General features: G+C 37.6%; 4 protein-coding genes and 2 long non-coding RNA genes across 7 annotated transcripts; 3 read left to right on the top strand and 3 right to left on the bottom strand.

Annotated features, from left to right (window-relative positions):
• Positions 1-4,427: 4,427 nt before the first annotated feature.
• On the bottom strand, positions 4,428-20,915 carry LOC140140721 (alpha-N-acetyl-neuraminyl-2,3-beta-galactosyl-1,3-N-acetyl-galactosaminide alpha-2,6-sialyltransferase-like). The gene is made up of 5 exons (XM_072162473.1): positions 20,677-20,915; positions 12,558-12,908; positions 10,790-11,217; positions 6,363-6,470; positions 4,428-5,477 (listed from the first exon to the last, which is right to left on the bottom strand). Exons 1-5 carry the CDS (start codon positions 20,704-20,706, stop codon positions 4,883-4,885), a joined length of 1,512 nt encoding a protein of 503 aa, XP_072018574.1. The 5' UTR covers positions 20,707-20,915; the 3' UTR covers positions 4,428-4,882.
• Positions 20,916-28,166: 7,251 nt separating this feature from the next.
• On the bottom strand, positions 28,167-31,018 carry LOC140141261 (uncharacterized). Its single transcript, XR_011857387.1, has 2 exons — positions 30,890-31,018; positions 28,167-28,336 (listed from the first exon to the last, which is right to left on the bottom strand). It is a non-coding gene; the product is annotated as an uncharacterized lncRNA (long non-coding RNA).
• Positions 31,019-34,323: 3,305 nt separating this feature from the next.
• On the top strand, positions 34,324-88,009 carry LOC140141260 (probable arginine--tRNA ligase, mitochondrial). Its single transcript, XM_072163068.1, has 12 exons — positions 34,324-34,703; positions 36,594-36,682; positions 37,052-37,191; positions 38,753-38,914; positions 40,720-40,793; positions 41,495-41,601; positions 53,508-53,744; positions 55,057-55,181; positions 56,585-56,762; positions 69,476-69,655; positions 84,266-84,329; positions 85,810-88,009. The coding sequence occupies exons 1-12, from the start codon at positions 34,668-34,670 to the stop codon at positions 85,894-85,896; spliced, it is 1,479 nt and encodes a 492-aa protein (XP_072019169.1). The 5' UTR covers positions 34,324-34,667; the 3' UTR covers positions 85,897-88,009.
• Positions 70,634-75,394, top strand: LOC140140720 (uncharacterized). Of its 2 annotated transcripts, none has more exons than XR_011857268.1 (4): positions 70,634-70,905; positions 73,621-73,764; positions 74,509-74,618; positions 75,292-75,394. It is a non-coding gene; the product is annotated as an uncharacterized lncRNA (long non-coding RNA). The 2 variants fall into 2 exon arrangements; XR_011857269.1 differs by lacking the exon at positions 70,634-70,905 and adding an exon at positions 71,197-71,403.
• A 6,853-nt stretch (positions 88,010-94,862) lies between the features above and the next one.
• LOC140141259 (glycoprotein endo-alpha-1,2-mannosidase-like) lies at positions 94,863-106,711 on the bottom strand. Its single transcript, XM_072163067.1, has 5 exons — positions 106,587-106,711; positions 102,143-102,752; positions 101,179-101,320; positions 99,115-99,224; positions 94,863-95,658 (listed from the first exon to the last, which is right to left on the bottom strand). Exons 2-5 carry the CDS (start codon positions 102,626-102,628, stop codon positions 94,951-94,953), a joined length of 1,446 nt encoding a protein of 481 aa, XP_072019168.1. The 5' UTR covers positions 102,629-102,752; positions 106,587-106,711; the 3' UTR covers positions 94,863-94,950.
• A 168-nt stretch (positions 106,712-106,879) lies between these two features.
• LOC140140568 (uncharacterized) lies at positions 106,880-143,969 on the top strand. Its single transcript, XM_072162326.1, is given in 16 exon segments — positions 106,880-107,144; positions 124,755-124,883; positions 126,777-127,035; positions 127,367-127,599; positions 127,887-128,195; positions 128,903-128,991; positions 129,707-129,947; positions 131,578-131,745; positions 133,968-134,191; positions 135,518-135,777; positions 136,604-136,704; positions 138,618-138,725; positions 139,590-139,767; positions 140,897-141,933; positions 141,965-142,735; positions 142,737-143,969. Coding segments are annotated over 16 exon segments (5,139 nt in total). The 5' UTR covers positions 106,880-107,114; the 3' UTR covers positions 143,739-143,969.
• The last annotated feature ends 210 nt before the right edge of the window (positions 143,970-144,179 follow it).

Below are 144,179 nucleotides of genomic sequence, written 5' to 3'. Positions count from 1 at the left end.
CAAATAAATAAATAAACAAACAAAAACATCAAAACAAACTTTCCTGATAGACGTTTTCTAAATTTGTGAAATATTTTCTGGCCGTAAATAGACTTTGAGCGGGTTTTTTGAGCAGATGATGCTTGGTGCCGCAAATCACACCGTAAATTCTACCTTGAGTAGATAACAAACAAACAAGAAATTGTTGGTTCATACAATTCCAAATATTCCAAATATTGTCAACCTTTCTTACTTAGGCCTACTTTCTTTGTAATTTATCAAAAAAAAAAAATCTTTAGTAGATAGCGGAATAAACAAACAAACAAACAAACAAACAAAAAAACTCTCAAAAACAACCTTTCCTAACAGATGTTTTCTAACTGTGTGAAATATTTTCTGTTGCTTTATTAGGCCCGCAATGTTATCTTCAGAAGATAGCCGTTTGCGCGGGCGCCTTCCGAGAAAATGATGCAGATCGTAAATGATGCAGGCCGTAAGTGGGCTCGCGCGTGTTCACAGATGCATGTCGCAACGGGTGATTTGCAAATCGCACTGTAAATGGTATCTTGAGTAGATAAAAAACAACAAAAACAGACAAACAAACATGAAATATACAAAAACATATCAAATTATCTTTCTGACTCGTCTCATGCTAAGTCTTATAATTTCTTTCTTTTTGTATTATTTCATTAGGTTTTATAATGCTATCATCAGTAGATAGGCCTGACAAAATAATAATCACACCGTAAATTCTATATTTTTTTTAAAAATTAGTTCATACGGTTTCAAATGGTAGATAACAAAATATTGTCAACCTTTCTTACTTTCTTAGGCCTATTTTATTATAAAAAAACCGCTATCTTGAGTAGATAGTGGAAAAACAAACAAACAAAACACATCAAAAACAAACTTTCCTAACAAGAGATGTTTTTCAAATGCGTGAAATGTTTTCTGTTGCTTTATTAGGCCCGCAATGCTATCTTCAGAAGATAGCCGTTTGCGCGCGCGCCTTCCGAGCTAGAAAATGATGCAGATCGTAAATAACATAGACATACCATTTGTCTGGGGTAAATAATGCATTTCTCGTGCGTGATTTTGCGTCACCGATCAATAAACTTGGCTTATCCGCGATTGCGATAAAATTACGCGCCGGTACGCGCAATGAACTTTGCGTGGCGCTCTGCGCCATGCGAGTGGTGGGCTGCGTAATACGCGATTCAGTTCTTCAAGCCATAAAAAAGTAAACAAAATTTAAAAAAAGACTGAAAATTTCAAAACTCATTTAATTTAATCTTCGCCAATACTTGTCAACCTCCCGGTTGATTTACGCCAATATGTACACCATTTCCGTGGTATTGTGTACAAAACCGTTTTATCTTTCATTGTGATTTTTAAGATTGTGTTATTTAAATTGCAAACAAAAATTAAGTTTAATAATGGCGTTTCTTCTTACTTTTGACTGAAACACACACTAATTTTTCATCTGAATAATCTTAAATCTACTTTTTTTTGACGTGCACATTTACTGGTTTGGTATGATAATTTGTCATTAGAGCTCTTTCACATACAACAGCATTTGAGGGAGCTCACGACTGAACACAAATGCATAAATGGAGCCGAAAACACCGTGAACCAGGACAGGAAATCATCTAACAATACATTGTTGTTCCAAAATAATTTAGGCCTAATTCTTGCAAATGAGAGAGCCCAAACTACCAATGCACCAGTAGGCCTACTATCAAAACAACACGGAGCCGAAACACCGGGAACCACCACAGGAAACCATCCAAAAATGCATCCAATGTTCCAAAATAATTTAAATCTTGCAAAGTAACAAAAACATATGAAAGCACAAATCAACCAATGCACAATTACTATCAAAACAACACGATACCGAAAACATCGGGAACCACCATAGGAAACCATCCAAAAATACATTTTTGTTTTTGTTCCATTATAATTTAAATCTTGAAAAATAACAAAAACACATCAAAGTACAAACCTGCAAATTCATAATTATTATCAAAACGACCTGGAGCCTAACCCCGGGAACCACCACAGGAAACCATCCAAAAATTCCATCTTTGTTCCAAAATAAATTAGAATAATAAAATTAAAAACACATGAAAAAGAAATTCAATCATCAGAAATAGCTCATTTTTATACAAAATCATTGTTTTGATTTATTCAAATTACAAAAACCAATGAAAACAAAGATCATGCAATGTTTTGTATGTTCAAAACAATATGGAGCCTAAAACACTGGGAACCACCCCTGAAACCATCTAAAATCTCATTTTTGTTCAAAAATAATACAAATCTATAAATCACCAAAAATGATAATGCCAACCCCTGCCAGATTGACACTTGCCAACCTGGTACAATTGGCAGATGCCAATGATTTCTGACACTCTGGATATTGATGGCAAATGCCAATTTGGCCCGTGACTGCAAATGCCTGGTTGTGCGTACCCCTTGCACATTCTTCTTGGCCGAACCTGGCAAATGCCACATTGGCATGCAGTTGGCAAGTGCCAACCTGGCACTATGTGGCATATTTTCCCTGTGTTACACTCATCACCTGTACTGTGTATGTCTGCAATCATAGATTGAATACAATACTGGTCTTTTCAAAGATCTTACAGGTGCAGCATGATATGGTTCAATGAAGAGGTACCGCCTGAACGTATCAGTGTATAACGCGGTATATTCAAAAATTGTTTTCACCTATTGCTATGGTAGTTAATCCGATTATTACGTAACTTCGCCAGCGTATTGGAATAAAACAGGAGGATGTGAGTTCATAAGGGCAATGTTGGGGATTATAGGTCACAATCGATGTGGAGAGATGAGAGGTCCGACCAACAGCCATAGCGAATGGTTCATGTTCAACTAATTCCAGCGGACGGTCTGTGGCTAGTAAGGAATCGTCTTTGACCACATGCGCAGATCTGTCTCGTCAGGAAGATATTTAATATCCCGAATTTATAATAGGCCTATGCCTACCAGTTCCATCGTATAACCGATCTGCTGGAGAATATTTGTTACCATGTTTAATAAATTCGTATTTATCGTATAATAAAATGTAGCCAAATGTATATTATGTGTCACACGGTTTTCTGCTGAACCACTAGCAGGCTATGTTACCACATCTATGACAATGACAAAGGTGAATTTTGATGATTTTTACGATCGTCCGGATGAGCAAATCACTGAATGGGTCTTTAGTTCCTCCTCTCCTTATCCTGCCAATATTATATGAATCAAAGAAAAATAAAGAAAAAATAAAATTAAACAAGAAAAAAGACAAAGAAAAGAAACAATAAAAGAAAAACAATAGAATAAATTAAACTAAATATGAAAAAAAATGATCACGAAAGGAGTCTTTAGAAAATGCAAGAAAATATAAATGAAAAGTTTGAACAATATTTTGTTTATAAAAGTTTGTGTGACCGTGATGAGGCTCGAACTCACCATCTTCCGATCTAAAGAACCAAAGTCTTATGCCTTGCCAAGTGAGCTATGCTCGTGAGATGCGAAATAAAGATAAAATAATACATTGTATACCTGCTTGTGTCGGTAAATGATTTGCTCAAATTCCATAATGATATAATATTGTGGAGGGCGCTAGCGTGAAATATGCTATCATCACAGTCGCTTCTATTCCTTATAGACGGGTTTCTACGGTATACCCTATATTGGCCCAAACCAATTATTTGATCATAATTTTTAACAAGAATTTGTCTTTAAAAAAGACAAGTTCACGGATCAGGTGTATAGTACATGTACTTTGAGCTACTTTGGTCTAACATTCAATATTCATATCTAACCTAATCTGCTTTGCAATTTCGCTATATCCAATCAATATGCCTATAATTATTTGGTTTGGGAGCACGGCGCGGTGTTCGAGCGGACCGGGCTCCTACTCATAATCGAAAGGTTGCGGGTTCGAACCCCGGCGACGCCATCGTGCTGTGCCCTTGTGTAAGGCACTTTATCTCAATTAATCCTCTCCACCCAGGTGTATAAATGGGTACCGGCATTCTAAATGCTGGGAACTCGCTGTGGAGGACAGGAGGAGGTGGGGACTCCAACATTTCAAGGAAGAGTCTGCAATATGCATGGCCTAATCGCTAACGAAAGAAAGATGGGCACTCCGTCCTGTACCAAATGCAGGTTCGACTCCTATACCTTTACTATACTAATATAGGTATAATTGATTGATCGTTAACGGCAATGGTGTAGCCATGGCTAAGTGGGGTTGAGGGCGGGGCAACGCAACTTTCAAGGGGGGGGGAATGGCCAAAAGTGGGCTATAAAATACAAAAAGGCCTAAAAAGCTCAAATATCAGGATGTCCAGCATCACACAGTGTGTAAGAGGGATAAGACTTCACACGGGGGGGGCTTAGCTACGCCACTGGTCAATGTATTCAATGTAGCCTATTTGAATGGTTGATGATAAGAATCTAAGTAACTGTATTCACAACCTGATTGGTGCCGGGCCCGGTAAATCGACCTACTCCACGCGAATATGATAGGCACAACCGTACAAAAGCACCATGCAAGAAGCTGTAACACTCTAAGAAATAAAGGTTCTAAAAAGGTTCTAAAGTTGTCCTCTCAGAAGAACCCTTAGAGTTTCTATAAAAAAAACCTTGCTAAATGGTTCCCAAACCATCGAAAATGGCCCCAAATATGTAATACAGAACCGTTTTCGGTTCTTTAGACAACCTTTAAGGGTTCTCCAAAATTAAAGAACTTTTTTCGAGGTTCAAGAGGGAGGGTTCTCTTGAGTAGACAAGAAAGGTTCTATCCAGAACTTTTATTTCTTAGAGTGAAGATTCACCTCAAAATCCGCTAGCATGCAAGGACACAGATACTCTTCAAAACAAATGTATCTATTTATGGTTGTAAATCACCTGGTTTATGTCTTCTAGATCGAATAATTTTTCTTCTCGCCATTCTCATCAACTCTGCTCTTTTAAGGCTCTCGGGATCTCTTGCTCCTTTGACAATGTCCTCTATATCCCTATCATTAGACAAAGCTAGCGCTGTTTCTTCTATTCTGGCTGCCGCGCTCACGTCACCATAGCCATCTTCTTTATGACTCACTGCATCCGAACTGACTACAGGTTTTTGAACTCTTTTCTTCCTTCGTACAATTTTAATAATTTTCTTCTTCCTTACTATAACAGTTTTCTTTTTCTTTTTTGACGGTATAGCTTGTAGTTCAGCCAAAGAGCCGTTTAATAACGCCTCCCTGTACGTCCGCAAAAACGGCGTGTCTAGGAATGTTGAGTTGCTGGGTTTAGCAATCCAGGACGGATAATGAAATTGTATATTACCGAATGTGCGAGACCATTTAGCAAACACGGCTTTTTCGGTGATAAATTTGTGTCCGTATCGCAGCACACCTTCGCTGGCTTTATAGTAGTCGCATTCTTTGCGAAAATCGGGCTCGAAATAGTGATAAAGTGATGTATCATTGGGATGTGTTCTGTTGGGTAAACAAAATGAAGACATGTAAATTAAACTGAAAATTTTGGCACAACATACCGTAAAACCTCGTCTACAAGCATATATGGCTTTTAATGAAAGCTTAACTAATACGAAACAAGCGTAAATATACGAATACAATAGATTGGTCTTACAATATAGGGCCTACTTGTTTGAATATGCTTGGATCTGTAATTTATTTGCTCAAACTCCATTATGGCGCCTGTTATAATTTTGCTTTCATCAGAAGCACTCTATATGCTTGTAGACGAGGTTTTACGGTATGACAAAATTACACGAACACATGAAAAATGAAAGTGCCCCGGCTTTTCGACAAAGTCCCTTATTGCTGATATTCTTGGCATCAGAAATTCTTGCCTTTGTAATAGTCATCGCTATTCGACATTGAGTCTGTTTTGCCGTCACACCCAATGGCGTAGCCAGTATTTATATTGGAGGGGGGGGTAATTTTGAAAAAGTAGACTTTTTTGGATCTTTTCCCAAAATTTTAGAAGGCATAAAGAACCTAATTTAATTTTTTCGCTCGCTACTTTCGCGAATGGGCAAATTTTGACATTTTTGACCGAAAAAGGTGGACCATTTTGGCTTTTGGTGTTTAATACGTGAGGCGACCACCCCTGCCTACGCCCCTGGTCACACAAAGGGGCGTAGCAAGCAGGTGGATAGGGTGGACGAAGACCAAGGGCCCCAATGGTTCAGGTCCCGAACAAAAGTGGCGTTAGGGATAGGGTGGATAAAGGAGGTGTTAAAAAGGTCCCGCACTGCTCCTTATCCATGATGGGCCACCGAGACTCTTCTACGCCCCTGGTCACACCACCCCAAAATTTCAAATTCTTGTTTTCATTAAAGATTCTTTGATACTTACTGGCAATGATCTTCTGGTACCAGACCATAGAGGTCTATTGAATCACATGCATCCAGTGCAAATAACATCGTCATCCATCCGGTAGACAACCACGTATGTGCTTCTCGTCTGAAAATTAAAGCGCGTTAAAAGAAAATTATCCTTTGTTGGTGAAAATGATTTTTCACGAAAGTTACACATTCTTTATCGTTTTAAAATAAATTTTCCAGTGTTGGAGGACTCTGGACTCGGACACGGACTCGAATCCTTTTTTCAAGGACTTGGACTCGGAATCGGAAGCTAAGGACTCTGACTCTGACTCAGATGATGTGGACTCGACTACAACACTGATATTTTCTCCATTATTGTCGTCATTGTCGTGGTCAACTGGCATTGTCACTGCCGCCGTCACCAGCATCGTCGTCAACTCATCATCCTACTCATCGTCGTCGTCATCCTCGTCGTCGCTGTCGGTCATCCTCATCATCGTCATTATCATCGTCATCATCACCAACAACAATAATATCATCATCGTCGTCGATATCATCATCCTCCTCCTCGTCGTCATCCTCGTCGTCGATGTCTGTCATCCTAATCACGATCGTCTTCATCATCATCGTCATCGTCGTTGTCGTCATTATCATCATCATCATCATCATCATCGTCATTATCATCTTCATTATCACCACCAACATGCAAAGTTCTATGCAACAACAACATCGTCATCGTCATCATCCTAATCGTTATCCTCATCGTCGCTGTCTGTCATCCTCATCACGATCGTCGTCATCATCATCGTCATCGTCGTTGCATCATCATCATCATCATCATCATCATCATCATCATCATCATCGTCATCATCATCACGATCGTCGTCATCATCATCGTCATCGTCGTCATTATCATCATCATCATCATCATCATCATTATCATCATCATCATCATCATCATCATCGTCATCATCCTCATCGTCATTATCATCGTCATCATCATCGCCAACAACAACATCGTCATCGTCATCATCCTAGTCGTCATCCTTTTTATCGTCGATGTCGTTCATCCTCATTAGATCGTCGACATCATCATCATTATTATCATCGACGTCGTCAGCATCATCATCATCATCATCATAATTATCTTCATCATCATCATCGTCGTCATCATCCTCATCGTCGTTGTCGGTCATCCTCATCATCGTCGTCATTGTCATTATCATCATCGCCGTCGTCGTCGTCGTCGTCGTCGTCGTCGTCATCATCATCATCATCATCGTCATCATCAAGTTAAAAAATTACAACGGCAGCTACATCAACGGTAACGGCATAAACAACAAAAACAATTACTACAACTAAACATCAACATTTTGTGATTCACAATGACAAAAATAATAACAACAAATTAAAGCATCAACATAATTATTTCTGAAAAGTGTTAGGTCTTTTGTTTTTAATTTGTTAGAATGATTATCAAACAAGCTTTTTAAACAAATGTTTTTCTGGAATTGTTAAACTTCACAAAATATTGCGCCATTGAATTGGTTTTTAATAGTTTGTTGAACAATAAACTACTGCGAATGACTATTATTTGCTCTGTTGTCCAAATCTCAAAGTCCAACTAAATGAACTATTATCATTATTTTCGTGATTACCGGATCCAAAATAAGCCGCCTTGTTTCCTAAATATTGACTATTAATATATAGGCCTATTTATTTGCAAATGCAAACGCCATTGACCTTTAAACCGCAGTGTACGATTTCCATCAAATTTTATTTAAATTGTTATTCTTTACTCAAAATGCTGAAATAATACTAGTATTAATTGTCATTAAAGGAAAGGTTTCTGTTTAACAAGGTAAAGTGAAAGAATTTTTTTGCCCTTTTTTGCCCTTCAAAAAACTTAACTACACTCTGGTAACAGATGTTATGTATATTATAGCAAGGAATCCAATTACTTCACTGAAATTTTAGTGAATCAAGACAAGTGGTTCATTATAAAAAAATGTTAAGAAATGAGGTACATTTTAGCGGTACCGCTTTTCTTATCTTAAATAACATACCGCTTGTCTTGAGTCACTGAAATTCCAAATTCCAGCGTAGTAACTGGATTCCTTGCCCCCATAATATAGCCTACATAACTTTTGTTACCAGTGTGTTATTATTTTTTGAGAAAAATGCAAAAACAGTCACAAATTTATCAAGGGGTGTAGTACCACCTTAAACGTGGCGTTTTACATAATGTGTGAATCATGACATTATGTCAAGATTGCTATGTTGACCTGACAAACACAGTAAATTTTGCTGAATCCATTAAGGTGCAAGTTGGGACATGTGTAAACATTACAAATATGCCAAAAAATCAGGTTTGAAAAAAAAAATCATATTAATAGATCGTACATTATGACTTTTAAATTAAAATTTGCACGTTTTCTTATTGCAGTAATTTTTTTCCAAAGCCTGACTAAATGGAGCATGTTATTTAAAAGGTGTCCCGTAAATGTGTGCCAAAAACATCTAGCCCTTCGGGGCCCTTCCCCGTTCAACCTGCCAAAATTTGCACCCGCCCCCCATTTGGCTTGCCAAAATATTCTTGCCCCCTTTCAGCTCTCATAATTATTGCACGGCCCCGAAATGAGAGGTAATATGGGCTTCTTCAAATGCCCAAATTTCGATGGCAAACGGTACATAGGCCTACATTAGGTGAATGAAGCCGCCAATCGGCATGATCGGGTCACGCTTGTGAAACCTCAAGCGTTGGAAACAGGAATATGTGCAATTTTATCAAGATACTATAAAATTAATATTTCAATACTAAACCAATCTATATATGGGCGATAACAATAATACTTTGGTGAATTTCAAAAGATCAAAATTATTTGATATCAGAAGGACATTCTTCGTATTCAGAATGCAATTTGATGTGTCTGATATAGGCCTATGCTCTCATGTCCCATAAAATACTGTGCAAACGTTGCTATACGATCCCTTAAGCTAAAACATATGTAAAATCATGATAATAAATGATGTAGATTCAATTAAAGATTAAATATCAAACTGATCATCTGGACTTACTATTTTTTGACGTAGATTCAAGTTTTTTTAAAATTCAATGGGATAAAAATTCTCATTTTAATATTGCTAGTGTTTCGTGTTAAGGGGTCTGGTAGTTTCTTTTACATTGAGCAGAAATGGGAGGATTCTACCATGTTTGCTGTGAATTTTTGCCTAGCAAAATTGATGGTGTACATCAATGACCAAACTCTCTAGTTTTATATTTGAGCATTGCCACTTGTGTAAGGTTATGGGAAACTATGTAAATAGGCTACATGATGTTACGTTTCAGCTCACGCACTTTTTTTGGAGACGCGATTTCATTAAATTCCCGTGAGCCGATTTCCTAATATTTGTACATTTGTGTGCTGAAAAAGAATGTGCATAAAGAATTATGGTAGGCCTAATCTTATTTCCAACTTCTGAGCACAACATACAATGACATTAAACCTTAAAGCCATATTATAACATTTGCTGAGAAGGACGCCCTCACTGAATTTTTAAAATTCTTTTTTTTTACACGATTATATTGTACTTTATTAAACCAATATACCCTGCAAAAATCAAGACTCTAGGTGCTGCAGTTTTGTCAAAATCCGAGATTTTGAATAAAACGATGGAACCGGCTTTTATTATTACGATGGAATTATTAGTCGAACGCATACACGATGTTCATAACACACAGTACGTACACGGCGTGCGGGACGGTGATATACACAACAAAGGGTCGTACCATAACATGACCGAAGGAGTGGTAGGTATCGGCGACATGTGCGCTTCCAATTTTCGTTGCTTTGCCTTAGTTGTTCGGCTCAAAAATAAAAGGGGATATATAGGCCTATTTGACAGTAAAAGCTAACATTTTATGGCAAAGAAATGCTAATCTATTTTGTTTGAAAATGTTATAATATATGGCTTTAATGAATCTTGTCAATGCAGACAATTCGACGTGACTTCACACGCTCGGAAACGTCTTTTCATTTGATATTTTGTCAATCTAAATTCACAAATTATCCCATTTTTTTTTAACGAAAAGACTTTTACGAATATTCAGATAAGCATGTAGGCCTACATCACGCACATTTATACATCATTATATACATTTATACATCATTATAGAGGTTATCCACGTTACTCATGTGTGACTTCTAACAAAAGGCGCTGGTTCCCGTAGTATTCCTCGTTCAAACCAATTCAATGCACGACCTCGGAGTTACCTGCATGACTTTGGCGGGCTATTTTGAAACAGGCATGGTTGCACATACAGGTACTTCTTTTGAAAGTCCTAAACAAGGTATAGCAGTCGCTGATAGGATATGCAGCTTATAGAACACGGATAACCTATATTAGGTAATACATTGAGGAGTGTTTACGAATACCTGACATGTCATGTTAACTTACCGGCTTATGCCAACTTCTTTGGTAAATATTTCCTCCGAAAAGTTCATCTTTTCTGATGTCAAAACATAAAATTTAACATCCGGAAAAGTTCTGCTCAAATTTTGTGCCGTGTTCCACGCACGATCTGTAGTTCTATTAATCTTTATGGCGTACAACCAAGGAATTATAACGATATCTGGTCTTTCGTGCACATCCCCAAAGAGTTCCTTTTGAAGTTCCGTATTATTGTGTAGCCCTTTGCCTAAATTTACATGACCTATGACTCGGACGGTGGTGCGACTCCCGACATCATCTTGGTAGCCTCGAACCGGCGCACTGTTCATTCTGATGACGCATTCTGATTTGTCAATGTCTCGTCCGCCTGATCGGTTCAAAAGTTGTCCAGAACTGGATACTACTGTGCATTGACTGCAGTGGAAATTCAAATTCTGTGCACAAATGAGTAAATTTATAGCAAATATTATTTAGTTGCTGTTGAAAAAAATTATGGAAATATATAAAACGTGCCGAAAATTATATACGTCTAACCATGGTCTAACTCACGTCCATGATCCAATCTTGAACGTCCAAGGTCATAGGCGTATTAAATGTTAGCGAGTATTGGGCTATTCCATTTAAAATCCACACTACCCCTGTGGAAGATTTTGGAAATATCTACCACATGCACAGGGGGAGTATGAATTTCAAATGGAATGAGCACATTAGCAGCTCCATTTGAAACACATCCTCCCTCAGTGGAAGGTTCAGGTTGAATCTTTCACAGAGGGTGTATGAAATTCAGATGGAGCTGAAAATGTGTTCATTCCATTTGAAATTCATAATCCCCCCATGGCAGATATTTCCAAAATCTTCCACAGTGGTTGTGTGGATTTTAAATGGAATAGCCCATTGAGCCTCTCGGCCAACGATATTTTGTGTTTAAAAAAAACTGGACTACCGAAAGGTGTTCATCACAATTTAACACTTTTTAGTAGAAGTGCTGTGCAGTATGGGGGAGGGCGGGGGTATCAAATTGGTTGCAAAATGGGTAATGGCATCAGGGATATGAAAATCGGAAGGGTGAAGCAAAAATGGCAAAGGCCTACTAACGGTGGGAAATTAGGGTTGTTGTAACTTGTATGTGTGTTTTGTAAAAGCAGGGATAAACGTAACTCTTTTACGAGCCGGAAAACCCATCTAGCAAAATGTTAAGAAATTCCCCCGGGGGAGGCACTCCCTATCTGAAATGGCAGGGATGTGCCTCGGCCATGTTAAAAGTAGGGGGCATTCAGGTCAAATGTACAATTACAAAAATATGGGGTCATTCAGTACACAACCTGAATAAAAATGGGGTCATTCGGTATGAAACTTTGAAAAAAAGATTTGTCATTGAGTACAGGATTGCCAAAAGAGTAGGCCCTATCATTACAAAAATGTAAGTACACATAAAAAAGTGCCAAACTGCGTAAAAACAACTTGGCCACCTTGGAAATGTGAAAAATCTCATTATTTCTGGAGGAGAACACAAATACCACCTAAATTTGGGAATTAAAAGGGGGGTCATTGGTAGGCCCCTATAGCAGGAAATAGAAAAAGGGGTCATTGAGTACATGAATTTTTAAAGGGGTCATTGGGTAATAGGTAGGACCATAACACAAAAAGGGGGTCATTGGGTATAAGCCGGTTTGAAAAAGGGGTCTATCCTGAGGCACATGATGCATATCTGTCATGGAAGTGCCCCCGCCGGGGAAATTCACCATGCACACTTTGAATTTCAGATTTGACTTACCGAACCATTAATGACATCGACGTATCCCTCGAGTTCGTGAGATGGCGTTGTGTCGGGCTCTGTTGGTTCTGCAACTTCCACGTGTACTATTTCCAGCTCTGTCCGCAAGTCCTGTTTAGCATGTTTAGCACCGGATGGCGTTGGAGAGCTTGCGACTGCTACATGTGCCTTCCTCGTAGACGAGTAATGTTTTGATGAAGGCACTGCAACGAAATCGTTGTCACCTACTACACCACGTTGAATTACACTGACAAAAGTATTGTATTCGGTTTTCTCGTGTGCGAAGTATAAGAAACCTACAGACATCAGACATGAGTACCAGAACAGGACAAGTAGTAATTTGTCTCGTCCCTGTTGAGAAAATTGGGATGGGTATAAATTATTAATTCAATTTTATTATGACGATATATATACAATTAGCCTTTTTGAAGTATGGTGGGTAATCTTTTGTATGCGTCTCAGCTGACAAATGAATGAAAAGATTATCCAAACCGAACTACGCCCTCTCCTTTTGTGCCCGCCATATTTCAAAAAGGCTAATGATCATGACACAACAACAACAACAACAAAAACAACAACAACAATTACAACCATCATGATTATCACATCATCCCGGGTCATCACCATAAACGTCATTATTGTTATCGTCATCATCATTATCAGTAGACTTTATTCTCCGTAGTCCACTTGCCCATTGAGCGTGACACACCGACACCGCCTGGCTAATAATTATTTGGTGCAGAAGGGACACTAAAATGAATACACGGGATCGATACACGTGAATTGCTATGCACGATTTTGATATCAGACGAAAATCTTCTGATACCGGGTTAGAAAATGATGAATATCTCCCGTCATGATTTTTTTCTCAAGAAACCAGATTTGGTCTCATAAACTTGGAAATACGTGTTGAACAGATATGATAGTCGCTAGAATGCGCTTTGAAAATTGGCCGTGCGCTTTGAACTCAAAATTTGACCATTTTATATTGCGTTGGTCCTGTTATGGACTACAGCGTGCAGCGTGTAGTACAGCTGCACTCACTGTAGGCAGTATAAAAGTCGATGACCATTGACCTCAATGGGGTATACAAGCTTAATCACGCACAACCAAGATCGATTACCCGGCTATTGTGAGTAGCCTTAGTTATGTCCCTCGACTAATTATTAGTTTAAAAGAGCTTTAAAGGTTTGAACCAAATGGCTAATCGCGGCTGTGGATTTAACCTACCATGGCGATTCCTGCCATGAAGATATAGGGTCGAAGACACTGTGCGTGAGGCGCTACTCCCCATTCCAGAAAAATACAGAACTCATTTTTTTGGATTAAAAAAACATTTTCCTTTTTTGCTAAATGAAACATAGCTAAATCCTAATCCTTTAGGTAGTCCTAACTGGCAATAAAAGTCAAATTTTAATATTTGGTCAATTTTTGGAAATAGGCCTAAGGGCCAAAAACATGTGTTTTTAGGGTGTTTTTCGACCTTTTTCATATTCTGTGACAATCGGGCCCAAAGACTTAAACAAAGACTAACTTCAAGTTAATGCATTCTAATTTTTAGAAAACACATTTTCCAATCTTTTTCATAACCAATTAGCAAAAATAACATATAATATTAAAATTATGAGCCAACTCTTAGCGTATACTCAAGATTTTGAATGCTTAGACTTGTGCCAATTAGTCAATTGTGCCAATTTTGTCACTGCAATTGTAAGATAACATGCAAAATGCATGTTTTTGGACCATTTTACCTCTAATTGCAAATATATTAAAATTTGACTTTATTGCCAGTTAGGACTAACTAAAGAATTAGGATTTAGCTACGTTTCATTTGGCAAAACAGGATAATTTTTTTTAATTCCAAAATAAATGTGCTGTATTTTTCTGGAATAGGGAGTAGTACATGTCATTTAGCATAAAACTCCGATTTGTATTAATTTGTGTACAATATTGATAGATCTTTTCAGTCACCGTACTCCCCTGTTTGTTTGCTTCCCTAGTGATATTTTTTACTCGGGCTTTCGCGATCTATAGATGGGTAGATCCAAAATTAGAATTGTTCAGTGTGCCAAGATATGTTGCATTCAATAACATTAACATATACGTATTAAGTTTACTTTTATATATTTTTGAATTAGAGGCTCAAATTCTTCCTTTAAAATTTGCAATAAAATCATCATTTGATTGCAAGAATTTGGATATTGTCGGAGAAACACGATTATCATATTAGTGCATAGTGGTAGTTCGGGGAGTGGTAAAACTACTTTCATTGCCATGATTGCAGTCCATCACATTAATACTGTGACATTAATGGGGTTTTTTATTGTTTTTTTTTAATTTAAAAAAATAATATACTAGAATATAGGCTTACATTTTTTAATTAGAGGCTCAAAATTTAAAATAGAATCTTAAGGTTACACGAAGAAACGTATAAAAAACGTATAAAAGACGTATAAAGTTGTTCTCTAAAACAGAGTTTTCTCAGTAATCAAATATCGCAGCGAGTGAAATGTTGGTGCATTGGATGCAGCTTAACATTTTATTTGTGTGTTTATTATACAAATTTTTAGAATAAATTTGAAAATCCTTCGTTTAAAGCCGTTTTACGCACCATTTTCACAAGATCAAAAATGCGTTCCATGACGTTTTTTTCAAACGTGCGCCTCGTATAAAACCACGCCGAGTGATTGTTTTCGTCTTTTTTGTATTGTACTACAAATCGATTAAAGAAATAATGTTGCCATAGGGAAGAACCAAATACAGTACCGATTAAATTTTAAAAGCCCGTTTTTGGGGAACATTTTCGAGAATCTTGCCTGAGAAAAAACTGTTTTGTGAAATTATCGATATCTTGATTACGGGACGTTAATTTAGACATCTGAATACCTACATTATTTCTCAACATTCTGCCAATTGCTATCCCATTTGATTTTCACTCCAAATTCAAGCTAGTATTGCAAAAAACGAGGTTTTTCCTCCATCAGTTCGTTCAAAATTTCAGCGCCGACATGCGTGTTTATTCTAAGAGCCATTGTGCGGACGCGATTGTAATCAAGTAATTGAATCCAATTATAGTTATATATCCGCTTCGAGAATAAGTAATTGCGTAAGCTGATGTATAGCCGAGTGGATAAAGCGTTGGACTGGGAATCTGTTATGAATTATTTTTGTGGGTTCGAATCCCCGTGTGGCTGAATTTTCTTTTTTTATTCTCTTTTCTCATTTTTACTTCCTTTCTTTCTCCTTTTCTTTTTTCATTTCTTTTGTTTTAATTTATTTCTTTCTTTCTTTTTCGTTCTTTTTCTTTCTCTCTCTTTCTTTCTCTTTTTCACTATTTCTTTATTCTTTCTTGCTCCTTTCTTTTTAGTTTTATTTGATTGTTTCGCTGACTGCAGTGAATCGTGATTGATTGTTTTTCACTTTATATAATTCAGAAATTTGTAGGCCTGCTAAGTCTGTCTTGTTGAATATTCTTCCCAAATTCGATTGGCAAATAATTGCTTTTTGATATTGTTGTTGATGTTATTGTTGTACCCTATTACATTGTAATCAGGGGAATAGCAGCATAGATTTATTTAATCAAAGATATCAAGGCTATAAATTCAAAATCAACATATTTTCCAGGGCGTAGCTTCACGAAGTGCCCCCAATCAATTTTAAAATTTATAAAATCCTTATGAAAATATTGCCGAAAACGGCTTGTGCCCCCCGGCATCCGACCCGGCATGCCGCCCCTTATGACACCCCCCGACTCATGAGCTCCGGGCACGAGCTAAGCCGCAAGTTTCATAGCATTTTCATCCCGCTTTTCATGTCTTGACCGTTGTTCGATATTCTATTGTAAGTAGGCAAAGATATCAAGGCTTGACCGTGGTTCGATATTCAATTGTAAGTAGGCCTACGTCCCGGTACGCTTGTTCATTTTCTGCATGGCTGTTTCTGTTATGAACTTACGCCCCTCTGAAATCCAGCGCATGAAAAACTCTCGGTTAACCTTAAAAACTTCTGCCAGTTAATATTATTTGTTGGTTACAAAAAAATACGATTCAATTGTCGGAGAAACACGATTATCATATTAGCGCATAGTGGTAAAACTACTTGCATTGCCAGATTGCAGTGCATCACATAACCACTGTAACGTTTTTGCGACACTCTAAAAATATGGATGGATCGATGTCGCTTAAGTTGTTTGTTCTCAAAATACACAGAGTGACAATTCCAATTAAGAATCCTTTTAAAAGCGATATTAACGAAAAAATAGAGAATGAGAAGGATGAAAGAAGAGAGAGGGAGAAAAAAGAAAAAAACGAAAGAAAAAGAAAGGAAGAAAGAAAGAAAGAAAGAAGAAAAGAAACAAATCAAGAAATGAGGAAGGAAAGACAGAAAGAAAGAAAGAAAGAAAGAAATGAAAAATGAAAGGAAAAAAGAAAGAACGAACGAACGAACGAACGAAAGAAAGAAAGAACGAAAGAGAAAGAATGAAAAAAGAAAAGAAACAAAGAAATGAAAAATGAAAGGAAGAAAGAAAGAAAGAACGAACGAACGAAAGAAAGAAAGGAGGAAAGAAAGACAGAAAGAAAGAAAGAATAAAGAAAGAAAGAAGGAAAGGATAGATAGGAAGAAAGAAAGCCGGAAAGAAAGAAAGAAAACAAGGAAAGAAAGAAATTGAGAAAGCAACAAAAGAAAGAAAGAAAGAATTATTAAAGAACGAAAAACAGAAAGAAGGAGAGAAAGACACAAAGAAAGAATAGAAAAAAGGAAAACCCGGGGGAAAATCAGCATTATAAATCAAAGCTTGAATAATCACGAAAGCTCACGAAGAAGGCAACTTGAAATAAAATTCGTGTACAAAACCGAGGTAAAAAACCCCGGAAATTGCGTGAAATCCATTCCACTCTTCGTGTTTATTTTGATGCCATATCCGCTGACATTTCTTGTGCAATCTCATGCAATCTAAGCTAATCTACATTCCACATGTATCTGAAGTAACTGTTTGTCTATTTATCATGTTTATCTGACAAAACTGTTTGGACAGCACTTCGGTAAAGAAATCAGGGGCTGGTACGAAGAGATTATTATTACAACAGTTGTGGAGTTACAGTCAAAAATGAGGGAAAAACCAATATTTGATCAATAAATCAATAACTACTTGCCCTGAGTTGCTGAAAAATAGGCACAAAATTGGGCAGGGGTGTAGTACCCCCTTAAAACACGAAGGTTCCGTCTTTTTAGGCTGATTTTCACAAGGAGAGTTGCCCCTATCAGTTGGCCTATATAGGGTGTCCGTTTTCTGCGGCATTCCATTTTTTCATCTCTCGACCATACGAGCTAATGGCTAAGCGCAAATAGACAAAATAGTTATTTGATTGTTGGGATGGACCTCCTTATAAGGATTCACATAGGCTTACCCATTTGACCAATCTGCTGTAAATGGTATTTACATGTATCTTGACCATGTTGACTGGTTAAAAAATCCTAAGAATAGGTAATGAATTTGATACTATATGTGGTACTCTTCTTGAAGCTGTTTAAGTTTCAAAATGTATTTAAATTCAATTCTTAGGGAAGGAAATTTCTTCGACCGAAAATACAGATCTAAATAGATGGATTATCTTGATGTTGTTGAAGATATTGATTGGAACTTGAACTTGGTTTACAAAAGCAATTATAAAATGCACTCCTATCTATTTTAAGATTTTCCACAAAGCTATATGTACAAATCACTTTTTGTATCAAATTGGTAGAGCTGAGTCTCCAAATTGTTATTTCCGTGATGAATAAATTGCTCATGTAATAATTTTTTGCCAATATTTTGCTAAAAATCATACATGTACTAGGCCTACATATTCAGGGTACTTTTATTTTACATAATTTTGCCTTGAAACTTGGTCAAAGTGTTTCTAATATGTTCTAATGTATTATATTGTCTAGCCGCCCTCTAATATGCATAATTAATAAGCTAATTTGCATAGATGCAATTGCTAATTAATTGAGGGTGGCTAGATTATAAAATAGTCATAGAAACACTTTGACCGAGTTTCAAAGCAAAAGTTTGCATGTTTTTTTAGCAAAATATTGGCAAAAACGACATGTTAATGAGCTTTTTCAGTCATTTTAGCTTATTAATTTTATTGATCATTGATAAAAAAAAAAGATACCAAAAGAATATAAATTGATATATTTTGACAACCGTATGTCCGATTTGCTTCAAACAAAAGGCATATTGATTAGAGTGCTTTGCTCCATACTCAATTAATCTGTTCAAAACATGCATTGAGCACTTCCCAAATGCCTTAAATACCACCTTAAGGTGGTATTTGAGGCATTTTCTAGAAATCATAGTACATGCTTTGAGCATGTTTTAAACGAATTATTTAAATTAAAGTACACTTTTCATTATGCCTTTTATTTGGAGCAAATCGGACATACGTGTTCCATAATACATAAATTGATATTTTCTTTGTACTTTGTATTGTTTTTGTATCAATAATCAATATAGTTAATGAGCTAAAAGCAGCGAAAAGCCTCATTAAATATGTATTTTTTGCCAATTGCTATTGTCATAAACATTTATGCATTGTTTTTATCAAAAATTACACATTAATGAGCACTTTCAAGTCATTAACATTGATTAGCCTCAAACAAAGGGCGTATTGATAAGTGTGATTTGTTGCTCTACTCAATTAATCTTAATCTGTTCAAAACATGCACACAGCACTTCCAAAATACCTCAAATACCACCTTAAGGTTGGTCTGAACCCTGGAATTATGGAAACTTTCGGGCCTCATAACTTCTAAATTGTTGGTCTAAAGTATATAAAAGTATACATATTTAGAATGGCAAAGACTTGATAAGTTCATCTGTGAGGTCAAATTTGGGCCAAAATGGCACTTTTTGGCCCAAAATCCCCAAAATAACGGTTTTTTTGGCCCACTTCTTTTTTGTGCACCGTAACAAAAAAAAAAATTTGGGCCAAATTTTTTTTTTTTTAATTTTTTAAAACTAGATCAAAATATCTAGGACCCGTTTTTTCATTTTTTTGAATTTTGACCAATTTCACCAAAAATATTTGAAATTTGTGCCAAAATTGGGCTTTTTATGATTTTTTGAAAAATCAGCATTTTGGACCATTTTTGGCGCAAATTTCTCAAAGTAAGTCGAAATTCAAAAAATGAAAAACGGGTCCTAGATATTTTGATCTAGTTTTTAAAATTAATAAAAAAAAATGTTTGGTCCAAGAATGTTTTTGTTACGGTGCACAAAAAAGAAGTGGGCCAAAAACCGTTATTTTTGGGATTTTGGCCCAAATTTGACCTCACAGATTATCAAGTCTTTACCATTCTAAATATGTATACTTTTATATACTTTAGACCAACAATTTAGAAGTTATGAGGCCCGAAAGTTTCCATAATTCCAGGGTTCAGACCAACCTTAAACGTGCGTCGGAAACATCGTCTTTTGTCTTCTTAATCTATACGGTCCACATACTGTCCCAATAAACAGACAACGGAAATATGTAACGGGCAAATTGGGAAACCAATTCCCCCGTCAATTCCAAATAACCATGGTAACGACCGATGACTTGACTTTGTGAAATAAGGAGGTGCTGTATGGGAGTCGTTTTTACCAAGAATGTCCACCTTATGTAGTGCTCAATTAAAAAAAAAAAATCAAATTTTTGCCAATCATGTTTCTTCAATTGAGCACCGGAATAAAGTACACATTCCACACATTTGTGCTGTCCAAAAGATCCAGGTTTTGTATAATTATCAGCACCATACGCACACGTACCCCCCCACCCACATAAATCATTACGTATAACAGGCGCGTATAGCCAGGATCTTTTGAGATGAGGTATAGTCTATAGGCCTACGTCTGATTTGACAGTGATTTTAAAATCCTGTCTCCAATCCCAGTCGTCTATACCCACTTTTTACAATCTTCTAAATTAAAAGAAAACCTTTATAGTAGAACAGATTCCCAAAATGGTATAGGGCACCCATTTTTCAGTAGCAACGCACTTTAATAGCATCAATCCGAGACATTGAAGCATTTATTTCACATAAAGACCATACTATATGTAAAGCCTATGAGCAAATAGTATTTTTGTGTACTCACCACTCCAAACCACCGTCGTTGTGGAACCATTATGCATTGCCAACCAACATACAAAGTCCTCAATCAGCTTGTTGAATAAAATACAAACGTTGCGTTGTTAAACAGAGAACCACATTTTAACCGATATAGAATATGTTGTCAAATTTATATCGTAATGCCAGATGTTAGGCCTAATGATATAGTCAAAATCATACTTGTCAAATTTTTCCTCTTGCATGCAAAAATATGTGTTTCCTCATGTTGCTCTGATAACCAGTCTTGACATTGCATTTATGAGTGACCAGTTTGTATAACACTGTTGCCAGTTTCCGCTGAGGCCAAAAATAACGAGTTAATAAAACAATTGGTGTGCTTGGGCGTTACTACTGCTGGTTGATGATAGTTGTTTGCCGAGTTGACTACGTAATCAAACTGCTACTCGCTTATTTAGATTGTGTACGCGAGACAAAATTGGTGACGTCATAAAATGTATAGCGCGTATTTTAGTGATAAAAGAATTACCATCTACCTGTGAGTCCAAAGTACAAAAGGCGGATGACATGCGCCTATCATAAGGCCGTATAAAATTAATGTTTTGGTTCTCGTCCAGAGGATTTTCATGAATTGATGAGGAGGAGGTGTTTTGTTTTTGTTTTTTCAATGTAAAATTAGCATTGTCAGTAGTTTTCGGTCTTCTCCAACAGTGCTCGAGGAAACGATGAGGCCCTTTTTTTTTTTTTTTTTTTTCAAATGTGAGATTCTGAGGATAAACCCACTAGAGTACCACAAAAAGACTTGGAAGTGATGCTTGTTCTCTAATAAACTTATTTATATGTATGAAGATTTCATAAATCATTCCAAAGTCTAAAAAATTGAAAAATCTAAAAAATCCAAAAAAATCTGACAAATCCCAGAAATTGAGGAGGGAGGGGACGAGAACCAAAATATTAATTTTACACGGCCTAAAACATCTCAAAAAGTAACTAACCCCCCCTTAAATAATGGCCATTATTCAAAAAGGGGCTATTGTATTGCAAATCTGTAAAATGCGTTGGAAGTAGAATTTATTTCTGCGGATTTTGACACCTCATTTGACACGATAGCCAGAAAACAATAAAACACCGGTTAATTTAATGTAGTGAGGTCCAGATTTGAAAGTTGCACTACATGTAGGCCTACATACACATTTTTACAATACAAAAACACTCAGACATCATTACACAGATTTCCCCCGGATTTTCCTTCCATTACACTGAATGCAAAATCAATAGAATTTACTGCAACTTTCAAATCTTGTGCTACATTGATTTAAATGTACGCTGTGTGACGTCAAAATTGCTACAAATGAGGTGTCAAAATGTGCAGAAATAAATTCTGCTTCCCACGCATTTTACAGATTTGTAATACAATCACCCGTTATTGAATAATGGTCATTATTTAAGGGGGGAATAGTTACTTTTTTGAGATGTTTATCAGTAATTCGGTTACGGTTCGCCATCTCTAAGGTTCGCTATCTCTAAGGTTCGTTATCACTAATTACGAAAAAGGTTCGCTATACCTAAGGTTCGATATCACTAATTTTGAAAAAGGTTCGGTATTTCTAAGGTTCGATATCACTAATTTTAAATAAGGTTCGCTATCTCTAATTTTAAATAAGGTCCGCTATCACTAATTTATTGAAGGTTCGCTATCTCTAAGGTTCGCTATCACCAATTTAAAATAAGGTCCGCTATCTCTAATTTTAACAATCCCGGTATCCCTAAGGTTCGCTATCTCTAATTTTAAATAAGGTATAGCGGACCTTTATTGGAATTAGTGATAACGAACCTTAGAGATAGCGAACCTTCAATAAATTAGTGATAGCGGACCTTCTTCAAAATTAGTGATAGCGAACCTTATTTTAAATTAGTGATAGCGAACCTTATTTATAATTAGTGATATCGAACTTTAGAACTGGCGAACCTTATTCTAAATTAGTGATATCGAACCTTAGAAGTAGGGGACCTTTTTTTTAGGTATAACGAACCCTTTTCTCTATTAGATAGCGGGATTCTGATCTCCATAGACTTCACACGTTAGTGATAGCGAACCTTAAGAGATAGCGGACCTTAGAGATAGCGGGATGTCACCAGTAATTCTACACTGGTAAAACGGATATAAACACTTACACTAAAACGCGTTTATATTTATATTCTACACGTAAAAGTATAGGAAGCGTTGCATATATTATAATTAACACTAAACACGTTTATAGGATTTATTGATGGATTAGGGAAGAGTGGGGTAAGTTGAGCCACTTTTTACATTTACTTTCCCTACACTCAAGTAAATAAAGCAGGACCCAAATGCAGTGTTACAAATGAAACATATGTATGTTTACTTGGTTATGATACCACAAAATTGTAATCAATATTTTGCACTTTCTCACAGTGAGACTTCAAAATCATTTGTAAATTGGCTCAACTTACCCCAACGGTGGGGTAAGTTGAGCCAGTCGCAGGGGCAAGTTGAGCCACCATAGAAATGCACAGTATATCATGCCATAGCTGTGAAATTCAATTCGGCCATTTTTTTAATTGTTGTTTTCAGGTATTTATTTCGAAAAATAGTTTGATATAGAAGTAGTTTGATCTAAATATTGCATACAAATAACTTCTGACAAGATTTTACTTTGAATAAAAAATTGGGGAAATTTCTGCAGGTTTTTCCTATGCTCAACTTGCCCCATGGCCTGTGGCTCAACTTACCCCATGTGGCCCATTTTGTCAACAACCAAGCCTCCCGCCTGACTAAAACTTGTTACAGTTGTAAATAGTTTTCTAAAATAGTGTTCATATATCACATCCTCAATACCCAGAATGCTATCATTTTAGCCTTTTTCTTTCTGGGTGAAACATGAAAAAAATTGGTTTTTGCCAAAAGTTCAACAAAAGTGCGAAAAATGAACTTTCTAATACAGCTTTCATACCCTATGTGTGCAAGAGATTACATATTACACTTGAGAAGCCTCTGTTATGGCATATACAAATAAGTGGAACTGCAAAGTAAGATAAGTTTTCAATTTTCTTTCTAGAGGGGGTGGCTCAACTTACCCCACTCTCCCCTAGTAACACTTTAACATGTTTATATCGGTGATTATAAACGTGTTGGAGTTGAGTGCGTGTTTTGTTCATAAATACATCTACTATAAACGTGTTATGATGGTGTTACTAAACAGTGGCGTAGCCAGCACTTTTTCAGAGGGGGGGGGGCAAGACAAATTTTAAGGGGGCACCTTTTGGCGACAAAATCAGTTAATGTTACAAAATTTTTGCCATATTGAAGCTAAACTGGTGAAATATGGTACAGAGAGTGAATAAATTCGCGCGAAGCGCACAAAAATTGGCACTTTTTAGGTTAAAATATAATATAAATTGGGTCAGAAACACAAAAGTCTTAAATGTCGGGGCGGTCACCATCCCACAGGGGGGGCAAGACTTTTACAGGAGCCAGCTGCCCCCCTTTGGATACGCCACTGTTACTGAATCGTATGCAACGCCTCCCTTGAGTCCTATATACTTTTACGTGTAAAATATAAACATGTTTATGATTAAGTGTTATCAGTTGTTTTTAAAGTGTATATAGTCCTCATAGTCGGTTGGGTCCCGGTCGGGCCATGCATCACTGGTTTTTACCCCCCCCCCACATGATACCAATGCGCTATAAGGGGCGCTATATTGCTCTACCCTCGATTTTTCCCGGGGAGCGGACATTGGTTTAGCAGTAGTCACTGACTCTGCATGGTTTAGCATTTTTTTGAGATAAATAACTTAAAAACTTTAAAAATCGATTCAGTAGGGCCTATCTGCTTTAGAAACAAATGGTTTTCGAAGAATAAATGGTTAAGGCCCTGGGGGACACTCAACTTATGTTACATTTTGGTAGGAGTGTGCGGCGTGGAGCTTGAAGCGCTTAACTTTGGGAACTTAATTTTTGATCTAATGATATATACTTTGAAGGTATGTAGCTGGCAGGAAAAGCCGACGATCATTTAAAAATTTTGACCTTTTGTATTGAAGGTACACATTTCTTCCCCAAAAGACCTAAAATAGTCTGGGAAAAGTGTGTATCTGCAATATGAAAGGTCCAAAATTATTATACACTCTAGGTAAGTATCATTAGATTTATAAAGTTTATTTGGAAGACTTTTAAATATCACAAATAATAATTTTTAATAATTTGCCATAAAATTTGAACTGTACCACAAATTTCAAAAAATATCATCAGTACATCCCTTGTATTCAGAATGCAATTCAATGTCTGATGTACTCATGTCCCAGCAAAAATACTATGCAAACGTTGCCATCTGAGCCCTTAAAGGAGAATTTTGTGAACCTTGCATCCTCTTTTTATGATATTTTTCAGTAGAGATCCACAAAAAAAGCTCATTTCCAAAATGTCATTTGACTTTGATTTTGCAAGTTATGCATTGATTATGTGTATTGCACTGCTCCATAGGCCATTTAGACTTCTCCGTAGTCCACTTGCCAATTGTGCACTACTCTGGCTATTACATTTAAGCTTAAAACTCTGATTTAATTAATGAGTGCACAATTGATAGATTTTCACAACTGATCTTTTCAGTCACCGTACGCCCTCTGTTTGTTAGCTTCCCAAGTGGACTTCTGACTTTGCCTTGAGAGTTAGGCCAATTTCTGGCCTAACTAAAATTGGTGATGATGTAATGCATCTTTAAAAATGAATCTGGCTTGTGATTGGTCGCCCAGATCTCGTTATTGTTTAAATCCTCCCGACGCGTACTGGTACCATTATAACTATACATGGTACACAACTATCTAGGGAATGCGGCGCTTTTGTGCTGGTGGATGAACGTATGCATCTAGCGCGTATTGTACCACCATGCTTAGTCTTGTGGTTAGATTTTATTGATAAACAAGTATGATTGACAGTGTGTGAGTCCCGGGTAAAGTTCTGCTTAAAAGTGAAAGTCCATAGTCGGTTTTTCGGATAATAAACTGGCAGATTCTAAAATTAGAATTGTTCAGTATTGAAGTGTCATTATAATTATGCCATTTATGATATGTTGCATTCAATAATATAAGCCTACGTAGGGCCTATACTTTACTTTTACTGTCACAAATATAATTATATAGCCTAAACTTTTTCATAACCATTTTATACTAGTATTTTGATGTAGGCCTACTAAATATCAGTATAATTTCGAGTTCAACTGAATGCGTTCATCATGATTAATAACATTTTTATTTATCATTATGGCATAGTCTATAGGCCATTATGATGTAATTTCGTCCTGGTATACCAGCACGTAATTCAAATTTCATGATATCTTTGCAAAACGAATTAATCTGCAAGAATTTTTTGTACATAAACATTATGTTGCCAGAGGTTTCCAGTGGTATAAAAATCTCAGCTTTTTAAAAAGAAAAGTGGGGGGTGAGGCTGTGATTTACAAAATGCCCCTGCCTTCAAGGATCTGGAATGAGCGTTTCGACAGTATTTTTTGTGGGACAGAGAGTACATCAGACATATCAAATTGCATTCTGAATACGAAGAATGTCTTTCTGATATCAAATAATTTTCATATTTTTTACATTTTTGATATATAACAGTCCTTTTATATCTAAATCTAATGATATATTCTTAAAGTGTATGAGGCTGGGAGGAAAAGCCGACGAAGTGACGATCAATTGAAAATTTTGACCTTTCATACTGCAGATATGGATTTTTTTCCCAAAAAGACCTATTTTTTTTTGTGTTTTGGGGAAAAAATCCATATCTTCAATATGATCGTCGGCTTTTCATCCCACCTACATACACTTTAAGTATAAATCATAAGATTTACAAAGTTTACTTCAAGTATCAATTTTTAATCATTTGCCATAAAATGTGTACCGTATTACATTGCGAATTTAAAAAATTCAAAATTATTTGATATCAGAAGGACATCCCTTGTATTTAGAATGCAATTCGATATGTCTGATGTGCTCTAATGTCCCACAAAAATACTGTCCAAACGTTCATACCCCATCCCTTAACACGTTTGTGCTATAAGCAGACAAAATTCCACTCACAAAAAAATTCACCAAAAAGACCTTGCCATTTATTATCACTTGCTCAGATTAACTAACTGGCATTTTATTCAAACTTTGATGAAACTTGACTATTTCATGTAATAAAATCACCATGGTGCATATGACATGAATGCCATTATTTGACATAGTGTCAAAGTTCACAGCCATATCCAAAGTTTGCTCTATGAATGAATATTCTGAGTTTGGACCTTCCAGTTGAGTTGACCCCCCAGTTGAGTTGGTTATAAGTGTTGTAACCATCAGTCGTGGTATGAAGTAGTAATGTTCATCTGGTGTGATGTTGTTTTCCCATGGAAACCGGTTAGTCATTGTACAGGCAAGTGTGATCTGTAGAGGAAGAAAAAAAAAGCAAACACAATGTTATTGAGGTTTAAAGGAGAGAAGAACTAAGCTATAGTAAATTACTGTAAACCTTTGATGAGAGCGTACTTCTGCAATGTTTGAAGCGTGTGTGCTCTGTGCATCTTATACGCCATCAATTTTGCTGCCAGCCCTCGAATTAACCCACGGCATCCATGGCATTTTGCCGTGGGTGCCCATCCCCACTGCCGTAATGCCCTCAAAATATGTCCTTTACCCAAGGCAGTCACTTGCCGTGCCCTTGCCCCAGCCCTGCCCCTTCATTTATAAAATCATCTATCTATGTTTGTGTGTGTTATCTTCACTTTTGATAAATTGCCTTGGTGCCCTTCTCAAAATTGATGCCCTCTTGAAATACTACAAACTGTCGTGCTGCCTTGCCTTTTCAGTGAAAATCCAAGGCAATTTCCAACTTGCCCTAAAAAAGTTGCGGTGCCCCTTCAGATCCTTAATTCGAGGGCTGTTTGCTGCCATTTACTTTGAACGTGTTGTGAGCTGCACCTTGTCAACATTGCATAAGTATGATCTCGTAAAAGATTTACAGCAATTTACTTTTGCATAAATCCCTCAATATTATTGTCCGCATTCTGTTGATTCCTCACAAATAGCCTTTTTGAAAATAACAGGCACAAAAGGAGGGCGATGCTCAGGGTGGCAAAAGACTTTCCCCAAACTGAACATCGCCTTCCTATTGTGTCCAGCATTCTTCAGAAAGGCAAAATGCGAAATTGCTTCTTTTGGTACTGAGTAACCTAAGAAGAGGTCTACGATTCTAACCTACCTTACTGCACAGTTTGCGCATTGCACACCATGTTCACTGATCTATGGGTATCATGTCGTAAGTCATGCAATGTCTTTATTGCCTAATGAAGACTGTGCAAATACTTCATGATGCGAATCAAACAGCCAATAAGGAGCTATACTTCTATGTTTACACTAACATGTGAATAGGGTGAACATGGAGGTTAAAACTCCTACAACTGCAGTTTATGTTAACTTTCACCCTGACTTCCCCTTTTTTACCCGGTACATACCTGCTATCTTAATCTCCTGGCTTCTCTCTCAGACTCAAGGAGGGTAAGAATGTCTCCCTCACGGACTGGTCCTTTCACATTGCGGATGATGGAACGGTTGGAGTCATCAAGAAACTCAACGCGGACCTGGGTACACTGTCCCTGGGAGCCGGTACGGCCGAGAATTTTGGTGCACTACAAGGGAAAAAAAAAAAAATTATGAATGGAGATGGAGTATATTATACGTCACACATTTAGATTTTTAAAAATTAGCTGTAGGACAACCCTTTTGCTTTAATCCACCCAATTGGGCAGTCACAACACCAGTTTGGTGCTGTGGGGACCCAGTAATGGCAGACCATAATCTTGACCATGACTTGGCTTGTTGAATTCGTCTATACTGAAAATGCATTGAACTAGTGAGTAGCGGTGGAGACACTTAACCAGGCAACTTCGCCGCGGCGCTGTCACAGCAATAACAGTTTTCAATTCGTTCACAAAATATTATAAGTTCAATAATAAGCTTTAATAAAATCTCACAACTCAGATCCCTAAGAAATACAACAAACACTTTTGTGATGGGGTGGTGTAAAGTTGGAGGAAATATGTGCAAGATTAATTGTGTTCATTCCAAATATCAAGGTCAATTCAATTTCTTTTTCTATGTAGAAATAATGTAGTAACTTAGAAATCAGTCAGGGATAAGTACTTGGTGGAGCGACCCTGCTCAACAAGGTAACCTCGCCGAACAGGGCGACAATGTATCGCTGTATGGGTTTATAAACTCTCACTTCACAAAATATTTCTTTGCTAATTTACTACATATGTATTGATATTAATATAGAAAATATCATGGGGTCAAAAAATATCTGCAGCTTGAGACTAAATATGGAGGAAATATGTGAAAGAAATCGCTATTTAAGGCCAAAAAAGATATTGCTGTTGTTGTTGTTGCCCTCAAGTGGGAAAGTTGGGTCAGGCAGTCGGATTTCTTCAGTTTTTTAAAAATACCCTCAAATATTAAATACGGACTATACGGTAATGCTACTTCAGTCATGTCAGTTAGGGGCAGGGGTCGAAATTAGGCCTGGCATTTTCGGGTAATTTTGTACCCGGCGCGTTTTTCAAGATGTTTTGTATTTTTAATATGAAAATTGATAATTTGTATTCATGTCATACTCTATTAATGATTTCAAAATGCATTGAATTTGAATCTTGAAATTTTTTTTTTTTTAGGTCAACTATGAATCTATGAATGATCCTAGCGTTTAGGTCTAGGTCCGAGGACACTACAAAACCGAAAAAAAAAAAAAAAAAAAAAAAAATTATTTTATTTTTTATTTTTAGGTCAAATATGAATCTATGAATGATCCTAGTCTGTCTTGTCTGAAGTACAAAGAATAACAACGCGGACGCACACATTGTGCCGACTTTGAAGGCACGCATACCTGCAGCAGAGACGCAGCACTGCGCACTGTTTATGCGCTGTGTACGCGCGCGTTGTCACTTTGTACTTCAGAGTGGACAAACTGTAGCGTTTAGGTCTAGGTCCGGGGACACTACAAAACCGAAAAATAAAAACTTTTTTTTTTGAATTTGGTACCGGGCAGGGTATTTCCTGCCGGGTAATTTAATTTCGGGCGGGTACCCGAATGAAAATGCCAGCCTTAGTCGAAATACAAAATAAAAACAAAGTGACGGGAAACTAATTATTTGATTTATTTCATTACATAGGCCTAATAATATACATGTATTTAAGGGCATGACACTCTGTGCAAATTTGCAGAACTTCACTGTGCACAGCAAAATCATTGAAAATGGTGACGCACACCTTCCGCAACTTTGCGCATCAATATGGATTGGATTTTTGAAAAGTTATTTTACTTGATAAAAAAAAGCGAAATAATGTGTGTACCATATTCTGTTTGAACAAAAATTATGCAAAAATTATTACGTTGAATGTCGCCAAATTCGTCGAAGTCGCTCTGAACACCGATTGCTGAATTGAGCGCTATATCACCGATTGAAATGTTATTTTATTTAAGTATTTTTCATTTGAATCACCCTTTTGTTTTGGCACACCTGGTCCGGTATCCGTTCACACTTTACAGATAGCAATCCGATGCTAATTCGAAAGAATTTGTGAAATGAGGGAATTTTTGAAAGAAAAATACATCAAATTTTTCGAGGAATTCGCCATCTTGAATAAATGCAAAATAGCTTCACGCAGTAAAAACCTGTCAAATGCGCTTGAAAATGCTCGATACGCGAGCGTAAATCACCGTCAAAACAAGCGTACATCAAAAGCTCGTGCTGCGCGAAGTCGAAGACCCGAAGTGTTGGAGTTTGCAGTACTTACCGGTTTTGCATTCAGCTCTTTTACGTCAAAAATTGCGATAAAAACGTGGATTTTGGAACAAAATAAAACTTGTTCGACGAAATAAAAGGTATGTTTGTATAGCTAAGAACATGTTTAACCTTGATGTGAAAGTTTAATTTGATAAATTCGTAATTTTAACCTTATATACCTCGGGTGGTCTCAAAGAACAGACCGCCAAGTGTGCTATGGAGTGATGATGAAATGGACGGGATATGCATGTGGATCGACATCCTCATTTTTAATGCCAGCAAAAACATCCGAGTAAGTATCCCTTACTGTCTAAATTAATCAGACCTTTTCTTCAATCTTTTAAAAAGCATATCGTATAGTAATGAATCCTGATTAGGGGCAAATTAGGGTTATTTTACCTTGGCTAATTTCACTGGTTTGTCCATGGTGTGCTGCGCTTTTGATGCGTGCAGAAAAAGAGGAAGAGCAAGGGATTGTGGGAAAGAAAAAACCTTATAATCCTGCTTGCTCAACCACATGTGAATGAGTAATCAGGTGACGTCATATTTCGAAAGAAAGAAAGAAAGAAAGAAAGAAAGAAAGAAAGAAAGAAAGAAAGAAAGAAAGAAAGAAAGAAAGAAAGAAAAAAGAAAGAGAAAAATGGCATATGGAGCAGTGTAATACCCATAATCATGCATAACTCACAAACGCAAAATCGGAATCAATTACTGAATAATCAATAATGGGAAAAAGCTTTTTTCGTGGATATCTACTGAAAAATGTCATAAAAAGAGGATGCTAGGATCACGAAATCTTCCTTTAAGTTGAGATAAAGAAACAAAATTTCTGTGATTTTCCCACCAAAAATTTACCCCCACAAATTCGGGTTCTGCAAAATCTTGTGTGTAAGGGGGGGGGGGGAAAGATTTCTTCGCACGTAAAAAAAAAGGGGGAGGCAAAGGTTTGTTGGCACGTCAAAAGGGCTAAACTGATGAAATATGGTGCAAAAGCGGAATAAATGCGCGTGAAGCGCGTAAAATTGGCACTTTTGGGACTAAATTGGGCAAATATAAGGTTAATTTGGTCAGAAACCCATATTCAGGCATCAACATGGGGGGCCATGATGATCTATGGACCATCCCCCCAGGCAAAATATTGGGATTTATCCCCCAGGATCTACGCCTATGGGGAGGGGACAAGGAATTTTATCGGTATTGTACTAATTTTACTGAATTATAGCTAAATATAGGCCTATAATGCAATGCACTACCGTAAAATGGGGTAACTTTGGGCACTTTTCAGAGTTTTTAAACCACTGCTTCCAAACAAAACCAATTATATTTCTAATTATCTCTCGTTTATGACATTAGGGTTCCCTTCTACACTTTGAAGTTGAAAAGGATTTTGTAATGGTGCCCTAGGGGTTAAAAATAGCCTGACCAAAGTTGCCCCGCATTTGGGGCAAATTTGGTCAATAAAAAATAACTAACAAACCCGTGTAAAAAATCTTGGGTCAAAACCGGGGGTCAAAATTGGACATAAAGTCATCAACAACCGGTCCCGCAACCGGTACCCCCGAAATAGCTACCGTAAAATACGGTAACTACGGTCATCGGTGTAACTTTGGTCGGTCAAATATATTTTTTGAAATGGTCATATTTTCGTACAGCAATATTGTTTTTAGTCATATTTGGTGTCAATTTGTTAAGAAATATATTTGGAAGAAAGAATAGTCACTCATGTCCAATTTCCTCGAAATTTACTTAAAAAATTTTAGCATTTTTTTTACATTTTTACATCTAGGATGTGTGTAGATTAATTTTACAAGGGGTCAAATGTCACAAAAAACAACAACTTGCCCATATAGGCCTACAGCGAAGATCAATTTATTTAAGACAAAAATAAGTTATTTACATGAATCTGTAATACCTGACAGTATCGGCCTATAGATTAGGCTATATATAGGGGAGTGTTCATTAATACTTTGGTGGGGGGGCTGGTCTTCTTCGCTCGAAAACTTTTTGACCCCCCCCCCTCGGTGGACCGCTAAACGTTTTTGACCCCCCTCTTTTGACAGACAAAACTTTTTTGGACCCCCTCCCATTATCGTATAACAAACATATATACTTAATATGTTGTTTCCAGTGGTGTGGTATCTGGGTCACATGTATATCATTGAGGGAGGCAAATGATCGAAACATTCCCGGGACAATTGCGCTTGAAATACAAGGAAATTTTCATTTTATACTTAATTCAGATTTGTCCTACTATCAGGGTGTTTATCTGATTTTACAGGGATAAATGAAATAGAGGATTTATTTGGAGGTTCTTAGGCACATCAGCATAATTTGGATCCGTGGCTATTTAATATTATAGTACAAATGCGCGCGAACCGCGAAAAAATTTGGCCATATTGAAGCTTGAATGGTCAAATATTGTTAAAATTGGAACTAATTTATGCAAAAAGCTAAAATGGTCAAATATGAGATTAATTTGGTCACGCAAATGTACACAGGTATTGGCACCCAAAGACCGTGGTACATGGGTCTGTGCCCACTCTGCCCTATGGTAAATCTACCCATGGGCCTATGTGTACAAAATAATTTTGCAATGAGAAATAGTAAACTGAAGTGTGCAGTTTACGTGAAAAGAAATCCAATTTATTTGCAATATTTTCGTGATTTAGTTGTATTTTGATCAGATTGCTACATAATCATATTTGTAGCTTACTTTGAAGAGATAAAATTCTATGATAAAAAGTGCCAGTATTTCTTAGACCAACCCAGATCATTGCATGTTGCTGATCATCTTTAATGTTATATTAATTAATAGATATGTGTACACTAAGTTCCATCATTTTTTCAAACAAAAGCACTGAAAACCAAAACTTGCCCATGTTAAAAGTGATATAGAGGGCCTCAATTTTGGGTTTTGAAGAGGAAAACTTTTTTGGCCCCCTTTCTTATCACCTAAAACTTTTTGGTCCCCCCTCTTCTAAGGTCCAAAACTTGTTTGGCCCCCCCTCCCTTTTACCCGGGCCTTTTACGCCCCCACCAAAGTATTTCTGAACACTCCCTAGCTATAGGTCTAGATATGCCAGGGCCTGTGGGCTTCAACTTCATCAATATAGGCCTACTGCTGTTTTCTTTGTTTTTAGCCAAATGTTTCATTTCAAAAATACCAAATGACAATTTCAATGACTTATCCGTCATTTTAAACAAATTTTTATAAACATTTTTTTTACACTTTCGTTGGGATCACTGAATTTGTCTTTAATCAGCTCTGTCTGGGAGCTCCTGGGTTCTGTTTCAATTTAGAAAGCGCGCCATCTGATTTTTGGTGACGGCATGGTGACAAGCTGTTTTTACGGCAGCGCAGCTGCGCAGATGGATTCGTCGAGAGCCAGTGATGCCAACGCCGCGCCTTAGGCGCACAATTGGGCTACTTGGCGATCACTTGCCGCTACTCAAAAAAGCATGCCGCTACTTGTCTAAAATTGGGCTACTTTTGTCAGTCTCAGGCCGCGGCACTAATTTGATGTATTTTCCTTTCAATTAGCCGATTTATAAAGGTTTTGAGTCTTTGAAGGTCCAAATTGAAATTACAATGGGTTTTGTGACCATTTATTGATCGGTCAGTAACTTCCCAGTAAGTACCGGAAGTTTCAAAGTCAAGTGCTTTTCCGCCCAATTGGGTGTTTTGCGTTCTAAATTCGGGTAAATCCGCCCAAATATCCGGTATTGGGCGCTTTTTTGGAAGCTTAAAAAATTGGGCTACTTGAGAATCCTTTACCGCGGCCTGGCGAGTCAATGCGCCGCGCCTTGACGCTGAAAAGTTTTGGCAACACTGTCGAGAGCGAGAACGAGAGCTGATTTTGATAAAGATCGACATGGAAAGTTCTTGTCTTTTTTTCTTCTCTGCATCTCATAACTCTCCAAAGTTGTGATAATAAGTGTCAAAGAGAAGCAAGATGCTATTTCATTCCGATATCGGGATGATAATAAAAGCGCGTGACTGGTACAGACTCAGACAGTTTAAGCTTACTCAAGTAGTAGAACTGAACTCAAATACAAATTGTAATTGAATGTAAAAAGTTATAAAAAAACATTGGCTTGCAAGTTAGCCAGAAAATCCAGCTCTCACTTTATAATCTATACTTTCACCACCAGTCGCCAGCTGACAGCTAGTAGTAGTATAATGAAGGGTTCACTGCTTTCTCCAGCTGTCATACAGGTAGATAATTAATTTTGATTTAATTTTTGTTACTTTACTTATACTTTTAAACTAAGTGGAACTTTTAAACCGGTGGAACACCTACTTAAACCTAGCCTTCGTCAATCTCGGCACTCTCATCCAGACTCCTATCAAATCATCACCTGTGCCAAGGACTGCTACAAATACTCATATTTTCCCAAAACGGTAATAGACTGGAACCACCTACATGTACCCCATTCAATTATTCAAATACAAGACTCAACCAGCTTCAAAGCAGCTGTGCAAGCACACCTAAAGCAAGACTTACACAGAGCAGCAAGCATCTTTTCATGCGCACACCAGTTCCTGTTCATCTTGTTCCACTTGGAGCGTTGTGCAGTATTTACACAGATACAGCTCGAGAACTCTAGCTTCGAATTTGCACACGATAGTTACGCATTAGATGCTAGAGTGCGTTGCTATTGTTTTTTGGTCGGACAGCGGTGGAATTTTTTGCACCGTAGGTTATTTATTCTGCATTCTGTTTAAATGATATATTATGTTGAAATTTGGATGAAAGTTGAGTCAACTGTATCTTTTGAGCAATATTTGCCTAACAGTCTAAAATTTTGTTGATGTGCAGTTTTAGCAACATTTTTGATGCCATCGCCCGTCATGATCTGAGCACTGTGTTTACTTCTGAACTTCCATTGCTTTACACCGTGTCATGCTTCAGCGATTCCGACTAGATGAAATGTCTCTAGTCTCGAATGTGAAGCTATCGGTGAGCAATTGGCTAGACTTCTCGAGCAAGTCTAAGTCTGGAGTATTATCTTCATTCAATGAGTTAGGCTCATTGTATTCCCCATTACAGACTCAGGCCCAGGAGACTTACTATGTTGATCATCTCATTTTATTATAATTTTTGTATCTTGTACATGTGTAAATAAATAAAATATTATATAAGTATTTACTTGAGAACTCTACAATGTAGCTTCAAATTTGCACACAATGGGTACGTGACTACGCGCATTTGATGCTATGTTGCTATTTCGTTAGGACAGCATTGGCATTTTTTGCAACACATGTTATTTGCAATGTATTCTGTTATATAAATGTTAAAATTTTGAAAGTTATTTTGATGAGTCAACTGTATCTTTTGACTAAAATTTGCCCATTTTGAATAGTCTAAAATTTTGTTGAAGTGCAATTTTAGCAACATTTTTGATGCGATTGCCTAGATTGTGATCAGCTGTGTTTACTTATAACTGAACTTCCATTGCTTTACGCTATGGTATCATGCTTCAGCGAATCCGACTAGATTTTGAATGCAATGTTCTCTAGTCTCGAGTGTGCAGCTATCGGTGAGCAAATTTGTGGCTAGACTTCTCGAGCAAATAAGTATTTTGAAAGCTTTTTTCTAAAAACTAATAACAACCCAATCCAAGTTAATCAGACAGACAGTTAAAGCTGTATTCTATCATTCGGGGACACTTCACAGATTGGAATTCTGGCTCCTGATTGGCCAGATATGGCGGTTCTAAGTTACTCCTGGAGTGAAAGACCAAGTCAACAAAATTTCTCTTTACACAAATTACAGCTTAATTACATATTGTTTCTTTTGATATATTGTCAACAATAATGTCCTACAAATGTACTAAGTTAAAGAAAAGTCCAAAAATTTTTAAACATTGGAAAATATAGGACCACTCCATACTATAGTCACCCCATGAAAAGTTTCACTCCATATGGTGAGTGAGCATCTCAAATTCAACAACCACGACTGATAGAATTGTAAGATTTAAATGAAAAAATAGATCAGTGTTTCTTTTCCATACGTTTGTGAAGGTTGTCGTGGTCATGGTCATTCTTTTCCATAAAACGTTAATAGCTTTTACTGCTTTTACTGTCTTTCTTGTTTGATTGTAGAAAGTACTAGACACAATTCAGAAGACTTACAGATGCGGATATCAACTGGCAAAGCAACCCAAGAGAGAAAAAGTTCTCATTGACTACAGGTATGTACATGTAAACTGAGCAACAGGTGGGCTATGGGTACCGATACCATGAGGGTTGCTTTGATTTGCTTCACGTTGATGGTTGATATAATTTAATTTAACATATGATTCTCAGTGTTAGTGAAACTCAAGATATTTTGTGGTCTTTATGTTTAAGAATACCTTTATTTTGTGAAAAACAGTGGCTTTTTTCATAAACCAGAGGTCCTGGGTTCAATTCCCGAGCGGGATCACTTTTCCTATTTCCTCCTTTAATCATTGCTCGACGGCGAAACTGATAAAATTGCATCATAGTTTACCTTTATTTTGGCTTGATGATGTTTTACATTCCTAATTTAGTTATTTTCTCTTTTCTCCATCTGAAATTAGCTCACCCAACATAGCCAAACCATTCCATGCAGGTCACTTGAGGTCAACGCTGATTGGCAACTTTGTAGCAAAAATCAATTCTACTGTAGGTCATGAGGTTGTTCGCATCAATTATCTTGGGGACTGGGGGTTACAGTTTGGTAAGTTGCTAGTCATATGAAAAAAATGCTTCTGATTGCAGGAAAGCAATGGGCTATTCCATATAAAATCCACACTACCCCTGTGGTAGATTTTGGAAATATCTTCCACAGAGGGAGTATGAATTTCATATGGAATGAACACATTAGCAGCTCCAATTTGCAACTCGCCCTCCATCAATGGAAGATTCAGGTTAGAATCTTTCTCAGAGGGTGTATGAAATTCATATGGAGCTGCCTAATGTGTTCATTCCATTTGAAATTAATTCTCCCCCTGTGGAAGATATTTCCAAAATCTTCCAAAGGGGGAGTGTGGATTTTAAATGGAATGGCCCAATACTGACAGGTCAAAGATATGGCACACAGTTTTCAGACATGCTTTTAATCTAAAATGGTGTAAAAACAATAGAAATGTCCAATATATGCTCATGATGGGCCATTCTTAAACACTTGAGAAAGTTTCTGCAATCTTATATTGGTTCTTATACTACCATGTGATATGACACAATTTATCATGGTTCTGCGCATCAACGCTACACGCATATGTGGTGTGAATCAATTGGAGGTGCATAAAAACAACAGGACTAAATCGACCGTAAGCTTCGCGTAATTCCTTGTAAAATGTAGGATTTGATTTGATTAAAATGTGGTAAACTTGAGGCTTAATGTTTTTATTTGAAATGAAGTGTTTTAGAATAAAGGTATTGTTTTTAGCCGCTGTCGTGCATCTGTTGTTGCATATAACACAGACGACATCATTATGGAAGTCATGACATATTAATCTTCCACACAGGGTGCATGAATTTCAAATGGGATTACCCGAGTTTGAAATTGACACTCCCTAACGATTAAGATCATGTCTTCCATTAATTGGAGGTATATAGATTTCAAAAGGAATAGCTCATTTTGAGCCCTCTTCACATACTTTTTTGAATATTGCAATGTCCCTCAACAGATTTTTACTACATGTTAACTACTAACCACAGAATTAAAATTGGAGAACCCAGATTCCCTAAACCGCCTCATACAGTAGTGCCGTCAACTATGGGGGGGAGTTGGGGGTACTCTAGTCTTAATTGCTGATGGTGCTCGGAAACAAATGACGCTGCGTCTCATCTAAAGCGTAATAGGTACGTGTGCATGTAGCATCAAATGCATCTAGTATGCCACGTCGCGCTCACATGACAACGATTGCCTCCCATCACATTCCGTATTTTTGCTCCATGCGGCTATCAGGGTTGCCAAACCCGCGATTTGGTAGCCCAATTGGGCGACTTTTGAAGATTTTTCCTGCGACTTTTGACAATTTCCTGTCCCATAGAAACCAATGCTTAAGAAAAAAATTGGGCGACTTTTCAACTTTGGCTCCCGCAACTTTCGATAGTTTCCTGCCCCATAGAAACCAATGGTAAAGAGAAAAATTGGGCGACTTTTCGATTATTTGACCCGCGATTCGGGCTGAAATCTTTTGGCAACCCTGGCGGCTATCAAGATGGCAGTTGAGTCCATGTTCTCTGGTTGTAATGCTGTGATACTAACAGATTTACTTCAATGTAATTTACAGGTCTCCTTGGTGCTGGATTCAAAAGATACGGATCTGAAACGCAGCTGGCTGACAATCCCATAAAACATCTCTTTGATGTGTATGTGGAAGCAAACAAAATGGCCGACAAGGATCCTGTTATTGAACGAGAGGCAAGAGAGTTTATTCAAAGTATGGAACAAGGTAAAAACAGTGTTTTATGTTTGTTTAAAATTGAAGTGAATGGTTTACTGTTTTTGGTCCAGTTATCTGAAAATTGTCATACCGTAGAATTCCGTCTAGAAGCATATATGCCTCTAAACGAGGTTTTTTTTAACGAAAGATATGAAAGGCCAATACCCTTCTCAAAAACGTTGAAATAGATTGGTCTTTAATATACATGTTTGTACAGCCGCCTTAATCAGTAATATAGTTGTTCAAACTCCAAATAACGTTTTTGTTGAGAGTGTCTGCCTCTTGTCTCTTGTGTCAAAAAAACCTCGTTTAGAGGCATATATATGCTTGTAGACGGAATTTTACGGTACCATAATAGTGATTACTATTTCATTATGGGGACTCAGCAGGGAATAGGTGTCCTGCATGCCAGTGGCAGCAGAAGGTAGTGTGTGTGTGACGTCTTGTGGTTTGGAATTAAGTCACATAAGGCCATTGGTACACTACAGGAAGAATAATTGTTGTGCATGTTAAAGGATGATTTCATGATCCTAGCATCCTCTTTTTATGACATTTTTCTGTAGATATCCACGTAAAAAGCTTATTCCCAAAATTTCAGTTGATTCCGATTTTGCGTTTGCGAGTTATGGATGATTATGTGTATTGCACTGCCCTATACCAGAACAAAATTCAAATTTGACTATATTTTTGCTAAACAAATTAATCTGCAAGAAATTTTTGGTACATAAACATTTAGCCAAAGGTTTCCAGTGGTATAAAAGTCTCAACTTTTTTTGAGAAAAGTGGGGGGATGATGCTGTGGATCACGAAATGCCCTTTTAAGTGTTAGAGCTATTAGAAAAGAGAAGGGGGACCATTCCCATTTCTGATATCTGCAATCTATGATATCTGCAATCTACAATGTGGTCTAAAAACAGCTTCCAATTTCAAAGGTTTATTTCTCAAAGCTGAAAAGTCTGTTTCAAATTGTTGTTGCAATATATTCCAAAAGGCCATATGATTTGTAGAATGAACTTTTGCAAAACACCAAAGTGTTATTTTTCAATAATATATTGATTCAGATAATGAAAATAAATTTTTTTTTTTTGCTTCCACCAACAATACCTCATATACCCTTAAGATATTGAAAACAGCTTTACCCAATTTCAAAGATTTATTTCTCAAAGCTGAAAAGTCTCTTTCAAATTGTTACAATATATTCCAAAAGGCCAACTTTCTAGTTATTTGGAGAAAGTATGAATGAAAAAGAATTTAAACTCAAAATGTGGCATTTAAGTCAAATGGCCAAAATTAACTTTGTCCACACGTGAGCCTATGCTACTGCATCACATTACTTACATTAAGAGTATTGCCCCACAGACGTGATGGTATGCATGCTCATGTATAGGCCCAATTCAATACTGTTGGTAATTTCCATAATGACACAGGGCTCGATTCTCGCAACGATTCTCCTAAAATTAGATTGCGAGAATCAAAATGCTCTGAAATTCATCCCTATTCCAAAAGCGGTAATTTAATTTGATTCTCTTGATTCTTGCAGGATGAGAATCAAATTTCATGATTTTGATTCACGCATAGTTCAAAAAGTTCAATTTAGACGAAATTGCACCACACTGATGACACATTATCCCCCAAATCATGCAGGCTTATGTGTGAATAAACTTAATTTTGACCATTTGATTTAAAACTGGTACCACATTTATAAACTGTGCACATATAGCCTGTTTGATATACATGTGATACTCAAAATTGAGGCACAGACTGAAAGGAAGGAAGGTTTGCTTACAATTGTTCATAATGTGATTTATCTTCAGGGGACAGCAATAGCTTGAATCTATGGCAGAGATTTAGACAATACAGTATTGAAGACTATATCAAGACATACAAGGTAAGTGTGATGACACCCTGTCTCTCATTTTCGATAATTGTTTAGAAAGCTCCCTTTTCAGAGTCTTGTATTAAAGGCTACTCCAATTATCTGTTAAACACATTAACTTGATAGCATGTTACAGGACGGCAGTACGTAAGAGGTGGAATTGACTTGATGATATTTCAGCCTAATTAAAGGAGTATTTCGTGATCCTAGCATCCTCTTTTTATGATATTTATCAGTATACATGTATATCCACAAAAAAGCTTATTCCCAAAATTTCAGTTGATTCCGATTTTATGCGCTTATGCGAGTTATGCATGATTATGTGTATTACACTGCTCCATAGACAATGTGTTGTAATTTCGTTCTGGTATACCAGAACAAAATTCAAATTTCACAATATCTTTGCTAAACGAATTAATCTGCAAGGAATTTTTTGTACATAAACATTATGTAGCCAGAGGTTTTGAGTGATATAAAAATCATACTATTCAAGCATCATGCAAGGACAAACACTATACTGGCTTGATGGAGACTTTTAAAGATGCGTTTACACTTATAATCATTACTTATCCCTCAGTTATGCGGGGGTTGCTACCAAAAATCATATCGTCAAAGTTTGCCTGGTCAACCAAAATGGCCTTTAAGCAGCAACATAGCTGGCAACACTATCACAGTGTCTTCATACCGTGTTGTTTTCTTCTGTTTCATTTCAGAGATTAGGTATTGAATTTGACGAGTACTCTGGCGAGTCACAGTACTGGAATAAAACCCCTCAACTTCTGGAAGAATTAACAACGAAGGGATTACTACAAACAACTCAGTAAGATAACAAAGCTTTTCCTGGGAAAAAATTCTGTCTGGGGAATACCACATTAATATAAGTAAATCCTTAGTTCACAGAAATAATGAGCCTGTTTAAGGTTGGCCTAAACTCTGGAATTATGGAAATCAGATTATATGATCAATTTTGTTTTGGTCGCTCCTTCAGTACAAAGAGTGCATCGTGCCATGAAGTATTTCAAAGTAGTCCTATGGTATGTGAATGTTGCGCCCAAGCCAAGCAGTGATTATGATACATTCCATGATGTCATATTGGACAAATTCCATTCACTATCAGAGGAGATTTGTGGGTGTAAATGCAATAGAGCAAATATGTACTCAAAACAGCATTTACTCCCTATTCCGAGTTATGTACGTCATCCACCAGTGGAGCTCCTGCGCCCTCCAGAATCTTCCGGTAGTGGATGTTCTGCGCCGGGGCAGAGAATCCACTGTCGGAGTTGCTGCGCTCAGGCGCAGTCCCTTAGCAAAATAATGGATTTTCTTATTAAAATAACGGTGGATCATTGATGCGTTCGAGCGCAAAGAATCCACTGTCGGAGTTGATGCGCTCGGAAGCTAAATAAATTATTTTCTTATTATATTAATAATATATTTTTTATTGTAATAGCTCTCGGAGAAGTTGATTACTATTAGGCCTATGCATGCGTATAATAATAACTATAACTCCGAGAAGTTTATTGATATTTACTATTAGGTCTATATAATGCGCCATAAGCTCAGATTATAATAAAACTTATTATATTAGCGCTACACGGAGAAGTTTATCACTATTAGGTCTATTGGTCTTACAAGTTTAATTTCTTTACTGTTTTCTTTTTTCTTCATTCTTTTTCTTCATCTTTTTTTTTTTTTTACGTTCACGCTTTCCTTGTCGGTACTTCTCATGTAACCGCAAATAATTCCTATTCAAATATAATTCTGATTGACACATGTCCACTTGCAATTCGGCCTTTGTTAGTCACCAGATAAGTAGGTGTCATTTTGTGGTTAATAGATAAAAGGACCGATAAGGCCGAAAAAAAGAAACCCTGTTCTACGGGCGGACGGACCTTTCAAGTAGGGTCGGCCATTTTGTTGTGTTTTTTTTTGGAAATAACTGCGCCGGAAATAAAATTACATATTTTCTTAATATTATAATATCAGTGGATCATTTTTGCGCCGAGCGCAGATAATCCACTGCGGAGTTGCTGCGCCTGATGGGCGCAGTTGTAACGGTGGATCATTGCTGCGCCGGCGCAGAACATCCACTGTCGGAGTTGATGCGCCCGGCGCAGTCCCTTATATGTAACGGTGGATCATTGTTGCGCTCGGGCGCAGAACATCCACTGTTGGAGTTAAGGCGCCGAAGTAAAATAATACATTTTCAGATATAATAACGGTGGATCATTTCTGCGCTCGGGGCGAGAACATCCACTGTCGGAGTTGATGCGCCGGAAGCAAAATAATACATTTTCTTATTAGGCCTATATTAATAAATATACATGCGTATAATAACTAGTATTGGGCCTATTATAACTCCAAATTGAAAGCAAAATAATACATTTTCTTATTGAAATTTTGGAAGCTCAGATTATAACAAAACAAAATAATATATAGGCATGCGTATAATAACTATAACTCCAAATGTATTGACATTATCATTACAATAATTATATATTGCTTTTCTTGTTCCAAATATATTGGTGTGTATTCGAGGTTTTTTGTCATGTTTATTCCTAATATAATTGTCAAGAACATTCCAGGCCGCTTTAAAAAAAGTTTGTTGTCAAAGTGAGAATCCACTAAACGGAGTTTCATAGTTTATCTCATCTCATTGCACAAAATATAGGACAACTATAATACCAATAATAATTATAATAATATAACTATAATAATAATTACAAAGAATATAAGCAATAAGAATATAAGTTTCATTTCTTTACTGTTTTCTTTCTTCTTCATTCTTTTTTCTTCATCTTTTTTTCCGTTCACGTTTCCTTGTCGGTACTTTTCATGTAACCGCAAATAACTCCTATTCAAATATAATTCTGATTGACACATGACCACTTGCAATTCGGCTTTTTTTAAGTAGGTGTAGTAAATCCATCGGATTCCCAAACAAGCGGAGGGGGTCTAAAATTAGCATAACCGAAGATCAATGTCAATTTTAATCCACGGCACACAAAACATTCAGAACAATGTCAATGGGGATAATTATGCGGCGTTATTTTGTGGTTAATAGATAAAAGGAACCGATAAGGTCGCGACGAAAAAAAGAAACCCTGTTCTACGGGCGGATTTGACCTTTCAAGTAGGGTCGGTCGGCCATTTTTTTTTGTTTTTGAAATAACCCAAAAAATTACCAAAATCTGTAAATAATTTGCAATTTGAGAAAATACAAAAAAAGAAAGATTTTTTCCCAATTTGTTCAAAATCTGGGTTGGTCGGGCCCGTAGAACAGGGTTTTCTTTTTTCGTCGCCTAAACGTGGTTTCATGTCCCCGGTATCTATATTAGCCTATACATTTATTCTATTTTGGAAATATTATGTGCTTGCTTAAGCATATAGTGGCAAGTTCACGTAAAAGCTGGCAACCAAATTATTTGGTTAAAGCCTTAATGTACGATCTTTTTAAATTATTAGATTTTTCTTTTTTTTCTTCTAAAATGATAATATGCAATCATTATGAAAGTTCCCAATACAAATGGACGCGAAAACATTGGGAATTTGCAAAGAAACAACATCATAAACTTCACCTCTATCACTCGAAACATCTCGCACTATTTGGATTAGGACAGCGATTGCGGCCTCAGAGTTAGTCTCCTCGCTGCCAGTTTAGTTACACTCCCTCAACATGTGGAGGGAACGTAACCAAGCTAGTTTTGTACGAGACTACGGTTTGCGATCGTGGCCGACATAAAGTCATAATCTAAAAAAATTATGACTTTATGTCGGACCAACAGAAAATCGTCCCGCTTTACTACAAATAGGACGAATTTGACAGTTTGCTCATAGATTTAAATTAGAACATGTGTAAGTAGGCCCTATTACAAATATGCCCAAAAAACGGTTTAGAAAAAAATAAAGGTATTAATTCTGAAAAAAGATCGTACATTATGACTTTAATTCGGTATGCCGAATTCAACAATTTTGTCTGCCAAGCTATATTGGAACCCCTTGACCCTAAAAACAAACAAAATAACTTTTCGCCGGTAGGCCTATCTATAGGCTACACCAAAAATTACTATTTTCCATATATTACACTGGTTCTATTTTAAATACGTGCTTATTTTAAGCATCGGAATCAAATACGACGTGGATTCTGCATATTTAAACGGTATCTCTGTATAAATTACGCTGTATATTGGTATTTTATATTCTCACAAAACTACTTTTCTAATTCACATAACAAGCTACTTAATCCGAAGGCCTCATGTACACTCTGAATTCATCGTGTCATTATTTATATTTACATTTATATCCATGATAAATATTAATAATAACAGATCGGGATCGAACCTCTTAAATATCTGATACCACCTAAATTACAAGACATTGTCTATGGAGCAATTGGAACGACCATATCACTAAAATCTCAACCCAAATTTCGTTTTTTCCTATATGCATAACAAAAGAAGCTGTGACCACCGTTCAAAGTGTAATAATAATTTAAAACATTAAGAAAAAACCTCACATACAGGATGAATATTTAAGAAGAATAGTAAAAGTATAAAAAAGAAGAATTATCAATACATAGGCCTAATGTATAAAATGAAATTATGATTCTCGCGGAACAGTATTATTCTTGGTATCATCTCAATAGCTCTTCAAATTTTTTTTTCAATGCTGCCAAACAGCGGGCTTCGCATCACGGCATCATTGATCTATTGGTTCAATGGCTAATTAATAATTCTCGCGAATCGGATTATTCCTGGTATTATTTTGATGCTTAGCATTTAGCCATTATCTTGTCTCATCTATCCCGCCTATTGTGCCGTCTTATCTTTACCGCCTATTGTGAAATAGGCCGTATCATCTTTACCGCCTATTGCAAAATTCGTCAATCCATTTACCTTTAAAATGCTTGGAAAAAATGATAATATTAAAATTTCAAACTTTGCAGTAAACAAATATTATATGTGTCTGTGTTTCCGTAAACGCACCGTAGTAACGTCACTTGACGTGTACCATTGATTCTAAAGTTCTTTGCGTATCATCCGCAAAAACTTCAAATTCAAGTTCAAATTTATTCATCAATCAATATCATACATACATATATAATAATAATAATAATAACATTGAATGCAATAAACATAGTTTAATAAATATATTAACAATATATTAATATATTAACAATTAATAATAAAAGTCAATTGCAATAATATTAACAAAATCATATAGGCCTATTAATAATAATAATTTGTAATAGATAATACAACTTGAATACATAATCTATGTAATATATAATATTATAGTTCATGATGGTAATATACAAGATATAATAATATGTATGTGGATATAGGCATACAATTTACAAATCAGATAATTTATGTTATACAATAATTAATATGACGAATACAATATTGACTGACGAGGACCCTGCTAAACGCGTAGCGTGGAGCTGCAGGGACCTCAATATTTAATCAAATATAATTTATCATGCAAATAAACTGGTGTAGGTATAGGGGACAAAACAAAACAATCCAAAAATTTGGAGTAGAAGACATGAAATAATACTTGAAACGGCAGCAAATCCTCCAATTTTGGCGTTTTGGGCGTCCTCAGAAACTTCCGATTTTGGACTAGAAAACATTGTTAAAAATATTTAAAACGGGAGCAAATCATCCGCTTTCGGAGTTTTTGCGTATTACTATTTTAAATATTATATATTTCTGATTTTTTTCTTTTTTAACCAAATCACATTTGGGTTGACAATTGGCATCCCTTTTGAAAATTGTTCTTGAATCACACTAAGGCCGTATAAAAAACATGTTTCTCTTCCCCTCCCGCTTCCTTTTTTAAACTGTGCTTCAATTTTACATTTTTAAAAGGACGTCTAGGAAGTTGAGATGCTTTCTATACCTACCAGAACAGCAAAATAAAAAAGACCTCCCTTTTTCAGTCAGTATAGGCTTATTGTATACGCTAACGCAAAATACAGGGCTATTGGTATTTAGGTCTATATCGATAAATCATTCATAAATCTTTCTTTTTTTTTTTTTTGAAAACCCGGACGAGAAACATCTAGCACGTTTTTATTTTTACTCGGCCTTATGGTCAGTTTTTATTTATTTTGCATCTGCTTTTACTTTACGTATTTCGTTATTTATCTTTTATATGCATGTTTTTAATTCATATTATTGTATCTCTGATTGACATGACCACTTACAATTCTGTCATTGTTAGTCAATTATATAAGTACGGATAATCTACCTACCGGAGGGGGTCCTTACACCCCTATTCAGACTATTGACTACTATCATGCCATACAACCGGGATTGATTTGGGCGGCACTCTTTGATCAGGATATTGAATGCAGTGCGCTTGCGCTGGAAGTATCTATAACTATAATACTATACAAACGATGATTGGTTGAAGGCGCCGTGACAACTTGTGAATTTGATGACTTGTACTGCTGCTCTGTCATTGGCTGATCTGCAGAGGTTCCCGTGTTGTTTCTTCTGCGAAGAGTATTTAAACTCCATCATCGTTACGATTATTTACATTTATTTTATAAACTTTTGGTCTGAAAGTAATTGCCTTTTGTTTTAATTATGTATATAATATGCCTACATGTTCATTAGGCCTAAAAAAATTATTTGATTGGCGTAACCCGACCTACCCTAAAACTAGGCCCGACCCTAACTTTGTTTTATTTTTTTTGCACCAAAAAATAATGAAATTAAAAAAATAAATAGAAATTAATTAATTTAGCCTTAGCATTAGATAATGAATGATATAGTCTACCGGGTAATGAAAATAATTAACACATAAAATAAATATTATTTTATAAAAATGGTCATAATTGTATAAACATAGAAAGAACTTTTATTTAAGTTGCAAGTATCATAAGTATGACTTAGAGGTTCGGAACAGGTTCCTACAGAATTAAGGGGATAACTTGGGCAGTGATCAAAATCAGAGCCGCCAGAATGTTCTAATTCTATTATTGCATTGATGGCATTTGAAATAATTAAATTACACAAGAAATGCATGTTAGCTGCATGAAACCTCATCATACCAAAAGAACAAAATAAATGCAAAAAGCCGCAAATGCGCAACATGGCAGAAGCAAGCATGATCTTGACGTATACACGAGGAGAAGAATGTTACATAGTGATTTACAAATCATTTCAATCAAAACAATGGTATACAAAACTATAATAAGACAATTTAATTTAATCTAATTTTTTACCCACTGTATGATCATGTAGGGGGTTAGGGTGTTGGTTTTTATTTGTTTGTTTTTAGGGTCACCGGGTTCCAATATAGCTTGACAGACAAAATTGTTGAATTCGGCATACCCTTAAAGCCTTTAATGTACGATCTTTTTTCAGAATATACCTTCATTTTTTTTTTCAAAACCGATTTTTTTTTTGTGGCATATTTACACATGTTCCAACTTAAATATATGAGCAAACTGACAAATTCGCCCTATTTGTAGTAAAACGGGATGATTGTCTGTTATGAATATAATTTTCAGATTATGATAATAATTAATATGTCGGAACGCAGATCGCAAATCGTAGTCTTCTACAAAGTTAGTTTGGTTACGCCCTCCACGTGTAGAGGGAGCGTAACCAAACTGGCTGCGTATGATACTAAATCTGAGGCCGCACCACCGAGCACTAGGCCTACTGGGCCGCACTCTCCTTCCAAATCCAAAAAGTGCGAAAGTATTTCGAGTGATAGAGGTGAACTTTATGATGTTGTTTCTTTGCAAATTCCCAATGTTTTTCGCGTCCAAATGTATTGGGAACTTTCATAATAATTGCATGGTTATCTTTTGGAAGAAGAAAGTGTAGCCTTGGCGTAGCCTAGGTAGCGGCGACATGAAACCACGCTTAGCGGTTCCTTTAATCTCTAACCACAAAATGACGGCAAGCATAATTATCTCCATTGATATTGTTCTGAATGTTTTGTGTGCCGTGGATTTAAAATTGACATTGATCTTCGGTTATGCTAATTGCAAGGTCATGTGTCAATCAGAATTATATTGGAATAGGAATTATCTGAGATAGCATTTGCGGTTACATGAAAAGTACCGACAAGGAAACGTGAACAAAAAAAAAAAAAAAACAAAAAACAAAAAAAGAAAAGAGAAAAAAAAGAATGAAGAAGAAAGAAAACAGAAAATATATGAAAAAAAACCCCAAAAACCACAAACAAAAACAATAAAGCAATAAAGACAGCATTGAGTACACACTATTACGGTACTAGAAAAAAAATTAGATACTTATTCGACAGATGAAGGAAAAGAATGAATGAAGAATGAGGAAACAATGATAAAAGATACAAATAAGAATTAAAAAATATGTTTTGATTGGTTCATTTTTTATTTTATTTTTTGTACATGTAACCTATACATTTTTATTAATATTGTTATTATGTTGAATGACATTGGTGTTTTGTGTTTAAGGTGTGTAACCCGATCAATATGTCATACCCCCAACTCACCTCAAACTTGATGAGATTTTGATATCAACATGATCAAACGAGAGATCCTATTTTACTCTTTATTGAAATTATGCGTTCAAAATCAATGTATTTCCACATATAGGCCTATCACCAAAAACATTTTCCAAATATATCGGGCCACATTCCTTTAAATTACTTATATGAAAATTGATAGTGATACCGTGTATAACATTTCATTTGTATCATTTTTTATAGGAACAAATATTAATATACCGTATTAGTAAACGCTAATAACGCCGATAAATAGTTTGAATTGCATATCGCCAGGTTCTAAGTTTATTGCAATACGGAAGTCTTATTCTGGCCGTATCCATGTTATTTAAACTAAATGGCAAAATAAACAAGCGGACAAACGTCATGTAAACATTTATTCATTTATTTATTCATTTAATTAATTAATTAATTAATTAAATATTTATTTATTTATTTATTTTATTATTTATTTATTTAACCAGCGATGCGTTCAAAACAACAACATACATAATTATATACAAAAAGGAATAAAACACAATTAAATGTAGAATGCACAATTATGTCACAAAAACAATTAAATGAGGATTTCGTGATCCTAGCATCCTCTTTTTATGAAATTTTTCAATAGATATCCACGAAAGTAGGTTATTCCCAAAATTTAAGTTGATTCCGAGTTTACGTTTGTGATTTCCTTATTCGTGTAGGCCTATATATCGTAGGCCTTGGTGTAGCCTAGATACCGCGACATGAAACCACGCTTATCGGTTCCTTTAATCTATAACCACAAAATGACGGCGATAATTATCCTCATTGATATTGTTCTGTATTGTTCTGAATGTTTTGTGTGCCGTGGATTTAAATTTGGCATTGATCTTCGGTTATGCTAATTTTTGGACCCCTCCGCTTGTTTGGGAATCCACCTACTTATCTGTTGACTAACAAAGGCCGAATTGCAAGTGGTCATGTGTCAATCAGAATTATATTTGAATAGGAATTATCTGAGAGAGCAACTGCGGTTACATGAAAAGTACCGACAAGGAAACGTGAACGGAAAAAAAGGGAAAGAAAAAAAAGACAAAAGAAGAAAAGAATGAAGATGAAAGAAAACAGAAAATAAATGTAAAATGAGAAAAAAAACCATATTATATTATACTAGACTCTAGACTCTTTTTTTTTTACTTCCGAGCGCAGTTACTCCAACAGTGGATCTTCTGCGCCTCGAGCGCAGCAATGATCCACCGTTATTATAATAAGAAAATCTATTATTTTGCTTCCGAAAGCATCAACTCATATTTTGTATATTGATAAGTATTGTAATTTTTATAAATATTGTAATTTTTATAAATGCTGTATTAGGCCGCTTTGTGTGTATTAGTGCGCTTTTAATAAATGTCTTATTATTATTATTATTATTATTATTATTATTATCAACTCCGACAGTGGATGTTCTGCGCCCGAGCGCAGCAATGATCCACCGTTATTATAATAAGAACATCTATTATTTTGCTGTCAATTCGGTTATACTAATAGCAATAAACTTCTCGGAGTTTAGTTATTATACGCATGCATATTATATTTTATTAACATAATAAGAAAATAGCGTTTATGATTTCCTTATTCGCCTATATATCGTAGGCCTTGGTGTAGCCTAGATGCCGCGACATGAAACCACGCTTATCGGTTCCTTTAATCTCTAACCACAAAAGGACGGCGATAATTATCCTCTGCCGTGGATTTAAAATTGACATTGATCTTCGCTATGCTAATTTTTGGACCCCCTCCGCTTGTTTGGGAATCCACCTACTTATCTGTTGACTAACAAAGGCCGAATTGCAAGTGGACAAGGAAACGTGAACGGAAAAAAAAGGAAAGAAAAAAAAGACAAAAGAAGAAAAGAATGTAGATGAAAGAAAACAAAAAATAAACGTAAAATGAGAAAAAACATATTATATTATATTAGACTCTAGACTCTTTTTTTTTTTACTTTCGAGCGCAGTTACTCCAACAGTGGATCTTCGTTACAGGGACTGCGCCCGGGTGCATCAACTCCGACAGTGGATGTTCTGCGCCTGAGCGCAGCAATGATCCACCGTTATTATAATAAGAAAATCTATTATTTTGATTATTTTTATTAATATAATAAGAAAATATTAGTTATTATACGCATGCATATTGTATTTTATTAATAAAATAAGAAAATTATTTATTTGACTTCCGAGCGCAGAAGCTCCGACAGTGGATTTTCTGCGCCCGAGCGCAGCAATGATCCACAGTTATTATAATACGAAAATCTATTATTTTGATTATTTTTTTATTAATATAATAAGAAAATATTACTTATTATACGCATGCATATTGTATTTTATTAATAAAATAATAAAATATTTTATTTGACTTCCGAGCGCAGAAGCTCGGTAGTGGATTTTCTGCTTGAGCGCAGCAATGATCCGCCGTAATTTCATTAAGAAAATGCATTATTTTGCTGTCAATTTGGAGTTATAGTTATTATAATAGGCCTAATACTAGTTATTATACGCATGTATATTTATTAATAAGAAATTTTACTTCCGGCGCAGTTACTCCAACAGTGGATGTTCTGCGCCTTGAGCGCAGAAATGATCCACCGTTATTATAATAAGAAAATATACTTCTCGGAGTTTAGTTATTATAAGCATGCATATTATTTTTATATAATAAGAAAATAGTAGTTATTATACGCATGCATATTGCATTTTATTAATAAAATAAGAAAATAATTCACTTCCGAAAGCATCAACTCCGACAGTGGATGAGCGCAGAAATGATCCACCGTTATTATAATAAGAAAATGTATTATATTGCTTCCGAGCGCAAAAACTCCCACAGTGGATGTTCTGCGCCCGAGCGCAGCAATGATCCACCGTTACCTATAAGGGACTGCGCCCGGGCGCAGGATCTCCGACAGTGGATGTTCTGCGCTCAACGCAGAAATGATCCACCGTTATTATAATAAGAAAATGTATTATATTACTTCGAGCGCAGTTACTCCGACAGTGGATGTTCTGCGCCCGAGCGCAGCAATGATCCACCGTTACATATAAGGGACTGCGCCCGGGCGCAGCAACTCCGACAGTGGATGTTCTGCGCCCGAACGCAGAAATGATCCACCGTTATTATAATAAGAAAATATATTATTTTACTTCCGAGCGCAGTTACTCCGACAGTGGATGTTCTGCGCCGGCGCAGCAATGATCCACCGTTACATATAAGGGACTCCGCCCGGGCGCCTTACTCCGACAGTGGATGTTCTGCGCCCGAGCGCAGCAATGATCCACCGTTATTATAATACGAAATCTATTATTTTACTTCCGAGCGCAGCAACTCCGACAGTGGATTCTCTGCGCCCGAGCGCAGAACATCCACTACCGGATGTTCTGCGGAGGGGCGCAGGAGCTCCACTGGTGGATGACGTACATACATGCTATTCCAGAAAAATACAGAACTAATTTTTAGGGATTAAAAAATATTATCCTGTTTTAACAAATGAAACATTGCTAGATCCTAATCCTTTAGTTAGTCCTAACTGGCAATAAAAGTCAAATTTTAATATTTGGTCAATTTTTGGAAATAAGGGCCAAAAACGTACGTTTTTAGGGTGTTTTTCGTATGCTGTCACAATCAAGCCCAAAGATTTGTACCAAGACTAATTTCAGTTTATGCAGTCTAATTTTTGGAAAAGACTTGTTTTATTCTGATAACCAATCATTTAATTAAAGAAACACAAAAAAGTTAAAATTATAGCAAAATCTCGGCATATATAGATTTTGAATGCTTAGACTTGTACCAAGTCTTTGATTTTTGTGACTCGATTGTCAGAAAAATGCCGAAAATGCATGTTTTTGGCTCTTTTTTCTAGAAATTAGTAAAATGGTGATTTCTTTCTTTTATTGCCAGTTAGGACTAAAGGATTAGGATTGAGCTATGTTTCATTTGGCAGAAATTGATAATATTTTATTAATCACAAAAAATTAGTGCTGTATTTTTCTGCAATAGGGAGTAGATTTTTGCTAAGTTTGTAACAAAATAACTTTTTCCAATTATCAAGCTTTTGGTGATATTTTAGCCTCCAGCCAACAAATAAAAAAACAAAAAAAAAACACCTGACGACCGACCCTGCTTGAAAAGTCCATCCGCCCGTTCAGCGCCTAATGCAGAATCAATTTCATCAACATTATTCTTCATTTTTCATTTCAGAAAGGGGACTCAAATAGTTGACCTCTCTGATATGTACACAGGTCACTCATCCTACGCCACATTGGCAAGAAGTGATGGTACGTCCTTGTACCTCACTCGGGACATCACCGCAGCCATTGACCGTTATGACCATCACAAGTTTGACCGCATGTATTACGTGGTGGATAAAAGTCAGGTGAATCATTTCAAACAGCTTGTTGGTGTTTTAAGAAAGATGGGATACTCATGGGCTAATAGGCAAGTATATGAACCTGCAATTTGTGAGCCTAATTTGGGCGACTTTTGAAGATTCTCCCTGTGACTGTTGACCATTTCCTGGCACATAGAAATCTGGGGGGGGGGGCACTCAGGTTTCATAGTGTACTCATGCGTGACCAGAAAAACAGGAATTAAGTGTCCTATTCAGAGATTGAACAAGAATTGCGTGAATCTTGTTGGGGGGGGTCAAAACGCCTATTTTCAACTTGAACAAAAAGGGTTGTTTTTACTTCTAGTTGGTGTGTTTAGGGCCATTTCAATGATCCTGCTATTTCATAAAGCATGTTTCCCTGGCATGTATTGTATCAGGAACATCATCCAAACATAAATATTAGAAAATTATAAACAAAAACACATACTATAAGGGTTTATTTTATTAAAAACCTGTAAGGGTTGTACCTTGAGATAAAATCCTGCTTAGGGGTATCTTTCAGGTAAAATCCTGTTTAGGGGGTAAAATTTGTTGCAAAACCATGCTAAGTTCTTGTTTAAAGGTGTATTTTGCTCAAAAGGTCAAATCCTGTTTAGTGAATGTTTTGAAAATCTCTGGTCAAACATGTGTACACTGTGAAACTTGAGTAGCTCCCTGGGCATAGAAATCAATGGTTTGGAGAAAAAGTGGTTGACTTTTCAACATTGACGACTTCTGTATAGTTTCCTGTCCTGTAGAAACCAATGGTATAAGAAAAATTGGGTGGTGTTTCGGTTATTTTACCCGCCATTTGGGCTTAAAAGTTTTGGCAACCCTGTACACGCATGCAGCTGGTGGACTTTTGGGTAATTTCAAGAATGTTGGACAGATCTTTGCTAGGATTTCATTGTGTTCTTTGGTGACATGCTACAAATAAGCCACAGTGCTTCTAATTGGTGATGTGTTAATGTATATTTAATGCGAAAGAAACTTGTATAGGTTGATTAGCACAGTAGTTGGACTCCAATTCAAGTTTAAGCCCAAGTCAGGCCCTTATTGTTCTCATGGAATAATTGATGAGCTGATGTTAAATCCCCCTAGACAAGGAATTAACAGCCTGTTGTCTCAATTATCCATACAAGAAAGCAGGGAGCTGATCTGGGCTGTGATGGTTATTCTAGGCTGACTAGTGTTATGTGCCTATTTAATCTGCATCCCTGAATGTTGCTAAATGCATGGTTAATATAGCAGATGTGTCTGTGCATGGCCCCAGCAGTTAATGAACATAACAGCAAAGCATAAGAAGCACAAAGTTCCTCAATTCAAATCAAAATTTGTTCCAAACTGCTGGGAAATGAAGATATTTTGTGTACATTACAGAATTCATCACATTCAGTTTGGTAGAGTTACTGGGATGAAGACTCGGAGGGGAGAGGTAGTCTTCCTTGCAGATATTCTTGATGAAGCCAGAACAAGGATGCTACACAATATGCAAGTTACTGACAGTAAGTATGGTTGCTGGCTTTTCAGTTAAGTTCAGTTTAGTTGGGTTGAGTTCAGTGCAGTTTAGATTTATTTTGTACCCAATTAGTGAGCACGGTGGCCGAGCGGAACGGGCTACGACTCATAATCGCAAGGTTGCGGGTTCGAGCCCCGGCAACGCCATCGTGTTGTGCCCTTGAGTAAGGCACTTTACCTCGATTACTCCTCTCTACCCAGGTGTAAAACGGGGACCTGTTATGAATACTGTCCATTGAGCGCCGCCCAAGGTATGAGCATGCCTTGGGCATTGTATGGCAGCTGACATATTCTAACGACGGCGGAATAAATGTAAAGCGCTTTGGTACATGTTCACATGTGAAAGGCACTGTATAAATACCAACATTTGTTTATTTTATTTTTATAAAGACAATCATCATAATAAAAAGTATATTAATATTTGAAGATATGAAAAGTTTACAATCAATAATATTGAAATACATGTACACATGATGGGTGAGATGATGAATGAGGATACTGCTGAATGCTGAACTCGATGTGCAATGATGACCTCGTCCTAAATTACAAATAACGGCCCATGCCTAAATACCAGTGTACAGCTTTCCCGAGCTTGCCTGGGGAGTCCCTCATTCAAATGGGAGCTGAAGTGGATGCAGTAAGCCACAGCCTGGCTAGGGAAGGCTGCACACTGGTAAATAGGTATGGGCCAGAAATAAATTTATGCAAGAAAGTGAGCCTAAAATATGTAGAATGTACAAGTACATACAGGTGCAAAAAATTAGGGTGGCAACAATATTATGCCCATAATATAGGATCCACAACTTATAAAGTTCCCCTAATGCTTAAATAAATAAATAAGAGAAAATCCAAATCTAACAATGTAGAAAGGTTTGTGTAGACTTATTTGTTTTACACACCTGGACCAATTTGCATTCTGTCACAATGGTTCAATGACAATATGTAAAAAAAGAGGCTGTTTTAGAAGTTGCACCTGAGTCCATTGGAGTTAACTTTCCTTAAAAACAAGCCTACTATATTGCTGGAGAGTTGACTGCTATAGACGAATCCAATTTCACACATTCCTACACCTCAATGGCTGCCAAAGTTGGGTCCCCGTCGGCTCCATCTCACCTAAAATGTGAAATGATGCGGCCTTGGAGGGTATTTTAAACTGCATTCTATCACCTGTGTTACACATAGGCAAAAGAATAATGACAGTTTACAACACAAAAGAATCGAACATCAAATTTTAAGCGGCTTTAATCCACCCAATTGGGCAGTCACTACACCAGTTTGGTGCATGCGGGGACCCGTCATGGCCGACCAAATCATGACCATGACTTGGCTCGTTGGATTCGTCTATACTATGTAATTAATCTATTTTATTGGCTGGTTTGTTTTCTTACAGCAACAAAGCAATTAGATGACCCAGATCTTACTGCAGAACAACTGGGAATATCAGCAGTCATATTGCAAGATTTTGCTAGGAGACTATCCAAAGATTACAAGTTTGATTGGGATAGACTCCTGCAAAGTCAAGGAAATACTGGAATTTTCTTGCAGTACACACATGCTAGGTTATACAGGTGAGTGGTCTGCAAGAAATTGCATAACAATTTATTTTAAGCTAAAAAAAGGAAAACAAGTTTATTTTTAGTAGGTGGCCTAAAAACCAAAAATGGTTTGCTGTGAGACTATCCAATGCACAGTGTCATCGCCCCGATATCTTCATGGCAGAAATCGCCATGGTAGGTTGAATCCACAGCCATGCATGGCTATTTTGTTCCGACCTGTTTAACAGTTTTAAGACGCATAATGGGCCGAGGAACATCCGACTAAGGCTACTGACAATAGCCCGGTGACTGACCTCTCTGTGTGTGAGTGAGCATGGTATACGCCATGGGGTCATCTGCTTTTAGACTGCCTCCACGAGTGGCCTACGCTGTGCTGTAGTTCGGCACATATAAAATCAGAATTTTTGTCAGTTTTTGAGCTCAATACACACAGTTCTTTCGCAATATGCAAGCTAACAACTATCATATCCTTTCAACACATATATTCAAGTGCAAGCAAAAAAATATGGCTTCTTTAGAATAAAAAAATTACAGGAGATATTCATCATTTTCCACCCTGGTATCCAAAGATTTATCGTCTGAATATCAAATCGTGCAAAGCACATTCACATGTATCGGTCCCGGGTATTGATTTTAGTGTCTCTGCTGTACCAAGTAATTATTAACCAGGCGATGTCGGTGTGCAATGATTACAAGTTTGATTGGACTAGGAATGGGTTACACTCTCCTCTCTCTAACGCTGAGTTGTTACAACAAAGCTACACTCTTTCCTAGCTCAGCAAGAGTATCATAGTGCAACCTCCTTTGGGGTTGACGTTGTCGTATTGGTCATGAGATCTCCCTCTCCAATCACTTGGTTGCTGGTCGCTCTCAGAGGAAGCTGTTTGCAGTGAAATGTCCTCATACGGAAGGTGGAAGAGTTGTAGTAAGCTGTTCTATGTTTTGATCTATCTCTTGTTCTTGAGGTATACTGGTCAAGTCTTCCTCAGTTAAGACATTATTCCAACAGGAGTAGGATTAACCAGGGAACTTACTTTGCTAACATGGTCGGTCGATAATAGCGTCAATAATCAGCGAAAATCATGGTCGGAAACCCGGAAGTGAACCAGAAGTATGTGATACGCCAGAGGCGGACTGTACTTTTCGGAAGAGAGAAGTCAGTGTTTCTAGTTCATAGTTTGCCATTTCAGCACAAGTTTTAAGCTTATACTTAATGATTTTAACAGGAATTATCATTCTCAAAATGACCTCAAATAAACGCCCCCTGTTTGGAAAATGCAACACCCCTGGGGAGCGTTTATTTGAGGAAATACGGTATTCGGAAAATGCCTTTTACTCAAGGTCACACAACGTCACATGGTCCAAAAGTAGTATACCATGTCTATGACATGAATTGACATAGGGCATACTTGATAGCCAAGTCTGCAGTCGATATTATGCTTGCGATTCACACACTATGTACACATATATATTTGGTCACATTTTATTATACAATAAATACAAATATATACCGTATTGGTCCGAGTATAGTCCCACCCGTTTTTTATGTGAAAATTTTTCACAATTGGGGTGGGATTATACTCAATTTCAAAAAAAAAAAAAAAAAAAAAAAAATCCGGTTTTGGAGTGTCCCTGGACCTAGACCTAGATGCTAGGATCATTCATGGTTGACCTAAAAAAAATAAAAAAAAAAAATTTCAAGATATTTTGTATTTTTAATATGAAAATTGATACTTTGTTTTCATGTCATACTCTATTAATGATTTCAAAATGCATTCAAATTCAATGCATTTTGAAATCATTAATAGAGTATGACATGAATACAAATTATCAATTTTCATATTAAAAATACAAAATATCTTGAATTTTTTTTTTTTTTTTTTTTTTTACAATTTCTGAAATTTTTTGTATTTTTGGGTGCGGGATTATACTCGAACGTGGGACTATACTCGGACGAATACGGTAATTAACATAGTAAACATGGTATAACAACTATTCTATAGCAAATCGGTTATACCATATTTTGGAATGGTAGGCATAGTATAATTCGGGATATTAAATATCTTCTTGACGAACCAGAATATGGTATGGTGGAGTTTTATCTGCGTGTGGTCAAAGACGATTCCTTACTGGCCACAGACCATCCGACAGGAATTAGTTAGAACAGGAGCCATTCGTTACAATAAACAAAATGGCTGTTGGTGGCATATCATGTTCTCCCATGACTGTGACCCGAGGTCCCCGACATTGCCCTCATGAACTTGTACTGATTTTTCTGCATGGTATCATTTTGTTCATCCTATTAACCCAGAGAACTAAGTATAATAATTTTCATGGTATTATTGACTTGACATTGTTTATCAATATTATTGGCTGTAAATGAGGATTGGCGGAGTTTCTTTCGACAATGATTCAATTTGTGACATGTTGTTACCTTTGAATTTCTTGTTAAGCATCTCACATTCAAGGTCATGGGAATAGTTTCCACCTGGACCACCTGACATGCTCACTGTCCGACTCCACTTAAGCTGCCACTGGACTCTTGGGACATGGCACCATTTACTGCCATTCAGTAAATCCACAGCAAGGCATGTACATATAGATAGGATGACCTTTGAACTTCATTAAATCAAACCGCCAGTGCCTAAAGATTCTATCTACGTCATTTTCCTTTACGGCGTCATGTCGGATCATTTCAATTTAAGCCCTCCCAAATTACGGCTTTGTAATTCTCTCATATTATCCGTGGTCTCATTTTCGTCAAGTTCCAAGTCTTCGTCAATGGTCTTCTTGATGCTTTCTTTGTTATGATTTGCTTTGCACTCCTCTGTGCAAAACCATTCGTCGTTATCATCTATCTCATCCTCGTCAAGCCCTACACATGATGCATGAAACCAGTGCCCATTTGTAGAATTTGTTGAATTTGGAGAAGGTGTTTATTTCCAGACCGAAGGCTAGTTCTGACAGAAGAGTAATATGTGAGAGATACTTCCCATAACGCATAAATCCTTTTTCAAAATATTTCCCATTTTTAAATTACATTGGATCATCTTCATCTGAGGTGGTCAGCCCAGCTCCTGCATCCGCATCCTCTTTGTCTCTTCTGGGAGGACTCTTGTAACGAGACGCCCCTGGTCTTGTTGGGGCATTTTTCAACACCTCTTCAATTTCAAATTTCATGTCAGCCATGGACCTCTCAGGTTACGCTGTACACTCCTACCTACTTCGTCATTGAACATGGGAGTGATGGAATTACTTGATGCTGCATCTGCTGTTGGCACTAGTTCCCCCACAAGATCATCATCATGTGGTGTATCTGTTTGCTTCTCATTCACATTTGGTGCTGTTGGCAGTTGCAAGTGTTTCCCAGTTTCATTTTCATCAAGTTGGTTCTCTTCGGATGTGGAGCTCAGATTACTGGTTTCCAATGCCCTATTTAGTCTCACTTGTCCCGAGCTGTAGTTGGGTAGGACGGTTTGCCGATCTTTTGGATGGCAAATTTTTGCCATCTTTTTTTATCGGTAAGGTGATGAGCCTTAATTTTCCTCAGTGTCTCTTTCTGAAGGTTGTAACTCAGATCACTGGTTTCCAATGCCAATTTAGTCTCACTTGTCCCCAGCTGTAGGACGGTTTGCCGATCTTTCAGATGGTTAGTTTTTGCCATCTTTTTTTTATCTGTAAGAGGATGAGTCTTAATTTTCCTCAGCGTCTCTTTCTGAGGGTAGTAACTCAGATCTCTGGTTTCCAATGCCCTATTTAGTCATACTAGTCCCGAGCTGTAGGATGGTTTGCCATCTTTTAGACGGTGAGTTTTTGCCATCTTTTTTTTATCTGTAAGAGGATGAGTCTTAATTTTCCTCAGCATCTCTTTCTGAGGGCAGTAACTCAAATCTCTGGTTTCCAGTGCCCTATTTAGTCTTACTTGTCCCGAGCTGTAGTTGGGTAGGACGGTTTGCCGATCTTTTGGATAGCAAATTTTTGCCATCGTTTTTTATCGGTAAGGGCATGAGCCTTAATTTTTCTGAGTGTCTCTTTCTAAGGGTAGTAGCAGACCAGCTTGTCATCTTCTCATATACCCAAGTTGTTTTTATTATTAACAGCATTTATGAAGTGCCTTTACTAAAGGACAAAGCGCTGTACAAACAAAGCAATAAATAAAAACAATCTAAAACATGTTTAAATGTACAAAGCAATAATTACAATCTTAAAATAAATACCAAAATGAAAACATAAACCTTATATAATGTACAGGAGCAAATTATAAATTTTTACACCACCTCAATAAATTGATATACTTTTCATGATGCATAAATCCTTTTTCAAAACATTTGACATTTTAAAATTACATTGAGGTGGTCAGCCCCGCTCCTGCATCCTCATCCTCTCCGTCTCTTCTGGGAGGACTCTTGTACCATGAGCCCAGGGGTCTTGTTGGGGCATTTTTCAACACCTCTTCTATTTCAGATTTCATGTCGGCCATAGATCTCTCGGGTTGCGCTGTAGACACCTTTATACCTGCTTTGTCATTGACATGGGGGTGATGGAACTACTTGGTGCTGCTTCTGCTGATGGCACTAGTTCCCCTACAAGATCATCCTAATGTGGTGTATCTGTTTGCTGCTCAACATTTGGTGCTTTTGGCAGTTGCAGATCACCGGTTTCCAATGCCAATTTAGTCTCACTTGTCCCCAGCTGTAGGACGGTTTGCCGATCTTTCGGACGGTGAGTTTTGGCCATCTTTTTTTATCGGTGAGAGGATGAGTCTTAATTTTCCTCAGCGTCTCTTTCTGAGGAATGCCCTATTTAGTCTTACTTGTCCCAAGCTGTAGTTTGGATAGGACGGTTTGCCGATCTTTTGGACAGTGCGTTTTTGCCATCTCTTTTTATCGGTAAGGGCATGAGCCTTAATTTTAGTGAGCGTCTCTTTCTAAGGGTAGTAGCAGACCAGCTTGTCATCTTCTCATCTACCCAAGTTGTTATTATTATAACAGCATTTATAAAGTGCCTTTACTAAAGGACAAAGCGCTCTACAAAACAAAGCAATAAATAAAAACAATTTAAACATGTTTAAATGTACAAAGCAATAATTACAATCTTAAAGTAAATACCAAAATGAAAACATAAACCTTATATAATGTACAGGAGCAAATTATAAATTTTTACACCACCTCAATAAATTGATATACTTTTCATGATGCATAAATCCTTTTTCAAAACATTTTACATTTTTAAATTACATTGAGGTGGTCAGCCCCGCTCCTGCATCCTCATCCTCTCCGTCTCTTCTGGGAGGACTCTTGTAACGTGAGCCCAGGGGTCTTGTTGGGGCATTTTTCAACACCTCTTCTATTTCAGATTTCATGTCGGCCATAGATCTCTCAGGTTGCGCTGTAGACACCTTTATACCTGCTTTGTCATTGACATGGGGGTGATGGAACTACTTGGTGCTGCTTCTGCTGATGGCACTAGTTCCCCTACAAGATAGATCATCCTAATGTGGTGTATCTGTTTGCTGCTCAACATTTGGTGCTTTTGGCAGTTGCAGATCACTGGTTTCCAATGCCAATTTAGTCTCACTTGTCCCCAGCTGTAGGACGGTTTGCCGATCTTTCGGACGGCAAGTTTTGGCCATCTTTTTTTATCGGTGAGAGGATGAGTCTTAATTTTCCTCAGCGTCTCTTTCTGAGGGCAGTAACTCAAATCTCTGGTTTCCAATGCCCTATTTAGTCTTACTTGCAGGTATTGAAAGCGACTGCTATCTGTGCAGTACGCAAGCGTGCGGTACTGCACACTTCCGCCACAGTCCCAAGATGCGAACTGCACCTTCCGTCACGCATTCAAGATGCGGGACTGCACATCCCGACGCATTCCCGCATGCGGTGATGCAGGTCGGGATGTGCAGTACCGCATGCGGTGATGCAATATTTTTGGTGCATTTCCGTTAGGGTAGGCCTATGTGCAATATTTTTGGATTTTTTCCGCATGGGGAACTGCAATATTTTTGGTGCATTTCCGTTAGGGGATGTGCAATATTTTTGGGGCATTTCCGTTAGGGTATGTGCAATATTTTTGGGTTTTTTTCCGCATGGGGAACTGCAATATTTTTGGTGTCTTTCCGCATGGGGTACTGCAACATTTTGGTGTAGTTCCGCATAATGAAGTAAATGAACGGTTTTTGTTCGAATTGTTTTTGGTTTTATTTGTTTTGTTTTTTATTTGTAGGCCCTGCGGCGTAGAAAATATTATCACATGCATATATAAATGTCTTTAATATTACTATCGTTTTACTTTGACTATTAGCCTATTGTGAGTTTTGCTTCATTTGCTGTAATTAAAAGAAAGTGTTATAAACTTTAACGCCTATAGTATTTTATTATAATTATTAAAAATATTATCGCATCGCCGCTTAATGATAAGTGGCTATTGTGATGAATCTATTTAGTGACCATTGTAATAAACTTGACATTGTGTGCATTTTATTCATGTTAGAAGCTGCCCAACCTTGTCAATCAAATACTTCATCTATTGTGTCCAATACTTAATCCGATAAGTGATCGATGTATATCGATAAAAATAGGATCAAGATCATAGAATTTTAAACAATCAATGATCGTCGCATGTATCCCGCCAAGATATTCGCATGTAGATATGAATATTAATTCAATATTAGGCCTAGGCCCACTATCGCTTTTACTTTCCGTTTCATTATTTGTATTTAAAAGAGAGTTTTGAAAAGTCTTGTCCGAAAGGTCACGGCATAGTATAGAAACCTAGCTAATAGTTATTGTATGAAATTAATTTTTATTAAAATCAATTTCACACGCCTCTTTAATGATGACTATTAAATATTCAACTTGACGCTGTGACCACTTTCTATTAAAGTTCCAACGGGAATTTCTCAAGTGGATCGATTATCAATTTAGGATAATAATTTAATTTAGCATGATGAAATGTATATACTATTATATAATCAACTAATAATTGTATTTAGCATGATGAAATGTATATTAAAAGCGGCTGTTACCGCATGCGAACTGCACCAAATATTTTGTAGTTCCGCATGCGGCGGGCATGCTAAAAATAAATTTTCACTAGTATAACCAATGCGTAATTGTGCCAAATATTCCGCGTGCCTCCATATTGTCTTGATTATAATAATATGACCGTCAGATATTGTATACATTTTATGCACACACAAAAAAAAAAATTAAAAGGTTTTTTTTTAATCTTAAAAATTCTTCAGGTAGACCAGACAGACCTCCCGGGGGCACTCCCACTTTGGAGGTGACGCGATGTAGGGCTGTTAAGACCCCCTTTTTCTGCGCCGCTGTCACCCAAAGACCCCATATTTTTTTTACTTAACACATGCTCTGTCCGAAGACCCCTATTTTTCCATTTGATCTGTCACCCAAAGACCCTTACAAGTTCAATTTGAACAGCAACTTTCATTTATCACTGATTTTGTTACTGAAAAAAAAAAACACAATGAAATTTGAAGCCATTTAGACCCGCATTTAGAACTCAAATTGCGTTTGGCTCTCACCCAAAGATTCCATTTTATAAAAGGTCATGTTCACCCAATGACCCCATATTTTTTACATTTTGCTCTCACCGAATGCCAAAAATCATGCTCTCACGTATCACCCAATGACCCCATATTTTTTTACATTTTGCTCTCACCGGATGCCCTTAGTGCGAAAGTGTCAGCCCTACACCAATATCCATTTCATTTTGAAGTGTCCCCACTTCGGGACATACCTGTGTGCCCAATACTGACTTGGTCATGCTGTGATAAAAATTAAAAGTTGTTTTCTGATCTTGCCGCTGCTATTGATGCGCATGCATCGCTTGAGAGATCAGTGTGAATTGATGATTGATCCACTTGAGGAATGTCCGCTGGGTTCTTATAGAACAATATCAAGTAGATTTATAATAGTCACTAATCATCATAAGAGGCGTGTGAAAATGATTTTAATATAAAATTGTGTACATATTTTAGGCCTGACTCTGCCGATCTTTGGAGAAGACTTTATTTTTTAATTACAACAATGAAACTATATGCAGAAATTTGGAACAAGACTTTCTTCTTTAAAAATTTCAATAAATAAAACATGTAGGCCTACAACATACTGTAGGCCTACGTATCCGAACTGTGCATCTCGCCTTGCATTCCTCATCATGCGGACATGCGAAAAACATGTACCGTATATCCCGCATGCGGACCTGCACCAAATATATTACATTACAAGACGCGACATTCACATTAAATGCATGCGAACTACACCAAATATTTGACAGTTCAAGCGACGCTGGCATGCGAAAATACCGCATTCGAACTGCACCAAATATTTTGCAGTTCCGCATGCGGACATGCAACAAAATAGGTATGACAAAAATTTAGTAGGCCTACATTCGTGGTGAAAAATACGTCAGGCTCTTAGGTGTTTTTACTTTTTTTAGTAATTAGTTTTAGACAATCAATGATCGCGCATGTAATTAATGTCGCATTTTGTATTTAAAAGAGAGTCTTGGAAATTAAGTCGTGTCCGAAAGGTCGGCATAGTATAGAAACCTAGCTAATAGTTATTGTATAAAATTAATTTTATTAAAATCAATTTCACACGCCTCTTTAATGATGACTATTATATATTCAACTTGACATTGTGACCACTTTCTATTAAAGTTCCAACGGAGAATTTCTCAAGTGGATCGATTATCAATCAATTTACGGAGGACAGTAATTTAATATAATTTAAATATTGCACATCCCCATGCGGAAAAACACCAAAATATTGCAAATCCCTAGCGGAAATGCACCAAAATATTGCAGTTCCCCACGCGAAATACACCAAAAATATTGCACATCCCCATGCGGAAAAACACCAAAATATTGCACATCCCCATGCGGAAAAACACCAAAAATATTGCACATCTCTGGCGGAAATACACCAAAATATTGCACATCCCCATGCGGAAAAACACCAAAATGTTGCAGTTCCCCTAACGGAAATGCACCAAAAATATTGCACATCCCGCGAAATACACCAAAATATTGCACATCCCCATGCGGAAAAACACCAAAAATATTGCACATCCCCTAGCGGAAATGCACCAAAATATTGCAGTTCCCCACGCGAAATACACCGAAAATATTACACATCCCCATGCGGAAAAAACACTAAAAATATTGCACATCCCTAGCGGAAATGCACTAAAATTTTACAGTCCCGCATGCGGTACTGCACATCCCGACCTGCATTCCCGCATGCGGAATGCAGGTCGGGATGTGCAGTTCGCATGCGGACTGTAAACGGAAGTGTGCAGTACCGCACGCGGTACTGCACAATTCCGCGTCCCAAAATAGTTCTTACTTGTCCCGAGCTGTAGTTTGGATAGGACGGTTTGCCGTTCTTTTGGACAGTGCGTTTTTGCCATCTCTTTTTATCTGTCATCTTCTCATCTACCCAAGTTGTTTTTATTATTAACAGCGTTTATAAAGCGCCTTTACTAAAGGACAAAGCGTTGTACAAAACAAAGCAACCTTAAGAAATACAGAAACATTTAAACAATCATAACCTTAAAAATACACACATATCATAATTAAAAACAGCCTAAAACATGTTTAAATGTACAAAGCAATAATTACAATATTAAAATAAATACCAAAATGAAAACAGAACCCTTATATAATGTACAGGAGCAAATTACAAAATTTTTGAACATAAATGATATATACGCTAAAAACATTGCTAAAAAGTTAGGCAAAATACCCATTCATTTAAAAAACCAGGAATATCAACAAGGAGGCGGTGGATTAGTTTAATCAGTATAAATAAGTCTTGAGATGGTTCTAAAAAGCACAAACTGAGTTGCATTTATGCAATGATGTCCGAATGGAGTTCCAGATTCTTAGTGGAGCTGCCCAAAATGCAGTGCATTGTCACCATAGGTGCGACAAGTGCGTAGAATTTGGAGAAGGTGTTTATTTCCAGACCGAAGGTTAGTTCTGACTGAAGAGTAATATGTGAGAGATACTTTCCATAGCGCATGTAAATCCTTTTTCAAAACATTTCCCATTTTTAAATTACATTGGATCATCTTAATCTGAGGTGGCCAGCTCAGCTTCCTGCATCCTCATCCTCTCCGTCTCTTCTGGGAGGACTCTTGTAACGTGAAGCCCCAGGTTGTGTTGGGGCATTTTTCAACACCTCAATTTCAGATTTCATGTCGGCCATTGATCTCTCTGGTTGCGCTGTACATGCTTTTATACCTACATGTACTTTGTCATTGAACATGGGAGTGATGGAATTACTTGGTGTTGCTTCTGCTGATGGCACTAGTTCACCCACAAGATCATCATCATGTGGTGTATCGGTTTATTTGCTTCTCATTCATCACATTTGGTGCTTTTGGCAGTTGCAAGTTTCATGCCAGTGCCAGTTTCATCCAGTTGGTTTTCTTCGGATGTAGAGCTCAGATTCCTGGTTTCCAATGCCATATTTAGTCTCACTTGTCCCGAGCTGTAGTTTGGGTTGGCCGATCTTTCGGACGGTGAATTTTTGCCATCATTTTTTGTCTGCAAGGGCATAAGTCTTAATTTTAGTGAGCGTCTCTTTCTAAGGGTAGTAGCAGACCAGCTTGTCATCCTCCTCATCTACCCAAGTTATTATTATTATTATTATTAATGGCATTTATAAAGCGCCTTTACTAAAGGACAAAGCGCTGTACAAAACAAAGCATCCTTAAGAAATACAGAAATATTTTAAAACAATCAAAACCTTAAAAATATGCACATATCATAATTAAAAACAGTCTAAAACAAAATTGTACAAAGCAATAATTACAATCTTAAAATATATACCAAAATGAAAACAGAAACCATATAATTAAAATGTACAGGAGCAAATTACAAAATCGTGCCTTTACAGAATGAACAAGGGTAATAGTGCAGTGAATGACAAGAATATACAAAATAATAAACAAAGCACAAAATTAAAAAGTCTAATAGTGAGATTTTAAAGAGTTTCTTGAAGCTTGTGATTGAGCGTGCCTCCCTGATGTTACATGGGAGGCATTTTCACAGTGCCAGTGCAGCAGCTTGGAATCCTCTGTACTTGAGTCCGGTGGAAAATCCCATCCCTGTCATACATAAATCCAAAACGGATGATTACGGGAACTGGTTGTTGATGTCTGTTATCTTCATTCTTCCGCATTTCCATGCTTTCCTGGTACCCTGTGTACTAGGGTTGGAATTTTTGTGCCCGGTACCCGATTATTTTTTTCGGCGGTACCGGTACCCAAAATTGCAACAAAAAAAAGTTATTTTTTCCGGTTTTGTAGTGTCCTACGACAAAAGTAAATGTATTCAGCAGTGTTCGAAATTTTGGTTGTCCGTTCCCCCGGGACAATCAAAACATGCTCCGGACAACCGAAAATGATGCTCTAGTTGTCCGGCGGACAACCAAAGATTTACAGCCAAAGGTCACTTTTTCAGCATGTTAGTTTGCTCAAACCTGACACAACTGATGAATTGTTAAATATTTAAAAGTAATTGTTCATAAATTGACTACACTCACTCCACTTTATTGGTCACATGTAGTTGTTTCAGATTGTGGCAGCTTACGGACAACCAAAAACTTTGGTGGACAACCAGACATTACAACCGGGTTGTCCGTGGGACAACCCCTTTTATTTTCTTAATTCGGACACTGGTATTCAGTCTGCTCTTCCGATACCCCAAAATCAGTTCGGAAGATATCCCTCATCTTATCACCTAGCTCCTCTACTGTCCCTCCTGGCTTTTGTGGAACACCATAAAAGAGTAGATTCATGTTAGAATGAATATTTTAAACAGTTCTCTCAACAAAATAGTGACTTACTTTTAATATTTCATCACCACATCCATGGGACTTCATCAGAATTGTGACAGGAGCGGTAAAGCTAATCAAGTGACTCACGGGAAAACCCGGAGTCACATGACTTGATGACCGGTTTGTAGACGGGGCAGGTAGTGTTGTCCCTTGTCTTGGTTGAGGTCTGGATCCATAGCAGCAATGTAATAAGCCTCCTTGATGCCTCGTTGTAGCCATCTGGAATCAGTGTCCAAGATATTGATATTGGACTCATCAAACTTGTGTCATTCAGACTTGAGGTGAGTTCCAATTGGAGATGTATTGGGACGAACAATTGCTGCACTTAATACTGTAAACCACACAGGATCACATTTTTTAGGTGAAATGAGCATGCTCCTGATAGTGTTGGTGGGTTTGACGTGAACCAAAACTCCAACTTTACAAATCTTGCAGCTAAGTCCTTCAGTAACTCGATGTATGGAAGAGTGAGCAAGAGTTCTGCGTTTTAGGTTTGGGAGTGATTTTGTTGCTGCCGGAGCAGTCCCAAGCCCATTTGGTGTAACCGCAGACCGACAGGGCACGGTGAATATGATCAAGTTCTTGGTTGAGAGAACCGTTGGTGGAGGAGATGGTACGTGCACGATGTTTAAAAGTTCGTATGACGCCCAACTTGTGTTCTAAGGGTTGATGACTGTCGAAGTGCAAATATTGAACATGTTTAAAACAAATAATCCTAGATGTAACATTTTGGCAGTTTTGTTTTAAACATGTTCTAGGGCCACAAGACATCATAGGAGTTTTTTCCTGCCCAATGACGATATGGAAGAGTTGATAAAATGAAAATAAAATTTAATATATATTGATATATTTCAGTTTAGAGCAACAAGCTGGATTCCCTCTTCCATCGAGTGTTGAAAGTATAGACACATCCCATCTGGGGGAACCAGAAGCTGTAGACCTGGTAGCACATATAGCTCAATTAGACAGCATTGTACTGAAAGCATATCAAGAAATGGAACCACATGTTATAGTCAAATATCTACTCCAATTAGGGTAAGTGTATTGTACTGGGTATACTGAACCGGGGGGGCAGTATAATGGCAAGGGGGTATCAGGCACGTCCAAAGATTCACGTAAAAGAGTATTTTTTCACAGTCGGCCACTGTACGTGCGTAACATGAATAGGGCATAAAATTCATGTAAAATTGGTGTAAAAGGGTTATGTTTTTGGTGGTCTTACGTAGGTATAGTCCATCAAGTCTGAAGTACAAAGTAAATAGACCTCAGATTGGGATTTTGTTCTTTCTCCTTCATACTTGAAAAATGTTAAACAAAAACTCGCTAAAACTAACAGCACCTGTTTATGTGTGTTTACTTGTTTAGGGATAATAATTGCTAATCAATTACTTGTTTAGGGTTGGGGAAAAGACAATTACTTGCTTAGGGTAGAGAATCACGCTACTATTATACATGTTTAGGGGTGCAAATTTTGGTCTCAGAAATACTTGTTTAGGGTGCTTTTTGTGAGTGCCATATACGTGCCTGATACCTCCTTGCCACTATAGTGCCCCCCATGCTGAAAAGATGTGAAAGAGAATGAATTGCATATGATAATCACAAAAGGGACTCATTTTAGACGCACAAATAAGGGAATCACTTGATTGTGTCGTGGCACTATTTGCTACTGACCTGCTACCAAGAAATGAGAGTGAAGACGCAATTTGGTAGTTTATATGTCTTGGCTGCTGCATTGGTGTTCTTTGTTAGTGCCACGCATCTGTTCAAGCCAATAGTGTATGTCCTTTGTGGATGGGGGTACAATGGGCCATTCACAAAGGACATACCAGTGGCTTGTACAGGTGCAAGGCAAACAAAGAATATCAACTCAGCAGCCAGGATGTCTTAAACTTCCACCTTGTGACTTTACGCTCATTTTGTGGTTCCAGGTCACTTCAAGGAGATTACACCAGAAACGTCGGGACCCAGCTCCATCATGAATGTGTGTTGCTTATAATGGAGAGTAAACTAATCAGTCGGGAAGCCAGTTCACGATTTCGAGCAAATCTTAAACATGGACGTAGCCCCTTGCCGAACTTCGCCCCTTTGTTCAGAGTCGAGGCTGTTTTGGCGCCTTAAATAGAGGGCGGTAGTTTTACTACTATAGTTCAGGTCAAAAATAACCAATCGACGCGGAACTTTCAGAATCGGATCGCCATATAAGGATACAGCTTATGAATAATTATAGTTCATTTCTAAGGCAGGAACCGCATCCCTCGAGCACTGATTAGTGGCCCGCATCGCACGTGAGTTTTTGATCTGTCACTTTTATTTACCTTTTTCCTAATCTGCCACAGGTCGTATAGCGTGTGTCAGTACTATGATTTATTGAAATTTTGATTGAAACATGTCTTAATTTACGAATTCTTAAAAAAAATTACCGGACGCCTCGCGAAAAATGAAATAATTGGCTGTTACTGAGGCTTGTCTGTGAAATGACTAGGGTGACGAATTTTGCACCACTGCGCATGCGCAAATTATACTTTATGTATAAAAACATGAACATGATGAAACTTTTTCCTAATCTGCCACAGGTCGTATAGCGTGTGTCAGTACTATGATTTATAGAAATTTTGATTGAAACATGTCTTAATTTCATAATTATTAAAAAATATTCAACGGACGCCACGCGAAAAATGAAATAATTGGCTGTTTACTGACATGACTGAGGCTTGTCTGTGGCTACCGTGAAATGACTAGGGGTGACGAATTTTGCACCACTGCGCGCACAAACAAATTTTAATGTGCGTATAAAAACATGAAATGCATCTAGTTTGTATGGAATACGTTCAGCTTGTGCTTTTATAAATTGTCCTCGATCGTGAATATAAATTTGCGATGAACGTCGATGAATTATTCGTTTTCGAGTTAGATTTTTTCACGTTTTCAGTGACTCACACTGTCACTGTGACTTGCAAGTTGCACAATGTCAATGTGCATGACTTGTCGTCATGCAAGCATAAATATGAATAATGGATGGAATTGAATGTTGCTTATTTGCACGTTTTGGGTCAAGCTGGGAGAAAAATATCCCAGGACACCAGGTGGACCCAAAATATCGTATCACACACGATACGATAGACCATCTAAGTTATCGTAAATCGGTTTCTCCCAGGTAGACCGTAAAATTTTGGTTGCCACATTCGGCCCACAAACGCCCAGGATTTTTATCCAGGTCGACCCACGACAAGCATGCAATTAGCTGAATTAGGCCTACGTTATCCGACCATGGCGATACACATGTGACGAGTATAAATCATTGTACAGCATTCATTCATAACTTTGCAAGCACCGGTGACTTAAGTACAATATGGTTTAACACTTGGCATCTAAATTAATTCAGTCATAGGCCTACTCTCATATTCGTATATTAATAAAGTATTCTTGTTTTAGTTTGCAAAATACAGAGGCAAATTTAAAGGAGATATATAGTAATACTTCCAAGTTTTATACTTTCTTGAATTTGCGTCAACGTGTACACACGATAAGCTTAAGCTTAGGCCTACATAGTTTGCCAGCCCATACAGCGCTCTATGACTATGTTTTCAGACTGAATAAATTATGAGAAGATGTCATAGGATCAAATAATCCAACAAAGAATCACCCTGTCCCTGTTGAAGTGCCGGACATATACATGTTTTATGGATACTTTATTATTATTTGGTCTACAACCACAGAATTAAAGACAACAACCCGCCACGAAAGTGGTGCCAATTTCTATTAGCCTAGGCTGTCTTTCGATGAACAAGCACAGAGTGTGCAATGACACTCTGCAATGAATCTCCCAGCTTGACTCGGCCTTATTTGCAGGCCTACAAAATGTAATCAAAAAGAATTGAAATAGATGCTAGCGTGCATGCTATAGGCAAAATATCTTAGTCTTAGTTGAGCTGTCGTGTTGTTCCACGAAAAGTGCGGTGATGCAATGGTGCAGAAGAAAGTTTACACATTCTCTCATGATGATCAAGAATTATTTACTTTGCCAAGACATTTTTGATGTATTTCTCGCTCTCATTTGACATTGCATTCGCATGCACATGCACATGCACAGCAGTACATGTACCGTAAGCTTATCATTTGAAATATCCGGTTTATTATACTTTTAGAATTTGATTATCAAATCTAATGGTCCAGTGACCGTGCCTTGTGGCACACTAGATTCCCCTTCAACCCATTTCGAGCACTCTCCGTCGATCACAACACGCTATGCATTTTCTTTGCTTAAGAAACAACTCAATATTTTTGCATTTTTCTCAAAAATTATAGTGCATTGGGGACAAGTAAGATATATATATTATAGGGGCAAGGACTGCAACTACTGCACTGGAAATTTTATTTCAGCACAGACAACAGTTGTGGAGTTACACTCAAAAATGAGGGAAAACCAATATTTGATCAATAAATCATTAACTACCTGCTTTGAGTTGCTGAATTTTCAGTAAAGTAGTTGTAGTCCTTGCCCCTATAATATGCATATCTTGACTTGTGACCAATGTGCTATAATTTTTGAGAAAATGCAAAAATAAGCACAAAATTGGCCAGGGGTGTAGTACCCCCTTAAAAGCATTCTGATGTGTGGCACCTTATCAGACGTTTTTTGTTGTCAAGCTCCAAAGCTTGTTTCAGTGTTGCAAGTTTTCCGGTTTTTGCCAGATTTCCGGGTTTTTTTTCTTAATCCGGGTTTTTCCAGGGGGAATTTTTTTTTAAAATAACATTTCTGGAAGTGGACTGGATGATGATATTTCACCATAAAATTAAAAAGAGCAACAAAAAAACAGGGGGGGGGGGGTTGATACCGTCATATCCTATTCCTTGATCCCCAGCGTTCTCTAAAAAGATAGTGCTCCTGAACTTGTGCTAAAATTCTGTAGGCCTTTTTTTCCTTCTTAACATTGGCTCTAATTTCTGAAGACAATAGAAGTAAGTGACATTAAACACACATTATTGCCTTGACATTTCAGGGAGAAGGTATTGTCTGATATACTGACTCGAGTGGCTCGATCATGGAACCTGATGATACACAAGCAAAGAAGACAACAGTGAGTGAAGCAAATTAAGAAGCCAAGGACAGGATAATAGATGTGGAAATGCCTGACACACAGTTTGTAAGTATGCAGCAGTGGTGTAGTGATCCTATGGACGGCACCAACCATGATTGGAGGTACACAAGCCATTTTTCGGCAATATTCCTGTGAGATTTCCCCCTTCCGTATGCCCCTATGATGATAAGCCACAGTGGTGTAGGATTATCTTAGGGTGCTGAATTGCAGAAAAGTGGACATTTTTCAGGGTGAGGCAATTTTGTGAAAAGTGAAGTTTACAACAAATTTTGGACTGAAGCCCTCCCCACCCGGGGTAGATACATGTCTGTTATCATTTTTCATGTTGTTTCCTTGAATATTTGTGAGTCATCCAATCTCGTCCAGTATAAATCAGCGTGCTGGGCTGTAGATTTTTTAACAACTACCGGAACTCCAATGTCTACATGTGCACTGTGCAGTCTAGCTAGTTGGTTGCTATGAGCACACCACATGTGGTAAAGAGCTGCTGTAAACTTGTGTAAAGAGGATAACATGCTTACATGTAGATGACTGCTAACTAGTATGAGGCATCCAAATTCATTCATATCAATCAATACCTATCCACAATTGCAATCAAAGGCAAACTACATGTAGATCCATTGAATTGTTTTTGCATGTGCCGGTTTCGAAGTTATATTCTAATTTATAAGCATTTTGTGATACAATTGGTTGTCATTGAAAAAAACAAAAACTTCAATGCACAATTATTTTCCGTACGATTCCTCCGCTTCACCTTACAGTCTACTTTTTTTTAAAAATTAAACTTAGGACATATCTGGCATTCTGGCTATTGTGGATGAACTTAAAGAAGGAGGATCATTGCATGCAGCTCACTACAGCAAAATGGTGCACATTCTAATCAAGAAATATGGATACAGGTAAGAAAATAATAGAGGCCGTCAGCCTTTTGCCATCTTGTGGGTACAAATGATCTGTGTGTTCATGCGTCGGACACTACGCGCAAGGCGCAGCGTGCCACGCAGCTGTTATCGCGCCTCAACGCGGTGATTTTGCTGCTCACGCATGGTGATCGAACGACCATCACAGCGTGTACCCACAAGATGGCGGCATATGACGTCACGCTGACGGCCTCTATTACTTAAAAAAACATATTATGCAAAAAAAAGTAACACCAAACTAAGCAAGGTGTTTCCAGATATTTCAATATGTCTCAAAGCTGTCACGTTCGTTCATTTTATGGTGCACATCACTTTTTTGTTTGTTTCCACATTGGATTTAAAATCTTCATAAGCTTTGAGACATGTACATGTATGGAATTTTATTTCCTAGGTACTTGTATGATTAAGCCTGGTCAGAATGCTAGATGCTGGTTAACTAGGTGGTTGACCTGACCATCATTACCTACATGCTCCATGTTGTTTTCCCTGTCTGCCAGCCAAAAGAGAATGAATTTCTTTGAAATCTCAGAACATCAGCCCACATGATCTCGAGGTTGCGTTTTCTTTTATACCCAAATTTCTTTTGTCCAAACCAGTTTATTAAAAACAAGGTTAATTATTTAATGTTTTTTTTTGTCATCTCTTTTTTCAGATGTGGATGAACAAAGTGTAAAAATGTGGTTCTGATAGCACTGCCTTTCATATTGCTACAGTGAAGAAAGGAATGGCATCTTTCATTGATTTTCAGCCAGTAAGTTTTATTCAATTATGTGTATTAAAAGGAGCAGTACGTAAAATAACACATTGACTTCCTATGTACTTTAATGTCAGAAATTACCACAGGTAGAATTTATTTTAATCTTGTGAGAATCCATTGGATTCTGAAATTTTACCAGAATCTGTAATGTTGACAAGAATCTCTTTGAATTCTCGTACATCTATTCAAGAAAATCCCTGCAAAGAATTTCATGGTTTCTAGGATTCTCTCTGAAATTATTAACCCTGATTTACTATAACTGAAATGAAATTTAATTGAAAAATAACAGGCAGATTTTCCCTAACTTTTTGACAAGGGGCCCTTATTTCTACATCAGTGTGATGCAACCCAAAACATACTGTGGAATAAATATTCAGGTTTGGGTAGAGGTACAAGTATGAGTTGTTCCATTGACTATTTTACTGGTACAAGTGTGAGAAATCAGTGAATTACACAATATGAAGGTGCAGTTGCCCTGCAAAATGACAGTTTGATAAACAAGAATTTCTAGTCCCTTTTGTTTTATTTTTGATGTTTTATGTTTATAATCTTACCTGAATGTTTTTTCTATAAGGTTTTTGTTCGCGTACCATTTTCAAATGGTCTGCGAGTGTGACACAAAAAGGCTGTGACCCAGAATGGACAATTTGTAGAATCAATCTAGGCATTACCGCATACTTGTTGATTGTTAAATCCTTGACAGACACACACTTTTGAGGCCTGTTCACAAAGCATGGATATTAATTTTTCCATATCGTCATGGATATAAATGTAGCAAAAATAATAATTTTAAAACTGCCATTTGTTCTCATACTCGGCCCACAGGATCTACCGTCGCCATTGTTGAAGGGGGTGAGGGGCCGGCTGTGCCCTAAACCAGGAGAGATTGCAGAGGGCATTGGACGTGTGTTTTCAGGTTTTTCACGTGCTAGACCAAGAGGTTGCCACATGTTTTACCACATGGGAATTCATACAGAAAGTTTTTATTTCAATACGCACAAAGAAAAAACAAACCTAAATATTGCAGTTAATGTAGGGACTATAAATATTCTGTATTAGAAAAATACAAATCTGATACCATGTTATTAAAAAATCAGATAGCACTTTCTGTGTACTGCTGCTAACCTGAAGGATTGTGCACTTTTTAGTAGAAGCTTGAGAATTTCCACACATGAGATACAAGGTCAAATGTTGATTTTAAGATGTGGAGCCAATAAGTGGGAGATGGGAGCAGTTAGCCCCAGAAACCCTGAAATGGCCCCTGGTCCCATCTAAATTTCAGCTGACCAGGGGACACTTTTCTTCAGGAACTGGCCCCTGGTCACTATACCCAAAAATTCAATTCCATAGCCATTAATGCATGATGAACTTATTCAGAACAAAATATTGGCCCCTTGTTGATTAGAAGTGGCCCCTGGTTCCATGTTGAATGAAGTGAACCAGGGGCCATCTTATTTTCACCCTTGACCAGATCCTTTATTGAGCTATTCCAGTTGAAATCCATACACCCCCTTTGGAAGATATGACCTTAATCTTGCACACAGGGAGTGTTAATTTCAAATGGAGTTACCTCACCATCATTTTACAAATTTTGTCATAGGTAGAGCCTGTAATCTCACTGTACAAAAACTGTAATGCTTCCGTCAATTGCAAGCCCGGCTACCAGGGACCCGGGCACAGCGGGGACGTAGCGGGGGGAGATTACCAAAGGCAATTGTAATAATCCCTGCTATGCCCCGGGTATTGTCCTGGGTACCGGGGCACAATTGTGGGTGAAACCCACGGTACTGTCCCCGCCCATGCCAGCCGGGTTTCAAAGTGCTGTATTAATTTTCAATGTTTTTAATCAGCAAATCCAAAATTTAAGTATTTTCATGGCCCCGCTACCGGGACGACTAATTGTACATCCCGGGTACAGTCCCGGGTACCGGGGATGTACTTTCTGGTTATTTCAGGGTGACAGTCCCGGGTATTGTGTCTACAGTGCCCGGGTCCCTGGTAGCCGGGCTTGCAATTGACGGAAGCATAAAATCACAGAAATTTATGGGATTTCTGTGAAAAAAAACTCTCTATAGTGTTTCTGGATCTGGTATTAGGTCTTATGGCATCACAAGTCGTGTGTGTCCGTGAGCAATTGTGTGTACGTCAACAATTTGGTCTCATACATGTATGAACAGTTCAAATCCTATGATTATCTTATTGCAATCATTATTATGCTTTTAGAATCTTCCATCCTATACTTTAAAAATACACATATTTAAAAACCAATTATTCTGGATATCTGCCCTCAAACTGAAATTGGCGACCAATTACACCTGAACATGGAGGTCTCTGCATCAGCTTGCAGTCCACGATCACCATACATGTAGCGTATAGATATTGAAATACCATTTAGCGAACCCACTTTTAAGCGGTTACAGAATGTAATTGAGAAAATTAAAATTTTGACCAAAAATCACATTTTTGAAGAAAAATTATCTTTTTGATCAAAAATAACATTTGTGACAAAAAAATAACATTTTTGACCAAAAATCATATTTTTGACCAAAAAATCACACTTTTGAAGAAAAATTATATTTTTGATCAAAAATCACATAAATTTGTGACAAAAAATCATGTTTTTGACCAAAAATTAATTTTTTTAATAAAAATCTGATTCTCAAAGCATAATAATGATAAAATTGTATGGATCCTTTCACACGATACACAAAGATATTGGTCTCGCTGTGAGTTTACAGGCATGGGATTTTCCAGTGGAAATACTGGAACCAGTCTTTTTTGATGTAAAAATTCCCACAGTTTTATTTATTTTCAGCCCATTTTCAGGTGTTCTTGTCCAATTTTACGCGCTTTTCCAGACTTTTTTTATAAATGTGTAGTCCCATGCCTGGTTTAAAAGATATCGTGCGCGGCTATCGCCTCGCACAATATCTTTGAAAACTCACAGCTTGACCAATATCTTTGTGTATCACGCGTAAGGTGTAAAAATATAGTTGTGTGTTCGTATTTTGATAAATTGTCTCTTCTAAACAATAAAATGTCGGAATTATAATAAATGCAATTTCCAATTATAAAGTACAATTTTATAATTGCAGTACACATTGCATGTTCTAATTAACAGAACTATATTACATGATTATACCGGTACTGCAAAATAAACAGATGGACATCTGTGCAGGCAATTGTATCCACCAGGCAAGCCAGACGCACAGTGGGGGTAAAGTGCGTCCCCTAATTTTGGAAAAATATACCAAAGGTCCCAAAATTTCAGAATTTGAGAGCGCAGCAAGAAAAAAAAAAATATAAGGATTTTTACTTTTTATAAAAAAGGTCCAAATTTTGGGAAGAAAGTCCACTTTGCACAAAATCGCACCCCCCCCCTTTGAAAAAAGTCCACTTTTTCAAAATCAGCACCCCAAACGTAATCCTAACCAGGTTGCAAATGGGTGTCACAGAATTAATCCCAATACTATAATTTTCATAAATGAACAGAGTGTCCTAAAAAGTAAAATATTGTAAATTAACTCTGTTAAAGCTGTTGGACTGAATTGACCTCAGTGCAATATTGTATAAAAAAAATGCCATACAAATAAATGCCTTGTAAGTTGTATTACTAAACTGCAGTCATTGTGTTTCATTAAAATGTACATTTCATTTGCAAGCAGTCAGATTTACTGCTGAAGTCAAATTTGACTACAATGATAAAAGGGTAAAGGAATAATGAGAAATGAGTAAATGATCCTATTTTGATATAAAATTGGATTTGTTTGAGCCGAATACACAAATTTATTGGTCTTTTTAAAATATTGGATGAGACATCTAGTCTAATAATTTAAAACTTGGCAAATCCAGTAAATTTTGTATTGGGTGAAAAAACATACAATTTTATCATTATGTTTTCAGAATCTGTTTGTGGTCAAATGTGGTTTTAGAGTATAAAGGTGCCAAATTTGTGCCAAAAATTGCTTGCACTTCCGTTTGAGCTCCTTTTGACCTGCCAAAATTTGTTTGCCTCTTTTGGAGTGCACCAAAAAATTATTCTGCCCCCGCGCCTATCGTATAATTCATATATCTGTCAAAGATTCAAGTGTGGACCTTTAACCTAGCTTAACCACAGCTATAATTTCCAATTATAAAGTACAATTTTATAATTGCAGTACACATTGCATGTTCTAATTAACAGAACTATATTACATGATTATACCGGTACTGCAAAATAAACAGATGGACATCTGTGCAGGCAATTGTATCCACCAGGCAAGCCCGTACGCACAGTGGGGGTGCGTCCCCCTAATTTTGGAAAAATATACCAAAGGTCCCAAAATTTCAGAATTTGAGAGCGCAGCAAGAAAAAAAAAAAATATAAGGATTTTTACTTTTTATAAAAAGGTCCAAATTTTGGGAAGAAAGTCCACTTTGCACAAAATCGCACCCCCCCCCTTTGAAAAAAGTCCACTTTTTCAAAATCAGCACCCCAAACGTAATCCTAACCAGGTTGCAAATGGGTGTCACAGAATTAATCCCAATACTATAATTTTCATAAATGAACAGAGTGTCCTAAAAAGTAAAATATTGTAAATTAACTCTGTTAAAGCTGTTGGACTGAATTGACCTCAGTGCAATATTGTATAAAAAAAAAAAATGCCATACAAATAAATGCCTTGTAAGTTGTATTACTAAACTGCAGTCATTGTGTTTCATTAAAATGTACATTTCATTTGCAAGCAGTCAGATTTACTGCTGAAGTCAAATTTGACTACAATGATAAAAGGGTAAAGGAATAATGAGAAATTAGTAAATGATCCTATTTTGATATAAAATTGGATTTGTTTGAGCCGAATACACAAATTTATTGGTCTTTTTAAAATATTGGATGAGACATCTAGTCTAATAATTTAAAACTTGGCAAATCCAGTAAATTTTGTATTGGGTGAAAAAACATACAATTTTATCATTATGTTTTCAGAATCTGTTTGTGGTCAAATGTGGTTTTAGAGTATAAAGGTGCCAAATTTGTGCCAAAAATTGCTTGCACTTCCCGTTTGAGCTCCTTTTGACCTGCCAAAATTTGTTTGCCTCTTTTGGGTTGCCCCAAAAAATTATTGTGCCCCCCTAACGTATAATTCATAAATCTGTCAAAGAAACAAGGGTGGACCTTGAACCTAGCTTAACCACAGGCCCGTGAGGCTTAGCCTAGCCCTCCCAAAGTGCAAATGCCAAAAACGTCAGATAGGCCTATATTTTACCCAAACAGTCAATTTGCACCACACGCCTGCAGGCCTAGCCTAGCCCTCCCAAATTGCAAATGCCAAAAACGTTGCATAGGCCTATATTTTACCCAAACAGTCCATTTGCACCACACGCGCGTAGGCCTAGCCTAACCCTCCCAAAGTGCAAATGCCAAAAACGTTGCAAGGCCTATATTTTACCCAAACAGTCCATTTGCACCACACGCCCGTAGGCCTAGCCTAACCCTCCCAAAGTGCAAATGCCAAAACACGTCGCATAGGACTATATTTTACCCAAACAGTCCATTTGCACCACACGCCCGTGAGGCCTAGCCTAACCCTCCCAAAGTGCAAATGTCAAAAAACGTCAGCATAGGCCTATATTTTACCCAAACAGTCCATTTGCACCACACGCCGTGAGGCCTAGCCTAACCCTCCCAAAGTGCAAATGCCAAAAAGCGTCGCATAGGCCTATATTTTACCCAAACAGTCCATTTGTTTGCACCACACGCCCGTAGGCCTAGCCTAACCCTCCCAAAGTGCAAATGCCAAAAAACGTCGCATAGGCCTATATTTACCCACACAGTTGATTTGCGAGGCACAAAATAGGTTTCTTTGTGCCTTTTGATCAAAAATGTCAAAATTTTGAACAAAAAGTCTACCTTTTCAAAATTCTGCCCCGGTCAATTTTTTCAAAATCACCCCCCCCCAAAAAAAAAAGTCCTGTTTACGAGCCTGCTTAACCATTTACAAATTTGAAGAAGTCGGGAGGGAGAGAGAGCAGTGGCTTCATTTTCTTTTTGACTAGATATTACCAGGTATTGGATCCCAGCAAACATTATACAATCGGCCCGATACTGGCTCTATAAAAAGCTGCTATAAAGGACCAAGAATGGCAGCCTGTATTGGTCCGATACGGTCGTGCACACGGGCATTCGACTGGCCCAATAGATATTGCCAGCACTGGGCCAAAATGGGTTGAAATTGGCCCAGTAGAGGTCCAATTTATTCAATACTGTACTGGGCCAATATAATATTGCCAATATATTCCCATTATGCAACCGTAAGCAAACGGTAATGGTCCAATTTTGGTACTTTTTATTTTATTTCATTTTGGTCCACGTCTAGCTGTGGAATATTCTTCTATTCATTCCTCGATTATCCGGTTGGTTCAGGCATTATTGATCAGTTTCACCTGTTGAACCAGACCTCCTTCTTTATAAAGGAGACCTACAGGTTACTTGCACTCAGCACAATTGAATTTGTGTTAACTGATGTGCAAAGTATTAAAGGTCGATAACAAACCAAGCTCACAAAATTGAGCCATTGATAAATGAAATATATATTCTATGGTGTCATCAGATAAAAAATTATGCCTTGCTCACGTAGATTTTTTACAAGGCAGTAAATGAAATATTCGAACAAGCGCAAACTCACTGCCTAGCGCCTCTTCTTTATAATAATAATAACATGTGGCCCTTCAAAATGCAGATGATACTGATCAAATATTGTATTTTGATAGTAGAAAATGTCAGGGTTTCAAAACCACGCCCACATTAATGCAACATTGGGCCAATACAGGGCGGCACTCGGGGCCTACAAGCCCGCCTACAAGTGTCTGCATAACTGGACCAGTATGTATGTGCCGCTCGATGCCATATTCGGTAGTCTTCAATTGGCCCAAAATGGACCAAGCACGGCACAGCTTATCCTGGTAAGAAAATGGCGGCCAAACATTGACCAGTATCGGATTTGTACTGGCGTTATACCGTCAGCCGTGTCCGGTATTGCCAGAAGTAGACCGGTTTAAGCCATAACTGGGCCAATATTATAATGTTTGCTGGGATGGGGGGTTGAATTAATGTCTTCTTAAGTGTGAATCCAGCACCTACCTGGGGGGGGGGGGGTAATTGTATGGCCCATCCTACTGGGTTTTACGTCTAGAGTGAGAGAGAAAGAAGACAACAACAAAAAAACACCAGCAAATGGGGCCTTCCCGTGGTCACAACTATTTCTGTTTAAAAGGATCAGAATATTTTCCTGACAGCAAATTTAGTAGTATTATTTCATATATATTTTGACAAAGACAAAAATACTATGAGGGGTAGGCCTATAGCCTATAAACAGTTGACCTAATATTCTCCCTTTTAGGGTAGGCCTACATTTGTATAGTCAAAGTGACATGAACAAATCAAAAATACAGGCCTACTAATATTAGCCCCTCCCGGTGCCGTTTACTTGAAAGTTGTAGGCCTATTAGTATACTATTATTAGGCTATAGCGGTCGTGAAAACAGTTAGCCCTAAGCCTACCTTGAATAGCCCAGTAGGCCTATAGACCAACCTATGTGGTCGTATCTTAGTAAAAAGTAAATTAATGAAATTCATACAACCTACTCCAACTCATACACGTCGCGTCGGGGGCTAAAATCGAGTTTTCAACGTGCTTTTACGTGCGTCAGAGAGGCCGTTTATATTTGGTGCTGTGCGCCCGTAATGTCTGAAAACAACAAGCTTCGCCGTTCCGCCATTTTGTTTACGCGGCTGCAGACGACGGCGATATTTTGTCGGATATTAAATCTGCCACAGGTCGATAGCGTGTTTTTAAGCATTCCCTTCACACACAAGTTAAGTACTGTATAAAACTACATTTTGATGAACAAATTAGTGATGGACGTGTTAACCGACAACTTATTACAAGGATTTTCCTGTGTTTTTGGCGTCACTCACTGCGAAAACGGCCGATTTTGGCATAGTAAATCGCGCATTTTACCAAAAAACGCCATTGAATTCCTTCAATCTAATTCTTGAAATATCATCATTCAAATGTCCCTTACACAATAATTTCACTGAATTTCAGAGAATTATCTAGTAATTGAAGCATTCGATGCATTATTGAAGAGGTCATTTTCACTTGAATTTGCCGCCATTTCTGGCGAGTATGTCACGTGACAAAATCGTAAGGTCACGGGTCAAACGGCAACTGGCTTCCCGACTGTAATGTATCTCCAGATGTATTCACCATGTGCCCAACATACTTGATTCTTCTGTTCATGCTTATTTGTAATTTGGGGGTAATGCATTGCACTGATCTAGGGCACTGATAACACATGCCAAGTCTTACATGTGCAATTCTTTGTAACGCTAATGCTTCCATCTTTATAACACTAAGTGCTTACCTTTTGATTTCCCTTGTTCACGATAATTCTAGAGGCACACTATTTGGTCCCCATGGGTAACAATTCAATATGGAAGACATTTCATAGCTTTTACATGGGGCTATTATATGGAGTCCAGACTGTACTAGTCTACCATTTTCATCTTGATGTGATAGTGACGTCAGTGCGCATTTCATTGGACGCAGCTTCAAATCGCGAGCATTCACTGCTGTCGTACACACATCCTCCACACTTAAAGACACAACATAGATGCATAAGCAAAACAGCTGACTCAACAGATTGACATTACTGCCACATCAGTGTGAAAAATGGTATACCCTCTAATACAACCTTAAAAGCCAAAATTGAAGTGGAGAGGATTATCAGAAATATTCCAGGTTTAATTTGCATGCTCGCAATATGTAACTGCATCACGGATGACATTCTCACATCAAAACTGTCAAAATCTTGTATTTCTTTTCAGACATTTAGTATCATCAGCACACAAGAAACTCAGGGTCAAGGATAGTCCAATAGAAATTGCACAGGTAAGGTTTGACAGCAGTTTAATCTTTGTACATATCCTTTATTTTTGTGGTCCAAGTATTTCACATGTTCAGTGGTGTATCAGTAACTTGGCCCTTCTTTTAGAGATAATAAAGTAATAAAATATACATGATTTACTCATTTATCATTAAGACAAAAGGCAGATAGATTTATGAAAAATCATTGAGGACAATCATATTGTCACCCTGCTACGATAATTCCCTGCAAATTAAACTACTTTTTGGTTAGGAAAAAAAAGTGTTTGGTTGCCCTCAGAGAACGACCCAAAAAATTAGAAATCTTGGGTCATGTTTTTTTTTTCAATCAGTTTTTTAGTAAAAACCTTAAATTTGGACAGAATTAAGGACATTTTGTATTTGTTATTCACTCATTTTATTTATTAAATGCATATTTGATTAAAAACAAGAAGTATTTCCAGTTAAATTTGGTCCAAAATTGCACAATTTTCAAACTGTAGGGAAAATGGAGGAAGAGCCCATGAAAAAAAGAAAAAACAAGAAGAAAAAAAAGGATTGACCTGCCGACCCTCCAAATTTTTGTCTTGAAAGGGCAACCAAACAATTTTTTTTTTTTGCCTTATTGTGAACAAGTACAAAATATGGTTCAAGCATGCATCAGTTAGGTAATAAGCTTAATAATTTATGATTATTTGTCTCATTATCATTTCTTGTGTCAAAATGTGTGAATAAATATGTTTAAATGCATGCTTGAACCATATTTTGTACTATGTCCTCACAATTTCACAAATTGACGTAGGCAATTATCATAGCAGGGTGACGATACGTAACCCAACACGAGGAAATGGGGCATACTTATTGTAATGGGATATTCCAGTTAAAATCCATATACGCCTATGGAAGACATAACCTTAATCTTTCATACAGGGAGTGTAGATTTCAATTGCAGTCAATCTTCCACACAGGCAGTGTGAATTAGAAATTGGGTTTATCCGAATGGGTGACTCTATTTGAAATCTATGCCTCCTGTGTAGGAGATCTATGTTATGTCGTCCATACTCCATAGAGGTATATGGATTTCAACTGGAATGGATTGAACCTTGTGATATTAAGTTCTGCATCATGCAACATCAAAAAAGTTAAAAAATCAACGGAATAAATAAAACATCTCGCAAACTTATTTTTCTTAACATTTTGATGAAACTAATTCTTGCAATTGATGGTATACATGTATGTGTCCAAGTTAATATAAGTGCACTATTGGATATTTGACATTTTTTTACCTTCCACATTTTGTACTGTGTAAATCAAAATAGGGTTTGCAGCATCAATGTGCCTCATTTAGCGGTGTTGGCTCACAAATTGACGACTTTCAACATTTTGTGAGCTCAAGCTGGAAAATCCATAAGGTTTTTTATGTGGACCCAATGGAAGATATCTGTGACATTAAATCTTGAAGATGTACCATGTGACAATGCAATAAATTGTCTCTTTTTATCTGTAGGCAAGACTGATTCTCTTCAATTCAGCAAGGCTAACCTTAGCTCATGGAATGGACATTCTGGGCATGAAACCAGTGAACCAGATGTGAACAACTCACTTTTTGGAGTATTGACATTTTATATGACTCAAATCATATTGCATGCAGTTTGCTCATGATACAATTTGGAAAGAAATGAAGCTTAGCACTTGCTTGCCAAATAGCATTATTTATTTTTTTTAAATTGCCAAAAACAGTTTGTTAAAAGCTGTGATGAAGCACACCTGGGGAATCACATTTCCCTAGTACGGCAGGACAGTGAGTGGGACAATGCTAAAAGATCATCACTAGCCATGGCAGATGTATGGTAAACATATGACAGTCATTATAAAGGGGAGGCGATCTTTTGTGCGTAAATATAGAGGGCCAGGGGATTCACTTTATCATTATAAAAAAATATTTGAAGAAATCAAAAGAGCCCTAGGAATAAAAATGGAAGTGTAATTCACGTCAGCCACAATGATGTATTGCGAATCGATAGCCATACCTGTGTATAAGCCCACCCCTATATGTGGTGCTATCAAGCAAAATCAGTCTGAAGTCGGTCAGTCAATTTTCAGTTTCTTATTGATTGTAACATGCATTTGCAAAGCTACATTTTACAGCAAGCCCCACTGAAATTGAACCAGTTCAAAATATATGAACCGTCAAAGGGTTTCCAAAACAATTTTCCTTTGGCTGTAAAGTGTGCTGAGGCTTGTGGATCAACGTCTCACTGCGCTTTTTTTAAAAAATCTTGAAATCAATATTTCAGACTTCTGACTGATTTTGCTTGATCACATCACATCTAGGGGGTTGGGCGTATACCAGAGTGGTTGTCTCTAGTATCACCCAAACAAAAAAAGACCCCTTGAAAATAAGACAAGTGGGCACATCAAATTTCTTTCTTTGGTATATTTATTGCATATTCATAAGTTATTATAAATATTCATAATAACAGTAAAAACAGGAATGCAAATCTTATTGTTATACATAAACATTCAAATATATACAGATTTTGTACTCTAAACAATTATGTATAAACAAACGTATTATTAATAAAAAGAATTTATTCTGAAAGTACAAGGTGGATTTGGTTGTCTCACAAATGTATATGGAAGGTCAATTATTTCAAGGAGGTAGAACCAAAGAGTACCAACTCTGTCATGTTTGTGTGTCACTCATGGAGGACAATAAAAATTCCTTTAAAAAGGAATAGGGCGAGCAAATGAATTGTCAAGATAATGGTGTAGTTCCATATTGATAATGCAGTATTACTTTGATTTTCACTTGTCATCATTAGCAGAGGAGTGAAATTTTGATTGAAAGAATTAAACTAGGAAGGTTGGTGTTGAAAGTTATCTGAATGACAAAGAGACCAAGGAGAGCAATCAAATTTTGTGTACCTCCAGATTATTTCGCTATGCACCCAAAAATTGATTCAAAGTGCTTTGTTGTTTGCATTGTGTGTGGAATGTGTGCCTTTGTAAAGCTCAAGCTTGAAGATGGCAATCATTGTTCCATTTTGGGTTTTGGCTGATAAGCTTCGGCCCTCCATGAGCGAAAAACCAAGAGGGCATATTTACCATAGCATTACACACATGACAGTTTCAGTTAGTACTCTTTGGGTATACTCTCTTTGATAAATTTATATACATAACGTAAAGATTCGCCTAATGTCACATGTTCCAACAGGAATTAAGGTTCCTTGCCCTTATTTGCTGGTGGGAATTTTATTGGAGGACACTTTTAGATTGTGCCTAAAATTCCACTTATGTCAAGGGAGCCCATATCGCCATTAGGCGAACCTTTACGGTACACCTTTTAATTTTTCACATGGTTCTTTAAGATTTGAGATCATATGTGATGTGATCAAGCAAAATCATTTTCAGTTTATAGGATAATAGAAAGCATTTACAAAGCTGGATTTTGAAGAAAACCCCATTGAAATTGAACAACCAGTTCCAAAGATATGAGCAATTAAAGAGTTTCCAAAACAAAAGGAAATATTTCCGTTGTTTGGCTATATCTCAAAATCAATATTTGCGAGTTCCGACTGATTTTGCTTGATCGCATCACATATGTCTTGCCATATTCCTTTTACAAATTAAGCATCCTAATCATCCAGCATGTTTTATCTCGCATAATGTTCAATGCACACGCATGACAAAGCACATTGTTCTATGAGAGGATTACACTTAAAAAGGACTTGGCAAAATATTTTAATCACCATCGCTAGTTGTTAAATTGTACTCTACAAAGAGAAAACAATGTTATTTTATTGCAGATAGCAATTTTACTTAGCAAGGACAGTTCCAAGTTTAAATTGCACTGGAACGGCTCATTTAGCATTTGTGATGCGATCAAGCAAAATAAGTGATGTTGATCAAAATCAAAATTCAGTTTTCAAATTGATAACATTTTTATAAGCCATTCGCTGAAAACCCTGTCATAATTTGATTTACGGTTTCAGAGATATGGCCATTTTAGTGTAGCTCAGAACAATAAAATACAAAGGAAGTTGAATACGATTTAGTATTATTGGCTTTATCTCAAAATCAATATTCCCGACATCCGACTCATTTTGCTTGATCGCATCGCATTTTACTGGGTACTTATCATACCTGAAACTGAGGATCAAAATAAATCTTGAAATTACCCCTTGTTGGACTCCTTTTCATCCTCTTTAGGGGAATTGTAGAAAGATGCCCTTTCTGTGAATTTTACTAGGTTTGTCACAGGCAGGGAGTCTTCTAGTGTTTACTTTTATAGAACTTGTGAAAACTTTTAAATATACCCATTCTATATAACTATGTATGTGTTCAAAAATACATTGTAACTTTGACACATGGTTTTCAGGCATGATTATTTTCAGGCTTTTGCCTGAATTCAGGCAGTTTTGTGGTCCAAATTTATGCATTTTTATTTATTTTTTCAGCCTATTTTTGGGCCTTTTAAGGCTGAATTCACTTGCTTCAAAAATGTCATTCTCATTGAAAACAAAATTGCATTTTTCAAATATATTGAAAGAAAAGTTTCGTTATATCTCTAGACCTAATACATCTATTTAATTTCAACACAATATTTGATCAATTTAGCTCTACAGTGTTGGGCACCATATATTGTGTGAATTGGGTGAAATTGAATACAAATGTTCTTTGGAATTAAATGTTGCATTTGAAAATGTTGAAACTATAGTAGTAGTTAGATCATACAATACAAAAACATCTTTCTTACACAATGACAAGATTTGCACTCTAGTCACTACAGTGTCTTGTCTCAAGTTGAGAGTAATCCCATGTTGGATTTCACAGTGTCAGGCATGAGGGGGTAAATGCCCCCCAGTCAGCACTTCCCCCCCCCCCAATTTTGAGCAACATTTGTTGATTTTGCCTCCCCCTCTGAAAATCACTTTGCCCCCTCAATGCCCCCATGGAAAAAAATTCCTGGCGCCGCCACTGGTCCTCATATGTTACAATCCAATATGGCTGCTTACGCAAGTGACTACACAGTTCTCTACATGTACCAACCTTCATTCCCCAGAAATCATCTATATTTACATTAATCAGCTAATTTGATTGTCTTAAGTATACAAGTTACAACTACATGAAAATATGGAATGTAAAAATAATGTTCCCTTTTGCACACATAACATGTCCAATATTTATTAATGGATATACACCAGGCACAAAAAGAAACTCGTCAGTTATATTCATCCTTGCTGTTCAATGACTTGATAATTTTGGATTATTCTGAAATACACATTTTGTTAATTGGATTTTTCTTTCTCATTTGACACCCTGATCGTGAACATTGAGCAAGAATTGACCAAGATATGCGCCTCCAAACTCTCAAACCCCAAAATGAAAAGTTGCAATTACAACGATTCAATTGTGCCTGGTACACTGTGTGCTTTATTGATTGACCCGTGGTGCTTGTGTGCAATACAACGATGCGTTCCCATTGAAAATCATTCAAAATGCAACTTTTGATTTTGGGGTTTGAGGCTTTGGAGGCGCGTATCTTGGTCAATTCTTGTTCGTTTTTCACGAACAGGGTGTCAAATGAGAAGCAAAGTCCAATTAACAAAATGTATATTTCAGAATAATCCAAAATTATCAAGTTATTGAACAGCAATGATGAATATAACTGACAAGTTTCTTTTTGTGCCTGGTGTAGTATTTATGCTTGGAGTAATTCAACAGTCCAGCTGCATTTATGAAAGATGCAATCATAATGAAGTTTGATTTCATTTAGTTTAAACAATTTCACCAATGAACTCTTATAAAAATCGGTTTATAATTCTAGCCCTTTTAGGCCATCTTTATTAAATCCTGTGTCTCAAAGCTTGTGAGAAATTGAAAACCTAATGCAGATTGCTATGTTTTTCACTGTATTTTTTTAATTTTAATTTTTCTTATGTGTCAGTACAGGATTTCGCATTTTGTGCAAAAAATATCCAATGTTGTAAATGTTGGAATAGCAGACAAAAAAAGTCACTGATACAAATTATTATTATTCTCTTTTATTATTTTTGTGTCCAAAGTTTGCGAAAAAATCGATAACTTGAAATCAAATACGAATGTTTTATTTTTGCCTTTTTGTTAAAAAATAAATAAAAAGAGACTGAATTTCTTAATTTTCAAAGAGCACTACGCGCACGATTTTACTAATGCGCACGGCAGCTTTGAGACACAGGATTTAAAAGGGCATTTCGTGATCCACAGCCTCATCCCCCCACTTTTCTCAAAAAAAGTTGAGATTTCTATATCACTGGAAACCTCTGGCTACATAATGTTTATGTACAAAATATTTCTTGCAGATTAATTTGTTTAGCCAAGATATCGTGAAATTTGAATTTCGTTCTGGTGCACCAGAACGAAATTACAACGTATTGTCTATGGAGCAGTGTAATACACATAATCATGCATAACTCGCAAAGCGCAATATCGGAATCAACTGAAATTTTGGGAATATGCTTTTTTCGTGGATATGTACTGAAAATGTCATAAAAAGAGGATGCTAGGATCACGAAATACTCCTTTAATTAAGAATGGCCTTAGCTTCCATTTTTCAATGATTATATGTAAGTACTGATAAAAATTTGGCACAGAACAAATTGAGTTTACATGTAAGCCTTCATAATTTGGAGGAATGTAAAGTTACAAAACATGATGATGCATGTATTTTTATATAACAGACATACATTTTGCCTATGCAGCAGGCGGCGGATGACATGATCGAGCTGGCAACTTGTGAAACCGCCCGGCCGTATGTCATTTTCCAATAGACTCGGTTAGTTTTGTGGGGTTCATTATCGAACCCCAACGGTTTTAGCTTGTATTTATATTATTTATCAACATAGGCCTATTTGTTTGTGATATTTCAAGCGTTTTAAAATTTCAAAATATTCCCATTCAATTACACAGTTGACGATAAAAATTTACTGAATTTAGAGAATGCAATGCGGCCACCACCTGGTATGCAGTAAAGTAATATTTTATAGTAATTGTCATTACAGTTTATAACTTATAAGGGGTCTGATGCAGCGTTGGATGTAAGACATTGTTTATGCGTAGCATTATTTATCAGCACTACTTGATTTTTGTCACATTTGCACATCTATGGCATAAATTGCTACACATTTCCAAAATTATGTAGGAAAGTGATCAAAATTGAGTAACATTTTGCTCCAACGTCCAACGCTGGTGTGATGGATTTTGTGGGAAAAATCAAATAACACAATTTTGCTTTATTTTGATAGATTGGATCCCCAGAAACCCACCCAGTGGTAATTTACAGAAAAAAGTCTGCAAAAAAAACCCAACCCCCAAAAAACACCAAAAAAAAATCTGGTGGGCAACATGCAGGTCTTATATTTCAGGGAGGCCCCACTGAGGCCATTGCCTGCCCCTTTTCAGTTCTGCTGGGCCTAGAATTTGACGAGAATCACAGAATCAATTCTTGCAAGATTCGGTTGCGAGAATCAACTTCTCTCATTGTATCATACAGTAAGTGCAGTGACTATGATGGATTTTGATTCTCGCAAACCAAGACAAAATCTAGGCCCTGGTTTGGGCCCTGGTGGCCTTCTTTGTATTTACTTACAAGTAGTGGCTTTGAAAATGGGTGCCACAACAAATTGAAATTTGAGGCCTGTCTACGTGGTAAACTGCATTGGCCCGGAACATGTATTTATAAAATCATATACACTTTTACACAAACTATTTCAGCTGATGATTAGTATATTATAATGAACAACCACTGCAAACTTGTAAAAAAAAAATTAAATTTTGAACAAAATTGAGGGCGCAAGTTCGGAAATCTCAAAATGGCCCTTTAAAAGCAAATTGCAGTTTACATTGCACCTTCTGATACATATACACATCACTGCAATATTTTTCCCCCCTGATGTGGCAGTCACGTCAATACGTTTAAGAGCATGCATGTGTACACCAACGCTCAGAGTGTCCGCTAGCTACTTGAAGCCGCGCCTAATGAAATTCGCACTGACTTCACTCACTGCCACATCAGGGTGGAAAATGGTATAATCTCATACAGTTTCAATGCAGTTTCAATGCCATTCTGGATTTTCTGTATTAAAATCACCATTGTACAAATCATACTTACATATGTATTTTCTGCATTTTTTGCAACTTGCAAATATTTTCACTCTTGGCATGAGACTTACATTAAAAGTAAATAATATACACATTGTAAAAAATAACTTACAAAATACACCCATTTCTAAAATTCATAATGCATTCTGAGAAACCTTTTTAATAAATTAAGTACATGTATCTTAGTAATTTCTTTACATGCCATTTTGACCAATTTAATAGGACATATACATTGTATGTACTGCACACACATGTATGTAAGGCCAAACAATTTTAAAAAAACCAGTTTGCTTCTCAAACATTTTGCAAAATAGCTATGTGCTACGTTTTTTTTAGTAAAACAAATTTCAGTGCTATTCAGGATTTTTGTGTGTGTGTTTTTTATTTTTAGCCCACATTTTCTGGTTTTGCTACCACTTTTTTTAAATAACTTTTGCGAGTTTGAGAGACAAACCTTTTTTCTGCCTATATATGTATTAAATATAGCGGCTGATCTAAAATTGCTTCTAATTGGTCAATTACATGATATCTTCACTTTAATCACCAATCAGAATAGAGCTTTGCGAATATTTCACCCCAATTCTTTTGCGTGGCAAAATTATTCTAACAATGTTGCTGATTGGGCCAATTGATAATGAAAACTTCTTTTTGACCAATAGGCAGGTAGTACTCATGGAGTTAACATCTGGACCTCAAACTGTGTATCCTAGGTAACAAACAACATTTTTTGTGCCAATTGGATTTACTATACAGATGTCATTTTTATGAAATTTGTTCTGCATATTTGATTAAAATACATGTGATCAAGCAAAATGAGTCTTCATAAGCACTCATGCAGAATCAATTTTGTATATTTTCAAGTGGACAAACAGTGACATGATTGACTGGAATTGAATATGTGACCTGCTACCACGAAATCAGCGTAAAGTTGCAAGACATTATTCACTTAAAACGCCCTGGCTACTGCATTGGTGTTCACTCACCTGTTAAAGCCACCAAGTATGTCTGTATGTCCTTTGTGAATAGGGGCACAATGGGCCATTCACGAAGGATAATACTACTGGCTTGTACAGGTGGCAGCAAACAAAGAACGTCAGACCAAATATCTCAAAACTACCAACTCAACAAAATGAGTATTGACTTTACGCTGTTTTCGTGGTAGCAGGTCACATATAATAAACATAATTTCCTCTCAATATTTCCTCTACAGTATAATGATAGCAATATCACATTTAGGCCCTAAATACTATAGGTAATTTGTGACCCATCACATCGAAACACGGCAGTTGTCGGAAACCCACATTTAAAGATAATAAAGAAAATGTGCCCCGAAAAATAAAGAAAATAATAAGGAGTTTGAATCCTATTTGTCACATAAAATCACCATTCAACATACGACATCAATGGAAGAGGTGTCATTTTAAAGCTTACAAGCTGTCCTTTAGTCTGGTAAAGAAACCTACAAGTTCATTTTTGACGACAACTGCCGTGTTTCGATGTGATGGGTCACATTTGTGGGTAGATAAAAATTCAAATTTCAAACTGCCTATTAAATCATGACCACAGGTCTTGTAAACCTGAGGTCCATGTTGGTTCAATTTTCAGGTGGGGTCACTTTTTCTATTTTTCTCCTTTATGTGACAGCAAACCTGTGAAAAATTATGTTTATTATATTTTCAATTTCAGATTTCAAATTTTACATTTTCACATATTTTTTGTGGGACCTGAAAGCAACGCAGACATATCGAATTGAATTTTGAATACAAGGAAGGGAGGAATGTCCTTCTGATATCAAATAATTTAGATTTTTTGAAATTTGTGATATAATACACATTTTATGACAAATGATTAAAAACTGATATTTTTGAAATTGAACAGTCCTCAAAGTAAATTCTATAGATCTAATGATAATTATATGTTCTTAAAGTGTATGTAGCTGGGATGAAAAGCCTTCCATCATATGAAAGTTTGGACCTTTTTTATTGAAGATATAGAAAATGTAGGTAGGTCTTCAATATGAAAGGTCAAAATTTTCAATTGAAACGCTGTCTTATTTGTGGAGCACTCTTAAAGGGGCATTACGTGATCCACAGCCTCATCCCCCCACTTTTCTCAAAAAAAGTTGAGATTTTTATATCACTGGAAACCTCTGGCTACATAATGTTGTTTATGTACAAAATATTTCTTGCAGATTAATTCGTTTTGCAAAGATATCGTGAAATTTGAATTTCGTTCTGGTGCACCAGAACGAAATTACAACGCATTGTCTATGGAGCAGTACAATACACATAATCATGCATAACTCGCAAACGCAAAATCGGAATCAACTGAAATTTTGGGAATAGGCTTTTTTCGTGGATATGTACTGAAAAATGCCATAAAAAGAGGATGCTAGGATCACGAAATCCTCCTTTAATGCTCATTAATAATAATAATAATAATATTCAATCGGATTAACAGGGAAGCGTGATAAAAGATATTGCACATGAGCCCTGACAGAGCCTCATCATCCAGCACTCCATATTTTTCCTGTCCTCTGAAAAGTATCTGTATATTGCCTGGTTAACCTAAGGTAATAATCCGATTCATACGGCGTATAATCCTCGTAAGTAAAATTACCAGATCTCTTTGGCACCGCTCTCTCGATCTGTGTCCCCTCGTGCCATTCATTGAAAGAAGTTATGGATATAATATGAGGTTCAGTTTGAATGGCTGATTCAAAAGCTAAGCTGTAGTACCGACCTTTATTTCTGGTACGTGTGTTTGCACCATTCCATGGTCTGATTTTAACATCGATATAACCTGGTCCTACACTAGGTATGAACATCAATCCATCCGCATAGGCATTTTTGGCCAAAACTTTCCAGTTTTGCCATTTTGATCCGTAAGTGAATGCATTTGATGCAAAATAAGTATAAAACCCATCAAATCCTGCACGGCTAATTTCCTGCTTGTCCTTTTGCTCCACTAGGAGTCCGATAAATATCGCGTCGAATCTTGAGCGCCGGATGCTGTTGTTTCCTCTCATAACTTTGGCCCAGTTTTTCGCCTTTATTAGGTACGAGTCGTATATGTAAATTAATGGAAGTTCGCTACCTTTGTGGGGTCTCCGATAGAATGCCGGATGGGAGCCGTAAGTGTTGATCAAGTATTTCACATCCTGTATAAAAGTTTGTTCTGTTCGTTCCTTGTATGGCTCACTGTGAAACGCCACCTGCAATTAATATTTCAGAGGAAAACACATAAACATATATTGTTAACGTTACCACTATCTTTTTTTTTTGCATGATTGCATTCCATTCCCTAAAAGCCACACTTTGTAAAACAAGATGAGTATAAACTGACCAGTAGATATATTACCAATTGTTGCTACTAATGCATGTCATACTGGATGGCCTAGGGAAAAGTTGCTTATATTTGCAAGACTATCCATGCCTCCAAGGTGAAATAAACCTCTTGAAACAAATTCATCAGGATTGTGAAGTAAACTAAAGTTTTTGATTATGTAGTCAAATCCAATGAAATTCTACTCACTTAGACAGTTTCGTCTTCCTGGTCGGAAGACTTCTTCAGTAATGCGATGATCCACTGGTTTTCCCGCGAGACTTCTCATCCCTAGGGTGCACAGTTCTTAGTAGTGGATCATATACGTGATTTAGAGAATATACACCTTCATCGCGATTTAGCGTCTCCTGCCCCCTCTTTCTGATCCATAATGCCTCGCGTATCCATCTTGTGTGTTTATTTGAGTCCTTTTCGAGAATCTTTGCCCCCTCCCAGTCAATGACATGGTTCAATGACACTCGGTGAAATCCTTGCCCCAATGGTTGGAAAAACGGAGCACCATGTTGTGAATTCCCGCCAATTAGCGGAGGATCTAGCAGGGTTTTCATCGAAGAGGGGACATCTTTAATTCACACGATGTCGTGTCCTTATTTACCAACACCCGATTGACAAGACACTTAGTATCATCAAGAACCGCCTGTCAGATGACAAGACATTGAAGAACAGAACTAATTTGAACGTTGATGACATAATGGAGTTACTGGAGTTTGTGTTAACGACAACATACTTTTCGTTCAGGGGACTATATACAAACAAAAGTTCGAGCCGCCATGGGGAGCCCATGTAGTGCAATCATCGCCAACATATTCATGGAATGGCTCGAACAAGAAGCTATTGCCACAGCACCCATGGAGTGCAAGCCTAAGATGTGGAAGAGATATGTTGACGACATCCTGGAAATCATCAAAAAGGACTACGCAACAACTCACGGAACATCTCAACACAGTCGACCCCACTAAGAACTTCGAGATTACGTACGAAGGGGAAGAAAACAACCAGGTAGCGTTCCTTGGCAGCCTCCGGGGAAGGAAGGACGATGGATCTGTGAAACTGTTAATCTACAGGAAAAAGACTCACACAGATCAATATCTGAACTTTTCGTCGCAGCACCCACTCCATCAAAAAATAGGGGTGGTTAGAACCTTACTTGACAGGATGGAAAACATTGTCACTGAGGAGGAGGACAAACAAGAGGAAGAAAACAAAATAAGATCAGCGTTAGCGCAGTGTGGCTACCCTAAATGGTCCATCGATAAGGCAAAACAACAAATTCAAAATAAACAGACTAAGGTGAGCAGGAATAGTAAAGACAGTGCAGATCGGTGCAAAGGAATGGTTGTCATTCCCTATGTGCAAGGAGTCTCTGAAAGGTTGCAAAGATCTTTCAAAAAGTATGGTATCAGCACGGCCATGAAGCCCCACAACACCCTCAAGAGATTGCTTGTGCATCCTAAGGACAAGATCGACTCCTCACAATCCTGCGACTGTGTATACGAAATCCCGTGCCAAACTTGTAATAAATCATATATCGGCGAGACAGGGAGAAAATTCCAAACAAGACTGAATGAACACAGAAAAGACACTGAAAAAATCAAAGATGTTAAATATACCAGAGCAAAAAGAAAAGAATCCGTCACTGAACAGCATAAGTCGGCCATCACCGACCATGTAGCACAGGAGAACCATGTCATTGACTGGGAGGGGGCAAAGATTCTCGAAAAGGACTCAAATAAACACACAAGATGGATACATGCGAGGCATTATGGATCAGAAAGAGGGGGCAGGAGACGCTAAATCGCGATGAAAGTGTATATTCTCTAAATCACATATATGATCCACTACTAAGAACTGTGCACCCTAGGGATGAGAAGTCTCGCGGGAAAACCAGTGGATCATCGCATTACTGAAGAAGTCTTCCGACCAGGAAGACGAAACTGTCTAAGTGAGTAGAATTTCATTGGATTTGACTACATAATCAAAAACTTTAGTGAAATAAACCTACTCTTAAATGTTACTCTTTGCGGTCTGCCATTTTCCTAGGAAACAATGTTTCTCAATGTAGGACTTTAAGTGACATGACTAATTAAATGTCGCAGTTTTTAATTGGCAATTTTGTCGGTCATATTCTAACAATATAAGAGCCATGTATGGCGGCATCTCATCCACCAGCCAGCTAAGTTAATAAATCACTATTACCATTGTAGTGCAACATAAACTAAGTTATTAAACCCATATTATAACATTTCTGTAAAAATAGATATTTAGTATTTATTTTCCATAAAATGTTAGCTTTTACTGTCAGATATGTCCCTTTAATTTTGAGCCGAACAAGTGAGGTAAAGCATAGAAAATTGGAATTTACTACTAGCGCCCATGCATGTTACTCCCATGGGTTGTAATATGGTACAATCCTCTGGGTGTGTGTGTATGTGTATCCTGCACGCCGTGTACGTACATGTACTGTGCATACGTGTTCGACTAATATTTCCATCGCAATAATAAAACGCCGGTTCCATCGTTTTATTCAAAATCTACAGCACCTAAAGTCTTTATTTTCGCAGAGTATCTTTATTGACTGAAGTACATTACAATCGTGTAAAAACCAGAATTTAAAATTTTTTTGAGGGTGTTCTCCTCAGCAAATGTTATAATATGGCTTTAACTGGCTGTTTTAAACCATTTCGATATGGGGGAAAACCCCAGAGGAAATTGCATGTTTAAGAATGTTACAGCTTTCCGTGGTGGATACTATGAATACACTACAACACCTAATAGTCTAAGCATAGGGAAAATGCACAATTTTTGCGAGCAAAATGCATGTGCTAGTTTTCGAAAATGCGCAATTTGCACTTTTCCCCAAAAAATGTGTGAATTTTCTCCCCAAAAAGTTTGGATTTGCAATATTTACAAATATTTTTTTTAAATTTGACTCTTCTTCTTCTATAATTTCTTGCAATTTTTTGCGACAGCCTATTTTCTATACTTTTTCAACATTGATTGTGTTGCAGATCATTATGGATTTTTTAATATTAGTGAAAACTTGCAACTGAGTCAATGTGAGTTGAGAAATGAGAACTTGAAAATGAGAACTTGAAAAATGGTTATTTTGGGAAAATCTTAAAATTTGCAGTCGTATCTATAATGCGCGATTATACCCAAAATGCACAAATTTTGGAGCTTTTTGCGCATTTTCCCTGTTCTAATACCAAGTTATACCTACCTTGAGTTTATATTTGTGTGCTGTGTCCAGTAACTGAGTCATCACTAGGATAACCCTAGTTATCTGCTTTCCCTGGTGGATACCATGAATACATGTTATACCTACCTTTAGCTGATATTTGTGTGCTGTGTCCAGTAACTGAGGTACTATGTCATCGCTAGGATAACCCTGTTCATCTGATTTTCCTGGTGGATACCATGAATACACTACAACACCTACAAATAGGGAAAAAGAGTGAAGGTTCTGTTAAAACCGGCAGGAGGGCAGCATGGTGTTTGCCCTCAAACATTGGGCACTATAAGCAATTGCTAAATGCTTTTCAGTGGTCAGAAAACTACCTGAAATTTAGGGCATCATTTAGGCCTACTACAATACCACAGAGCACCCACAGCAATTCGAGGGCAGAAATATTAAGCTCAAACATCAACAGCAATAACAAATTATTAAAATTGCTACTAAGGCCTAAAAAATAAAATTGTTTGATTGGCGTTTACAACTTTTAAAAAAACGGTAGGTCGGTAGGCATCCCCCTTCTGTTTTACACATGCTTTTAAAAGTTGTAAATTGCGTATGACAAAGGCCTTGGAACATTTTTTTCCTTTTTTTAAAATTAGAATGTTTTTTTTACATTTTTACTTTTTTTTGTTGTTGCAAAAACAGAAAAAGTCTAGGGTCGAGCCTATGTTTCGGGTCGGTCGGGTTAAGGGGTTTGGTTGATTGGCTTAAGGGAGTACTACACCCCTGTGATAAATTTGTGTCTATTTTTGCATTTTTCTCAAAAACTAATTATAATAACACAGTGGTAACAAAACTTATGTATATTATAGGGGCAAGGAATCCAATTATTACACTGGAATTTCAGTGACCCAAGCCAAGCGGTTCGTTATTTATGATAAGAAATAAGGTACCGCTAGGATGTACCTCATTTCCGACCATATATACTGAACCGCTTGTCTTAAGTCACTGAAATTTCGGTGTGTTTGGTTCCTTGCCCCAATAATATACATAACTTTTATTACCAGTGTGTTATTATTTTTTGAGAAAAATGCAAAAATAGCCACAAATTTACCACAGGGGTGTAGTACCCCCTTAAGCCAATCAACCAAATTTTTTTAAGGCCTAATTCCTCTCAAGCCTAAAAGACTTTGACAACAAACTGAAATTATCAAATTGAAATTTCAAGTTAATAATACATCTTTGTATCAATTAATACACCAGACCAAATGACTAATTGAAGCATCTCTGACAAGAGTTCCAGCTGATATTACCATGAATATAAATTGAATACAATTTTGATAGTTCTGCATGGTTGATTACATGAAACAAAGTCCATAATACAGTATCTTTATGGCTCAGTTTTTTTCTAGCATTTACTTTAATGATAAAAACAAACTAACATAGGATTAATTATATACAATATTATCTGGACCCTACATAAATGCCACTTGCTGTTATCAAAATTTCCTGAAAAACATGGAAAAATCCTGAAAATGCACTTTCTCTATTCTTTCCTGAAATCTGTAAATTTTCATTAAAATTTCCTGAAATCAGGAAATTACCTGAAAAAGTGGCATCTTTGCTATAATACTCAACACCCAATCCCAAGAAGAGGCACTTACACGCTGACATCGAGGGTGCTTTAGTGCAGACTGACCTCGATAGTGCTTGTGTATGTATGGGTAGTGACTAGTGACAGAGGTTCTACATGTATACTAGAGCTAGTTCCCACACGCTTTCAATTTTAAAATTCCATGATTAGCTGCTTACGCCAGTGCCTCATCCAAACCACACAGACAGGGTTCGATTTATAGTCATGATTGTTAAATTTTCGTTGATGTTTGCACTTAAATAGGAAGCCCCACCAGAGCATTTCTTCTGGGGTGAACCAAACTTGCCTGGTTATCAAATTAATCAGTGACAAGGTTATCTCTGAATTTGACAGGTGCTGATTGAGGCAATAACATTAGCACCTGTCAAATTCAGAGATAACCATGTCACTGATTAATTTGATAACCAGGCATGTTTGGTTCACTCCAGAAGAACTGCTCTGGCGAGGCTTCCTCTTTATGGATCTTGATTGTGACCCTTTTTCAAATGGCCCGTGACCCCCAAAAGGGTCGCAACCCACACAGTTTGGGCAGACGGTTTAACCTTAAGTTATATACTTACCAACACCTGCTTCTCTTAATTGCTGCATGTGATTATCAATAACCACAGGATCTCTGGAACTGTAGCATCCCAACTCTGGGTAGAAGTTGGATCCAATGTCATCAGGTGGTACATACTGGCCTTGTGGCCACTTCTTGGCTACCTGAAAGAAGGTATAGACAATTGCGGAACAATAAATTTGTTTTAATCGCTATCAGTATCAAAAATAATCTCAAGAAGAAATTATGTATGCTTGATTCAATAATATGATCTCCATCATCAGGTAAAAAGTAAAGGCAAAAGGTAAAGAAAGGGGACAAACCCGTGTTCACAGGCCGCAGAGACAACCTTGATCTTTTTCGAAGCTATTGGGCCAGACTCCTCCATATAATGTTGCTGCAGGGTTCTGGATAATTTTGATACAGGCTGTATCAAAATGATTGGTACCCATCCATTTTGATGTAAACTTATGAAAAAGCCTACCTCTTCCAAATCCAACATTGGAATTTGGATACTCTTGAATTGATATGCCTAGAATAGTTTATGACTTGTTATACAATTTTATCTACATGTACAAATTACTTGGATCTTTAGTTGAATTTTGATGTGTCAGACTCATCAATTATCAATGAAAACTTGATGGGTACCAATCACTTTGATACAGCCTGTATAAAAATTTCCCAATTTTTGCAAAAAAATACCAAAAACGTAATTGCACCCAAGAAATGCAATTGCACCCAAAAAACACAATTGCAGCTGCGAATACCGCGATCACGTTTTCTTCAGGTGCTTACATAAACGCTCAATGCGCAAACCTCAGTAATGTTATTTAGTAAATTTCGGGCTTCAGCCACAAACGCCGGAGGTACAATATTTGGCCTCCATGAGCGATAAACCAAAATGGTGGATTTACCATAACATTATACAGGACAATTTTGAGTCGGTACTCTTTGGGTATAATCTCCATGAGTCTATTGTATCTCACCTCTGTATTCCAATGAGGAAGCTGCTCATGATTCCAATGCAAGTACTTTCCATCATGTTCTGGGTTCCCATACCACGGATAGTAAAACACATGCACGTTATAATTGGGCAAATCCCCCTTCGCCTTGGTAGATACTGGAGCTGCTGATTTCTTACCCACTTTGTACTTGGCCTTGAACTTGTTAGCCGCTGCTACAGTTTTATTGATCTTGCCCTTGATGTTTTTCAAAAACTGCATGCCATTATTTGTCATGTTGTCCATGGCGTGCATCGGTTCTTTGTTGATGTGGTCTTTCAGAAGTTGCATGAGAAGTCCCTGGCCTTTCCCATCATCTTTTGCTGCTTTGTGGCCGAGGATGTTTCCATCTTTAGAGTCGTCGTACCCGCTGAGCTTTAGAATGCCAATCGTGCAGCCACCCAGGAAGAAGAGTATTGCAAAAGTTACCGCACATCGGACTGAACGAAACGATCGAAATAAAATCACCATTGTGCTACTTTATCCTGTTGTAATAATGTCACAATGATAACCAGATGAGGTATTAGGATCCAGAATTACATCCATGGATCATACTGCAGTTTATATGTACAGGTACCGTATCATAAAGCAGCATCTGAATTGAAATACAAACAATGAGAATTTCAGAGAATATTCTTCAATCTTCATGGTAATCACACCAAAGTGGAAATGACTGCAGCGCAAAATTTTTTTTAGGTATTTTAATCTAGGCATGTTTTTCACAAAATTTACAAAACTACCAATCAAAATGGAACATAAGTAAGGGCCGCTACAGACTTTTTAGTGGATGTAGAATATTCAATGTAACATGTCTTTGTTATTTTAAATCTAAATGTATTCCCAGTATTTCCAGTAGTGTTTTAAAACTTCTAAAAACTTCCAAACATTCTACATAACATATTATTGATTTTACCTTTCAAACATTAGTTGAATATTGGAAATAGAATGGGAATAGATTTAAAAAAATAACAAAGACATACATCTATGTCAAATACTCTGAGTCTGTATGGCCCTTAAGATGCACAGGTGCAAGGGAGCTGAGTGCATAATTACTTTCTGTTTTTAGCATCACTGGTAATTACAAGAAATGCAGTGAGGTGGAAATAATGAAACACAGATGATAATTCTGCAAACAAACAGAACATTCTGGCAAAATGATTCTTTGTTCAATCAACAAAATGAACAAAAACCTGATATATTATAATAAATATGCTTTTTATAGACAAATTGTCATGAAACCTTAAACCAGGTTAACCCATGTATTCATTTTTGGCAACGACATTGATTTTTAATTTGTTCAGTTTTATTTTTTTTTATGTCAGAAAACTAAAATCATTGAAATTGGACAATCTTTAAAGGCCCAAATTGGAAAACCTCATTTCGCAGGGAAAGATCAGACAGCAGGCTAGACCATGGCCAGACCATGACATGAGTAGGTTTATTTCACCTTGAAGGCACAGAGCTTGTAAATAAAGGCTAATTTTCCCCATGCAATATGCAATGATTTATAGGACTACAATGTACAACTGATCTACTGGTCTGTTTACACTCTAGCTAGCCACCCGTCTGGCCGTCATTTTAGACGGGGAGTTTGCTCCTGGGACGGGCAAAATTAATGCCTTTGACAGATGCTATATGTTTTGAGAAGCTATAAATTGACCTTTTTAGTAGACCCAATTTGTAGAACAAGGCCATATCAGCACATATTTGAACTCTTTGAACCCCCAATGGGCTATAGATGTCTGGTAAATGTTTTAAAGGTCAAATTAGGACAGGCAATTTTATTCAAATGACGGGCAACCCTCAATTTCTGGCTAAGACCCTGCTTTCCACATAGATTGTTGTTTCTAGTTGTGGCTTTTATGTACATGCTAGTTCACCCGTAGCTGTGAAGAGTAACGGATAGCTATGCTATCCGTCGTAAAGTTCAATGCTACTCCCTTTCAATTGTGTAGCGCATGATGTCAACTACCTACGGTAAAAGTCAGTGCAGCTTTGCCCCCCCCCCCAATTGGTACCTCCAGTCCCAACCCCTGGGCTCACCCGGGGGGCTCACACATAATAGGGGGTATTTTCAGATTTGGGAAACACAAAAATATGGGTCGTTTTCATACCACTTGTTCACAAAATTGAAAAAGGGTGCTCTTTATTTAAAATGAATCGCATAGTAGTTTCATTATAAATTTGTCATTTCTGAATCCCATGCGCAAATCACCTGTTTCAATTTATTTACATCACATTATATCAATGCATAAAATTGCTGCCTGGTGCCATGCAACATGTGTCCTACGAGTTTCTGTCGGAAAAGGGTCATAGAAATAGCATGTTGGAAATATTGTCAGTCGAGGGCGGGGGCCAGCGATTTTGGCACACATTCATGGGGTGCCTTTTAAATAAAACGCTCTAAAAAGGCTTAGGAAAACAGTACGCTTTAATGCAAATTTCCCTGCTCGCTGCGCTCACATTTATGCAAATTGGGTTCCCAAAAGTTTGGTATGTGTGGGGGGGGCAAAGATTTTTTGACGGGCCAAGAGGGGGGTCCAAGCTTTTGGGGGGGCATTAAGAAATTTTACCCCCGGGGCGTTACATTTTCCTAAGGGGGGGCGTTTATTCAAGGTCAATTTTATAACGATAATTCCCGTTAAAATCATTAGGTAAACTAAAAACACACGCTAAAATGACGAACTATCTAGAAACCCCGGGGGGTCACTCCCATTGTGGCCTGTACACCATCCGCGATAATGAAAATGCGTAAAAAGGGTAGTTTTTCGTGGGTAAGCCACGATCACGCATGTAACGCGTTTAGGGTGTCAAAAACATGAAATATTGGAAAAAGGGTAGCAAAATTGCAATTGCTAATACGCCGAAAATGAAATTTAGGGTATGAAATTTGATGCAAGGAATAAAATCCCTGTTTAGGGTATTGTTTAGGCCAAGGGTTAAATCCTTGTTTAGGGCGCTGTTCAAAAGTTGATTATCGCGGATGGTGTACAGGCCACAATGGGAGTGACCCCGGCTAGAAACACTGACTTCTGGCTCACTTCCGGGTTTCTGATCCAGATTTTCGCCAATTATTGACGCTATTATCGACCATGTGCGCAACTTGGTAAGCTTACTACACAAGATAGCATGGAAATATCGGCATTTTTGAAACATCTTGGTTGAAAAAAGTGGTGGGGGCGTTTATTTGAGGGGGGGCGACTATTTGACGAAATACGGTAATGAAATAAAATAAATGGCCGCGGAGCCGCCACCGCGTCGCGCTTGCACGACGCAGGGGATGTCTGAGGGGGGATGTGTCTCCCTGAGCATGTTGAGAAGTAAGAAACTTTTGCAAAATGAAGACCTAAAGTGATTTGGTGGACCATTTTGGCACTTTTTTAGTGTGTAAAATTTTAGTTTGAAAAGACGAAAACTTAATGGCGGTCCATAACTCTTCATGAAGCCTTCGTGGACACGTTTTCCCTATTGTTGTACATTGTAGGCCTATAAATTGTGTTTTATAAAGATGAATTGGCAAATGCGCGAAAACAGAAGTGAAAATGGCCACGTGTATATCGATTACGCATGGGGATGTCTGAATGTTCCTCCCCCTCAGTACTATTTAAGTTGAAAACTTTTGCAAAATGAAGATTGAATTGAAGTGATTTGGTGGACCATTTTGGCACTATTGGTGTGTTAAATTTTAGTTTGAAAAAGCCAAAAATTTGTGAAATGGCGGTCTATAAAGCCTTTCGTGATGGACAAGTTTTCCCTGCATATAGGCCTATAAATTGTGTTAAACACAGGGCCTAAGTTGGCAAATGTTGAAAGGAGGTGTCTGGCATATCAGATGATATCACAATAAACCAAACAACCAATGTAGGCACAAAAGCAGGCAAAGTTCGCTGTTCGATAGCCAAAAATTGCCGATTACAGAGCCCGCAAAAGTGTCAGGAAAACAGTACAAAACTCAAAAGTACACACGAAGTGATGAAAATCACTGTGGCGCACGCCGCACAGTAGACAAAAAACAACCAATGTTTCGACTCGCGATTACTGCTCTTCTTCAGGGACAGACAACAAAATAAATATGGGGTGTTTGCAAAGACAAATTCACCATTGCACCAACGTCAACGAGCATGTCTGCATGATGGCTGCGCGGATACCCAGAGACGGAGTGTCGGAAACAGGATCTATCGAATTCCCGGATCGAATTGAATGTTAACTTTAAGTTATACAGAAAACATAGTCATTAATAAAAAATTCCCAATCAGTGTTAATTATTTTATCATCACTGAACATGTTTTTTAAAATGTAAAGCTTAATTTGATGATGCAGGAAACTTTCCTGCATGATGCTACATGTATACTCACAAACACAATGTCACATTGCCATTTGCACTGTATCATTCATCATTGTTGTAAATGTTGTGAGAAATATCAATTACCTGCTTGCTTTTTGAAGTTGCAACCAACTAGCTACATGCTACATCAGACTAGCATGACTAGAAGATCCAAGCAGGCACAATCCAGCAGACCACAGACAAGACGTCCTCATGTCCTGTGATGATCATCTGGTGCACCATTTAACCATGTTTACACTATAGACTACAGCAGTCTGTGTCACTGTGTGTGCAGCCAGGTGCAGCTGGTTGATCAGGGACATGTGCCCCTTTGCCTGCTTGTTATTTTGGTCACATGATCAAGTTTCCGGCTGAAAAATTCCCCAAATGTAACGTACACGTTGATTGGTGTGATGTGGACATATCTTGTCCTATGCACCAATCAAAATTGATGTTGTAAATTTTTTTAGACTATTATGGGATAGGTGTGCCGTGAACACGCCATGATTTTTGCAGCGTGATCGGAGGAAAAGACGACGATGTGACCGAAGTGTATGTGAAAATTTGTAAATTTTGGACCTATTTGTTCAATTTTAAGGATAACTCTCGGAGCATCCGAGTTCTGGAGGAAACATGGATGCCGTCAGAGCTTTCAATAATGAGGTAAGTTTAGAGAATTTTGTTTTATTTCTATCTTAAAAAGGAACACGATTTTTTTTAAATGCTAAACATGATAAAGTCAATGTGAAAAGCTTTGTGGTACAAGAAAAAAAAAAAGGAAGTTGTCAGGATGTAAACGTGTTTATGTTGCTCATATTTTTACAAAATACTGTACCAAGAGAGTGCGAAGCTCTTACTCATAACTTTAATTAGTTAATTTGTAAAGAAAACGTGCAAGAATATTCGGTATTCACGCACAGGGCCGTAGCAAGGTCGAAAAATGTGGGGCGGCCATCACAAATATGGGGCGGCCAAATTACAAATCTATGCCCATATTGAAATAAAGATACAAAGAAAAACATAAAAAAATTCTTAAAAAGTGGGCGGCCATGGCATCCCCGGCCGCCCCGCTTGCTACGGCCCTGTTCACGCAGAACAAGACATGATCACGTCGTACAGCGTACTCGTTAAACTTGCAGGCTGGCATATGCACAGGCGGCAAGTGGTATGAAAGAGCCGTCATGGCCGCGCCGTATGCATGTATGACCGGCCCCCAACTCAACACACAATTTGACAACCATGAGAGTTACCAAATCTTTCAAAGACCCCCTTTTGAAATAATTTTTCATTAAATTTACCCCCTTTTTCATGCAAAATCGAGGACAAAATTTGGCCAAAAGGGCTTTTTTGTGGTTTTCAATGACTAGACTAGAGAATTTCAAACACCCCTTTTCAATGACGTCAATGTCAATGACACTCAATATTGATATAAAATAGGGCAACCGACCGACCGGACTGTAAAGTAACCAAGTCTAAGACTTTTTAAAAGCACACCCAATTGCGAGAGCATGAGTAGGGACAGGCATAAAAATTTCAAATTAATTCTATTTAAAGGGGCATTTCGTGATCCACAGCCTCATCTCCCCACTTTTCTTGCTCGAGAAACACTAGCCACGAATTTGCTCACGGATGCCCTCGCATTCGTGGCTAGTGTCCCTTCGCCCTGAATATCGGTCGGTAAACAAATTACGTAAGCTTACCGTTACGTAATATCATTGTAATAACAATAGGCAATTCTGAAATATCCCTAAATACCTCCTTGTACATATCTTTACCTACCAATTTGTTACTATGCGTGTTGTTGAAGTAATTCTCAGTTCTATGTGCCATTTCAGGTGCATTAGGTAGATATTTCATCACTATTTCTGGAAAAATTGCTCCAATATTCTCAGGTGATCGCCTTATTTCACGTAAGTAAAAGGTCATTAGAATGGGAAGAGGTCATCTTGCTTGAGAGTGGCAATGGATTAGTCATTAAGAGAAATAGGGCGGCGTCAGCCATATCCATTTTATTAGAAGTTGACGCCCCATCGGCTTATCGCTACTTCAGATGAAACACACTGTCATAGAGTGCCTGGATGCATCGATTCCATATTTGACAAACAATTAAAAGCACAACTTAAAGCAGAAACCAACGTGAAAGGGGACTTCAACAATTGTTAATACGACGTCACATCCTCATCATAGCCATATTCACCCATTTTCAAATGGAATGGTCATCAATGACGTTGTCAGGTTGACGACTGAGGGCAGCAGTCTAAGGTCAGGTTATGTCAAGTAAGCTCACGTGATAATAATATACTCTCATCTATAGAAGCTGTTAGCCTATGACCTTCCAGTCATTATTCATGAACATTTGCCTCGCGCCAATTGCTCCCACATGGTGAGGCTAAATTTCTGCCATCTTTTCGTCAGCTGTGCAGCCAGCAAAAATCAGCTTATAATTGCTTCCAATTTTCAGGATCGTAAGTATCGAAAATGTAAAAAGGTACTGCTCAATACATGCAATAGAATAAAGCTTATAATGACACGCTTATGAAGTGTGTTTGTGAACTATGAAGCATGTTTACGCCTCGGTACAATTTTATGCATCGGACTATGCAAAAGCCTGGCATACTTGTTATCTCTAACGCAAATCAAAGATTTGCATTAGAGTACATATGCTCGAACAACACTTTTCTCAAAAAAAGTTGAGATTTTTATATCACTGGAAACCTCTGGCTACATTATCCATAATGTTTATGTACAAAATATTTCTTGCAGATTAATTCGTTTTGCAAAGATATCGTGAAATTTGAATTTCGTTCTGGTGCACCAGAACGAAATTACAACGCATTGTCTATGGAGAAGTGTAATACACATAATCATGCATAACTCGCAAACACAAAATCAGAATCAACTGAAATTTTGGGAATAGGCTTTTTTTCGTGGATATGTACTGAAAAATGTCATAAAAAGAGTATGCTAAGATCACGAAATACTCCTTTAACATGAATTGTTGTTTATTGGAAGAGAGAACTTCTCAGAAACAATTTGACACCAAAACCAATCTTCTACTGTATTGCTAAGCATGTAAGTGAAGTTATGACGAAATTACTGTCGGAACATTGGGCCTTTTTCTAAGACTTACCATAGGAGTGCGTGGGGGGACTTGATAATTTTTGTGCCCCCCTGTCAATTTTTTGTTTTCACTGTAATTTAATCAAATTTTAAGGTGGTAAAAAAATTTTGGTCAAATTTTGCCATTTTTCGGCCAATATTTTGGGCCCATTTTAGGCAAAAACAATGATTTTTCCCAAGCGATAACAAAAAAGTGCTTTCTCCCAGCAAATAAGTAAACTGGAATTGTTATGTGAAAAGGATGAAAGTTTTTGTCAAACCATGTTTCCCTTTTGTCAGAAGATGAATTTTGGGTCAAAAAGAATTGTTTCCCAAAAATGCCCCTTTTTGACCAAAACGGTGATTTTCACCAAGGCATATCTCACAGAAAAAAATATTCAAAAGTGAAGTCAATGTTGCATTCTGCTTCCTAAAGCATTGAATCTGTTGTCAATGCAAACTAGAGCATCTGAAACAGATTAATTTTGGTTTTATTCATCATTTTCTCCAAAAATGGTGTTTTCAGTGGCACAAAATGGCACAGATTTACATAGGGCTTTATTATCAAGTAAAATCAGTGGCCAAACTGAGTAGTTCCCACCGAAGTCAATTGAACAATATATTGTATTTAAGATCACCGGTAAGGCCCCATTGATGTAATCGGGGGCGTTGAAAGATTTAGGCTACTTCAAATCATTCCTCGTGACGGGGCTGACATCCTTATATCGCAATGGCACAACAATGACATTACTTCCTGGGAGTGCTGAGTCCGGTGCTGAGGGGATGACGATGGATGAATACCAGATTTTCCCCAAACCCTTTTATCAGAATTTCATGGACAGTGCCAATTAAATACCCCCTATTTTGCCGATTTCGCGGTCCGCGGTACTGGTCAAAAAAATACCCCTTTTCCGCGATTTTTGGTAACTCTCATGGTTGTCAAATTGTGTGTTGAGTTGGGGGACCGGGCATATGGCATTTTCCATACTGGTTAGTTTTGTGGGGTTCATTATCGAACCCCAACGGTTTTAGCTTGTATTTATATTTTAATAACATAGGCCTATTTGTTTGTGATATTTCAAGCGTTTTAAAATTCCAAAATAATCCCATTCAATTACACGTTTGACGATGGAAATTTACTGAATTTAGAGAGAATGCACATCATTCACCACCTGGGCATGCATTTAGTCATTCATCGGACCAAATTATTATTTTTGCATCAAGGACAAGGTTTACTTTTGCATCAAGGTTAAACAGTTGCCAAATACTTAAGCTCGAGATACTCTAGCTAAAATACAGGTTTACATTTTAGGCCCTTCGCACTTGATTATTAGTTTCCTGTTAAAGATTTTGAAAAAGGGACGAGGTGACTTTTAATTATTAATTATTAATTATCTTTTATTTTCTTTATTTAGTTTGAACTATTACAAGCAACTATTGACTCGTTTTGACTAGAGCGGGCATTTAATTATTTCACAACAATATTTGGTTTTATAAATAAGTGAAGGTGGAGTTGTACTCTTTGTTCATTCATTATTATTGTTGATATTATTAAAGTCAGAAAATGACAAGTATAAGTAGTTGAAAGTTATTTTAAAGGAGAAAATTAGAAATAAAAATAAAATAATTAATTATTTTGAGATTTTCAATTTTGGACGCGGGCGGTAAACAGGAATAATAATCAAATGCGGAGGGCCTTACGAACTTACATGTACCTGTACAACATTATCTTGCTGTATTTCAGCAAGAAAATTCCCATGGGGTCATGTGTCATATGGTGGTAGGGTGGTCACATGAAAATTTCAAACCCACCCCTGGAATCAGTTTTTCTGTCAGGATTGTTCCTTATGCAAAATGATTTAAAAAACCTTTTGAATCAACTCAATCGGACAATCCGTTGCGAAGATACAGTCTTTTAAAGATTCTCAAAATTGGCCATTTTTATCCCATTTTTAGGAAAATCCTGATTTTGTCATAAATTTGCATATTCATGAAGCGATAATTGTGGGAATAACGCCAAAGAAGGCATGAGATGTATTATTTTTGTTTATTTAATGTTCATTTATGCAAATATTAAAAATCCAGGGTCATAATTGCTATATTTGCTTCTTTACAACATTTTTAAAATGGCTGAAATCACAAAAATAACTCTTTTGCCAGGACTTTTAAGGTAAATATGTGTGATTTTCACCATTGAGGCGCTATTATGTGCCAATTATGACCTTCAAAGGCCTGTATTTCCTAAACTACACAACCAAATTGTCTGATTTTTGCACAGGATTTTGCTATGAGGGTCTAGATTGTAAAACTGAATATAGCATAATTGTACATCTTTGGGAAAATAGTTTTATTTGATGACAAAAATTTATTTTGTGCGTAACTTTTTTATGCGTGACCGTACAAAAATGCTATATTCACCTTCATTACGAGCAGAAAATTTTCTATGTAATTAGGTAGTCGGGTTTGCACAGAAGTTACTACTGTCTGTTCAATTAGCTTAGATTCTTGTATTTTTAAGATATTTGAAAAAATAAATAATTGTGGTCAAAGTCATCAAAGAAAAGTGTTAGCACACCCTTAGACCCAACGTGATTTATACTTTTCAAATTCAAGTTCAATTTGAAACCCCATTTCTTTTCAATTTTGCCTCATTTTAGGCAGTTACCTGGGTCCACCCAAAGGGTTCGCGACCTTTTCACAAATCGAGTGGGACGGGCCATTCTGAACTTAGGGAGGGCAAAGACCCTATCGAATTAAAAAGAAAATTCTGTCCACCGCGGGGAATTTGCATGATAATACAATAAAAGTTAAAAATCAAGTGATAGGTATGAATGATTGTGGAATCGACCTGTCCCTCTGACAATTAGACTGTCTTTTCAATTGTTATACCGTTCTGGTTATTGGATCGTGTGTATAGCTGATAGACAGTGCACGACCGGAGGGTACTGTACTACTGATCCGAACCCAGGCTACTTCGTGTACATTACAATGCATACAGCCCATAGTATTGCCCTCTATAACAATACGCGTACTGTACCGAATAAAGCGTAGTATCAACACGTCCGTCAATAGTTTTATAATAGGCCTATAGGCCCACACCTTCTCAGACCTATCCACACAATAAATAAATAAATAAATAAATAAATAAATAAATAATTTGTCAAAAGTCGGCGTCAATAAAATTGCGATTCCCCCTATTTCGGCAAAAACAATTTTATGACCCCTCCACCACCGATACTTTTTGAACAAAATAAACCCACTATCTGATGTGGTCATCTTGTGACTCCCTGCATTTTGGTCATCAAACATTTTATGACCCCCCCCCCCATATTTTACCCCAATAGTTTATGACCCCCGTATATTTGGGACCCCCCTGCTAAAGAAATTGATAGCCCCCTAATGTTTCAACAGTACGTGTGGTTTTAACACGAATTACTGGCAAATATTACTATTTTGCCGGACAATACTTCTTGAATGGATGGACGAATAAATACTATCTCAGCGCATCTAATTATTATAACTGGACATTCGCCGGTTCGTCCCCCATTGCACTAAATGGATTGATTCAAAAAAGTTTATGGTACCCGACGTCCTACAGCTTTTTATAAAAATATCGTGGGAAAAGACCAAAATTGAAAAGAAATGGGGTTTCAAATTGAACTTTGGAATTTGAAAAGTATAAATCACGTTGGGTCTAGGGATGTGCTAACACTTTTCTTTGATGACTTTGACCACAATTTTGTATTTTTTCAAATATCTTAAAAATACAAGAATCTAAGCTAATTGAACAGACAGTAGGAGACAAATTATATGGAATTCAAAATGCCCAAAAGTTTTCCAACTGCTGCAGAATCTGTTACAATTTCCCCATACATTTGTGTATGTAGGCAGGGGTACACACAATAGCTAGCATTGTGGCCACCCTAATGGTGGGGCACATTTGCGTTACAAGCACTGATTTTGATAATTTGTCCTCCTTTTCACTAAAATTGTTACATGTCTAAAACTATACATTTGACACCAACAAAACTACATTTTTGGAAAGCTTATGTTCCAAGGAATCCAACTATGCAAAAATGAAGTTGGTATACAGGCAAGCCTTGAAATAAGCAGATCTGGACCAGGAGCCACACATTTGGAAAAAGTGGCTACTGGTCCTGAGATTATCTAGTGAACCAGGAGCCATTTTTAAAGAGCTCATTAAAATTTAAAATTGTTAACGTTAAATACAAAACTCGGTTTAACTACCATGCAGGCTCTATTTAAAATAAAATGTAGAGCCTGGTTCTCATGATGTTGGTGTGGACCAGGAGCCAAAATTTTCATATTGTGTCCAGTTTGTTCCAACTTTTGCGTTAAGATCACCCATGACTATTTGAATGTCACTTTTGGGGATCTTGAGCTTGAATAAAATGTTATGACCATTGGGTAAATGGCTCCTGGGTGCCTGCTTATTTCGAGGCTTGTATACAGGGTGCATAAGAAAATATATAGGGTGATATCATGAAAAAAATTAATTTTACTAGTAAATTCATAATTTATTGCATTTACTACTGATATGGAATACATCAAATGTACCGGTAATCTAATTTTGTGGCAGGCAACACTATGAGCTTGAATAAAATTTATACTTTTGCTATGTTATGAATGACCAAAGTGGTGATACAGGGTGTGAAAATATACGTAACTTCACGCACAAAATGTTAATTACATTTTGGGAAATATTTTCTTTAGAGTGTATCCTACATTTATTTTAACTGCATATTTGGATTCCTGGGGTAAAGAGCTTTCCAAAAATGTATACATTTCCTATCTTAGGGTGTATAATTCTCAAGATACAACAATTGAAAGCCAAAACGCATGTTGTGACTGAAAATCTTGACATTTGTGTGTAAGTGAATAGGAAAAAAATGAGGTTCTTGTGACTTGCGGCTCTCAGTGAATACTTGTAAACACAATTAGATCAAATTAATAGCTGAATAAGAATAATGAATGATCAAGCTTTCATTTGAGATATGATTTGCAAGTATAGCACACTATTTGGCAATGATATAATTCAAAATTCAAAAAGATGCCATGTCTCCCATAGAGATTGCACATACTCCTCCACCGCTTATCCTCCACCACTTATCCACCAGGTTTATCTTCGTTAACATTTTGGTATTTTTCACTAATTAAACAAATTAGCATTCCAAATTGATAAACATATTTGAAAATTAGAATAATCAGGCTGTATAATGAGCCCAAACTTGATGCAATTGGACCAAGAATAGGCCTGTGACAACAAGTTAAATCAGAAAGAGGAGAGAAAAATGTAATGTCACCAGGTATTTTGGGGTCCCACCATAAGACACACGACCATATGGTACTTATCAAATTTTCTGCAACTTTCACTCATCTGATGATCTTTTCATGTCACAGAAGTGATGCAAATTTTTATAAAGACTGTACATTTCTTGCTTAAAATTACGATTATTTTAAAATTATTTTTCGAGACAAAAACTCCCTAGAAAAGTTGCCATTTTCACTTGTTTTCAAAAAGTTATTTTGACCTTGTTTTTGAACCCATAATTTCCCTCATTTATCGAAGCCCTGCCCTCCTTCAAATCCTTCCAATACATCAAATCTTCACTGTGGAAAGTGTTTGGAAACTTTTTAATCATGATGCAAAACTAAACCTTGATGCAAAAGTAAAAATTAAGTCCTTATAATTTATATAGCGAGGGTGGTCTAAAAGTCGGGATGACGCGAGTCGACCTCGATGGCCATCAATTTTATTCACCATAATGACCATATCCATTGAAGTGAGAAAGAATTGAATAGATGCGTGTTCGTCACAACAGAAATTAACACAATAGAAATTAGCATCTCATCATCATGAATGCGCAACCAATCTACAATGTATAATAGAAATAAGAAAACCCACTTTCAGACGGGATGGGCTCGTGTTTGAAATACTAGTCAAGTTCTAAAGGACGAATGGGAAGGAGTACAGGGCAGAGGGCTTCGATAAATGAGGGAAATTAATAAAACTAGCAGGACAGTACGGGCACAGAGTTTTTACGAGACATACAATGTCCCAGGTGGTGAGCGCAATGCTTTCTCTAAATTCAGTAAATTTCCTTTGTCGGCCGTGTAATCGAATGGGATTATTTTGAAATTTTTAAACGCTTAAAATATCACAAACAAGTAGGCCTACATGTATGTTACTACAAGCTAAAACCATTGGGATTCGATAATGAAATAATCAAAAACAGTAATTGGATTTCTATGTTGAATATATACAAGGAATTTGACCTTTGATGAACTATAGGGCCTAACTTCACTTTCAGATGTCCAATGAAGCTGGTTGAGCTGTCATTTTGAAGCTGAAAGTAAATTCTTTCAAAATCTGCAATAAACAGAAAATGATCTAGAGCTGACTTTACTACCACTTCGTGGTGGATGGTCACATTATCACATATGGTCGCATGTCATAAGTTGGGTACAATTTCCATTACATGGTAAAAAATGACAAAAAATGTATTCTTTGATATGTTGTATATGGTCATTTTCACGGTAAAGGGTGTAACTTTTGATTTTTAGGGTCAAAATTTCAAACCACTTAAATATGTTTCTGTTTACTGTAATCATGCATAGAAGCAACTTAAATTCCAGTAAAATAGTGTTTCAAGGCTTAAACCTTTTGATTTCTGATAAAAATTTGACATTTCCATAACATTTTGGTTAAAATCTAAGAAAAATGTATTTTACATAAGCTCAGAAAATTATGACATGAAAGCTGGAATACATGTGAAATCCCATTCCAAAGTAAGTCAACAGATATAAGTTAAATTTTATACCATGTTTTGCTATGTTTGTAATTGCAATTTTGAAAATTTTTAACATCAAGGGTCATTTGCAATGGAAATTTCCCAACCTTAAACATATTTTTTAAGTTTTAATTGGGTTCCTAAAATAATTTAAATGTCTAACTTCATGTACAAATACTACTTGATGAAAGGAACCTCCCAGCCAAGTTTCACAGAAATTGGAGTTATTTTTTAGAATTGGCAATTCAAGCGATTTGTGTTTCGGAGGCTTCAGTTAACAACACAGGTGATCATAAAAGTAAAATATTTGGCTAACTACTACAAGTTGACATGAAAAATAGGTAAAAAATATCACAATTACCAATTTTCATGCTTTGCTTCTAAGTATTGAATTTCAGTTGTGACAAAAATTAAATTATCACAGCAAGTCATTTTTTTGTTTCGGAGGCTTCATGTTTACAATGGTTAAACATGGCAGAAGTAGTTTTTTTGAAAACAACACTGTTGGGATCATCTAAGCTGTTATTTTCTTGTGTTTATTGAATCAATGATTCTATGCGGCAGATATTGCAGATTTATAACATGATAATTTTTTCACCCATTTGTTAAGTATGGTGTTATTTGCATGTGAAGCCTCCGAAACGGGCTTTCTTGGATATCAGTATATTTTTCAAGCATTAACCATAATATCAATTTTTTTTTAATTTATGACATTCTGCACATATCATGCAACAATTACAATGCAGATATCAATATGGAACATACCAATTTAGATATGCATAGATGATAATTAAGTTTACTGTTGTTTCGGAGGCTTCATTTGTTTCGGAGGCTTCAATTGTTAACGGAAAGTTTGTATTGGGTCCCATTTTCAAACGGTGATATATATCTCCATGATTTAAAAACAAGTGACTTGAGGATCTACTTTGCTACATTTTGATAAATAGATTGGATGAGCTCTTTTATTTATATTTGCCCAAGCTTGCTGAACAGTTTGTTTCGGAGGCGTCAAAAAAGGTTAACGGAAAATCGGCTCTTTGAAGTCAAGATTTTATAAAAATTTTAAAAGCTTGCAAATCAACTAATTTTTGTTACCCATTTCAAGTTAAGATATCAACTGTTATGAATCAAGAAGAAGTGAAGAAATAACCAAGAATTATGAACCAAAGCTATACCCACAAAGTTTGTTAACAATTGTTAACGGAAAATGAAGCCTCCGAAACGACAAATATCGAAGTCCGGTTCTCAAAAATACAGGGCTGTTCACAATTAAATCTAATGTTGCAGTGTTTACTGAACATATGACCGTACTTTCAGGATAAGAAAAATTATCCATGAACTAACTGAAGAAAACACAGGGTTTTACAAAAATGTTACTGTTTTTTACAGTTTTTCAAAATGGCAATATTAGGTACATTTAAGCCTGCTAAAACTGAACGCAGTAACTCCCGAAGATGATTATGCTACCCAAGGTAGCTGCTAACTAGATGACTTATGTGGCCAAAAATCATGGAATTCTGTGGCTTTATTAGAAAACTACGGATCAAAATGTTAAAAATCCAAAGTTACACCCTTTACCGTGAAAATGACCATATATTGACAATCTCTAATAATTAACACCATTTTTAACCTTAACACCTGTTTAATTTTTGAGATAATGCTTAATTACTAATTAATTAATACACAGGCGTCTATGTAAATCTCAATTTTCAAATCGTTTTCTCAAATCGGACCTCAATTACAAAAATGACTGTAAAATTTTTATTTTATGCAAGAATGTCATCAGATTTGGAGGATATGTTCTCAAAACAATAATGCTTCAAATGAACTATTTAAAATAATTGTATGTATGTTAATTACATTGTAAAGGTCAATGACCTTTTTATGAGTAATTAGCGAGATGGTTATTCTATTATTGAGGAAATGAATATCAAGAAGAGAATTGTACATTAGCATATTGCTAAAAATACTGAAATTCAACTAGGATTTCATTAAAAATGAAAAAATGGAACATATAACCCTTTAAGGTGGTACTACACACCTTGATAAATTTGTGACTATTTTTGCATTTTTCTCAAAAAATAATATCACACTGGTAACAAAAGTCATGTATATTATAGGGGTAAGGAATCCAGTTACTACACTGGAATTTCAGTGACTCAATCCAAGGGGTACGTTATTTATGATAAGAAAAGAGGTACTGCTAGAATGTACCTCACTTCTTAACATATATAATGAATCCCTTGTCTTGAATCACTGGATTCCTTGCCCCTATAATATATAACTTTTGTTACCAGTGTGTAGTTACTTTTTGAGAAAAATGCAAAATTTGTCACAAAATTTATCAGAGGGTGGAGCGCCACCTTAAGTAGTCAGTAATTGTTTTAGTTGTGGCCCATTTCACGGTTAGGCGCCACTTTTGGTGAAAAAAACTTTAAATTTTCAAAATGGATTAAATTTCATTTATTTATTTAACTGGGGTTTTCTTTTCCACATAAGACCAGATTTTCATAAAAATATCATTTCCCAGCTTAAATCTCTCTACTTCATGAAGAAAATTATAATTTATTATCTCATGTTATGTAATTTTTAACAAATTTGATAAATATTGAGTAGTGAATATTTATACTTTTACTGTCCAATACATATATAATAGATATTTAAAATAAACAAGTATGTCATAGGCTCTCTTCTGACCAAATTTGGACAAATTTTGTTGTGTAATGACAAATTTATGGCCACTTACATGTAATTTTTTTTGTAATTTAGGGAAATTGACATGAAAAGGTTTACTCAACAATTTTAATAATCAATGAATGACTCTGATATTTCACAGCTTTGATGGTCATAATATGGGTAATGTTCACAAATAATATCAGCCAGTTTGAAAGCACAGGTCAAATTCAAGATTCTTATGTTTGTGCAATTTTGGATGTGACAGATGTCAATGTGAACGGAAACCACACATTGTAAAGCAGAGTATGTTTCAGAAAATAATGATTCAAAGAGTTTTCACACACTCAGTAAATTAAATGGGATATATTGAAACATATTAACCTGTGTTAGTGTTCATTTTAAAACATTGTTTACAATTTATAGAGGTGGATGTGACATTTTTAATTGTGAACAGAATATTTCATTATTATAAACAGTTTGCTTGTCAAAATATAAGCTTTAAAGCACTTCTAACACATATATTTTGATAGATTCTATTGAATTGAGCAATGCTAAAATGTTTTTCCTGACCCTTTATATTTTTGCCAAGCAAAATGTTTATAATACTGAAATATTCCGTTCACAATTGAAAATGTCACATCCGCTTCTGTAAATTGTATACAAAACTGTCCCCTAAAAGACAACAACAAAGCCATGAAATAATCATATGAGACATGTATGAAATAATAAACCTATTTTAGATAGTCAAATATCATGTTGTTTAAGTATTTTGGCCTAAAAACTACTAATTTTGAGGATGTGACATGTGAACGGAAATTGAAGCTTTTTGAATCTCCTGTCACAATTAAAGAAGGCATGCTGAATTACAAACTTATTGTGCCTTTTGATCCCCACAAACCTGTAATGAAATAACTTCAAACTGGCATCCTAGTCCCATTCCTGTCTTAGTTCTTTGAAGAAACTATTTTGGATGTGACAGGTACCATGGATGTGACACATGTGAACGGAAACTTTGAAATGACATCTGCAAGCTAAGTTGATGAAGGAGTTTTCATTAAATGGTGTCATTAGATAGCTTATAGCAGGAGATTTTAAAAATCAAGGAGAACAAATTCTGCCACTTATTTGTTAATAAATTATACTATTTGGAAAATTAATCGGATGTGACAAAATTGTGAACGGAATTTGTTGGCAAAAATTCAAAATATCGCTGTATCTACGTATTAAGAGCAACAAGTGTAATTTGTTCAACAAATAGTAACAAGACTCTGAACTTTACTAAAACACACTAGTTTGCCATTCATGTAAAGTATTAGTCGATCTATTCCACATTGAATAAGGTACATAGATGTGAACGGAAAATGTCACATCCGAATTCAGAAATTTAAATGGTTCTCATGCTAGTTTAACTGACAACTACTACTTTGTTCATGTATGGCTGTATAGTGCAACTTGTTCATTACATAAAAACAACAAAAGCAGCTGGTAGGCTCAACATAGTTAAAAGTGGCAGCATTGGAAAATAAATGTCTGTTTTTAGGTTGCTAGTAAAATGTGGTTTTTGACCACTTCTGACCCCTGTGCGCCCTGAAAGATAAAAGCAGAAAGGCCGATTAAGCTAGTGGAGGTAGGCTATACAGAGACAATGAAAAATCACCAACAGTCAATTCTGTAACCCCATTATTTTTTACACGCCAGGCCAGATACGTTGAAAATCAAAAAGTGGCGCCTAACCGTGAAATGGGCCTTGTACAAATTCAACATTCAAAGCTGTCAATACATCATACCCTCCCTAGATTTGAAAAAGTAACCAGTAGTTTAGACATGCCGACATGTGAATTTTCACATATGGTCGCATGTCATAAGTTGGGTACAATTTCCATTACATGGTCAAAAATGACAAAAAAATTATTGTTTGATATGTTGTATATATTGACAACCTCTAATAATTAACACCATTTTTAACCTTAACACATGCTTAATTTTTGAGATAATGCTTAATTATTCATTAATTAATACACAGGCGTCTATGTAAATCTCAATTTTCAAATGCATTTTTCTCAAATCGGACCTCAATTACAAAAATGAGTCTAAAAGTTTTATTTTATGCAAGAACGTCATCAGATTTGGAGGATATGTTCTCAATACATCAATGCTTCAAATGAACTATTTGAAATAATTGTACGTATGTTAATTACATTGTGAAGGTCAATGACCTTTTTACGAGTAATTAGTGAGACGGTTATTCTATTATTGAGGAAATGAATATCAAGAAGAGAAATGTACATTAGCATGTTGCTAAAAATACTGAAATTCAACTAGGATTTCATTAAAAATAAAAATTAAAAAAAAAAAAAATGGAACATTAATACCCTTTAAGGTGGTACTACACCCCTTGATAAATTTGTGACTATTTTTGCATTTTTCTCAAAAAATAATAACACACTGGTAACAAAGTTATGTATATTATAGGGGCAAGGAATCCAGTTACTACACTGGAATTTCAGTGACTCAAGACAAGCGGCACGTTATTTATGATAAGAAAAGAGGTATGCATCGCTAGAATGTACATGTACCTTATTTCTTAAAACATATATATGAACCACTTGTCTTGAATCACTGAAATTTCAGTGAGGGAATTGGATTCTTTGACCCTATAATATACATTAACTTTTTTTACCAGTGTGTAGTTATTTTTTGACAAAAATGCAAAATTAGTCACAAAATTTATCATGGGGTGTAGTGCCACCTTAAGGTTATTAATTATTTTAAACTGTTGTGATTTGGTAGTTCACAGCATCTTACAAATGGTAGTGCGCTTTGGCAAAAACTGCATTGCTCAATTCATAGCGAAGCGTGTAGAAGAATTAAAATATCACAGATATACTTTTATAGGTGCTGCGGTTCTTGAGTTACGTTGTAAAGAGGGCTGAAACAACAACACTTTTGTAAAACGTACATAACTCATTAACAACAATAAATTAAGCAAGTTTTCAAAATATACGATTTGTAGAATGAACTTTTGCAAAACATCACGGTGTTAATTTTCAATAAAATATTGATTTAGATAATGAAAATCGATTTTTTGGTTGCTTCGACCAACAATGCCTCGTCTACCCTTAAGTAGTCAGTAATTGTTTTAGTTGTACAAATTCAACATTCAAAGCTGTCAATACATCATACCCTCACTAGATTTCAAAAAGTAAGCAGTAGTTTTGACATGCTGACATGTGAATTTTCACATAGGCCCTATTGCACACTCCCGCATCCGCCTGCTCCACATCCGCCTGCTCCTCCACCCCTGGCATTTTCATTTCAACTGATGTGATTTTTTTACTGAATAATGTATAATTATATGCTTCAGTAGACTGAAAGAGTATAAAATTAGGCTTAAAATGAGGTATCAACCACTGCTGTAGGATATGGGGTTACGGAAAGCCAATCAAATTTGAATCACAATTTTCAGAAAAGTGTAATCCCTCCACCCTTTTTGCATACCCAACTTATGACATGCGACCATATGCCCTATTGCACACTCCCGCATCCGCCTGCTCCACATCCGCCTGCTCCTCCACCCCTGGCATTTTTTATTTCAACTGATGTGATTTTTTTACTGAATGATTTATAATTATATACTTCAGTAGACTGAAAGAGTATAATATTAGGCTTAAAATGAGGTATCAACCACTGCTGTAGGATATGGGGTTACAGAAAGCCAATCAAATTTGTATCGCAATTTTCAGAAAAGTGTAATCCCTCCACCCTTTTAGCATACCCAACTTATGACATGCAACCATATATGTTTTTATCCAAAAAAAAATTTGAAAAAAAAAACAATAAAAAAAATATAAAAATTGTGTTTTTTAGAAATATTTCATGGATTTGGAGAGTCCTCGACCTAAACATCAAGTGCTACCATCATTATTTTTAAAAATTAGAAAAAACAAAAAAACACAAATTAAAAAATGTGAAAAAACAATAAAAAAATATTTCGCGGATTTGGAGAGTCCCTGGACCTACTAACATCAAGTGCTACCATCATTAAAAAAAAAATTTTAAATAAATAATTGCATTTGTTTAAAAATATTTCGTGGATTTGGAGAGTCCCTCGACATAACATCAAGTGCTACCATCATTAAAAAAATTTGAAAAAAAAAATAAATAAACAAATTAAAAAAAAATTGCGTTTAAAAAAAAAATATTTCATGGATCTGGAGTAGTGCTGTCATTCGACATGCCTTATGTTCTAAAAATTTTTTTATTTTTTTTTAATTTTCAAAATATTTTTGGCCAGAAAAGCAAGTTATAGGCCCAAAATTACTTGTTAGGCTAAAAAAAAAAAATTGTTTGTTTGTCCTCGACCATCAAGCACCTATTTTTACGCCCGCGCTACAACTTTTTTTTTTTTTCTATTTTTTTTTTTTTTAACATTTTCCACATAACTTTAATTTAAAAACATCGATTTTGTTGGATTTTCTACCTTTCTACGACTTTTACGTCTTGATTTAGGCATTTTACGCAGACCATATCATATGTGTGGTCGCATGTCCAAACTCACTATACAAATCTATATTTCAGTTTGTGAACTTTGTACTCGGCGATCGTACTATTAAAAGAACTGAATTTATATCAGATAGCTAGCGTTGTTTGTGGACAAAAACGCAGGGTGAAAATGTGTAAATATACCGATTTTTCTCACAAATTACAAAAAATGTACTAAATACATTGTATTAAAATATTTTTCATACATTTGAAATACATATTTGAATGATATATGTAATAGTTTTTGATTTTTAAATATTTTCACGTGGTGATTTATATTGTCTGCATAACAACGCTCAAGTGATGCAGTCCAAACATGGCGACTCTACGCAGTTTGCGTATGTGTTTTTTGCGAAAGGAAAGTGATTGTAGATCGCCTTGTAAGTGCCCCTATATCCCTAAATTTACGGGAATTATTTAATAATGTAATGTCAGATGTTCCGCTACTGCTGATGATCAATTTACCGCCTGGAGATAGCGGTGGGGGAGAAAAGAAATGGACCGTGGAGTACTGTTTCTCCTACTGAAACAGTGGCTACCATTGCCGAATTTGTATGCTCTTAAAAACAAAACAAAAAAACAAAAAAAAACAAAAATCCGCCCGCCCGCACCAATTTTCAAATGGTTGTGGAGGACAAACAAACAATTTTTTTTTTTAGCCTTATGGAGCAGAACATGAAAACGCTTTCTTCACACTTCAAGTTAGGTTTATCCTAAAAGTATAATAGGGGCCTACCTATTGTAGAAAGTTTGGTGTCATTTTGTAGATAATTATGTTCTTTTTCAAATACAAAAAACCCCAAGTCAATAGGACAAGTACTTTGAGATTTATACCTCAATATGTAAGATGTGTCAATGGAGCAGCCGGTTCGGGAGAGCCCCATAGGGTATACACAAAATTGTGAAAATATGGCCAACTTCAAACCTTTGTATCTTGAAAAGTACAACTAGCATGGCCTCAATATATCATCCTGGATTGTAGATCTACCCTACCTCATAGTACATCAAATGTAACAAAAGATGTAACCAGAGCTCTGTGTTTAGTGGATTTGACTTGCAACAATGCTTTTTTTATACAGGCTGATATTGTGGACCCCTGATGACCACAAACTCTGACCGTTATATTTTTTTTTTTCCTTTGCAGCTCTCCAACCTCTATGAGGGTAAGCCGCCCATCTCGCGGGCTAAGATGACCCATATCACAAAGACGGCCATCAAAGCTATCAAGTTCTACAAGCATGTAGTGCAGAGTGTGGAAAAGTTCATTCAAAAGGTTTGTATGGCATGCTAGCTCACACATACAAGAGCCGGGGGGGGGGAGCTATGTTACAATGAAAGGAAAGGGAGGAAAACCAAACAGTGCATGTGTGAACTAGAGTGGTATTAAGCAGGCATGAGCATTTCAGTTTTAAAACTGAATTCAGTTTTTTTAGTCACAATTTCCTCAAGTTTGTTTAATTTTAGCCTGTTTTTGGGTACTTTTTTGCCCAATTTTGTGCATTTTCATTTTAGGAAATTGCAGTCTCATGCCTGATTAAGATGAAAATAGCAAGTTGGGACTGACCTCGATCCACAGAGCAGGCATAGAAATTCTTGTATATAAAACATCAACAAATCCCAACATTATTCTAGCAACAGTTAAACAGAGCAACAAAAATATTGAACAAAAGTACTGGTACTGTGTTTGACCATGGTTTGACTGCTTTAAAAAAATACACTTCATTTTACGAAGCAACTGAACCCAAAAAATGGGGAATAATAGTCTATTTAAAATTTTAAAATTTGATATTGATATTAAAAACACAAGTGGAAGTGTAGGCCCCCGTAATACATACACTAAGCATTTCTATGCGAGCCCTCAAGGACTTTTTTAAAACGTTTTTTGTTGCCAGCACTATGCCTGCATCTTTGTAACTCTTTGATTGACAGATGATTGCACAGTACAGAACCAGATTCCGATCAAGGCATGCAGAAGCGTTTTTATCAGGCTCCGATAAAAATTTTTTAATTGCCCGATCGGGCAAGCTTAGGTCAACTTTTGCTTGCCCGATTATGCCCGAAAATTTGAGAAAGAAAACCATCAACAAGTTGCAGTATTGCAATAGCTAAAATTGTCTAAAAATAGCACAGGGTACCGCAACCGCGGTATGACCTAGTTGACTCACTTGAGATGTTCCACTGGCTCTTTCAGAATCAGCTCGATCAGGAGCATCTGCATCTTTCCACTTGCGAATTAAAAATTAATCCATGATGGAATAATATCTCCAAAGAAATTAATTAACTGTTTACGTTAACATCAGAACAACGTTGTGCACTGATAACATGTGCAGTGTCGTGACCTGATTTTAATAGTCAGGGAAAGCCCCTTGTTGCTGATGCTGCCGCCGGCCGATCCCCAATATCTTTTGGTAATTCAATAATAAGCACAACAAGAAGATCAAAGAGCCGCTGTGGGCTGTGAGCCTGTAGCTATAATGTTCTATGCAAATTAGATGACTCTCCCAGGGCAGGCTTGAATTGCGACGGCTGGCAACCACATGCGCTGAATAATTCATGAGTGCCGTACATACATGGTCATATTATACAGTACATACGATATACACTGTACGTGTTTCGGGGTCAGGGAAAAGGCATAACGTCATCAGACTGACCTCATTAATAATTAAAGAGTAAACATGTGCTTGTACGGTAACATACACTGCGATATGCACTGTACATGTTTCAGGGTCATGGAAATACCGATTGACCTCATTAATATTGAAAACATTTGATAATGGGGATTCCCACGATATGAACAGGTGATATGTACAGTGTAATCAATGTACTAGCATGTACCGGGGTATGCTTTGGAGAATAGCCTGCGATCAATAACAATTAACAGTGGAAATTAGTTGGAAATTTAGTGCAGAAATATATTTTGTTTGTTTGTCTGCATTGCTATTAATGTAAGTAAAATATATGCAAGTCATATTACACATGTAAATGCCGTCTTTGCACAATAATTTTGCAATTGCCCGGGCAGAGTGCCTGGTGATTTAGCTTGCCCGGCAGTATTTTTAATTGCCCCGGCAATCGGACAGGCGATTTATAGGAGCCTGGTTTTTATGACATTCAGGACAACGTAATTGTCATTATTGTGCGATTTGTTGTTTCTTTCCTCTGACAGTGTCGGCCAGAATATAAAGTGCCGGGTCTGTACGTCATCGACTCCATAGTGCGCCAGTCTCGCCACCAGTTCAGCCCGGAGAAGGACGTGTTTGCGCCCCGTTTCTTGAAGAACATCCACACGACCTTTCAGTTTCTGTTCAAGTGTCCAACTGATGACAAAGCCAAGATAGTGAGGGTGCTCAATCTGTGGCAGAAGAATGGCGTTTTCAACGCTGATATCATTCAGCCGCTGCTCGACATGGCTGATCCAGATAAAGGTTAGTCATACTGTACATGTAGTATCCAAAATTTAAAACCTAGATAATTTCACTGGCCAGTAAAATCTGGAGCATGAGTCCGGAGCAAAAGCACAAGGGAGGGGGATCCAGGCAAAACCCTCCAGAAGCTCTGGGCAGGACTTCTAACAAAATTTAGGTTTATGTTTTTGCATTTTCTGAGGCAAATCACCTTTTTCCCTCCTCTATTTTGAGCTTGTGTTCTAGTTGTGTCAGAATTTGCACTTTATACATGATCAAATTCTTCAAGATTTGACTGCATATTTTAGTGTGCATATAGAAAATCAATAACTTTTTTTTACTTCATTTGTAGTTCCAGCTGTTGTCAGTCCGGTGTCAGACAAGCCAGAGAAGTCCACGTCGGAGGTGAAGTCGGAGGTGAGCGCCTGGCTAAAGCACAATGAGGTTGAGAAGCCGCCGACCTCAAAGGCACCATCAAAGGCACAGGCAGCCGCGCAGCACTCAAAGGGCAAACCATCGCCTATGGGTGACAAGACGGTGGAAAAGGTGGAAAAGATACTGCAGCAGTCAAAACAGACACAGGAAGTAAGTTGGTAAAGTTTGGGAGGGGTTTTGTTCTGCAAATGTGGACAATATTCTGGTTGATTCTGGGTGTCCAACTCGTGAACAGTTGGATTGAATTTGAATTTCTAGTGTAAAAATATGTAGACCAATCTATCTGTAAACCAAACGTTGATAGAGCATAAAACAAGGAGTACATGTTTTTGATATAAAGGAAAGGAATAATTCTATTAAAAAATAAACCAAGTTACGGTCATATGAGTTAATTACATTATATTGCTAATTATTACTTAACCCGTCTCACTTACCAGCAACAGCAGCAGCTTCAGCAGCTACAGCAACTCCAGCAGGAGCTGAAGAAGCAGAAAGAGATGACCAAACCGGCTGCCCCACCTGCTGCATTCCTGGACAGCAACATGATGTCTCAAATCCAAGCCCTCACCCAGCAGCTGACCGAGCTGACCAACCAGGCCACCATTGCAAACAAAGCGGTTGCACCTGCCACGTCTGCCCCGTCGGGTACTTCCGCTGCGTCGATGACATCTGCCCCCTCGCGGCCTATAACCTCGATTCCCCCGACCAGTGGGGCTGACGGTAAAGGACAAGTAGGATTCAACAAGGTGAGTGCCAAACTGAAACTGCTTGTTGAAAAATGTCCAGGTATAGAATTTACGAAGCAGTGGCATAAATAAGGGGTTTGCACAGGGGATAAATCGACTGTTTAGTGCCAGAAGTGGGTAAGTGCAATAGCTGCCATGTGTAGATGAGTACAATATACTGTGTGTAAATTGCCAAATGGCCACAGGGCAGCTATTGCACTTCCCACTTCTGGCACTAAGCAGTTGAAATGCAGTGTCAGATGGGACAAAATGGAAACCTTCATTATGAACACCTGTATGAACTGTTGGTTCATTTGAAAGGTGGGGCATCGGGATAAACCCACCGAGTTAGCCCCTTTTCCATGTGTGTTTATTTCGTTCCTCTCGGGATTAAGTTATCACAGTGTAGATGGGTAGATCCTTGCACAACCAGTTGATTGTGTCTTGGTCAGGATCTTGGAAGTCCTATGGCACCATATGTGGGAACTTGTAGATGGGATAAATGTGCTCCATCGTTTCACAATAGTTAGGTGATGATGATGTAGTTGAGTGATGACGCTGTGCCAGTCGTGTGTAAAAAGTGCTCATAGTTCATCTTGCATGAAATATTCATGTGTGTACAGTAACACCCAGTTTATTAGCAGATAGATAGCAGGGTGGTGTTGAATCTGTTGATACAGTATTTTTGATAAAATTCCAATATTCATTTTTAAATTTCCTTCCTGCAGGCTCTGCTGGACTTTGACTACGGAGATGAGGATGAGGACGATGGAAGACGAGCCCCAGAACCAGCCCAAACAGACGCCCCACCACCTGTGTAAGTTATATAAAAATAATCTGCTCACACAACTACCGTCTGTACTCGCACAACTCAAGGACTTAAACCAAATTTGTTATACCGTAACTTGTACATATTGGTCAGTAATTAGTACTGACATTTGTAGGGTTCTGACATTTGTAGGGTGATATTGATCAATCAAGTGGATAGTGATCATGGTAATTCCTTGGCATTGCGTACGGTGATATTAGAGCAGAAAGGTAGTTGTGGGTCCGACTTGGGTCAGACTCAAGAATTCTTTTAGCCTGGCGATACTGGGTCTGCTCGTTCCGTCCAATGCAATAATTGCATTTGTATTTAAACAGAGGTGTGAAATCTCCTCTTTTAAGCTGAATTCCTCTTTTTTGGAAATTTCTTTGAGGCAAATTTTTAGCTTTTTCTTTCATTTTCAGCCCATTTTGAGCATATTTCAGTGCTTTTCCTCTTTGAGATCACTCACACCCCTGTTTAAAGTGGAACCTTACCTAAACATCCTCGGAAGAGCAGTGTGCGTACAGTTTAACCCATAATTCTCACAAGTAGAAACCAAAAATTTGCCAATATTTATTGATAGTCGTGGATCAGGTGAATCTTGTGTCTCTTGTGATCCACCAAGAAGTGGAAAATGAGTGTTACGATTGTAAATTGCATAATAATTAATGTATGAAGACGGAAACAAGAACAGAATACTAATCGAGCTCATTTTATATTGCAGCTCAATCCCAAATATGCAAGCAGTACAACAGTTGGCGCAGCAGCTGAAATCCCAGCAGATGCTGCCACCGCATCAGTTCCCCGGCTTTCACATGGGACAACCGCCTCCCATGGGACATCCCCCACCAATGATGGGACACCCTCCTCCTATGGGCCATCCTGGGATGCCCGGCCACTTCAACATACACCAGCCCCCGCCACAGATGGGACCGATGGGCGCGCACGGAAACTTTCAGCCTCGGGTGAGTGGATTTGTCTGTAATAGTGCAGTGACCTGTACTTGACCTCGAGTTTGGTAGTGACACAGATGCGTACTTGTAGGTTGCAGTTGTCATTTGTTCAGAGCGTATGCTGTATACACACATGTACGAGGGTGGTGTGTCGGCACAATTGCCTAAAAGCACTGATGGCGCTACCAAACAGGAGGTAAAGCAAAGTATTGTGGAGTGACCCTATAATGCATCAACCTGACTGGTCCCTAAAATGAATTATATAGTTCTTCCGCGGTCTGGGTACGCGCTGGTGATCGGCGATCGCGTAAAAGAGGCGAGGTCTCCTTCCCTTCTACTCACAGATGACCATTAAGTCTGCTGTCTTGTTGTCATGACCGTTGATCGGCCAATCAGAGTGCTGTTTATCACTTTTGCGCTTTCGTTTGACACACAGCACACCACGGAATAATTTAAAAATTTACCTTACCTTACCTGTATTAATCGTGTACCAGGATCGCACAAGGTGAAAGTGGTTCATTGAAGTTGAATGAAGTGTAAGGCCTGTTATAGATTATAGTTTTGTGTGCATTTTCTAGGCCCAACACAGTACAGGTGCCGATCGTAATTCCTTTAGCAATTCATTTGAGGACTAGAGTCATTGCCATGGTGATGCGAATAGGGTGTATATTCTGCCTCGTCTCTAGTTGAGTGTAACGCCATGTTGGATTTCGTTATGGCAGATTTAAATCGGGCACGCTAACCTAATTCAGTGGGGCGTATACACATGCGTAGAAGGGTGATTGTACGTACGCTGGTGACGCTACCGTGTTAAACGCACCGATTTGAGTCAGCCACTACAAAATCCAACATGGCGTTCAGTCTTAACTTGTGATGAGACATAGTAAAATAGGACTAGAGCTAAGTATAATAGTGAGAGAAATTATTTGTGTTGTGAATGTGATGACTATATTTATTTTCATGGCCTGAAGCTCACTCATTATCTCTAAAAAAGAGGTGTTATTCATATCCACAGAAACAACTTGCCATGCTAACACTAACTCGCATTCACCTACTAATCCATGCTGTAAATAAATATCATGATTAGACAGAAGAGGCCCCCTCCACACGAAGTTCAGGCCTTTATTAAAATTATGTTTTGTTGCTGCTTTGAGAAGTCTTTGCAAGAAGCTTGTATAACAACTCTATTTTAATGTCTACTGCCATTTCACCTCTTTCGTAACATCATAACAGCACTCGTAGCTTGCCTCTATGATCAACATAAACATTGGTTCATTGCCCATTTTCATTGCGCACCATTCTTCAGAGATGCACAGTTTTCAAAAAAGGATGTGGTGTTTTGTTTCACTTTTTTCCCCTTCAAAACCAAAGAAATATGTTTTCCCCTTCAAAACCAAAGAAATGTTAAAAAACAAAAAGAAATCAAATTGAATCTGCTAATACTGTCTGCAAGTCCTGTGTCTTCTGTCATGGAAACAACATGGTTAACTAAACTTTTTAAGCTGGCCTGACTTGATTATAGCATATTTAAGACACTTCGGCAGAAAGTCTGTATAATTGCTCCAATTGACCGCTTTCATTGCCTCGCCAATCGACAGTTTCCCCTATTCCCTGAAAAAAAAAGCAGAAAAAATAAAAGCAGCTTTTCCAAATACTAGTATTCTCTTTCATCCCGTATGACATTCCAGCCCCTATGGGACCACCACCGATGGGTCACCCTCCCCCAGGAGGGCACCCTCCAATGGGTCAGATGCCAATGCACCACCCACCCCCACAGATGGCACCACACGGGGGCTTCCAGCAGCCAAAGGTCTGTATCAAAGCTACAATGTAGATAGATTTTGTGTCCGTCTTGTGAATAAATTATTATGTGTTTGTGGCAGATAAGAGTTGGAATTCATGACAAGAGCACAGGACTTGTCTTGTCGGTCATTGCTCGGTTCTTTGCAACTCTGAGGTTAGATTTGGAGAGTAGGGACTCTGCATATATATATCCTTGTGCGTAACTCATCAATGAGGTTAGATTTGGAGAGTAGGGACTCTGTTATAACCCGAGATGAATATAACAAAAGAGATACGAAGCTCTGTTCATTCATACCTTGTATGCAGCGATCCAGGTCTCCCACGTATATTGTTATGCAAATCGCGCTAGCTCTACCCTTGCCTGCTTTATACTGCGCACGCTCAAATCAATTATACAGCTTCACTTCCGGGGTTCGAATCAATACACTGGGGTCAGAAAGTTGTTTACAGTATTCGCCAGCTGTGTCATCAGCTGCAGTGCTAGTTACATTCTGTGATATTTTCTAAACACAAATCAAGTGATCAAAATATGTGACATGATCAAGGAGAATGAGTCACATGTCGACCCTGGTCGAAAATGAGTTTTACATAATTATATGTTTCTAAAGAAGACATTTAGAGCTTTCTGAAACTGAAAACCCGATGTTGATACGACTGTTCTTTGCAAAATTACATCAATTTATCAATCGCTGAAAACAATGTAAAACAAAAGACTTTTAACACTTTCTTGGACAATATCACAAAATCAATATTTACGACATCCGAATCATTTCTCTTGATCGTGTCACATATGTTAAATTTAACCACCTTATCCTGAATTAGGACACAAAAGTGTCAAGTGACCGTTCTGTGCGGAAGCTACCGTGGAAGACCTTGGAATGTGATCGATACGTGATAACAATAGGGCTGTGCATTGCTTTGTATCTCTTTAGTAATATTCATCTCAGGTTATAACCTTGTGCATAATTCTGTGGTGAGACACCATATTGGACTGCAATGCATGGGGACCAAAACTCCTGAAGCTTCTGCCCTGAGGTAGTTATATTTTGATAAATGCCTGAAATTGAATGAAAATCTGGAATGTGCATGTAGCGCTTCGGGCTCATATTCATCACTATGCGTTTCACACATATATCGCAATGTGCACTTGAAATATGACGTTTGCTGGCTATAATTACGGTTGGATAATCCGGAAGGACATTTATTTCCTCTACAGAATGACAAACGGATCTAACATCTTTGTCAACCACCGGGCATATTTTATCCTGCAGTCATTAATTTACATGTCATAACTAACATTCCAAACACCATAGCTCACTCATTCTCACTAATAGAGAATCATTTAAAAACAGCCACATCAATGTGTCATCACAGTCTATAATGATTGTTGTGTAAATTGTGTATTTGTTGGAGCAGGGGTCCTCTACTTGACGTCCTTAAAGTGCCACATTAAAATCTAGTTAATTCTAAAGCACCACTTTATCCATGAGTGTGGAGGGTATTGAGTAATAAGATTGCTTCAATGGTGCGCTTTTAGGACCTCAGATGCGGTCAGTGGGCTACTCCTCGGTGGGGAGGAGTACATGATTACCTGTTAAGTGAGAGCCTTACTCAGGCCTTGTCTTTTGAAAATTGCTGGCAAGTGACAAATCACTCTCCTCAAAACTTGTCAGGTGAGCTGTAGGCGAGTGATTTTAATCACTTGTATTATTATTACACCAAATGAAGGCGAGTGATAAAAAGCTCTCCTCAGCTTCATTTTAGGTGAGTGATGGCGAGTGATCACTCTCACTCACCTCAAAAGACAAGGAAGGCCTGCTTACTGTCTCAGATAGCTTGTCAATCTGGCAAATCTCTGGTTCAATTTATTGTGGCTTACGCTCATACAATATATATACACATGTAAAATATTGAATATCAGTGCAATCATGTGCTTGGCAAAGATTATTTTCAAATTTGATTGAATATGTAAATCGGAAAATTTATCAAAATAAAAACCACATCAGATTTTCAGCATCTGAGGAGCTTTGAGACAAACTTTTTTAAAATAAATTTGCTTGTAGATGGAATTGTACGGTATATCAAGGAAAGTGGATCTCACCGAACCAGGTTAAGAAAGCAGTGTTCAAGGAGAATCAAACCTAGATCCTGTATAGCAGGAGTAATATTTTTAATTTAAACATACTTCCATAGATAACTAATATATAAGATCATGTTTATTTTCAACAGCCTCCAGAACCAGCCATGCCACCAGAACCTGCAGCGGAGAAGAAGACCGCCCCTGCCCCCACTCCCACTCCCGCACCTGCTCCCGCCCCCACTCCTATTCCAGTGGAAGAAGAGCCAGAGGTGATGGAGATCATAGAGGATGATGAGGAGGAAGGCCAGGTGGATGAAGAAGAGGAGAGGTCCCCAAGACATAAGCGGTCCCGTGATAGACGTAGCAGATGGGGGTGAGTTGTCTCCAGGTGGTGTAGGTGAAGGAGCAAACCAAATGTCTTGTCAATATAAAAAAATCCGAAAATGTAAAAAAGAATTTCTAATTTTTAATTTTTTTTTACATTTCCGGAATCCTAATGCTGGCCTCATGCTTTCTGCCGCTTGCCGCTGCTAAATCATGCGGCTTGTTCTTTTCTGCAAGCGGAGTGGCACACCTTTGTGTGGCAGGGGCGTGACTATGAATGCTAATGTTGCCACTCATCACCGCCAAAAATCGTATCTTGTTCTCATACGTCAGAGCGGCACTGCTCCCGAGTTGACTTGAATTCAAGTGGAGTGATTGATATATTCGCTTGCCGCTGGTCACCGCTAGCGTTTCTGGTGTAACTGCAGTGAAGCAAAATTGCAGCAAAGCGGCAAGTGGTAGGAAAGTATGAAACCAGCATTAACATCTATAGGCAAAATATCAAGTTTCTGTAAATTGAACATGTTACTAGTCACATGCCTGGTTATAAATGGACCCCCCCCCCAAGTAAAATTGCACCAAAGAATGACAATGAGCAAATGCATTGCCATTGTGTTCCTGATTAGAAGGTAGTCCATATCCAGAGAAGATTTATAAGCAGTTCCATGATACAACTGAAACATCCGGGTACTTGAAAACCAGTCTAGTAATCACAGAGTTTCACACAATTGCTCACTGTTGATTCCCGTTCCAAAGATGCGATTTTCAAACACACAAAATATGACCAAAACTTAGGTCGATAAGCGTTTTGAGATGATCCCTGAAAAGAACATCGGTACCCTGTTCAAATGAGCTCTTTTTTGTTACTATCGACCCACATTTGAATGAGGAATAAAAGTCAAAGTACAAGAAATCGGTATACTAAAAGTAAAAATTTCAATTTAATGGACACAGCTGCCAACAGCTGTACGCGATGCGACGGATTTTGTATGTCGCGTATTTCAAAGTACAACGCCAACGCACGACCATGAATACAATAATGAAAATACTAACCAATCATGAGTGAGTTGGCAAGGTTGGATTCACTTCCGCGTTGCGCACACGCGGGCGTTCATAACACAGTGTATGCAGAGAATGTACGCGTTTGACAGCTGTATTCATTCAATTGAAATTTCTAGTAGACTGGTTCTCAAGTACCCGGATGTTTCAGTTGTACCATGGGACTGCTTATCAATCTGCTCTGGTCCATATCCATAAAGTACATAATTTGGTGGCCAGAAGTAAAAGTTGGCTTGTATTGAGGTCTAAGTGGCTGCTAGAACACTTGGCCAGAAGTCTGAAACTCGTAATGAAATTAAATTTTGTTTGCTTTCAGCTCAAGATCACCAAAAAGGTCACGACGATCAAGATCACGGTCACGATCACGCTCCCGATCCCGATCAAGGTCCAAACGGAAGAAGAGGTCCCGCTCAAGAGAACGCTCATCACGACATGGCAAGCGATCCCGATCAAGAGATCGCAGAGACAGAAGGAAAGAACGGGAAGAGAGGGAAAAGGAGGATAGAGAGGAGGAGGAACGATTGCTAGAGAGAGAAAAACTAGGATTGCCATTTACAAAGGACAAACATATGAGTGGTAAGCACAACACTGGGTTTCAGAGAACTGCAGTCCCTTGCAAGCACCCTGTTCATGAGTGACAAACACAGCTTAAAGATGTCGATCTGAGTCAACCAATGGTTGGACGCATAATCGGCCGATCAGATTATCGGTCTGTTGCTATGATTGTCAGACGATTCAGCCAATCAGAACCCCACTTCCGTGTTTACGCTCTGCCCGGTCTCAAAATGTAAACAACTGCTGTTCTTCTCTAACAAAAACTGTAAGCAAAACACTAAATGTATTGGGCTGGTCTTGGGCAAACATCAACAGTCTAGTAAGAGTATCGTAACATCAGTACTGCACAATGTTGCGCTCGTCTGTTTCTGAAATGTTTTCTCTTGGTTAATGGTGTCTCTGGTGTCAGGTGGTGCTGTGGCGGTCATGTGTAAGAGAAATTTGGCTATTCCATTTAAAATTCACACTACCTCTGTGGAAGATTTTGAAATATCTTCCACAGGGGAGTATGAATTTCAAATGGAATGAACACATTAGGCAGCTCCATTTGAGTTTCATACACCCTCTGAATAAGATTCAACCTGAATCACTGTTGCAGAGTGGGTTTCAAATCTGTACTACTAATGTGTTCATTTAATTTGATATTCATACACCCCTGTGGAAGATATTTTCCAAAATCTACCCAGGGGTAGTGTGAATTTTAAATGGAATATCCCAATATCTGTAATTAAGTTGATTGAGAGAAGTATCCAGGAGGTAATCAAGTCAACTGCCCCTCAATCACTTTGCTTTAATAATATCCTATACTTTGTACTAGTGATACAGTATATTCTCTCCTGTTTTGCAGTGTGTACAACAACCATATGGATAGGCCGTGTACCAAAGACAACTAGTGAGTTTGAGATTCGTCAGATGATGGAAGAATTTGGCACTGTTCTATCAGTCGAGGTGAGTCTGGAATTGACATGTTTTAGATCTATTCCAGTAGGTAATAAAATAATCAAACCAGTACAGTCAAACCCCTTATATATATGGATCTCTGTACTATCCAGCTGAGTGATGTTCATAGGAAAACATGTTTCTGATGTTTTGACATAGAATTTCATGCTCTGAAGCATTGGGTTATTCCAGTTGAAGTCCACGGTACCCCTGTGGAAGATTTTGGAAATATCTTCCACAGGGGGAGTATGTTTTCAAATGTCAAAGAGTTTTGAAACCCATACTCCCCCTGTATTATGACTTAACCTATATCTTTCACAACTGGAGTGATTATTTCGAATGGAAGTTACCCAATTGTCTATTCTATTCAAAACTTATACTCCCTCTGTGGAAGACTTCAGCTAAATCTGCCCCAGGGGTAGTGTGGATTCTAAATGGAATAGCCCATTTTACTTGCAGGATTAAGTTATCTCAGTGTGCCATTTCTGTTGTCACATTGCGAGTTCACCCCTGCTAGAATAAATATGTGACAGGCCCAAACTGAGGCAATCTCATCTATCGTAGTTTGACCTCCGAGTCAGCCTGCCTACAAAAACGAGTATGTTCACCTTGAAGAAAAACAGGTTTTGTCCTTAAATGTAATGTAGACTATTGAAATTGAGATGCGTAACCCATAAATATTACAGCTAGAAATTATATTCTACTGCATCATGCTTTGCTGTGCACTGTTGTTCAATCTGAAGAACATAAAGTCAGCTCTGAAGAGGCAGGGCAAGTTTTTGGGGCAAGTTGATAATTGCCTTGGATTTTCATTGAAAAGGCAATTTGCAATGTTTCAAAAGGGCATCATGGCAACCGTTGGATTGGATGAGGCCATTTTCCCCCCAAAACACTTAAAATATTTTGGTGGTCTTTTTGGTAAAAAAATGTATATCAACAATACGAAAGGTCGCAATTTTCATATTAATAAATGTTTAGGTTTATTAAGTTTACTTAGAGGACTGTTAAATGTCTACTTTTTATTAATTCATCATAAAATTTGTATTATATCGCCAATTTCAAAAAATCATTTAATATCAGAAGGACATTCCTCGTATTCAGAATTTTGCAATTTGGTACGTCTGATTTGTTCTCGGGTCCCACAAAAAATACTGTGCAAAGGTGGGTGACCGACCCCTTAAAGTGAAATTAACTGAAAGTTGAGAGTGAGTGGACAAAATCAGAATTCAGAGATACAGAACCACGTCCATATCTTTCAGCAAGGAACCATAAGTTAATGACAAATAATCAGACTTGAACAATGATTTTGCAGGATTAAGTTATCTCAGTGTGCCATTTCTGTTGTCACATTGCGAGTTCACCCCTGCTAGAGTAAATATGTGACAGGCCCAAACTGAGGCAATCTCATCTATTATAGTTTGACCTCCGAGTCAGCCTGCCTACAAAAACAAGTACGTTCACCTACTGAAGAAAACAGGTTTGCAAAGCATACTGATATTAAGAAATGGCGGTTTGCTTTCCCGTTGCCGGTTTGTCCTCATATAATGTAGACCACTGTGAAATTTAGATGCGTGTCCCATAAATATTAAACGTAGAAATATTACACTAGGATCAAAAACATACTCATCTATCAGGGCACGGTTCTTTAACTTCAATACATTTGCACATTCATTTGAATGACCTTTGAAAATTTGGGTACAAAAACTCTGCTCTGCAACTTGAGGTCAAATTCCCACTAAGGTTTGTTTAATTGAGGTTATTGAACTATGCCATTGGGATGAGTCCATAGTGTTAGTGCTCAAACCACACCTGTCCACCGTGATAATGAACAATGCCAACAAATTGGTGGTGGTAGCAAATTCTTACAGATCACTCATGAGTAAAATAGTGGTTAATGATATTAATTGTGTTGTTCCTTGCAGGTGGTGGCGCCTAGGGGTTGCGCATACGTTTGCGTCGAGAATCGTTCCGATGCAGCCAAAGCCTTGAAGGAATTGAAACGAGGGAAATTATTTGGACACACGCCAAAGGTAAGTAATCATCATTGGTTGCGATCTATGTTCGAACTAAGCCCTATAGCAGTGCAATTTACACCCCAAAAGTCGCCTGTTGCGATGCAACTTCAAAAGTGTGGTGCAAAATTGTGATACCACATTGTACTCACTTTACATGTTGATTGTCTGTGACTGCACTTCAAATTTCTCTGCGTCAGATAAAATTGCACCACAACTTTCAAAATGGGGTGCAAAGGTAAAAAAATAATTTGAAGACTGGTTGTGATCCCCTGTAGTACTTATAAATGTATTTTTAATTATTTATTTTACATATTTATTGATAAACTAGGATGCAATTGCTGCCAGGGCTCAACTAATAAAGTGAAGGAAGTCAGTGAAGCCATAAAAATAAGCAGATTTTCAATATCCCCATTCAGTGATTTGTACTTACAGAAATGCATTGCTTTATTTCTCAGAGCATGTACATGTACACCAACACCCAAAAGATCTTGGCAAATCCTATCATATCTTCAAAAGTATATATAGTGGATGTATCAGATCAGGGAGGGGTCCATTTCACTTGACTTAAAAAGTTTCGTAAGTTCGAACGGTACCCTTCATAAGTAATAGGGATTGACTACAGAGACCCTTCGTAAAGTTACGTCTAGTATTGGGTATTTGTGACTTGCAAACAGTTGAGATAGAGTTAAAAGTTAGTTAAATGGATCTCCTGGTATCATTTTAAAAGCCCATTTATTAATCTGCACAGTTTACAGTATGAAAATTGTACAAATAAGTACAAATTTCTAGGAATTGTGGGAACAGGTAACACATTAGGTGAACAGATTAGTTTGGAACATTTCTTCCACTATAATATAATTTTGTCTTTTTTCCGAACAGGTTGCATGGGCACCAGCTAAGAACATGAAGGAGAGCGATGTCAAAGACTACTGGGATGTGGACAAAGGTGTCTCTTATATCCCCTGGAATAAACTCCCTGCAGATGGAAACCTAGTTAGATTCTCACAATCTGGACATATAGACAACGATTCCTTGCCCCCAGAGTTGAAAAAGACGGGTAAGTCGGACATTGGAACAGAAAGTTCCCATCATAATTGCCTGAAATTGGTTTAAAAAAAATTAAAATGAATTAGTCGTAAGTAGGTCAAGCAGATATATCCATAGTACTTCATAAAATTAAGAATTAAAAGATGTTCGCTGTAGAAGTGACCGGATTAATCCGATTAACTACCATTACCAATAGATGAATATAATTTTTGACTATATCGCCCTGCTACAACGTTCACACGGTACCTATTTGAACCATATCATGCTGATCACTCACACCTGTAAGATTGTGGTATCTTTGAATAGAGCGGTATTGTATTCAATCTTATGATTGAATACATACACAGGTGATGAGTGCAACCTGCTTGTTGTAGTGCAGGGCGATATAGTCAAAATTGTATTCATCTATTGCTATGGTAGTTAACTTATTATGTCACACTCACTTCTACAGCTTAATTGTTGGCACATGTTTTATATGCGCCAGTTCAGTTCGGGACCCTTGGTTACCCTGAAGATGGCTACTAAAAGTAATATTGTGAATGTGTTACACACTTTCAACTTAACTTCATTGAAGTGAAATATTTTAAGCCAGATATAGAGATGACAGAACCACATCAAAATCTTTCGAAAAATGAACTAATAGTTGATGACAGATAGTCAGAATTGAACTAATGTTTTTGCAGGATTAAGTTATCTCAGTGTGTCATTTCTGTTGTCACATTGCGAGTTCACCCCTGCTAGAGTAAATATATGACAGGCCCAAACTGAGGCAATCTCATCTTATCATAGTTTGACCTCCGAGTCAGCCTGCCTACAAAAATGAGTATATTCACCTATTGAACAAAACAGGTTTGCAACACATACTGATGTTAAAAATGGAAGGGTCTGTACTATCTATATGTCCAGTTTCACTAGTTGTGTCAAGTACCCGTCAGGTTGTGTACCACCCATAGATTGGTGTGATGTTTGATCTCTGGGAGAGTGGAGAGGCATCATGGGAAAAACAAGGTCTTAGTGGCCTGTCCAAGGCTGTATGAGATTGAAATAAGGTTGTAATGTAAATCAAATTTTTGTTTTAGCATTGTGTGATGAATTCTTGCTACTAAATGCTCGTTTTCTCATTTGATTGATTCCTGCAGATGAGCCGATAGAAGTACCAGTAATAGCCGAAGTACCTAAACCGGTAGTAATTAACCCTCAAACGGGAATAGGCAAATGGGAGTCGTTAACGCCGCAAGAACCAACCCCTGCCGAGACACCAATCCCATCCCTGCCGTCAGTGCCTCTACCTGGCCAACCAATTCCAGCTGGACAGCCTATCAATCCACTGGCTCAACCTATGGGGATACCGGCTGTTGCCGGGTAACATGCCCACGCCTTGATACCGCCGCCGGGATCGCAGGCACAAGCCATGCCCAATGCAACCGCTGGAATGCCGCCACACATGATTCGAATGCCCGTCGGTTTTCCAGGTGGTGTGTTTCCTCCGTTCATGGGGTTCAGTCCGCAAGTTCCGCCGCCGGGAATACGCTTTCCGCCCGGATTCCAACCTCCAACTGGTGTTCCGCCACCCGGTGGAATGCCTAATCCAGGGATTGTGCCTTCAGGTGTTCCTCCACCAACGAGCCAACAGCCCGGATTTCAACCGGGACAAATGCCAGGAATTCTGGGACAGGGTGATCCTCGATCTATTGCAGCTATACCTCAAATGGACAAATCTCCTCAAGAAAAAGAGGAAAATAAAGACATGCCACCAACAACCTCTGCTTCCCATCTTATAGGCAAGAGTCTAGTAGTTCCAGGGAGTTCAAATTCAAATGGACAGCCACAGCCAAATATGCCACCTGGCCTCAGACCAGGATTCCCGCTGTCGGCTTTAATCAAAAACCCTTTGCAGCTTAATCAAATGCTGGCACAACATGGTGCCGTAGCACATGGATTTAATCTACCGATGCGCCAGGATTGCCCGATTCCGTCCACAGATTCGACCACCCGTGGGTTCTTCCATCAAATGCATGGTGGTAGACCACCGCTTGGCAATATGCTTCCACCTAACCTGCAAAACAAAGAGGGCTCACCGCGGCCTGGTACTCCAGATATGAATGACAGAGATAAGAAAGATGATAATGATAAACACGATTCTGATCGGGAACTGATGGGGCCACCATGTTCCCTCCGGCCAAATCAGTAAATTCTCCAAATGCTAGCGGAAGACAAGGGCTGTTGCCAATGCCCAAGCCAGATGGACCTGGCGGATTACGCGTGGGCTGCTTCCAAACCCAGGCAGCCCAAGTGGTGAAAACAGACCAGAACCAAAATTTAAAAGCATACTGAAAAATCCTCTTCCGCCAAATCATATGCAAGGAAAGGCGTCGGAGGCTGAAAGTCCAACATCCCAGGATCATCCGGGAATGCCAGGAAGACCTGTGTTTAGTCAAGCAGGAACTCCACCTGGCCAGAGACCAATGGTCAGCGAGGGTTTGAGATTGCAAGGACCAGGGATGCACATGATGAGACCTATTGTCAGTGTGCAAGGGCAGCCTTTGTTAACTCAGAGTATAGCACCGGGATTCAGGATGCGATTGCCCGGAGCCGGCCCACATTTTGCCGTCCAGGGACCAGTTAATGTTATACGCATGGGACCCGGCGGAGCAATACAATATCCCATGGCTGGGATGAGACATCCTGGCCCACCACACGGAATGTTGAACCCAAGGGGTCCTCTACCTTTGCTTTCACAGCAGAGAGGCCCAGTCCCACCACAGGGAATGCAACTTGGCAACAGAGATGAAAGGCCTCCATTACTTGGCAATCGAGATAACAGGCCACCGCCTCTACTAGGTAGAGATGATAGGCCACCACTGCTTGGAAATCGAGAAGATGGTGGGCCTGATGATGAACGAGAACAAGGGCGTGAACCATTCCCAGACAGAGGGGGTGATAGATGGAGAGGGGGTCCTCCTGAAAGAGGTAGACCTGGCCCACCTGGTGGTCCACCAGGTGGCCCACCCCGGCCACCCGGGCCTGGTAGACCAGGGCCACCTGGACTTATTAGACCAGGAGGACCTGGACCAGAAATGGGACGACCAGGGCCCCCTGGACCAGAAATGGGACGACCTGGGCCACCTGGACCAGATATGGGACGACCTGGGCCACCTGGACCCGATATGGGACGACCCTAGGCCGCCAGGGCCAGATATGGGAAGACCTGGTCCGCCAGACCGAGACCCACCATTCCAAGAAAGGCTAGAGGAATCGAGAGGTGGTATGGAAAGGGACTGGAGAAATGATAGAGGAAGAGGTGATTGGCCTGAAAGGAGGTGGGGTCCAGGTCCACCTCGTGATATGCCTCCACGGGGTATGCCACCACCTCGGGGAGACATGCCACCACCCCGGGGAGACATGCCACCCCATGATATGATGCCAAGAGATATGCCACCTAGAGACATGAGAGGACGAGATGGCGAATGGGATAGACCACCGGAAGATGATTGGAGACGGAGACGCGATGATCGGCGACGAGATGATAGAGACAGAGATCGCGACCGAGGGAGAGATCGAGACCGCGACAGGGGAGGCAGAGATAGGGATAGAGATCGACGTGATAGAGATGGCGACCGAGACCGCGATAGAAGCCGAGACAGAGATAGGTTCCGCGATCGTGGTAGGGATAGAGACCGTGATAAAGATGAACAGGAACAGGACAAGTCGGCTGCGCCAGGTCCTGGTACAGAGAAACCAAAGGAAGGTTCATCTGTGCCAGGCAAAGCTTCAACAGAACCTAACGCTCAGGCAAAGCAACCACTACTGCCATCGCCATCGAAAACAGTGCCACCTTTACTGGCGGGATTAAGAGGTCCGAATGAATCAAGTGACACGCCGGCTAAAGATGCAGCTGCACAACCTCAGACGCCTCTGGCCCACCTAGAAAAAGTCGATTTGATGTTCCAGGTGTACCACCTCCAAGTGTACCCCCTGTAGGTGTACCCCCTGTAAGTGTGCCACCTGTAAGTGTGCCACCTGTAAGTGTGCCACCTGTAAGTGTGCCACCTGCAAGTGTGCCACCTGCAAGTGTACCGCCACCTGTAAGTGTATCAACTACAAGTGGACCGCCACCTGTAAGTGTAGCACCTCCCAGTGAACAACCTACACCAAGCAGTACTAAAACAGATTCAGGACCGAACAAAAACAGTGCCAGTGATACCAATGGTCCTATGCCCAAGCCGGCAATCTTAAGCCCCAAAGGACCTCATCCAGTGCCTGGAGGCTTAAGTTTATTTGACGATCTCCCTCCTCCTGTAAATCACGATGCAGCTCCGAAACCAGTACCGGCTCCGGAACCGGCACCAGTGTCGCCGCCAATCAAGTCGATTCTCAAAAATAGCACAACGGAACCAGCTTTGCCCAAATCAATTCTAAAAG

The sequence above is a fragment of the Amphiura filiformis genome, chromosome 19 (assembly GCF_039555335.1).
Source record: "Amphiura filiformis chromosome 19, Afil_fr2py, whole genome shotgun sequence".
Classification (NCBI taxonomy): Eukaryota; Metazoa; Echinodermata; class Ophiuroidea; order Amphilepidida; family Amphiuridae; genus Amphiura; species Amphiura filiformis.
Note: the sequence above shows the minus strand (reverse complement) of the source record. Positions and strands in the feature narration are given on the sequence as shown.

Excerpts from the sequence above, each read along its gene's own strand:
- LOC140141260 (XM_072163068.1), top strand. The coding sequence starts at position 34,668 with ATGAAGGGTTCACTGCTTTCTCCAGCTGTCATACAG. Across the intron at positions 34,704-36,593 it reads TTTCTCCAGCTGTCATACAG|AAAGTACTAGACACAATTCA; the intron begins GTAGATAATTAA and ends GTTTGATTGTAG. Across the intron at positions 84,330-85,809 it reads GTCCAATAGAAATTGCACAG|GCAAGACTGATTCTCTTCAA; the intron begins GTAAGGTTTGAC and ends TTTTATCTGTAG.
- LOC140141259 (XM_072163067.1), bottom strand. The coding sequence starts at position 102,628 with ATGGTGATTTTATTTCGATCGTTTCGTTCAGTCCGATGTGCGGTAACT. Across the intron at positions 101,321-102,142 it reads TTCCTCATTGGAATACAGAG|GTAGCCAAGAAGTGGCCACA; the intron begins GTGAGATACAAT and ends ACCTTCTTTCAG. Across the intron at positions 95,659-99,114 it reads CACACAAATATCAGCTAAAG|GTGGCGTTTCACAGTGAGCC; the intron begins GTAGGTATAACA and ends TATTAATTGCAG.
- LOC140140721 (XM_072162473.1), bottom strand. The coding sequence starts at position 20,706 with ATGGTTCCACAACGACGGTGGTTTGGAGTG. Across the intron at positions 12,909-20,676 it reads AACGACGGTGGTTTGGAGTG|GGACGAGACAAATTACTACT; the intron begins GTGAGTACACAA and ends TTTTCTCAACAG. Across the intron at positions 6,471-10,789 it reads AAAGAAGTTGGCATAAGCCG|ACGAGAAGCACATACGTGGT; the intron begins GTAAGTTAACAT and ends TTTAATTTTCAG.